Consider the following 127,482-nt stretch of genomic DNA (forward strand, 5'->3'; position numbering starts at 1 on the left):
TTGCTCCAAAACAAGCCAGTATCACGTATGTCAGATGCACAAAATGTTATTCTCAGTTGGGAAATATCTGAGTACAGACGGAAGAGAAGCCGAGGGAGGAACATCATTAAACAGAGACAGCCTCATCCCATTACTCCATAAATGCAAACAAGAGCCAGTGAAAAGGGAAAGATACAATCAGAAGGGGTGCAACCCACTCCCAACAGATAATGAATTGAGAAAACAGCATGAACACCACACATGAGCCTCTATCTAATCAGGGACAACTATTGTCCGTAGCAGGGCTGGCCCAAGACATTTTTCTGCTTGAGGCGAAAAACAAGATGGAGCCCCTCCTGTTCTATCTACAGCAGCTGACTGGACTGGCAGATTAATCAGTCTTCAGCACTGATGGTGGGGTAGCATCCTCCGCTGCAGCTAAAAGCAGTAAGGGGCACAGAACAGGCTGCATGGCACACAGGTCTCTCTTCCAGCATCTTGCTGCTGCCTCCAAGACCCGCTGCCTGACGCGACTGCCTCACTCTGCCTAATGGTAAGGCCGGCCCTGGTCTATAGTGAGCTAGCCACTCCATTCAGCCCAAGCCTTAAGAGTGTGAAATATACCTATGAATTCCAGTTCAGCACCTCCTCTCTGGAATCGGTTTTGGAAGTCTGGCCCTGTCGGTGACATCAGGCGCAGGCCCCACCCCTGGTCTCATCAGGTCCCTGGCCAAAGTGCCAGCTGGAGTCTTCCAGTCAGCACTTCAGGCGGGCAGCAGGATATCCTTGTCCCTTGCCTTCCCCCTGTGGGACAGGGAAGGACAGGCAAAGTGCACTTGGCTGGCACGTGCAGGAGCTCCTACCAGTGCCAGTTGAGGGGGTAGCGCTTGGCACGTTGTTCGCCCTCCCGATTGAAGCAGTCGGATTCCCCTTGTTATCTCTGGACTGTGATTGAGAGGGGCAGGGCGCACAGGGGAAGCTCCAGTTCCTCTCCAAGCCCCCAGTAGCCTCAAGGCCAGAGGGGGTGGTTTGGGGAGGGGAGGGGCCCACAGAAGCAGTGCACGCCTCCACGGGCCAGAGGGGAACCTCTATGGCCAAATTAGGCCGGTGGGCCAGAGGTTCCCCATCCCTGTCATATGCAATATTTCCTTCCTTTAGAACAGCAGTGGGCAACTTGTGCTCTTCCAGATGTTGGACTGCAACACCCATCAGCCCTAGCTAGCATTGTCACTGGTGAGGGATTGACTGATTTGATTTGTGCCCCAACTTTTTAATAAGAAAATGGCTTTCAAGGCAAAAACGATGGGAGTTGCAGTCCAACAATATCTGGAAGGCCACAGGTTGCCCACTTTGTTTCAGAATGAAGTTACATTTTTTAAAGTTGTTTTTAAAATACTGCTGCAAAATGTGACCCAAGATTCAAAAGTAGTTGTTTGAGATTAGCCAGTGACCCCAAGATTTAAACTTGCAACTTGAAAGCCCTGAGAATGGACCTCAAAACCCAAGCCTCAAGGGCCACAGCCTGGCTGAGACAGACTCAACAGCTGAAGCAAAACATTGTGTCCCTGTCCCCCCATGTTTTACACTCGATGGTTTGAAAACTTGATGGCAAGTTGAAGAGCTGAGATCAGAGTGTGGGTGAAGAACACACAGTGACCACTGTTATCATTTCATTATTTTGCTCTTCACCACAAGACACACACTAATGCCTGCTCAAGAGGAAGAGAAATTGGTTAATTTACATTTGAAGCAGCCTCATTAGGATTTAGAGTGCTCAGAGGTAAACGAAAGAAATCTATACATACCCAAGGCAGCGTACATAATCCTCCTCCTCTCCATTTTATACTCACAACAACAACCCTGCGAGGTGGGTTGGGCTGAGAGTCTGTGACTGGCCTGAAGTCCCCCAGTGAGCTTCCATGGCCTAGTGGGGATTAGAACCCGAATCTCCCAACTCCAACACTCTAGCCACTACACCACACTGGCTCTCTTTAGAGTTCTGGCTGGTTCTGACTGAAACCCAGAATGGATTCTCATCTCCGCCAAGGTTGGAGCTGGCAGCCTCCACTTCTAAACCAAAAATCCCCAACCCATTGCCATTGTTAGGCCATCTGAGAATCCCAACAGGCTGGTTCACAGACAGCTTCCACAACATGGCCTGGTTGACTTCAGCTGGAAACCTCTGGCAGTGTAAGTGGTTTCTCTATCTCAGCCTTCCCCCACTGGCACCCTCCAGATGTGTTGGACTGCAAATCCCATCAGCCCTGGCCATGTGGGCTGGGGCTGATGGGGATTGCAATCTGACGCATCTGGGGGGTGCCAGGATTGAAGAGGTTGGTAAGGGGAGGGGCAAGAGCGCCTGTCTCATGAGAATAAGTTGTAGGAGAAAGTGAGCGGCCACGTTCTTCTATGGCAGATTTCTCAACGGCGGTGTCCGTTTGTGTATTTAAAGCATTTTTTTACTCTAGCTATTCAGGTGAAAAGGTACCCAGAGCAACTTACGTAAGGTTGGTAACAAACAAGGCAGTCCCTGCCCACTCAATTTAAAAGACACGACACAAAAGGAAAAACAGGATGAGGGAAGAGGAAAACCATGCAACCTCAAGTGCTAGTTTTATCGTTGCAAAAGTCTTATAAAGAACAGCTTGAATGCAACACAGTTTGGGGAGAGGAGGAGGAGGAGTGGGCCCTGCTTCCCATCTCTCCCTCTGCTGTAGCAGGAGTGAGGAGGAGCAGCTAAATGGAGCTGGGTAAGGTTAAAAGCAGTAGGTGACCCAGATCCGGATGTGATATGTAACCTTTATGCTTCAAATTCAGTTTGTATTTCAACTTAACATCCTCTGAAGGTTGGAAAATGCTCTGAGAAATTTTGCTTGCCTTACCATCAACTACAATGAGAGGGTAATGCATGCCATTTCAAGCTGGGTGCCTTGACGGAGCTTATCCGAAGCTAGCTCATGCTTTCTAATCTGCTTGTATGGACGGTGGAGCCTAGAAGGAGATCTAGAATGGCACCATCAATATTGCAAGCAGGGCTGTGTCCCAGTGAAGGAGATCTTGAGTGACTATGTCCGTTTTCATCAAAGAGTTAGGGGGCTGAGGGGGTGGGGAGTAAAAAGAGCTGGAAGAATGGTAAGGCATCTGGCTTGCTAGAAGTGCTGTAGGGGAGACGATGATGACAATGATGTTTTCTTTTTATTTAGATCTATGAGCTTTGAGTAATGGAGACCAAACCGGACAAAGCCATGTCCATCATAGAGTGTGATATGAACGTAAGCTGGAGATGGGTGTCAGTGTCCCATTCATTGTCTGCTTCAACTTCAACTTTGACTTGGATTCCTGCATTGGGGGTTGCACTCGATGGTCTTGTAGGCCCCTTCCAACCTTACTATTCTATGATTCTATTATCTTTTAGCAGCATCCATTTCAAGTGACCAGCAGACAGCAGCCATAATTACATCATATTATTACATTTATTGCTTTCTACACTTAGGCTATTTAAGATATGAGCTGCTTATTTTGCTGTCTGGCTATGATCGTGGGACAATTGCAGAATTTAGTTCCACTGAAGCACACATTCATTCATCAACTAACTTTCCATTTGAAAAGACCGAGACCTGGTTTGCACAATCGCAGCATGGTTAACAAGCTACCATGGCTTGTTAACCCTGTCACACCTGCTGGACGGATTTCCCCAGTTCTCCTTGCTGGTATGGCTTGCCTTGTCAACTGATCCTGGGCGGCATGGTTTGTCTGAGGGGGCAGGAGCCCTCAAAAAACCCATGGGCTATTCTTGGGCTATTTGATGGTTGCTGCCCCCCACCAAACAAGCCAGGGTTTGGACGACATGGCAAAGGTTATTAGGGAAATCTGTCTGGCATGCGCAGAGGGGGAAATAAACCACAGTGGCTTATTTCCCTTGCTTCAATCATGCAAACTGGCCCAGAGGATCTGTACAGAAAGCTATTTGCCAAGTGGCAGCTTACCACAGTGTGTGCATATAGCCACATCATAAACCTGTCATCTTATTGTCCTGCCAGGTGGTGGAGAGAACCTTACTCCTGTCCAAAAATCCAGGGAAGCTAATCAGGTCAATCTTATCACACTTCTGCAGCTGGGTTGCTCACACTTCAAGATCCTTAGTGCTGCTAAGAAATTGTTTTTCTGCTGTCAGCTAAAATCAAAATTAAAATGGAGGTTCTACACAGTATTTCATATGGCGCTACATTCTCCAGAAATATATGGCAATATCCAACCCAGTGGGCACGATCCTATGTTTACTCAGAAATTTGTCCTGTTACAATAGCCTGGTTTCTCAACCTCTTTAGTTAGTAGGTTCCTCTTTGCCCCCTTTTACAAAAGCAGCGTTGACACCTGAAATTAATTGCTCCTTATTCATTCACATTCAGAATTGTCCCTGAATTAGTCAGTTATTCCCTGCGGGATCAGGGAAGGCTTCAATGACTGGTTTACTTCCTTCAGCAAGAATAATTGCTCTATTTTTTTTATAGACATCACAGTTGCCAAATATAGGGGCAGTGGCCCATTTAGAAGAAAGGGGCAAGAAGGAAGCTATTTATTAAAGGGACAGATGCTTTGAAGGCCACAATAATGATTTGCCAGGCCACACTAAACAGACTAGTATTACAATTGCATTTTAAGATTGTTGTTGTTGTTCAGTCGTGTCCGACTCTTCGTGACCTCATGGACCATAGCACGCCAGGCCTTCCTGTCCTGAACTCTCTCCCGGAGTGTGCTCAAGTCCATATTCATTGCATCAGTGATGCTATCTAGCCATCTCATCCTCTGCCGTCCCCTTCTCCTTTTGCCCTCAGTCTGTCCCAGCATCAGGGTCTTTTCCAGAGAGTTTTCTCTTCGCATTAGGTGGCCAAAATATTTGAGCTTCAGCTTCAGTATCTGTCCTTCCAATGAGCACTCAGGGTTGATTTCCTTTAGGATGGACTGATTTGACCTCCTTGCAGTCCAGGGGACTCGTAAGAGTCTTCTCCAGCACCACAGTTCGAAAGCATCAATTCTTCGGCGCTCAGCCTTCCTTATAGTCCAGCTCTCACAGCCATACGTTACTACTGGGAAAACCACAGCTTTGATTAGACAAACCTTTGTCGGCAAGGTGATGTCTCTGCTTCTTACTATGCTGTCCAGGTTTGCCATAGCTTTCCTCCCAAGGAGCAAGCGTCTTTTAATTTCATGGCTACAGTTGCCGTCTGCGGTGATCTTGGAGCCCAAGAAAGTAAAATCTGTCACTGCTTCCATTTCTTCCCCTTCCATATGCCAGGAAGTGATGGGGCCAGATGCCATGATCTTCGTTTTTTTAATGTTGAGCTTCAAACCAGCACTCTCCTCTTTCACCCTCAACAAGAGGCTCTTTAGATCCTCTTCACTTTCTGCATTTAGGGTGGTATCATCTGCGTATCTGAGGTTGTTGATAATTCTCCCGGCAATCTTAATTCCGACCTGTGATTCATCCAACCCAGCGTTTCTCATGATGTATTCTGCATATAAGTTAAATAAGCAGGGCAACAATATGCAGCCTTGTCGTACTCCTTTCCCAATTTTGAACCAATCAGTTGTTATATGTCTGGTTCTTACTGTTGCTTCTTGACCCTCATACAGGTTTCTCAGGTGACAGGTAAGGTGGTCTGGTACCCCCATCTCTTTCAGAATTTGCCAGAGTTTGTTGTGATCCACACAATCAAAGCTTTAGCATAGTCAATGAAGCAGAAATAGACGTTTTTCTGGAATTCTCTTGCTTTCTCCATGATCCAGCGAAAGTTGGCGATTTGATCTCTAGTTCCTCTGCCTCTTCGAAACCCACCTTGTACTTCCGGTAGTTCTCGGTTCGCATACTGCTGAAGCCTAGTATCCTAGCTTGTAGGATTTTGAGCATAACCTTGCTGGCATGTGAAATGAGCGCAATTGTACGGTAGTTTGAACACTCTTTGGCGTTGCCCTTCTTTGGAATTGGAATGTATTGTGGCCACTGTTGAGTGTTCCAAATTTGTTGGCATATTGACTGCAGCACTTTAACAGCATCGTCTTTTCGGATTTTAAATAGCTCAGCTGGAATACTGTCATCTCCGCTAGCTTTGTTGTTAGTAATGCTTCCTAAGGCCCACTTGACTTCACTCTCGAGGATGTCCGGCTCAAGTTCAGTGACTGCACTATCATGGCTATCAGGGACATTCAGATCTTTCCTGTATAGTTCTTCTGTGTATTCTTTCCACCTATTCTTCATCTCATCTGCTACTGTTAGGTCCCTGCCTTCTTTGTCCTTGATCATGCCCGTCTTTGCACAAAACGTTCCCTTGAGATCTCCAATTTTCTTGAAGAGATCTCTAGTCTTTCCCATTCTGTTGTTTTCCTCGATTTCTTTGCATTGTTCATTTAAGAAGGCCTTCTTGTCTCTCCTTGCTATTCTCTGGAACTCTGCATTCAGTTGGGTATATCTTCCCCTTTCTCCCTTGCTTTTCGCTTCCCTTCTTTCCTCAGCTACTTGTAAAGCCTCATCAGACAGCCACTTGGCTTTCTTGCATTTCTTTTTCTTTGGGATGGATTGAGTTGCTGCCTCCTGAACAATGTTACGGACCTCCGTCCATAGTTCCTCAGGCACTCTGTCTATCAGGTCTAATCCCTGAAATCTATTCCTCACCTCCACTGTATATTCATAAGGGATATGATTTAGGTCATACCTGAACGGTTTAGTGGTTTTCCCTACATTCTTCAATTTAAGCCAAAATTTTGCAAAAAGAAGCTCATGATCTGAGTCACGGTCAGCTCCAGGTCTTGTTTTTACTGACTGTATAGAGCTTCTCCATCTTTGGCTGCAAAGGACATAATCAATCTGATTTTGATATTGACCATCTGGTGACGTCCATGTGTAGAGTCGCCTCTTGTGCTGTTGGAAAAGAGTGTTTGCTATGATCAGCGTGTTCTCTTGGCAAAACTCTATTAGCCTTTGTCCTGCTTCATTTTGTACACCAAGGCCATGCTTGCCTGTTATCCCGGTGATTTCTTGACTTCCTACTTTAGCATTCCAATCCCCTATGATGAAGAGGACATGGTGTTGTAGGTCTTCATAGAACCGATCAACCTCAGCTTCTTTGGCCTCAGTGGTTGGGGCATAGACTTGAATTACTGTGATGTTGAATGGTTTGCCTTGGATTCGTACTGAGCTCATTCTATCGTTTTTGAGATTGTACCCCAGTACTGCTTTTCCCACCCTTTTGTTGACTATGGGTGCTACTCCATTTCTTCTGAGGGATTCTTGCCCACAGTAGTAGATATAATGGTCACCTGAATTAACTTTGCCCATGCTTGTCCATTTTAGTTTGCTGATTCCCAAGATGTCGTTGTTCAGTCTTGCCATCTCATGTTTGACCACCTCCAGCTTACCTTGATTCATTGATCTGACATTCCAGGTTCCTAAACAATATTGTTCTTTACAGCATCATTCTTTTCACCACCAGACACATCCACAGCTGAGTGTCCTTTCGGGTTTGGCCCAGCCGCTTCACTCTTTCTGGCGCTACTTGGAAATACCCTCTGCTCTTCCCCAGTAGTATATAGTAGTATATATAAACAGACTAGTATTACAATTGCATTTTAAGATTAGAACAAACCAACCACAAATCAGTTCTGAAAAAATGATGGGAGGGTAGCAAAGAAAATCTGACATACAATGGTTAGGCAATGCCATCATCTGGGTTCTCTGGAAAAGCAAAATGAATTAATGATGTCCTTTGGCCTTGGGTTTAATACACAAGACCTTTCCTTTTAATAGCTCTCAGGTGAATAGACAAACAAGCGCTGCAGTTTAACTGCCACTGCAGTGCACTGCTGAAGAATTATTTGCCATAAAGACATACTTGTGAATTGGCACAGATTCCCTTCTGTTGAAGAAAGAAATCTACATTGCGTTCGATAAATACAGTATATAAGAAATCTGTGAGCAGGTTTGCTTGCATGAGCAGAGAACATGCCTGGATTCAAGATAAATATATGAAATGTATTGTACAATTGCTTTTCTTCTACATCAGCTACAGCTAATACAGCTAATGCAGCCATACACATATGATCTGTGGCCCAGAGAACCACCTTAAGACACACGACGCACTGCTAGTGCCAATCCTAAGCATGTCTGAGCTCCATAAACTGTCTAGATGGGAGAGGATCTGTGCCATATTGAGAGGTTCTCTGAGGTTGCTGGAGGAATATAAGTGTAATGAATAAATGGAGCTGCAATATTTAGTTGATTTTAACAGAGTAGAAAGGTGCCTGTTTAACTGGGTAGGAAGTTCTTTTAAACAGAAATAGAGTGTGGCATCCCCTTTTCTCCCTTCCAGAATGTAATGCTTTTGCCAAGATGGTGCCTGTTGCGACATGTGCATATATAAAGAGAAAATATGCTCCCCTCCCTAATAACTGTTGCCTTTATTCATATGCAAATACATGCAGATTTAAGCAATCAATCCATTGAAACTCATCCCAATTTTCTGGTATACATTCCCCTCCCATTTCCTATAATGCCTTATCTCAGCCTTCCCAGATGTAGTGTCCTCCCGAGGTTTCAGACTCCCAGAAGTCCCAACCATTGGCCATGCTTCCTGGGGCTGATGGGAGGTGTAGTCCAAAACATCTGGAAAACACCACATTGGGGAAGGCTGCCTTAGGAAGAGTGGCTGAAGGTGTTTTAATCGGAGCTCTGAGTGTAACAGACTCACCATGAGATTAAATATTCTATCAAACATTCCTACATTTTTCATTGAAAGGAGTGTCAGATTACGAACATGCCTTGCTTCAGAAGCCAGTGCAGGACAGACTGTCACTGAGTAAACATCATTATAGCAGGCAGCAGCAGTGAAGTGGGCTCGGATAGTGATACCTAGTGTAAGCATAGGCATTACAAATACACAATTTGTCCCTGTTTTCGTCTGAGAGGTGCTGGAAGGTGTGTCATACTGGCTGATAAACCTGGAGGTTTTTGCCTTTTCTCCCAGTATCTCGCATAGTATGCTGTGCACAAGGTAATTCGAATGATTCAGCTAGGATTCACCTGTTCTCTTGCATGAATAATATTGTGAACTGGGCTGTGGATGGACTATCCTTCTGTATATAAGGGGCTTAGACTAGATGGGTTTGGGGCCCCATTTGGCTCAATAGACATGTTGTGGGGAAGCTGTGACCTTCCAGGTGATGTTGGACTACAACTGCCATCATTGCTGCCCATTAATCATGCATTTCTGAATTATTTTGTTGTATTTGTGAATTGCTGAATACTCACCTTCTCTCTCAATTCTGTTAGCCGCTATTTTGTGAATGAAGAGAGTTGCTTGGAGGCTCATGCCTTGCGACATCATCATCATCATCAATTACATTTCTATACCGCCCCATAGCCAAAGCTCTTTGGGTGGTTTACAAACATGTTTTTAAAAATAAGAAACATGACCATGGATCCTAACTAAGAATCCGTGAATGGTAGGAGCCCTTCTGTTTATGAACAAGACTGAGATCCAGTGGAGGAACCTGCTGGTGGAAAGCAATTTTTGCTCTTTCTCCCCTCCTTCTGCAGCCCTAAGCACCATCTGCAGCCCAGAGCAAAATCTCAGGGTCACAAGAAGCTGCAGGGGGAAGGGGGAATCTGTGACACTCAGCTCCTCCATACAGGAGGAGAGTTGGCAGACTACAGGTGAGCGGTAATTCACCTGTAGTCTGCACCAAAGACATTACACACAGTCCACAGTTTACATCATTTTGGTCTTATGCCCCATTTTACAGACAGGAACAGGAACACAGGAAGCTGCCTTATATGGAGTCATGCCATTGGCCCATCTTCTCCCATAGTACAGCCATTCCTCCTGAGGGAAAGGACCATTTTAGTCACAATGCAACGCTGAAACAAATCCAATTACCGACTTGGAAGAATGGATTAGGCAGTCTCTTCCCCTTGCTGCAGTGCTTTTAAAGAACTCTTCCAGTCAGCGGAAGAGGCAGAACAACTTTTAGAGATTATAAGGGATTTAACAACAGCTTCTGTAAACCCCTCATAGTCTGACTGTTTCTATCTGCTTGGTTTCCTATGTAACATCGTTAACATATTGATATTTTTCTTGTTTTTCTTTTTTTCTTCTCTTTCTTTTTTAGAAAAATGTCAAATAAACTTAGAATTGTATCTTTGAATGTTAAAGGATTAAATTCCCCCATTAAAAGGAGGAAATTTGCTTACCTATTGAAAAAAGAGTAGATCTGATATTTCTCCAAGAAATTGATGTTAAAAAGGGGGATGAACAACTACTAAAGAGTTTAAATTTAGAGGAAGTTTATTTTGCTTCAGCAAATAATAAAAAAAGGGGAGTGGCCATTATAGTCAAAAAAACCCTCTCAAATTGTGGTTTCTGAAGAGATAATTGATCCAGAGGGCACATTTATTTTTGGTACTATATAGTGGGGAAGTAAAACTTAAAAGGAGTTTTATAAAAAACTGAACAATATAATAAATGCTACTTTGGACAAAGGAGTTATTACTGAAGGGGATTTCAAAGGAGTGGTCAACCCTCAACTAGACAGATCATCTTTAAGAATCTGCAATGGTAAACTGCTTGTTTTATTAAAAAAAAATCTTTAAAAAGAAAATCTTACTGATGTGTGGAGATATTTAAATCCCCAGGAGAGACATTATACTTTCTCTCTTCCTCACAATTCTTACTCAAGGATAGATATGTTTTTTGCCTCTCCCTATATAATTAAACAAGTATCATCAGTATCAATAAAACCATATATATATATGCAGACCACACTCCTGTTTATGTAGAATGGCTGTTTGGAGAAGAGCAGTTAATAAGCAGGAAATAGCGGTTAGATAATTTTCTTTTGCAAAATCAAGAAAATGTATTGGACTTAAATATTAAATTACGTGAATACTTTCAATTTAATAACACTTCTGAACTAACAAAATCAACCATTTGGGAAGCTTCAAAGGCTTATGAGAGGATTGATAATACAAAAGACATGCTTCCTAAGGAAGCAAAAGGAAAAAAACATACTGGACTTAAAAAATAAAATCCAGAAATTAGAGCAAGAACATAAACAGACATATTCAAGTATTATATACAGGAGATTGGAAAGTGTTAGGAAACAGTTAGATTTACTGATGTGTGACCAAGTGGAGAAAAAGTTAAGATATCTTCAACAGCATTTTTTTTAAAAAGGCAATAAAGCCGATAAATTACTGTCTTATATGTTAAAGAAGAAACAACATAGCACAATGGTTGTGCAAATAAAGAAAGGAAGTACAGTTTATACTAAATCTAAAGATATAGCAAATGAGTTCAAAAAGTTTTATGAAAGTTTATATACTTCAGAACAACCCTCTAGAGAGAATATATACTGAATGAGATCATGACAACTCACTCACTTTTAAAAACCTGGGAGGAAGCTGTTATAGTAATGATTCCAAAAAAAGATAACAATATTACCAAAGTTGAGTCTTATAGACCTATTGCTCTTTTGAATCAAGACTTTAGGACATCCATCCTGGCCAAAAGATTAAATGGAATCATTGCTAATCATATAACAGAAGATCAAGCAGGCTTTATTAAAAATCGTAAATTGGCAACGAATATAAGAAAATTAGTAAATATAATACATCTTGTTAATAAATCTAGACAACCATATGGACTAATTTTTTTAGATGCTGAAAAGGCATTTGACCACCTAGAATGGAAGTTCTTGTTACAGATTTTGGATAAAATTGGTTTAGGTGGCCCATTTGTGGAATGGGTTAAAATGATCTATACAAACCCCAGTGCTTGTGTCTCTGTGAATGGTGTCAATTCAGTTAAATTCTATCTGAGGAGGGGCACTAGACAAGGTTGCCCTTTATCTCCTTTGTTATTTGCGTTATCTATAGAGCCTCTTGCTCAAGCTATTAGAATGGAAAATATATTAAAGGGGGTAAAGATTGGTAGAGAAGAGTTCAAAATTAGTCTCTGTGTTGATGATATAGTTATTTATTTACATGATCCTATGAATACTTATGATAAACTTTTATTTGTGTTGCAGGAATATGGGCAAGTATCAGGATATAAAATTAATATTACAAAATCAGAGTGGATTGGATTCAAGATGGATAATTCTACAAACACTAAGATTACCAAAGAATATAAAATTCCTTGGAAAGATACTCCAGTTAGATATTTAGGGGTATGGATTACACAAAATCTTGATATCTTAACAGAATTTAATCATCGTAAGGTCATGCTTGAAGTAAAAGATAACTTGGCTTGCTGGAACCAGCTTCAGATTTCATGGATGGGTAGGATATTTGCCTTAAAAATGGTGGTACTGCCAAAAACTTTATTTTTGTTCTTAAACATACCATTAAAGGTCCCACAAAAGATACTTGGAGACTGGCAAACAATGATCTTAGATTTTGTTTGGAATAGGAAAAAAAAACAAGAGTAGCAAAAAAAAAAAAAACTTTAATAAAACCAACAAAGAATGGTGGATTAGCCTTCCCATCCATAAAAAAAAATTATGTTGCGGCTATGCTTATGCATTTGGAGACATGGTTTTATCCAGATAGAGCAACTGAATTAGAACAGTATAATCTTTCAACAAAGTTGAAAAATACTTTATGGTTCTGTAATAAATTTGACAGAAATATATTAAGAATGAGCCCATGTACCAAAAACCCTGTTTAACAACTGGTTGAAACTTAAAAGAGTATTAAGTCCAGGTTTATCTCCATTAACAGCTATTACGTATAATGACGAGATGATAGATGAAGCGCAACTAGGCAATCTATCTTTATGATACAATTGTAGGCTAATAGAAATAACCACACTTATAGATAAGGGAACATTTAAATCATATGAACAAATATGGAATGAAATGCAATTTTCCCAACCTTTATTTTTTCAGTATCTACAGCTTAGAAGTATAGCCTTAAGGTTACTAAGGGAATCCGGACCTCTTGGGGAAAAAACCACCTTTGAAAATTTATGATACACAATCAGGAAAACCTATTAAGTAAGCTTTATAAAGTTCTATTAGATTTAGATCTTACAATTAATAATTACCAGAAAAGCTAGGAAAGAGAACTAACTTGTCTGATTCCAGTAGGTACCTGAACTTGGATCTGGAATAATATATCACAGCAGACTATTAGCACAAACCTGAAATATTTTTTTTTCAAACTCATATTCCAACGATATTTAATGCCTGTAAAGGCTTAACCGCATTTATCATAAGGGTGATAACAGGTGCTGGAGATGTTAAATGCCTAACGCAGATATGGCCCATGTTTTTTGGTTTTGCCCAATCATTAAGGACTATTGGCTAAAGATAATAGATGAAATTGAGATTATATCAGGATATAGACTGCCTTTGGATCCTATAATTATTCTTTTTGGTTATGTCAAGGAAGGTGTTCTATCTGATGACATAGAGATGATAGTGCATTTATTAACAGCCGCCAGAATGCTGATATCGGCAAACTGGAAAAAACTGAAAGCCCCTACAGTTGATGACTGGATTATTAAAGTATGGGAAATAATATATATGGTTAAGTTAACTAATATAGTAAGGGTTAGAGAGGAAATACAGCAAAATAATAGATTTATATAAAAGTGGTCATTATTTGTAATGTATTGGTGTAATAAGAATCAAGAGAATGTACAACCTTTTGTGTTATTGGGAACTTTGTGATATTTGCTGGTTTTGTTGATAAATTTGATTATATTCTAAAAAATTTAAAAAATAAAGAACCGTGGTGCCTGTTTGGATAACGTACAATTACACTTTGCTGCATAACCAACAGGAACATAGGACGCTGCCTTATACCAAATCACCCCATTGGTCCGTCCAGGTCAGCATTGTCCACACTGACTGGCAGCAGCTCTGCAGTTTGTCACGAGTCTTTTTCCAGCCCTACCTGGAGATTCTGGGGATTGAGACTGGGACCTTCTGTGCGGAAAGCCATGTGCTCTACCACTGAGCTACAGCCCTTCCCAAGTTCATCTCAAGGTTCTACTTTATTTATTTATTTCATTTCTATACCACCCAATAGCTGAAGCTCTCTTCAACACCAGCACTAAAACGCATTTTCAAGAAAGCACTGGAAAGTTCATGTGCCTGCCTTTTCAAAATGAGTTGTGCCTTGTCTTTTATGTAGATGCATTCATACAACGTACATTGCCACAATTTCTTACTTTGCTAAGATTTCCCACCTTTTATTCCTCCCCATAGCCTCCATTCCCAACTCCACAATGCAACTCTAAAGAAACTCCTTCACCAATCATCGCACAGCTGTTGATCTCCCCCATTTCTTTGTCCCTCAGAACTCCTAACGGGTCTTTATATCAAAGGCACAGCCAGCTGTAAAAATAATGTTTTGGCAGAGATGAAACAATTTCTGGGGAATATGCAAACATCCAAGCAAACAAAACCAGGTTTGTGCGGAGCAAAGGAGAAGCATATTTCTGAATAGAATAAAATTTGCAAATATCAAGGGACTTTTCTCGCCCTTTAGAGCAATAGAACATGCTTGACTTGTTGGGAGATGCAGCTATCAAAGAGAAGCAATACAAGCAAAACTACGTGGCTAATATTTGAGTATATATTCACGGGAGCAATTGAAGTAAGATGCTTTCACGAGTTCAAAAGGAAAACTGAGATCGATTTTGAAATAAAAATGAGAAATGAGGAGGACCAATTGCTATGGAAAAATAGCAGTTCTGTGAAGGTTAGACTTGAAAGGGACAGTGTGTATTCCACACAAGGTGAAATACAAGATTCAACATTAAAGAGAAGATAATATATGATGGAACACCAACACTGAATTCATGGTTTAAAAATGATGTGCAAATCATGCTTTTAAAGAAGTAGTACCCACGAGCCACGTTGTCAACATCCCAGCACCAACTTAAGCTTCCTCCGCCCATTGCATATACTCTGAGGGTCAAAGTCCAAGACAAGTACAAGGGTATTCTAAGACTGCCATTGCTACTCTAGCAGTCACATTTGTCCTGCTGTAACTTTGTTTTTCCCTTCTGGCCATCTCCTTATCTGAATGCCTCTGTTAAAGTCACCATGCTCATCTCTCCAGTCAACAGGATAAAGCTTTTCTTCTCCTAAATCTTTCCATAAGTTCTCTGTCCCATCCACAGCATCCCCACCTCTCAATTTCTGACAAAGGATGCTTCACCCCTGTGGATACATCACTTGAGATCTATTAGCTTCAGTATTGTATCTGAGGCAATGTGAAAGCTTGAACTGCACCATTTGATCTGTAATAACCTTTCCACACGTGACCACCATCCTCTGATCTTTTTATTAAAAATTGTTCAAGAGTCCCTGGAAAGGGAAATTATTAAGTGTAGAGATTTCTATTCCAGGATCTGTTTAAGTACCCTTATTTATACTATATAAACACACATATGCTCTCCTTAGTGAATAGACACCATTGGCCAGTGCTTCCACCTACTGAAACAAGATGATCACGTTTCATCAAGTCTACTTGCTACCTAACTTGTACCAAGTCCCAAGCGAAATGCAAGCATCGCATTTAATGCAGTTAACTGGTTAGCGATCTTAGGATATCAGGCAGTATACAAATAGTTTAAATAAAATAAAGAAATAAGCACCACTGCCATTGAAATACAAAAAATGTTTTGGCAAATAAGAGATCTCTTCCACCCCCTTTCAACAGGAAACATACCAGGAAAAATAGTACGGGGCCAAGCATTCTGCTGAGCATCCTATGCCAAGATTGCTGGGAAAAGAAGATCAGACAGGAACGTTGGTACTTACCATGATACGTTCATTTGCTGCAGTGGATGGAAGGTATCCTTATATGGGTTGCTCCTCCCACTAGCTCCAATAGGCAGGATCACGCAAATTAACTGAATTGCCTTCTCACGTGGGAGAGCAACCTACTTCCAGTTCAGATGATGTCTCAGCCCAAAATTTTCAGTAACTTTATTAGTAAAAACATTGAACAGAAACTCCAGAAGAAGAGACTAATCAAGAGCTGCCCCCCTCCCCCAGTAGCGACAGGCCAGGATATCCTCCATCGACTGCAGAAAATGAACATATCACACTAAGTACCACATATCGCACTAAGTACCAATGTTCCTTTTTCCTGCAGTGGAGAAGGATATTGTTATGTGGGCCGTCAGACAGTGATGCCCAAACTGGGAGGGTAGGTCGCTGCTAATCCCGATAATTCAACTGCAGAATCTGTTGAAGCACTCCGCAGCTGAAAGATGCCTTGGCCGAAGAGAAGGTGTCCAACATATCATGTCTCACAAATGAAAACTCAGATGGCCAAGCTGCATATGTCAATGAAGTCCTGAAGGCAGTGCAAGTGGCTGCGCTCCGTACAGAGCGAGCAGAAATCCCCCCAGGCCAAGCAGAACCAGACGTGTCATAACATAGGAAAATGCAGGCCTTAATCCACCATGCCAACATAGACTTGGAAACCTTCTTGCCCATGATGGAAAGCTGAAATGAAAAGAGTCAAGGACACAAAAGTCTTCAGATAGACCTTATCTGTATGTTTTGCATCCAACATGTGCCATTCTTTTTCTAGGGGCCAGCTTGGACTTTTGACCTTGACAAAAGGTCAAAACAGCAGAATGAGCTCCTCTGCCCTGTGGAAGACAGAGTTATTATTACTATTATTTTAATGAAAGTCAGATCCAAGTGAAATATGATTGCACCCTGCTGGGAAACACATACTTCCTGTCTAGCTGACAGGGCTCCCAACTCTGATACCCTGTGGGCCACAATGGCTACAAGAAAAAAGGACCTTCCAGGAATGAAAGTTCCACAAAGCCCTTTATAGAGGCTTGAAGGGGGCCTTGGTGAGAGCTTTGAGAACTTTAGGCAGATCCCAAGTAGGGTATCTATGGATAGGTGGTGTCTTTAGCACCCTTAAAAAACAAAATTATATTGTGCACTGCCAGGGATCTATGGGAAGACTCAGATAGCACAGAGGATAGTGCCGTGATCTGCCTCTTGAGAGTATGGGGCCAAAGACCTTGATCTAACCCATTTTGTAGAAATGTGAGGACCACTTTGATGTCAGACTTAATTAGATCCTCTCCTTTTCTCCTGCATCACCTGCAAAAAACTCTATGAGATTTCATATATCCCATTTGTGGATTCTGAAATGTTCAATGATGGCCTTGAAGACCACTGAGTTAAAGCTCCATTCTGTCTGGCTGACATCCTGTCAGCTCAGCCAGTCTGCAGTGGAGTTTAACTTCCCTTGAACGTACTTGGCTGACAGGGATATGATGTTTGACTTTACCCACTGCATGGAGGCAGTCCACCTCGGCCATGAGGGAGCACCACCAGGTTACTTCCTAGCAATTCACCTGCGCCTGACTGTCATGCTGTCTGTTCTTACAAAGGGCTACCATTGTGCTGGATCAGGTGGCTGAAGGTGAGGAGGGCCAAATGGATTGGCCTCACCTTCAGCCAGCTGATGCTGTGCAATGCTTCCTCTGGGCTCCATCTACTCTGGGCCATGGCAGGTCTGTAGTGGGACCCCCAGCCCCGAAGACTGGCATCTGTTGTAATTTAGACTGAGGGGCTCTCTCAGAAGGACTGCCTCTGAGGTTTGAGGGGGAGAGCCACCAGGTCAAGGACCGTCTCACCTCCCACAGATAACTGGTCTCTGGGCAGCTATATCCTTCTGAAAAAGGAGGATAAGCCGCTGAAGGGGCCTAGGGAATTTCCTGGCTCATGGGACACAGTCTATGGTAGCTATCACAACCCCGGCAACTGTGCTAGGGCCACCAGGTTGAAGGTGGGATTCTGAAGGATCAATTTTATCATGGCCTGGAGCTTTTCCAATTTTTCCAGCGGAAGGCAGACTATACCTGAGCATTCAGTACCACCCTGAGGTGCTGCAGTTCCCTGGAAGGGCGAAACTGAAGTTTCTGACACTCACCAGGAAAAACGTGACTGAAGGCATGCCAATGTCCCGTGGACATCCAGAATTCCATGTTGGGAGTGACAGAGAATTAATTAGAATGCTGTTAAGGTTGAGAATGTTGTATGCCTCCTCAGGTGTACTATTAATAGCACCAAGGTGATTGTGAAGACCCTGGGGGCAGAGGAGAGATTGAATGGGAAGGCTCTGTATTGATATTTCCCTGATGGGCAAACTGCAAATTTTGTCTGTGAGCCACATGCATTGGGACATGTATGCTTCTGTGATATCTAGAGATGCCAGAAAATCTCTGGTCTGGAGAGATTCAAGAATGGTACAAAGTGTCTCCATCCAAGGCATTTTCTCTCTCTCTTTCTTTGGAACCCATTCACCCATTTCAGGTACAATATTGTCCTCCATCCCTGGGCTTTTTTTAGGGACAATGAAGAATATTGAGCAGCAGGCTTTCAATCTTTCCAATGACGGCACTGCCTCAATCCCTCCGATGTCGATGAGATATGGCCTGCAGTATGAGCTGGTGCTTCTCTGATTTCCTGGGCCTTGAGGAAGAGATGAAAAAGTTATGACGCAATGGGAAGAAATCAAATATATAGCCCTCTCTTGTATGTAGTACAAGCACGAAGGATCTTAGAACTGTTGTAGATCACAAGCTGAATATGAGCCAACAATGTGATGTGGCTCCAAAAAAGGCAAATGCTATTTTGGGTTGCGTTAATAGAAGTGTAGATTCCAAATCCCGTGAACTACTAGTTCCCTTCTACTCAGCATTGGTTAGACCTCATCTGGAGTACTGTGTCCAGTTCTGGGCACCACACTTTAAGAAGGATGCAGACAAACTGGAGAGGGTCCAGAGGAGGGCAACAAAGATGATTAGGGGACTGGAAACAAAGCCCTATGAAGAGAGACTGAAAGAACTGGGCATGTTTAGCCTTGAGAAGAGAAGACTGAGGGGAGATATGATAGCGCTCTTCAAGTACTTGAAAGGTTGTCACAGAGAGGAAGGCAGGACATGGAATAATGGGCACAAGTGACAGGAAGCCAGATTCCGGCTGAACATCAGGAAAAACTTCCTGACAGTTAGAACAATACGACAATGGAACCAATTCCCTAGGGAGGTAGTGGGCTCTCCCACACTGGAGGCATTCAAGATGAAGCTGAACACCCATTTGTCAGGGATGCTCTGACTTGGATTCCTACATTTAGCAGGGGGTTGGACTCAGTGGTCTTATAGGCCCCTTCCAACCCTACTATTCTATGATTCTATGATTGATCTGAGGTGGAGACTTCCCATTGATGATGAAAGTCTGAAACCTCCCTCCCACTGGGGGAGCTGGATAGTCCTGCTTATTGCTGTCTCTGTTGCCCTTTAGGGGCTGCATTGGTGGGGAGTCTGTTGAACCCCTGGCTCTGCTGTTGCCTGGGTAGGGATCCCCACTCACCTTAGGTGGACCTGGACCCTCCGCTGTCTCAAGATCTATAGCTTGGGCAAATGGAATTAAAAGACCCCCCCCAAGAGGGCTTACGCTCCTCTTTCTTAGAGGTAGAGGGCAGGGCTTCTTTCTTATCCTTTGTTTCAACAACGACTTCTTCCAAAGAGTCCCTAAACAGCTTATTTCCCCCAAAGGGACCTGGGACCAAATTGGATTTTGAATATGCAGATGTGTTCCAATGTTTAAGCCATATTTGGTGTCTGAGTGACACGGCTGCCACCTGGGCTCTGGCAGTGAGTTGGATGGCATCCAAACTGGTATCAGCCTTGAAGGCCACAGACCTGAGCAGTTTATTAACACCCTGGTGGAACTTGATATTCCCCCCTGGAAAGTCTTTTAGAATGTCCTTCACCCAGAGATAGGAGGCCCTGGTCATAACTGATAGTATTGATGAAGCCTTCATGGCTTATGAGGCAGCCTCATGAGTCTTACACAGGCCCAGTTCCCCCTTTCTGTTCTCTGGGTTAATGGGGGTATTGTCCCCATTCTTTGAATGTAGGGCACCAGGAACTAGGGCTTCCCCAGGGGCACCTGTAATTTCATCACTTTTTTTAGGAGAATTACAGAACTTGTTAATTTTTTGTAAAGGGGGTACTTGGTCTGGACGAGCCTTGTTTATCCCACTCCGCCTTTTTTGTGCCCATAAAGGTGCTGGGGAAGGGAACAACAGAGGAGAGCATGGTTTGGAAAAACTTCTGCCACCCCTTCCAGAAGATCGCAGTCCTGTTTCTTTTCCTGCCCCCTCCCTTCAGAATTCTGGGCCAGCGTCTTAGCGGCCTTATTTAAGAAGTCTGGGAAATCCTCAGGCTGAGAAAGCCTTTCTGAGGCTGGGTTTTGCTCTGAGGGAAGGCCAGAGGGTTTATCCCAGGTGCTGACTTGCTGGGGGGTGTGTGTGTGTCATATCGAGGAGGACTTGATATGTCCTCCTCGATATGTCCACCCTTGCAACGTTCTGCTGGATCCATCGGCAGAACTCTGGGTTAAGTGCTTGGCTGTCAATCATCAGAGGTGGAGTGAAATTGGGGGCAGTTGGCTGGGATACTGGCCCCTTGGGCTGCCGTCTGATTCCCCCTTGGATCGTTCCCAGTCCCTGGGTGGGGTCATCAAGCCTGTCTTGCTCCTACTAGGCTCATCTGCGCTGAGGAGGACAAGCTTTGATTCAGCCTGTAGCTGGATGGTGCCAGGAGTCTTATCCGGGCTGAGAGACTTGCTCCCAGCAGCCCCTGTGGGTTCTCCTTTAGGTTCCAGAAAGAAGGCCCCTGACATTCTGGGGCTGTCTCCAAGGTGACATCAGGCACTGTGGATGCAATTGGAAAAGTTCCTAACTCTAAAATGAGGGGAAAAGGTTTTTTTGTTTTTGAAACGAAGAAGGTAGAGAATGATAGAGAGGACAGAAGAAATGAGGCAAACTGTAGCTATAAAGGGCTGGAGTGCTTGAGGAGCTACTCCAGCAACCTGCTCAGAGCCAAGGCAGGAAATGAAACTGGAAGTAGGTTGCTCTGCGATGTGAGAAGGCAATTCAGTTAATTAGCATGTTCCCGCTTATAGGAGCGAGTGGGAGGAGCAACCCATGTAAGGATATCCTCCTCCACTGCTGGAAACTATACTATGTTCAAAGATACTAAGCAATTTGTTCATCTTGTCAGCGCTAAATTTTAAGGAAGGGGGAAATGCCACTTGTGCTTCCAAGTTTTGCCTGAAAGCATGACCCTCCTTCCCTGATGTCTGCTGTCTCAGACACTTTGTTCTTCATGTGCCAAGGTTCAGCCCTGAGAACCATAAAATAAATCCCCATTTATATGTTGGCATTATAGGAATAAACTCCAGTTTAAGACAGCAGGCTATTGCCTTATTACTCATAGAAATTAGAACTTTTATCACTGAACTCCTGCACCAAGGTATTTATATTGTTTATTAAAAAGTGGATTACAGCCAATTTTCAGCATGAATCATCATATTCTAACATAGGATTCAGTCTTATGCTGCCTGCCGGTAATGTGACATTAACAAGATGTTTAAAAGGGTCCTTACTGCCCATTTTGATGATGTGGCCAGAGATGGTAAGCAGCTCATTCTCTCACAATAGCATAGCTCCCCCTTCTTCCACACAGTTTCACACACTCCTGAACTGCAGCAGCCACAACTTTTAAATTATGCTATTGGCTTCTAGACAATTGGATGCAGCCAAAAGAACCAGCTGTAATTTGATTACTCACAGGCCTGCACATTGACCTAGTAAAACTTCTGGAGTTTCCTCAGCTGGTTACAGCTGGCCAAAGACGCTTACCCACCCGCATCTGACACTCCCCCTCTGTGTCAATTACTGGATGAGTGGAAGCCTTGCATGCTGTTCTGTTCTGTCACTGCTGAACTCAATGAGAAGCAGGGATGCTGCCAAGACTTGGAATTGGCCTGGAAGTTGAACCCATTTGGTTCACAATTTCTGAATGTGTAATGAGCCTGAACTTTGATCTAATTAATTTTCATAATTCAAACTGAAATTATGAGTTCATACATATATTCTGCTTCTGCACCATCACATACAAACTGTGCCATTTATTATGTTGATTACTGTAACCCTTTACTTTCTGGAGGAAAGTGAATGTTCTGCTTGCAATGCGCATACATTTGGAATTTTAACTTTTATCCTTCTCTCCTTTGCGCCAATCTGTAGCTCCATGTCGCTCAACTATAGTAAACAGAGCACATGTGAAAGCAGCCAGTCAGAGAAGGGTTTGTGGTGACATCGTGATGCACAGGTTTGGGAAAAAATATGCCAGATTATACATGCTATATTCTGAAGATGCTGTTTGGTGACCTGCACGTGCAAGCATTTGCAAATTGTTCACTATTTCGGAGAACTTTCACCCAAACTTGCTATGTTGGTTCTGTAACATCACAAACTAAGTACAATGTCTGATAGCACACACACTTGCTGGGATGCAAAACAACTACTGTGGAGTAGAAAGAAAAACTATTTAATAGAGATGTTCACAAAGGTGTACAGACCACGAAAAAGGAATTTCATAGGGTGGTTTAAAAACTGATTAAACCTGACAAAAATAACTTCTTTTAATGTAGTGTTATCCGCCCCCTTAATTTTTAAAAAAAACAAATGGCACTCAAGAGTGATTTGTGTTCTGTATGCCTGCACTAGAGGGATTAAGTCATCCCATCATGCTGGGCGTGAGAGCATCACAGCAGAATTAAGGCAGTAGCTAGGGGCACAGTTGGGCAATTAGAGGAAAGGCTTTTCCCAGTTCCTTCTTTCCAGGCCAGCCATGCTGATTGGAGTACTCTTGACTCCATTGCCTTCAGGAAGACTTGCATTCCCTCCCACATTCCCCTTAATACCAAGCCCTGTGCCAGGAAAAGGAGTACAATGCATTCAACACCCCTCGTCCCAGTTCCCAATACACATGCTGAATGGTGACAAATAGGAATTGCTATTTCAGAAAATCTTACATGTATACAGTTACTTACTCAAATCACTATTAGCCTTCTGTCCCAGGTGTTTCATTCTCAAAAACCAGTGTCACTCTTTGTACTTCTATCTGAAACATCCATCAACATGGTCCTGGATTGTCTCTGGCTGACTGTTTTAGACATTTGTTGTTGTGTATGCTATCTGCTATCTGTTTTATGTCCTTACATGTATGGATTTTATACTTTATATAACGTATTGTAATTGTTTTTAATTTTTGTTAACTGCCCAGAGAGCTTCAGCTATGGGGCGGTATAGAAATATAATGAATGAGTGAACATATTCCCTAATTGCTAATGGTCAGAAAATTCTTAGCCTCTTTTTACGAATAGTGCAGTTGAGCATTGCTCCCATTTTGTTTGCTCTGCTCAGGAGCAAGCATATTAGCTTTTGTGCAGCCCGATCTTATGCATGTTCACTCAAGCCAGTCCCACTAATCAGCTGGGTTCAAAGCAACTGATTGCAACTTCAGTCATGGAGGAAGCAATCCTATGGCTGCTAGACAGCAGCTAGATGGCCATAGGATATCTGGTTTTCCAGGAACTGTTCCAGGGCAGGTGGAAATGCCTGTACGACATATCCGATGTGTCATACAGCAGCCTCCTCCCCTGCGCTGCCCTCCCGCGGCTACACAGCCGCAATCGGCTATCTAGCCAAAAATGCAGGGCAGGAGAAGTGCGGAGGGAATTTTCCCCTCTGTGCTTCTCCTGCCCTGCATTGGATAGACGGTTGCCTCCGACTTCGGAGGCGGCCACCTATCTGATAGGATTGAGCCATTAGAGCAGTTCAAATCTCCTAGATTTTTAAGACCTAGAAACAACTTCAACAGTCAACTTGGTTAACACTTGTGGACCAATAATGACCTAACAGAGCAATTCAGTTTATACTTGTGGGATAAATGCACCTCATAAGACAAGCAGCAAAACCATGTAGTCAATACTATAAAATGTGGGGCTGTACTTGTACACAGAAATCTTTGCAATCCTCTCCAGGTGCTAGATTGTCTTGCAACAGATCACACTAGGGCAAATGTAGCATTTAATGCCACTGGCATAATACCACAAGTGGTACACTTTGCCAGGAGTCTCTTGCCTTCTTATAGGCTTCTCAAGCATTTTCAGTGAAACAAGAAGGCAAGTTTAGCACTTGACTTGCTTCAGCTTCTGGTGCAGCCACCCCAAAACATCCAGTGTGAGCAGTGCTTGGGGAAAGTTGCATTGCCTTTTGGAGAGTGGGTGGTTGAGGCTAAGAGGAAGAGAGAGTGGATTCCTGCAGCTATCTCTGCTTGCCTGGAGACATCTCAGTCAGGCTTAGCATGGCAGAGAAAGAGCCAGAAAAGTCCAGATGAGTCTCCTGCTTCTCTTCAGAGATGGAGGTGTTTCAGGTAGATCTTCTTGTGCATTAATAGTTTCCTCCTGCCCAATTTTCCAATACTAATATGGCTGACAGCAAGGGACAAGCCAAGCTTTAGGGGGTCCACTCCTCCAAGTGTCCCTGCTTGATGCAGCTGCAACCTCATTTGCACAATGAGCTGAGCAAGGCTGGTCAAAGAGAAGCCTAAGCAGAGTATCTCCTCATCTGGAGCAGACACTGCCAACCCACTGTGACAGACTAAGCAGGGGACAAACAGGAGAATACACTCTCTAGTGGGCTTCACACTAGTAAGAACAGAACTTTGTATTTATGTCAGTGCTTTTCTGGAGAGCCTTCCACACAAATTATTGCCAGAATCCGTACCACAAAGCTGCTTGATAGGCCAGTATTTGCACTATATTATATAGAAGGGCCTGAGGCTGCAAAGCAAACAGATAGCCAAACTAGGATATGAACTAGGGAATTCCAGTCCCTCTTCATCAGTATGTTGCACCAGATCTCTTGTTCACAGGACACATTTTGAAACCATTATTCACAGAAACCTGAATTTGATAACCCACTGTTTCGGGCAAAATCACAATTTTGCACGCAAACATGAAATAAAAAGCCTTACCCCAAACCTTGGATGACTTGCCAGGAAGAGCAGCCATACATGGCTGTGTATTAAGTCATGGCTGGTCTTTCAGCATACGCTCTGCAACTTTCCACTTATAGCCTAGAGAAAGGTTAATTTTATATGTTACTGACAGTGGCATGGTTGCTACTGCCCTATGGATGCTCCTATGCTGCTCCCATGAAGATATTATATGGTTAAAGATATATTATATCTATCTACCTACCTACCTACATATAAATTATATGGATTGTATGCCACAGTATACAATCCATTACACGGACAGTATACAATTCATCTGATCCATTTGTGGGTAACCCATGTAGTACGTAGCCAGATGATATATCTTAACTACGTGGGAGATACTGCACAGGAGTGGTGTGGCAGCAGCTATGGGACGGTAGCTACCACACCAACAAGTGTAACCTATCAGAGGGGCGTATGCAGTCCAACACTGCCGGTATCCCTTAAACTGTAAGCTCGACAGTTTTTCCTGGCGTTTCCAACCTTGTCTGAGGTAGTAGCAAGTTCAGTTATAAAGTTACTCTTACCTTTTCCAATCATTTGAATAATGCCATTCCAAATTTGAGATCTTTGGTACAGGCTAAAATGATTGTAACTGTACAACCTTCACTCTAATTTCACTGTCATGAATAATGAAGTACAGTATTTTCAAGTATGTGCTTTTTTTCTTTTTTTATTGCTGTTAATTCAAGGAAAATGCTGCATAAAATCCATTCTTTCTAGAAATATAAGTGACCTTTCCAGTACATAACATTTCAAATATCAAAGTATATGGTAAACATACAAATAAAGAGAAGGCAACATACCTCCTATTTACAGTACAGTATCTTAAATCATAAAATAAGTTCCATAAAGTAAACTGGCAGATAATTGAGAATGCAAGTCCACTGGTGCTTTGAACATCCTCACTAAACTCAGAAGCAGTTATTTCATTTCAATATGGTCCAACATACCGAGCAAATATTTTTAAACGAAAATAATTTCTATGCTAGTTTTCTTTTAAATTAAAGCTCTCATCTACCCCCTTATACCCTCGCTTTCAAAATATATTGGTGCTATAAATATAAATGCTATCTATGAAGAAATGTAAATTAAGTTTCTTCAAGTTTCTTGTTTAGCAATTAGAATTAATCAAAATGTTTTGACTGGTTTCCATCTGCTGCATATCTATCTTTTAAATAAATAAAACCTACATTTCTGCTATGAACTGTGATACCTACGGGTACACAAATGGTGGAAGTTCAGTGTTGATTTCAACAGTTGTAAGTTTTCTTCCAGATAAACTCAGTGCACTTAAGAAATCAAATATTACCTGGAAGCAATTTAGTACACCTTGGCTTTTAGAAGTAAGATACAGCAGAGTTAAACTTAAGTGATATGACACTAACATGATCAATCTTCACACTCATTGGAGTCTTTCACATTATATCGTGATCACACAGTGGTAAATTGTCATAAGAAAGTGACATTGCTATTTGGTACACTGGTTCTAGTATACAAATAGTTGACCAATTTTTAGAATACACACAGGTTTTTGTCCAGATTGAAATAAACCATTTACATTCTAAACACAACACTGTAATAGCCTAAAGGGGAAGGTGTTAAAATCTCATCATGTTTATTTTGTACTGACAAAGTAGAATATGTTAATAAAGGTACTTGTTGCCAACTTCCATTACAAATGCAAACACACAAACTAAGGCATTCATACCAGTTACTCACTTTGAACCAACAGGCTTTTTAAAAAACTAGAACAAAAGTAAAATAGTTCAACACATTTCTATTTCAGAAATCTGCCAAGTTCACACAATTTTAAACCTTGCCCATCTTTTTTTCCCCTTGCATTTAGGCACATAAGAGCTGGATATATTGTGAATTTTCAATCTCTTAAGAAAAGCAAGCAATGCCCCCATCTGTTCACAAGCATAGGAATTTACTAGAATTATGGGCAGGGTTTATTTTAACAGCTGAACATCCATCCAGTCCCTTGGAGGCATGTAGACTCAGCAAAAGTGGGAGAGAAGAATAGCAGCATAAGAAAAAAAGGGGAAGGGAAAGGTGACTTTTGGGAGCATGGCCCAGTTTCTCCTTTCAACCATATGGCTGTTCAACCAGTGTAGTCAGAGGTTAAATGATCTTTAAAAAAAAGAAGGAAGAAAAAGGAGTAAACACTGCATGTCTCAAGTCTTCAGTGCAAAAGTCTATTCATTCAAATGCTCTTTTGATTGATTGGCTGAGATAGCAACATGCTTTATGCAAGTTAGACCAGGAGCAAAATCGCTTTCTTCTTTTGTATTAGAACAGACGTTCATGAGCAGTGAAAAAATGCAACAGAACATAAACACACACAAGGAATCTCTCAAATCCAAAGAATTCCCCAAATTTCCCAACCTTCATTTTGGTATGTAGGCAATGTTTACTTGGTTTCAGTCAGCAGAATCCAACGTATCATTAGAAGGGGGTGGGGGAGGTGCATATCTCAATCTGTAAGTGCCTAGAACAGGAAAAAGAACTTACTAAGTCACTGCTTACACTTAATAAAATTATGAGAAAAAACTATAAAAACCCAATCCAACTACAAAGACTCTTCCAAAAATGCTATTCTATTATCCAAAGGTTTCTACATCTTTATAGCCTGCTTAAGTCAGTTTGTAAATAAGGAAGAGTCATCCTAAGAACTGTTTTTCCTGATCCACCAACAAGCACACCGTGGGCCAGTTCACACACAATTCCTTGCAGCTCGATTGCTCCCTCTTCGCTCCTCCTGAGAATAAACCCTGGGTTCCAAATCTGGTTCATCAGGGCAGAGACAAGTCAGAGTTCTGGGTTCAGATTTCACAATATAAAGTGTCCCTGGTTGTTTAGCTGCTGCTACTGGCAGGAGGAGCCAAGCCACAGGGATTAGGTTGCTGGCTCATCATGATAATCCAGGTATTTTTTTAAAAAAAACAACAACTGAGTTGTTGCTTTGTGTAAACCAAGCCAATGGCTACATTCAGGCATAATGCTAAGCTATTGTTTACTTTTATGAGAATAAGTCTAGCCTCCTGCTGGGGCTCACACACTGCCCCTTCCCCTCTCCTCCTTCATCACAGCTATAAAGAGCAATAAGAAGCTTCTACTTCAGATTATTTGCAGTTTAATGTGTCATCAGAAACCTAAACTGTGGTTAATCTTAACTATGGTTTGTGAAAACAAGACAGCTTCATAAAGTATGGTTTGAAGTTGGCTTGTCTCCATTAACAGAGTAAAGATTAATAAGTCTGTTTGGGTTTCGATAGCATAGCATGCTGTGGTTAATCTAAAATGGAAGTGAAAGCTTCCAAACTCCTCCTCATGGCCACCCTGAAAGAACCAGTCACATGTGAGCCTGGGAGAGACTAGACTCATTCTCATAGCATTACATTTGAATAAGCCTGCTATATTAGACCTACAATCTTGGGAGCAATTCCACTGCTTTCAATGGGACCACTCTAGAGCACGTAGCTTCAAATTATCAGCTTACCAAGTTTGTCTTTTCTGTTCAAGTTTCACCAGTTAAAACACACACCAGAAAAACCAGATGGGGTAGAAATGGATACATTTTACAATTACAAACGTTAATAAGAATAAAGATATAAAACTGATGGCACCCCTTGATTTTAACGACTTATTCACACTTATGCATATCTATTTTTTTTTTTAAGTCTCTGGTCAGTCACATTTGTAGGGAGGAAGGGAGAAAATAAGATCTAGCGATGCATAGGTACAATGAGTGACCTGCTTATTTTTTAATTAAGCACATAACATATAAAGCATGTGTGAATTATCCATTATAAGAGCCATGAGGTTTTTTCTGGACTCTTTTGAAATGTAACACTAAAGAGATACAGAGTCACATTTTGGCAGCACAAATTCTAATTATCCAGGGAAATGCACTAAGTTTTGAGTTGCTTTCCCCCTAACTGCTGCCATGTGGTCCAATTTGCTTGTTTATCTATAACTTCCATTACATCATTCTGTTATGACAACATAACTATTTGGACCTATTACAAACTACTAAAATGATTCTACACTCAATCCTGCGCACGTGTGCGCACACGCACACACACACAGTCATACGATTCACAGAGCTGAATGGGGGCAGCCTGGTCAATAATAGAAGCTAAGTGAACTTAGAAGCAACTGTGTTGGGAGTTATGATTACCTTGTTGACTGGCCTCCATAGATGACTGCTTACAGTCCTGTGCATAGTGCCCACTAACACCACAATTATAACAGGACACACTCCCATTCTTCTTGGGACCTGATCCATTAGTATTGGCAACTACATTTTGGGCTGGATACATAGGATAGAACCTCCCATATCCTGCCATTTGCTGCATACCATAGTTGGTTTGGCTCCCCATTACTGGGTCATGCATCAGCCCATTTGCATATGGGCCCCGAGGCAAGTAAAAAGGAATTTGTGTTCCATTGGTTTGATGTGCTTGGTTGAGGTAGCTACCACTGCAAATTGATTGCACATGGAAGAGAGGTGGAACTCTGTAGACTTGTCCAGGAAGTGGGTTATGATAAAAGTAACTGTTAATCTGAAGATTTCCATTGGTCCCACAGCTGCATCTGCGACCACAAGACCCACAAGGCCCAGACCCCAACTGCTGTGGAGACAATAGAGCGCCAGTAGCATTACTATTTCCAACAGCACTAATATACGATGTGCTGTCACTCTGTGCAGTGCTATGTGTTAAAGCAGGGCTCGGACTAGGTGCAGGACCTGGGGTGTGGGTAGGTATTGCAGGAGGAACATTAGGCTGGACCTGACTAACACATAAACCAGATGATGGAGGTGGTGGTGTTGATGCCACAGTGTTCAGCACGGGTGCACTTTGATTGGGCAACACACTGGTAGCATGAAGAGTCACTGGTACAGTAAAAGGAGCTGGTGGAAGTGCTGTGGAGAGACCAGCTGCAGGAACAACTACTTTCAGATTAGGAGGCTGAGGGATCACTCCTGTGTTTCCCTCAACGTGAGGCACCATTTGATTTAAGCCCATCATATGGGATGCAGGTTTTGAGATTGGATCTGTAGTAGGAACCGTGGATCCTGGGAAGTTACCTGCGTTGTGGACTGGGATAAAGGCAGTGTTTGGTGATCCAATACTTAGATTTCCTGTTTGTTGTTGCGGTCCACTAACTGCACAACTTTCAGATGATGCCTGTGGTGAAGATATTTTCATTCTGTGTATTGCTAAGTGCAATGCAGGGCTATTAGGTTGGACTGAGGGTGGAACAAAACTGGCTGCCAAGGGGGAAGACAGAAGTTCAATGTGTTTCTCAGATTCACCAGCTGAACCCATTCCAACAGGAGCAGAATTTGCAACCACCATTCCCAGTGTTTTTCCATCAGCAGATATGGGTGGTGGAACTACTGTTTCAGGCTTCGGTGCACCATTGAGCACCACACAGTGCAGGGCAGGCATAAAGGAAATGTGTTGAAACGGTGAACTCAAAGGATCTTCTACAATATTTCGATTGTCTGATCTCACTGAAATCTGTGCAGGTGGCTTACTGAGGTCTGTAGCACCATAACCAGTAAACCTCATCACATTTTGGTTCCCACAATCTTCAGAATTGCTGTCCGTGTCTGTGGAAAATAGGGCATCATTAAACAATTCGAGGTTCTAAAACCGATCTTTCCCAGGCTTAAACCCTACCTTCAAGTATCACAAGGACTATTCTACAGTAGCGAGGCAGGAAAAGATTAAGGTTCTAATTTACACTGATTAGTGCAGCCAGCTATTGCAATTTCCCATTCCTGTAAGCAAATAATGGGAGGTCTGCAAGCAAGTAAGTCTCTGGTCAGTCACATTTGTAGGGAGGAAGGGAGAAAATAAGATCTAGCGATGCACAGGTACAGTGAGTGACCTGCTTATTTTTTAATTAAGCACATAACATATAAATTTACAGACTTCCCATTACTTGCTTACAGGAAGCAACTAACTTGGATAGCTTTATCCTCCATGAGTGTGTTAACCTTTAAATGAGAAACCTATGAAGTAGTTATATACAGATATACAAAAAAATGTATTTTTAAATCACTGAAAATAACGCCAATTAAATTATTTAAGTAATATTGAAAAGCCAAATAATATTCTTAAGATTTTAACACATAATTTCAATGTTCCTATGTCTACAGTAGTGACATATGAACATTAGCCCACCCTGAATCAATGGTCCAGGGTGGGCTAATTTTCCTGCTGCAGCTGTCACATTATGTTGGGAGCCCACGGCCATCATTTTTGCATGGCAACCTGCTTAGCATGTCGTGCAAACCCAGGTGGCAGAGATTATTTGAAAGTTAGGTAACTCTCAAATAACCCTAAAACAAGCCATGGTTATTTGAGGGTCGTCTAATCCTCAAACAACCTGTCGCTTAGGTTCACACAACACCATAAGCCACGGCAAGCCAGGTACCTGGCACAACGCAACAGCCCCAGTGAGTAAATTAAGCCACAGCAGGCTGTAGTGTTGTGTAAACCAAGTCAATATATATATTTGGCAAGTTACATCAATTCAAGAACAGGCAAGGCAGATCAGAATCTGTGTGAAAGAAAAGCTAAAAGCCCATCTCTGACAAAATCCATGTTCATATTATAAATTAAGTTTACTTTAGAAGATAAATATAAAGCAAGAACTGTTAACAATACTGATGAAGAGTAGAGATTTGTTGATATACAAGAAAGATGTAAAGGATGTGGCTATATAGAATGGTCACGTCTTGATTTATGGGTTCAAAAGAAGTGTTTAAAGCCACTCTGAACATCGTTACACAGGTAGGGAAAATATTATATTTGGGAATTTTGCAAGGTTGGTTGCAGATTATATTGTGGTATGATGTTCTGAACTTTTCTGAAGATGTACTGCAGTTTTCTCAAAGATAGTAATGACGAATTTATAATATACTAACTTGTTGTCAGTAAGGTTGCTACATCTATTCCTGGGGTCTATTACCTGGGTGCACCAATCCAAATGAAAGGAGAAGCACACTAAAGTGATTCTATATGTTCGTATTATTTTAAAATACACAAATCCAACCTCTGTCTTTTTCTTCTTCACTTTCAAAGCTTTCCCTTCCATCATGCCGTGGACTAGAAGGAGAACTGTAACTCTCTGAAGAGGTTTCTCCACATGTGTCACGTCCAACTGTAATGTCTAAATTTGAATCTAGAAGAGATTTCACATCGGCAAGGTTACTGCTAAACACCATGAACTAGTATGCATATTTGCGTCTTTCCGTATCTTTTACCTGCTCTCTAGACACCAAAGTGCCCAGCTCTCTGAACACAGTTCTATTTAACACTGCAGCTTTCAAAACAATTATAATCTAATAGCAAATATAAAAACCCTTAAGACTGCACAACACTACAGTTGCAATATAACAGAATCTATGGCTGAGATTCCAAGAACTACTTTAGACACAAAGTCTAAAGTAGTTCTTTACTTTAGGCATGCTCAGTTGTTTTTTTTTTACTTCTCTTCAAAAAGCTAATCTCCCTAACATATAATAATGCTTTTGGAAGTTTCATTTGTTTCAGAAGCAGTCTGACATGGACAGCTGGTGCTCAAGAAAAAAAAATCAGGCCTCCCTTGCGTGCATGGATTTACTGCATGATTATCTGGATTCTGGACCATGCAATTTTGGAAATACATGACCTCAGTTCAGTCTTGCAAATAAATCTGAACATCCCCATCGTACATCCTGTCCTTGAAAGAGTTGTGTTGGCTACTGTTTAAGACATCATCTGTCCAGTTCTACAGAGTCATTGCAGGAACATTCTAGCACACTAGCCAGGGAGCCAGCTCTTTTGCCCCTCATGTCATTATCTACACGTGCCTTAAGAGGAGAGAAAGACTTCCTCTACAATTGCAATACAGATCTTTCTTCCAAGAAAGAGACATAATTGCAGAAAGAAAGGAAGAAAAGTGTGACTGCACAGATAAGCAGTCAAAGAACATGAGTTACAGTTAAACAAACTGATTTTCTTCATGGTCTGTGTACAATCCCACATATGGGTAATTGGCTTGCTGACATGTGGAAGAGGCGATTAAGAGGTGTCAGGCTGTGAAGGATTACTCTGCCAAATGCTTTGCCAGCTCTCCTAAGTATGTCCATTGCATATTTGATGAAGGTGGAAGGCATGGGCCAGGAAGTTTGCCCTTTCAAGAGGTATTTCTCTTCTTAATGTATACAGCCATTCTCAGGGTAGCACAGCTCTCAACTCTAGACAGAATCAGTTACTTGACAAGTTCATAACAGATGTTCTATTGTAGCAGCCAGCCTTCATTGGGCCCACAGACCATTCTTAGGATTGACATATTAAATGAAAAAGTTGTTCTTCCTGAAGTGTGATGCCTACCAAAGTACACACAGATCTACAGCGTGTGTGGGGCTTTCCTGCAATCAGGGAAGGTAACAAAAAGCAAAGGTAGCCATGTTGACCATAAGAAAACAAACAAACGAACTTCCTATTAGAGCAATACCTTTATTAGGCCAACCAAAATGTCATAAAACTGTGTGCAAGGTTTCAAGTTTTCCAGAACGTTTCATCAGGCTAGATGGTAAACAAAGCAGGGTGTCAGTGGGGAAAAGGCTGGCTGATGGCAGTCAGACATCACCTTTGAAAGGCAAAGCCAAGCCAAGACACGGTCTTTATGCATGGAGAGAAACAGCACTGTAGTGGAGAACAGACTGGCCTGTCTAGCTGATGTTGGGAAAAAAATTACATCCCACTCCATTTATAGGCTTTGGTGTTGAAGAGTAGCGATTAATGCTGAACATGCTAAGATTGTAGTCACTGCAAGATCTGGAACTACTGGGACCAAAGAGATGGTCACTGGGACTGCTGTAGCGGATGTTGGGATTGCTGCATCAAGAGGTGCAGATAATGGAACTGCTGTTATCATGTGGCCCTTTCTTGCCTTTAAGTGCAGGGAAGACTTTAATTTCCTATTTTGTTACAAGATGCCACTGATGCAACTTCATTCCTACAAAAATTCAGATTGCTGAATATCATCAACACTGGCCATTTCATCTAGAGTGTCATTAAACTAATTAAAAAATGCTTTCCCCATGCTTCTCTAGAAACCTGACCAGTATCTAGACCCCAAAATTACACTGATCTATGTTGGAGCATTGCTAAGACTTATTTGGGGTAAGATTAATGAAGGGTATTACATAGCTCCCTATGATACCAATCTTTCTAATCAGAGAGGCAAGCATGTAGTACCGGATACACCTTGAAGGAAGGGGTCAATCTTATCAGGTGCTTTTATCAAAGTTGTCAGATCTATAGTATGAAGGGTAAGCCACATGACAATGCGGGTTTGTCAGTGCAGAGATGTGGAGATAGAATCCTCAGAAGAGCATATGTTCCAGTCATCCATCTTGCTATGCATCCAATGACTGGTTGCCACTTAGGGTTTGAATCATAAGGAGATCTGGGGAGTGAGATGGATAGGTTAACTCCAGCCCCAGCATGGGTTAAATCAATAATCTATGTGCTCTTGGCATTTACAGTCCCTAGAATATGGTGGGATAAAAATATTAAAGTGAAGACAATCTTCTAGATGAGGTGAACGAACTGTCCAAGAGACACCGTGCACAACAGAGGTGTGGTTGGATCTTTCAATTTTGCCCTCTGAAAAGGATTAGAAGACCTGAATATCCAGTGCAACAGGACAGGGTTCAGGAGAAAATGTTCTAGGGAGATGCAATAGGTAGGGGGTAGCAACTTGTGGCCCTTCAGATATTTTGGCCTACAACTCCCATGATCCCTCCCTCACCACTGGCTATGTTGGCTAGGGCTGATGGGAGTTGTAGGCCAAAACATCTGGAGGGTCACAAGTTGCTCACCTCCTGCAATAGGTGTTCAAATCTGTCAAGGATCTGTTCTGGTAGGACAGGCTCTAAGAGTCCCATCAATGGGGCATACGTCCATAATCATGGGGGAGGTCACTTGGGACTGCTGCCTGGGAACCAGGTCTTCCGAACACCTAGTCCACTAGTTCAGATGAAGAAAAAGCTGGCAGAGGGGATCAATGCAGTGGCTCAACATGACATTTCCTCCTCCTGGGACTCCTAGAGAGGATCACAGAAGCACAGCTCACCATTTCAGATCCTGAACTTTACATATTTGGATGGTGATTTGTAGTCTTTCCTGAGTTGGTGCCCTCCAGATATCATCCCTAGCCACCATGACCACTGAAAGGCACTAGGTTGGGGAAGACTGGTGATTTTGAACCCTACCCAGGTACTGATTCCTTGAAAGCAAGTGACTAGAGTTGGAGATTTTTGGTGAGAGGCAAGGGTGAGATTTTGATCAAACAGCTTCTTCAGAATACTCAGAGCTTGGTGGCTATCAGTGCCTTTTTCCAGGGCAAGGCCCCAAATGCAATACCAGTTATGTCAGGCTCATTTCGTTTGTCTTGGTAAAGGCATACTGTGTAGACTGTTTCCCATGTCACCAGAAATTCACCAAGCACTGGTCATGTCCATCCAAAATAAGTACTCTTTCTCTGCCCCTACTTTGACAGCCATGGCACTTTTTGAACATCCCCATTATGCTACTGGCACACAAGAAGATGGAATCACTGATAAAACAGAGCTGTTACACCCTTAGCTAAAGTAAGAAATAGGAAACTCTCCGTAATTAATAAAAAGATGAACAGTTGAATAGTTCACTAAGGAGAAGTCCCCTCTAAATAAGTTCCCTCAGCTGCTGCAGTTGTAGTGCTCAGAAGAAAACTGGATGCAATGGTGATCGCTTCATCCCTCAAGGCCTGCACAAATAATATAAGATCTCTGCTGGAGCTGAGGGGCATGAGAAGCAGCTTCCTGGATGAAGCTCTAGAATGGTCCCAAGTTGGTTCTATGCAGGTGCAGAATCCATATGTGGAACTAACAGCACAAAGAAAAGAAGAAGAATGTGGGGGATTTATTTATTTTTGGAGAATCTATCAGCATACATATTACAGATGGAAACTAGATTTTGGTTAAGGGGCATCTCCAAACACAGTATTGCCTCATCTTGCTATTGCAAACCTCAACACAGTACATTGCATATTCGACAAATACATCACTTACTGTATAAATCAACACAGAATTCTTGAGAGAAACTCCACTGCACTTGTAGAGTCTCCTAAGTATATTTCGTACCTTTTACTATTCCTGGGTGGGGATGGTGAGCATCTGCAACTCTTACGCAGTTCGTTCTGATGGTTAACCTGCTGTCAGATCTCTTTACTTTATCTCTGTGTAGGAATATAAACATTTGACAAAGGAAATGGTAATTTTCCCATGGCACCATGAGGTACATAATTAGGATCAAGGACAAAGAAGTTCAGGGATACAGGTTGTGCTGGCCAGGCCAAAAGTGGTAAAACTACTGCCTTAACACTACTACTGTCGTTATTTGAATTATATGAATGTAATACATTAACATGCATTACGTGTACTTATATATTTTGTCCGTGTCTGGAAACCTATAATTGGCCTGTTAGATAACAAGTCAGCATCTGTGCACCATGAATATACAATATTAAATCTGTAGCGAGTCCGAAAAACAAAGGCCAGGTTCACATGACTGGGGAAGGAAAATAAGCCATCGTAGCTTGTTCCTCCACCCCGTGTGTACCAGTTGCATGATGTGTCATTACCGTAATTACTCTCACAGGGCACGGTTTGTCATGTCATCTGAGCCTGGCGAGGCTAGGCTACAAAGCACCCCACAACCCTAGAACAAGCCATGGGTTGTGGGGTAGTTTGTAAACCCGCCCACCACACACCCTTGCTGGGTTTGGACAACACAACAAACTATGCCCGGCAAGGGTAATTATGGTAATGCTGCGGTGTGCAATCAGTATGCTCAAGGCAGAGAAATAAACAACGATGGCTTATTTTCCTTCCCCGATTGTGCAAACACAGTCAAAGATTTTTCTCCCGTATCTTAAGGGGTAGATGTGGCAAAGAAAATGTTTAATCATCATCTAGCAGCCCTACATATTGGCAGATTAATAGGGTCCTTTGGCCATTTCCAGAGAGACATTCCCTCCAAGGGAAAAGGGAAGTGCACATGAATATTTTGGCATATTAGAACTCACACCTCCTCCTGGGCAGAACTGTTGAGTACAGTTATTATTGGTGGCTAAACTTATTGTTTTTATGGTAAAAAACTGCATTTCTTTTCTTTTTCAGCTTCTTCCCTCCATCCACCCTTTAAAAAAAAGCACCAGCAGCCAATATCACTTATGCTGGAGCTGATTTCCCCACAGGACCTGCCAGTGGCTGAAAGAAAAGAGCCTCCCCCCCCCCCGCCCCCCGCAAGTAATATGTAGCTTATTTTACCTCAGGATGATACCACTGAGGAGTGGGGGGGAGGTCAATTCTACAGTTTTTATTGCTAATGAAGGGATTCCTGTCAAGTGGCCTGTGCAGTGCCTTTGACATTACAGCAGCAATTCATAAGATGCTAATTCTAGAGATCCAGATTGTCTCAAAATGACTGGGGGTTTGCAAGTATCCCTATTAAATAAGTTAAGGGGTTTTGTGAGTATACATCAGTAACACTGGCCAAAACAGACCCGTTTAGCGCGCCCCAGCCCCCAGTTTAAAAACTCCTTATCTTTGTGAGGCTGGGGGTTACCAGCAGTGAAAGCACCCTCCCTCTGTTGCAGGCAGGCTCAGCTGCCCAATCAGTCAACAGCCTGAAATGATGCTCCTGCACATGTTCAAAAGTGGTATTTCAAGCTGTGGAGTAACTATGCCTGAAAGCCCTCCTGCCGCTTGCTATACCCCACCCTCCTTCACTAATTAATTAATTAATTACTAACTAACTAACTAACTAACTAACTAACTGCTTCAGGGAAGGAGCAAGACCAATTTTGAGCCCAATCTAGACTTGACTGGGTCTGGGGCTAACTCTAAATGGGAAACATCTATTAAAGAACAGAGGGTCTGGGTTGAACCCCTCTCTTCAAATATTCCCCTCATCCCTAATTGAGACTTCTACTCAATTGCCGACTACACTTGGGAACTGTGAACTCTACTGTTGTTGTTCAGTCGTTCAGTCGTGTCCGACTCTTCGTGACCCCATCGACCACAGCACGCCAGGCCTTCCTATCCTGCGCTCTCTCCCGGAGTGTGCTCAAATTCATATTCATTGCATCGATGATGCTATCTAGCCATCTCATCCTCTGCCGTCCCCTTCTCCTTTTGCCTTCAGTCTTTCCCAGCATCAGGGTCTTTTCCAGGGAGTTTTCTCTTCGTTGCGAACTCTGTACCATACTTAAAATAATACTGCTGTAGCCAGAAGAGTGAAGTTCTCCTATGATTTTAGGTATTTCCCTAACATCTTGACTCCAGAAGTTTCCATTTTGCTTGAAAAAGTGAGTTACTGACCACAAATTATGTTGTAAGTACACACAAGCTTTTCTGCCTAAAAGTGTCTATTGATATGTACAAAGTGATGTCACCAGCTATTCAGCTGGTGTGAGATCCCCTGAGGACACAAATGCCATAGTTGTTTCACTCTACTGAAACAAGGCCCATTGTTTCACTCTACTGATTGGCTTTGAGTGCTCTGAGGAGTAAAGGACACTATGCAGAAAGCACTGTAGAAATCCAAGGAGCTCACCACCACTGGGGATTATCCATTAAGCTTTGGATGCAACCTGTCCCCCATCACAATGCAAAACAGCATATATTTACCCTAGAATCTCCAGCTCTCTTCCTGAAACCTGCAACATCCCTGTCTGCCTTCCCCTGAAGATCCTTTATTTTTCTTTCCAGACGGTTAGCCCTGGTAGTCTGTTTTATTTCTCTTACAAATCTTATTTGAATTTCCCTCCACCCACCCCTGCTTTCTGCTGATCTCCTTCTCCCCAAGGCTTGTGAGTGTTCATCCTGGCATCCTTTGATACCCCAACCCTAACAATCTTTTAACAACCCCAAAATCCAATTCCAAAGAAGGGCAATGCCAAAGAGTGTTCAAACTACCATACAATTGCGCTCATTTCACATGCCACCAAGGTTATGCTCAAAATCCTACAAGCTAGGCTTCAGCAGTATGCGAACCGAGAACTACCGGAAGTACAAGCTGGGTTTCGAAGAGGCAGAGAAACTAGTGATCAAATCGCCAACTTTCGCTGGATCATGGAGAAAGCAAGAGAATTCCAGAAAAACTTCTCTTTTTGCTTCATTGACTACGCTAAAGCCTTTGATTGTGTGGATCACAACAAACTCTGGCAAATTCTGAAAGAGATGGGGGTACCAGACCACCTTACCTGTCTGGGAGAATTATCAACAACCTCAGATACGCAGATGATACCACCCTAATGGCAGAAAGCGAAGAAGATCTAAAGAGCCTCTTGTTGAGGGTGAAAGAGGAGACTGCAAAAGCTGGTTTGAAAATCAACATTAAAAAAACGAAGATCATAGCATCTGGCCCCATCACTTCCTGGCATATGGAAGGGGAAGAAATGGAAGCAGTGACAGATTTTATTTTCTTGGGCTCCAAGATCACCACAGATGGTGACTGTAGCCATGAAATTAAAAGATGCTTGCTCCTTGGGAGGAAAGCTATGGCAAACCTAGACAGCATAGTAAGAAGCAGAGACATCACCTTGCCGACAAAGGTCCGCATAATCAGAGCTATGGTTTTCCCAGTAGTAACGTATGGCTGTGAAAGCTGGACTATAAGGAAGGCTGAGCACCGAAGAATTGATGCTTTCGAACTGTGGTGCTGGAGAAGACTCTTAGGAGTCCCCTGGACTGCAAATCAGTCAATCCTAAAAGAAATCAACCCTGAGTGCTCATTGGAAGGACAGATACTGAAGCTGAAGCTCAAATATTTTGGCCACCTAATGCGAAAACTCCCTGGAAAAGACCCTGATGCTGGGAAAGACTGAAGACAAAAGGAGAAGGGGACGGCAGAGGATGCGATGGCTAGATAGCATCACTGATGCAATGAATATAGACTTGAGCACGCTCTGGGAGAGAGCGCAGGACAGGAAGGCCTGGCGTGCTATGGTCCATGGGGTCACGAAGAGTCGGACATGACTGAACGACTGAACAACAACAATAGAAAAGTACAGCTTCAGGTAATTCCTGCAGGAATTGCCCAAGTCCTGCCAAACTGTGAGGCCACTGAACCAAGACATTCACTATTTAAAAAGAAGGACAAGCTCATTCAGGTGCTTCTGAACTGGAGCAGAGGGAGGACACTAAAAGCCAACTCTGCTATTGAAACCTTTTTACAAATTCCAAGTTACATTTAGTGTTTTTGTAGGTCACCACATTCTAGATGTGTTTCGTTTGTCATCCTAAAATTGTAGATGACAGAGACCACTAATTACTTTGGTTTTAATTCTGTAAACATCACCCCCTACCCCCACCCCCATCACACACACACACACGGTCAGTTTTCCTACACATTTGATTCCACATATATAGCCCAAAATTCAGTTTCTTTTAAAAGTGAAATTAACACCTACTTTTCTGGTTGCAGCTTTCCCTTCTTCTTGCTTATTACAGGCAAGCTCCTCTTCTCTCCTGTATGCTAGACGACAAGATACCAGATCAAAAGCCTTCCATTTCAGAGGCCAAACAAATTCTACAATTTTACTTAGGCCAAAGGGACAGCACAGACATTGTTACCTTTCTAATATGTAACAATTAGTTAACCATTCAGAATGAGACTACGGGCAACCACAAAGACAGCTCCCTCCCTCTGCAACCCTTAAAATTCACCCTGCTGCTTTTTGAGCAGCAACTTCTGGTATTATTTTTCAGGGTTGAGTTTGTGTATCTGCATAGTGAAATGTGAGGTAAATAGCTCAGCCACAATAAATTACCCATATATTGGGGGAAGGGGAATGATAGGGCAGTATGCAATAGGGTTCTTCTGCACACAGCTAGTACCGCATGTTCCGGTCTGCACACAGCCGGCCCTGCTGGTCCCATTCCACGAGCAGCCACTACCTCTTGCAGCAGCGATGTAGCGCTTCTGGGAGCAAGCCCTCAAATGAATGGAAACACTCATTTCTGGAAGGGGTATGACCTGCTCCTTCCAGAAATTTGCATTTCTATTCATTTCAAGGTTTGCCCCCAGAAGTATTACATTGCTGCTGCAAGAGGTAGTGGCCGCTTGCAGACCAGGACTGTGGGCTGACTGTGCACTGAGTAGAACCAGTGGTGCTGGCCATACGCAGAGGAACCCTATTGGATACTGCCTCAAGAATGACTAATGCGAAGTCAAATATGAACAAATAGTTTAGAATCCCACTTACCACTTTGTTTAATAAACCACTCCACTACAACAGTTTACATTAATTCATAGTTCATCGCAGCAGAACTTGAATTAACTTGTGTAGATACTGAGAAATGTGTAGATACAGCACTGAACTTATATGATTTAACACTGTTTTAAGCAGTTTACTTTAAATCCCAAATTCAGAGTAAACCTGGCCCCTACTTAACCGGCTCAAGAGCATGCAGGAGCTGCTTGCAATTTGACAGTGCTCACACAGTGGCACCATTTGGGGGCTGTTACTGTCATGCAAATCATAACAGCAATCTGATCCCTCATGAAAGTACCAATTATCTCTTCCAGTAGCCAGGAAGATGGGATGGCAATCGCTCAAGTTCACACAGAGTGGCACCATCCAGTCCCAAAGCGGCACACTATAAGGTGTGTGACAAACTAGGTTTGACTTAGGCATGTCTGCTTCTCACCCAAATTATGGTGAGGAACAGCACTGCCCAAGTCAAAGATAGTATGAAAAGGCTCACATCCCAATTATGAATTGTTAAATGCCCTTCCCTGAAAAAAAAAGAAAAGCTCCAAAAGTATCTGAGACATGTTTTCACTCCAAGTCCCCTGCCCCCCTATGATCAATGCCCTATGCCCTTCCCCCTTATGAAATGCCCCCCAAGCAACTGCCACTCAGCCTGTAGATGTTAATACGTTCATCATCCCTTCTTTAAGTTGTGAAAAGCAATGTTGCTACTCAATAAAACAAATTCCTACTTCCAAATATTAAACATGAAGCCCTTGAATTCAGTGAGACTTGGAAGTCACTATGCCTCTTAATATGAAGTTCTGCTGCCATTTACTAATATGCACTTTCTGGAATGAAAATGAAATACCTGATCGAGTAGTGTACAATGTTCTGGGTGCTGCTGAAGAGCACAGCCTTTTCTTCTCCAGTCTGCCACAGAACCATTGTGTTCAGAATGTGTTATGTCAAAGCCATCCAGCGAAGAACATTTTGTGCTAACGGTGCTGTTATAAGAAACACATAAGATTCTGTGACTGAAGATATCTCCAACCTTGCAAATCCATCCAAAGAAATCAAAATGTGCCTTTTCCAATATCACTGGTTTTTGCTAGATTTCAAAGACCATGTTTCTGTCTACGGATTCCTCTAGCACAAAATGGCAAGTGCCACTGATCTACTCAGTTGGGGTAAGTAGCAACTGCATTTGTCCATCTACCTGATTTCATCTCTTTCAGCACTGCTATTCTGCCTCTGCCTTATAACTGTAACAATCTTGCAAGCAGGCAGCAGCACACACTTTTTTCTGATGGTCTTAAAAAAAAAAAAATCTATCTATCTATCTTAAAATCATGTAAGAGAATAAGCGCTCATGATGTACTTTTCCTGATTAAAGAGTGTTGCAGCCAAACTAATATGAGCTGCCACATCAGGGATGGCCCTGAAGTCATGCTGAAAAGGTAAGATGCTGGGTATGGTGAAGTGTGCTCATGAGCTGCATAGAATGTCAAGCATTCAGCCACACTAGTTACTCGCAAAGCTGAGGCAGCATAGTTCACTCTAAAGTTCCTAATAACACTTGCTCATGTTAATTGTTCCTCAAACAACCCTGTTTCAAGTTGCTTGAACCAATGTATGTAGAAGGTATGTACTGCACCAAAATTTTCCTGAATCTAGAGACAGACTCACAAATTATCACAGGATATTCCCCAGTATTTGCATTCACAACCATCTATGTCAGAAGCTCATTTCTCAGTTCCACTACTTTTCCATTCACTTGATACTGCAAATGCCAAGATCAAATGATGCACTGCACTGCAAACTACAACTCTCCAGTTATGTCTCCAACTTCTGTATGTCTCCAACTTCTGTACTAACAATTCCCATTTTAGGACCCCTGAATTTAAATCCTAGGTTAACAGGTTGAGAATGCAATTCTAAACTCCTGGCAGGAATCAAGCATCAAATGAATTTGTTTAAATGAGAAAAGAATAACATTCAACATAAATTTAATACCTACTTGGCCACAGGACATTTCCCATTATGTTTCTTATGAATTGTTGTGTGCTGTATCATTTCTGGATGGAAAAGGAAAAAAAGATACATTACTGATTAAATTAGCTTTAATTAAACCCAAATTAAAGACTGAATTTGAACCGCAAGAGGTTACATAGAGTAAGACTTTGAAAATAAATTAATTCTGTATGCCATTATTTTATTCTAACCCATAGCCAACCCAAGTGCTGGTTGCCACCTTGAAAGCCTACACGGCCTAGATTCAGTATTCCATACTGATTTTTTCTCCCTCATTATTATGTACTTCAAGTAAAAGATCAGCTGATGAATCCCTGATCCATGAAGTATCAGGTAGAGAAACTATCTGGTAAAGCCTAATATCTGTTGTCCTTCCCACCACCAGAAATATCCTAAGAACATAAGAAGAGCTGTGCTGGATCAGATCAAAGGTCCATCTAGCCCAGCATTCTGTTCACACAGTGGCCAACCAGCTGACCATGGGAAACTCACAAGTATGTCACGAGTGCAATAGCACCCTCCTGTTCATGTTCCCCAGCAATCTTAGCTCAACTTGTCAAGCTTTCAGAGGAAGCTGAAGAGCTTTCCCTTCCAGCTGTCCCTTCAAGCTTAAGACCGAATGTGGTAAACATTAATGTTTTGCCAGTTTGTGCTTGCTAATACTTTTGGTTGTTATTGACTGTATGCATTGTACATATTTCATAGATGGTTGACTGGAAGATGCTTTGACTCCCAACTTTGCAGTCCTGCAAAGTAAAATGAGCTCACACCAAGCAGATCTCCCTTGGGAGGGGGTCAGGGCCACCATTAAAAGGCCCTGTTTTGTGTGGCCATGCATTGAGGTCGGGGATATGGAGCAAGGCATCAAATTATGATCAAAGGTAGGGGAGGAGGCGATCATTAAGGTATCTTGGTCATAGATCATTTAGGGCTTAAAGATCAATGCTAACATTTTGAATTAAGCTTGGATATCAAATGGGAACCAGTGAAGTTAAATGTAAATTAAAGGATGATATACCCTGTGCCCCAGTACTCTTAGTGGACACTTTGTACACATGCCCTGGTACCCTTATTGCTGCCTTTTGGACAGGTTGTTTCTGAACACTTTTTAAAAGCAGTCCCACAAAAAGTGCATCACAACAGTCTAATTTTCTGTGTCTTGTTAAATTGAGTTTATTTGCCTTCATCTAGTCCATCACCAAGTCCAGATACTGGCTCAGCATCCCAACTGTCATTCTGGAATTTGATGAAAATGAGAAAGAGCTGGGCATTATCAGCATACCAGTTACCAACTGCCCCCGCCTTCATTCCTGAACAACTTCATAAATAATTTCATGTAGGTATTAATAACATGAGAGACAAGATAGAACCTTGGAGCACTCCATAGGCTATAGCCATAAGGGTAGAGCAGTCTCCCACCAACACCTTCCAAGATTTACCCTCAAGGAAAGACCAGAACTATAGTAATACAGTGCCCCAGCTGTGCAGATATTTCAAGGCAAAATATATAACTTTCTTTATTACACGCCCTGCATAGTTGGTCTTACTGATTCAAGCCTTCCCTGCCCTCTAGCCAAGACTGTGTACATTTAGCTTTCTGGCTTGAACAATTGCTACACTGCCAAGGCAGAATAAATATAGACCCAGGTATTTGGGTAAAATAGTATGTGATCCAGCAAATTCACCTCAAATATTTGATGAGGCAGAATAGAAATATGCTTTGGTACTTCAGTTCCCAGTAGTTTTCACCCTTGATGCTCTGTACTTTCACAAAAGCAAGTATACTACTATGACAGCCCAGAATCTCAGCGTTTACCTTCCTCCTGACTTGAAGCTTCTGAGCTATCCTCCTTGAAGTGCTCTGGCACCTTAGATGTCTTCAGAGTGGACTGGAAGTTATCTGAAAGGTAACAGTGAACAACTTCAAAAAGCATTATTTCAAAAGCTTAATTAGAACAGCTAGGTAGATTTACAGAGAATTATGAAAAATTAGAAGCTAAGGCAATTGAGCAAATATTGCAGCTAACTGCATTAATCTCCTCCAAGATACTAATATCGGACTGCCTTTGTATGGTGCAATGGAAGAAAATGGTATATTTAAAGGACAACAATAGCTGAAGTTACCTTTCCCTGATAAATTAACACCTTAAACTTGGTAAGGAGCTGAAAGGGTGGCTCTGCTAGGATCTTTACTTTTACATGGAATTTTAAAAGTATTTTATCTTGTCCTCTTTGATATGGTCATCGGACTAATTTATTAAACCCTATTCTATTCTACTAATGGGCCTTCCATTTTCAGTATTCATTTCATCTATTCCTATTTACTGACATTCTTGGTTTTCATTCAAGCTGACATATGCAAGTATAAGACTTTGGATACTGAAACAGTGAGGACTTTGGATACTGAAACAGTGGCCGGGTTTGGATGATCAGCAGGAAAAAGAAGCCACTGTGGCTTCTTTTCCCCGCCTCACACCCACCATTTTCCTAATCACCCTTGCCATGGCATGGGTTGCTGCATCGTTCAAACCTGGCAAGATGTGCAGCAGGGGGTGACTTCCATACCACTCCACAACCCATATGTCTTGTTGCTGGGGTTACAGGGTGGTTTGGAAGCCACCCCCACTGCACACCTCTCTGGGTTTGGATGACATGGCAACTTACACTGCAGTGAGGGAACTTAGGGAAATGGTGGGTATGCAAGCTACAGTGGCTTCTTTTCCTCCGCTAATTGTCCAAACCTGGCAAATGTATTTTTTAAAAGGCTAGAATTAACTCTTTGCAGTCGACTGCCTTAAATGAGAAGCCCACTGCACTTTTTAATACAAGTTTTAGTATACATGAAGTAGCACCTACTGAATAAATTGGTGCTTTCTCTAAGTACGTAATCATCAAGGATCACCCCTGAGAGATAGAACTCTGGTAAGTAGCTCCAAGGACATGTGCTAGGCAGGACCAGTCAACTGTGCTAATAAAGTACATGATGGTATTTACTGGAGCCAAGTAGCAGATCCTAATAACTGATGACTTCAGTCTTACACCAAGGCCAACATATCCTGCTCCATTTGTCTAGAGCAGGGATGGGGAATGTGTGGTCCTTCAGATGTTGTTCGTCTGCAACTCCCATCATCCCTCACAATTTGACTATGCTGGCCAGACATCTAGAGGGCCACATGTTCCCCACCCCTGGTCTACAGGAACAAGGACTTAGAGCATCCATAGCTTTCAATGCAGAGTGTGTGTGTGGACCCTAAAAGTTAAAACTAGGGAGAAAAGAAAAATGCAGCATTCAAAATTTAGGGTTGTATCCAACCATTATGCAAGTGGAAGGCAGCTCATCCAAACAAGCTCTCTCTTCCCCTCCTCTTCCCTGCAGAACCCTCCACCAAATTTCAGGCAATTCCACCCTCCCACTGCGACCCCTCACCCCCTGGAAAGAGTTTTTTGGGTAAAGTGGGCTGAGGGGGGGGAAGGCACAAACTGCCTTCTGCTCACAGAACCATTGGACACAACACAAAGCGACTATCCTCAGGCTGATATAGTCAAGAGCATTTGACATACATATTGCCAGATCTACAACTGAAGTTCAAGTGAAGAATTTGGATTTAACCTTTAGTCCCACTGAAGTCAATGGAAATGTCTCTTAAACATAAGCATGTCAGCTTATCGGACTCATTAATTGCTTCATATGACTTTATAATACAATTAGAATAATTAGAAGCTTCTTACTGTGAGCATGCAAAGATTCCGAGGACAGAGACTGAAAGAAGTTGTTTACTTTCTGATTCTGGAGAAAAGCTTGTGATGTAGTTGAAAACAGCTGCCTAAAAATATATGGAAATACGCTTATATTAAGAATCCAACCAAGGTTAATTTAAGACTAAAACTAGGTTTTACTTTAATTAATTCAACAAATATTTTCTTTAAACTCAAACACGCAGAATGGCAAGTGTGTGAACAAGTCCCTAGACAAAAAGAGCAGGACAGGACACCGTTAATCTGACTCCAGCCTTTTCTAATCCATATTCTATTTGGGGCAGGGCACAGAGGGAAGTCAATCTAGACTTGTGCTAAAACCCAACTCTTGACGCAGAATAAAGATCACTTCACACATTATGTGTTTGGTACCACATGCACACAGAATGGACAGCTGAAGTATATTCCAAGTGTCTGGCATATAAATCTGTATGATATACAGATGAACAAATATCTGTTACTTGCACATCTGATACTGGACCAGTTTGAATGAGATGTTAAGGTTCTATGTGTGATGGGAAAGGATTATGCTCACTCACAGGACATGCCTGTCCTGCTTCTGTCCACTGGGCATTTTTGGGTCAGATAAAACATTTAGGGTTTGTGGTCTCACATCTTTGAAACTGCCTCCCCACCCTCCCTCGAACAGCTTTCCTTGCCCTTCTGGCTTGTAAGCATGCCCTATTTTGTACTCTGTCATGCATTTAACCAATTTTAAACACTGGCTCTCGTGTAATGCTCTGGTGTTGTTTTATGATTCTTAACTGTACTTCACTGTATTGTTTTTAACTTTTATAACTAACTGCACAGTCATTTCCAAGTTCTTATATGGGTTGAATAGTATGTGTTTTGGGCCCATGCACACTGTATAAGCTCTACATGTACAATGCAGTGTACAATGCAAGTATTGCATCTAACACATGGATACCTGGTAGGTGGAGGTGGGGCCAGAATACCCCATAGGGATGGCAGGAATGTTCTCACATGCACACTCTTATGCACTGGCAGCCTTGTAACAACTAGCCATTTGTAGGTGTGCATGTAGAAAGTGTTATGGGTACAGCTTAAACACATGTGTGAAATGACCCTGCCTTTCCCCCAGGGATTTTTGCCTCATGTCCTCGAGTAGAAGTACTTAACCAGAAACATGTGAATTAACTTGCAGACAAGTCCCATGTGCTCTACTAAGCCATCACTTTGGTTTCCGACGTTTTAAGCCAGTCTTTACCAACCTGATGCCCTCCAGATGTTTTGAATTATAACTCCCAGCATTCATGACCATTGGCCATGCTGGCTGGAGCTGATGGGAGGCTGCAGAAAGGCATTTAAAGCAATTATTGCCTTCTTGTTTAGCACTGCTCTTCAAGTGAAGGATGGGAAATGTTTCTCTTTTCCCTTTCTTCTCCCCTTCAAAAAAAAAGTATGTGTGTGTGTGTGGTGGGGGTGGGGGGAGAGAAACCCAACACACTCAGAATTCTGGAGTTACCAGCTTGTGTTGTGAAAAGCAACTATAGCTACGCTGGCTCACTGACTTCTTGCTTATTAGATTCTGTAGTTGCAGATTAGTGGGAAGGGCTGTAGCTCAGTGGCAAAACACATGTTCTGCCACCACCAGTCAGTATAGACAATATTGAAGTAGATGGATCAATAATCTAATTTGGTATAAGGCAGCCTCCTATGCAGATTTCTAGTTAAATAGATTAATTACATACAGAAAATGGGAAATAATAGAATCCACTCAAATTAGGTCTTTTAGTAAAAATAAGTATATTGATTGCTCAGAGTTTTACCTTATCATAGGTTCTAAGTCTGGGTGTCGCCTTTCTTCTTGCTTCTGGAACCCCTGGTTTAATGCTCCTAAAATAGTCTTGTCAAATGCTTCAGAAGAAAGATCCTTTGGAAGCTGATGAGAGGAGTTACGTTAGTTATTGGCAAATAAAAGTAACCCATATCAAAATAGCCATAAAAAAGTATCTAAAAAAGCAAGGGCAAACAGCTCCAATTCTAATTAGATTAGCACTATCAGCCCTCCTCTGCTGCCCCCCGAAATATAAAGACCAATTCTCAAGTGGTTTTTGTTTTTTTAGACTGGAATGAAAAGCAGGTGCTAAACCTGAATTAGGACAATTCAAGTTTAACACAGTTAGCCACTCTGATAAGAAGTAAAACTCCTTTCAGGCAAGGAAGAAGCCACCACACTGTGCATATTCTGCAATACTCAATTGTAATTCGTTATCCACACTAAGGGCGGGCAAGCTTTTTTCTATGAAAGGCCAGTAACCCATGGGAAAAGTTAATTGGGATCAATACCCAGTGGTCAACAGAACTGCTCTCTTCTACTCCTTCTCTCTCTTCCCAGTCAGCACCAGGGCCCGCCCAAATGTTGTACAGCTGCCACTATAATCATGAAAGCAGCTAACTGCCCTGGCATTCAACTCCCTGTTCTCCCTACACTTCCTCCTCTCCACCTGAGCAGAGACACCTGTCAGATCTGCACTTTCAAAGCACCCTGCTCTCCCTGGGACTCCTCTTGGAAGCCCTAAACAGCTTCCATCGCTTGCCAGGAACAGCTCAGGACTGAAGGGAGTGGAGGTACCAGAGTAGGCCAATGCTGTAGGCTACATGAAATTTGTCATCTTTCATACAAAAGTATTACTAATCATTCAGAAACCAACTAGTAGTGAGAGTTTATATTTGAAACCATATTCCCAAACTAAACAGTGGATTTGGCATTTTTCAGAATCACTTTACACACACATTGTATCTTTAATACCAGAAAGTTCCAGCATCGTTCCCATGTCTAAAATCCTATTTAAAACACAGGAAAAGATAGAACCACCATCAGTTCCAATTCATGTCTTACATTTCTAGAGTAAGGTAGCATACTTTCAGTACCTAGTAATTAAGACATTCCCATGGAACTGAAGCATAAAAAACTCCTTTCAGTGTTTGGTCTGAAATTCCATTTCAACTATAACGCAATAAACAGTTTAACATTTTAAAGATACCAGAAAATATTTTTGATTGTTTATTTCTCAATAGCTATTATTATACTTCCCACACATTTTATAGTAAACCAGATAATTTTAAATTATACTTGACTTTAGCTTAAGATATGGTTTCATGAATATGAATATATAATAGGATTGTTTAAGAAGTTATTTTCTAAGCCCATCAGGAGATGACTTCTCCAAGTATGCTGCAGTGACAACTTTAAGACAATTAACACTTTTAAACTTGTAGTGATCACCAAGTTGTAAAGTTCCCCCTACATTACAATTAGCCAAAAGCTAATTCAGATATAGAAGTAAAATAGCCCTCCCAATAGATCATGATCCCTATATAGTAGGAAGTTCCTCTTCCACTATCATCATCCCTGCATTTCCAATACAGATGGGTCTCCCCTTTTGTAACATCCCTACATGCTTCCACTCTCAGTGCCATCATCCTTCCTAAAAATCACAAATTGCTCTCTATACTATAAACAAACTATAAATTTGTTTATAGTGGCTATATACAAATGGGCTGTGCACTGATGTGGTTACACAGTTGAAACAAGGAGTATTTTCCAAATGTAAAGTTACTATCACTTGCCAACTTGAAATCGCTCCTTCTAGCCAATCTTAATAAAATAGTTAGCATTCTGTAACAAGCACCAACTCAAGATGTATACAAAATTTGTGTGTTAATCCAGTATGTGTTTGAGATACCCCAGTAGGGGTTGTCTAGCCCTCAAACAACCCCTGCAACCTAGGTTTGCATGACACGGAGAGACATGGTAAGCTGGGTGCCTGGCACAATGCAACAGCCCCCGTGGATAAATTAAGCCATGGTGAGCTGTTGTGTTGTGCAAACCATATCACTGATGGATCAATGGTTTTTCGGGTCAACCTTACAGATCAAGCACTCAAACTAGCATTATACCTTAGGATACAACAATGTAATAATAAGTTGCCTTTTTTATTATGCAATTTCTTTTGAATACTTACTTTTAATAGAAATTCCTGTAGTTCCTGGTGTGTTTTTTTTACACAGGTTATACTATGATCTGACCAGATTACCTGATGAGAAAAAAAAAAACCAAAATTACATAGCAATACTCAGCTTTTACAGGACAAGTACGATACATTTGATACTAAAGCACCATATAGAAACAAGAGAGTTTTGGGCATTCAGGAATTTGGCAATAAAAAGAGATATAACTCCGGGTCCTGTTCCAATGCTGGCTCATTTCATATTTTAATAAAACAGGACACACTGCAGTAAGTTCTCTGAAATATGTATCAAATACTATTTTGTAGTCAAAGGTTATGAAAATCAGAGGGTAGAAAAACTTGTTTTTATTTAAGAATATTTTAGAGCTTTCACATCAAGTGGGTATTTTCTACAATATTTTGAAGTTTGTATTTCTATTTTACTATAACAAGGTATATTTACAAGCTGCTAAAATAACTCAGAGCTGTTGTTTATATACAGGGTCCAATTTTGTGAATCCATGCACAGATTAGCATTGCTCAATCAGGTGAGAGCATCCATCTGGCATCTTAACAAGATTTTTTCTATGTAGTAGTACACATTTATTTTTACAGATCCCCATGCAGCCCACTATACTCTCTCACATCTTACTTTGTATACAAGGAAGTTGCTATAAGGCATAGATTCTATCATTTCAGTATATATTTGGCAGGGTTCCACAAGCTTTGCCTAGGCTTAGTAAACATCCATTGCTTTTAGAAGCTGGCAAAGCTCAGCTTTTTTGCTTTTTGCTGTATTGAAGCAAAGCATGCATGTCCCATTTGTACCTATTGCCTAGTAAGGTGGTATTACAGGCAAGAAACGACAGGCATGGTATTGCATATGTATTGTTAACAACCCTTCCCTTCCAACCTACAACACTGAAGGAACAGGGGTGCTCCTGGATCCATTTCTGTCACTGTAGGCCCAGATGACCTCAGAGCACCGATTACCAACTTTGGCTCGTGCAACAACTACCTATCTTCCTGGATAGGGATAGCATAGTCACTGTGATTCATGCACTGGTAACCTCATGACTAGATTACTGTAATACTATGTGTGTCTGCCATTCTGCCTGGTTTGGAAGCTGGAGCCAGTGCAGGATGCAGGAGCTTGAGTGCTCAGTGGGGCACCCAACCATTTTCGCATTACAGCTGTGTTAAAAGAACTGCACTGCCTGCCTGTTAGTTACCAAGCCATGTTCAAGGTTATGTTGTTGACATACAAAGCCTCAACCTAGCAGACTGCCTGCCCCTATATAGATCCAGCCGACCTTTAAAATCTTCAGAGGAGGTCTTGTTGTTCATTCTGCGATCAATAAAATCTCACCAAGGAACATCTCAGAAGTGGGCCTTCTCAGTACTGGTGCCCACCCTCTGGAACACCCTCCCCTGGGCAGTTCAGGATGCAGAAAATGTGGTATGTTTTAAACACTTCCTGAAAACACACTTCTTTAAGCAGGCTTTCATTGACTTGTAATTAATCATAATTAATCATTTTGTTGCTCCATTTTATTATATTGCTTTTGTTGTTATTATCGCCGAAATTGTTTTTAATAGTGTATTTTAAGCTGTGATTTTAATATCTTATATGTAAACTGCTTAGGGATTTTATTATATTAAGCAGTATACAAGTATGAATAATAAATAAAATAAACACTGCTGGAATACAAGAGGAAGCCTTATATCTTTTTCCAAGCACAAGAGAAAGCCTGACACCTTTTTGAACAAGGTACTCTGCTTCCCTGTGTAGCCTACAGCTTTTTAAACATTTGTTACTCCTGTGGCAGAACATAGAGGTAGTTTTTCCTGCTAGTTGCCACAATTTCTCATTTGTGCTAATCTCAGCAGAGCAATATACACCATTTGGATGTATCAGTTACAAGCAACAAGCCTTACCTATGTCTTAAAATTAAACAACACACAAATCTAACTTCATGCATTAAAGCAGCAGCTATGGGTATAAACCTCACACATACAAACCATAAGTATGCTGAAGATTAGTTTTTGGTGAAAATCCCACTAGACTGTGGAAGAGTTCACACCCAGTGCTAAACTACGATTTAGCACTACATACATAAGCAGAAAGATACTCAGGTAAAGCCTCTCCTTCCCCCACGTGGCTAGGAGTAGGAACAAACCAGGATTCAGTTTCACTTTGCCCAATTTCTGGCTTGTTGTTGCATGTGAACCAGGAATGTGGCTTAAGATAAACTTTACTCAATTTAAAAAAAAAACCATGGGTTTATGAAGCTGTCCTGCTTAAACTATAATGTATTTTAACCCACAATTTTTGGTTCATGCAAGAAGCCAGGACTTGACTATAGTAACATGGAATCCTGCTTTATTCCTCCTCCTGGCTGTGCGGGAACAGGAGTGGGGAGCATGCGAGCCTAGCACTTTGCACTGGCTCCTTTCTACTTGTGCACATAGTGCTAAACTATGGTTTAGTATTATGTGTCAACACAGTCTGAATGTCAATATTTTATACCCAAATAACCTTGAATTGCATTACAAATATCTATAGTGCACAGATAGTTGGCTTACATTGAAAGTATACTCCAGATGCTTGTCAGATCTTTTTCTTGGCACACCTTTTAGCATTATCTTCTGAATGTGTACAGCTAAAAGAAACACAAGCTAGAGATGTGAAGATGTTCAGTAGTTCACAAGTGCTTTCCAAGATTTAACATATGTCTATTAGGTACTTACCTATTTTGCCATATACTGGAGAGGCAGACCCTTAATACAATTTGTAGGTACTAGTAACACATCATTGACTCTTTCTAGTCATTCAGTTCTGCAATGCCTTCATTACCCAATGGAATCAATACTACTGTGCCATGGGGGCAGTCTTCTGTTGCTCAATATATATGGATATATTGATATATGGATGTGTTGGGATCCAATATATATGGATCCCAACACATCTGCATATGCTACACAGTAATAGTCATCTGTCACCAGGATCTCAATGGTGCAAAAGGCCTATTTGCAGTAGCTCAGTATGGCTTTACAGCTGAACCACCAAAGGAGTCACACTCCTCCATGTAGCAAACCAGAATTAAATCTGAACATTTCAGGAGAACCAGTGTTAAAAGGACAATTCCATGAGTCTGGAATCGCTAGTTCGAAGACAATAGAAAACTAGCCTTTATTAAGCTGAAGGAAAATTGGTGAAAATTAAAAGACTGCAACAACTGCATTTTAGTAGAACTATCCAATTTCTGTTATATGCTAGGGAGAAGACCTTTGTATGTAATTATGAGAAGAGATGGGGACAATATTTAGTAAGGTAGGGCAGATTATAAGCAGCCACCGATGTACACCAGTGGTGACTGAAGCATGCTCCTACACTAGCTGATAAGAGCATGAGATATGAGGTAGAAGCCACTCAAATGTAGGCTCAGCCATGAACTCACCGGGTAGCCTTAGCCACGCCACTGTTTAAATCTGGATTATCAAAATCCATTGTCTCATACACAGCAAGGTTTTAAAGCCAAATCCAATGCTTTGTGTTTGAGTGTAATCATTAAGAAAAATGCACTATAGGTCAAGTTCTACAATTAAGTATTGTAGGTGAGTGCAAGACATCCATTATCAAATATAGGTTGCATTCGCCTGGAACAATAAGCCAGGATTCTCCAGAATGAATGAATTTACCACGAACATAGAGGTACAAGCAGCCTGTTCACTCCGGCTTTTAGCCTCCCTGCAAGTGCAACCACTAAAGCAGGGATGGGCAACTGCAGGGGCCTGGGGCCATTTTCATCTCCATGGCCTGCACTCAGCAAGGTGCTGGTTTACTACCAAAAATCAGTGGCACACTGCCAATGAAGCATAAAGCAGTCAAATCTCACAAGTTTTCAAGTGAGATTTGGCCATTTTAGGCTTCCATAGCAGGAGCGAACCTGATTTTGGTGATAAACTGGCTGTGTTTTTACCTCTGCCTCAAATTTCGACAGCTTGTTGGTGGACAATGGGGGGGATGCAGCAAGGGGTAGTGAGGGCTGCATGTAGCTCATGGGATGCATGTTGCCCACCCCTGCACTAAACAAACAAGGAATCATTTGTTTAGCACGCTGTTGAAATCAGGGATACTGACCTGCTGCTGCCTTTAAAAGCCAGGATCACAAACCAGATGAAGACGTAACTCTCAACAGGGGAGAGTTGAGGGGATGGAAGCAGATCTCAAGATTGTATGGTCCCTTTGCCAGAACATTTACCTTTGTAAGTGACCTCCCCCTCCCCCAAGACAGCTCCTCCTAATCTTTTAACTACTGTTAAGAACTATGTTTAATTATAATATGCCATTCTACTCCTATTACAGAGCTTTGCAAGTAGCAAAAATAGACATGCTCACAGTTTGTAAATTCTGTCAACTGGACAAATAACCACTGATATGGGTTTTCTGGAGAAAAATTGAACTAGAATTTTTTCTACTGCCCTAAATGACTGAAATCTGAATTAGCATTGGAATTCGAAAGAGGTATGTCATTTTAACTTGATGTGCTATATAAATATTTCAAAAGTTTTTTCAATAGCCAAAAGTAGGTGAACTGAAATATATTAGGTAAAATAATCAGTAGAGCACTTATAAGATATTCAAATATTTAATTAGAAATTATTTTTATTATTATTTGTTGTAAATATCTTAAGACATAGCAACTCAATAGCAAATACTTCCCTGATATTATTTGGGAATTTAAGTAAAATGAAGGCACAAACAATATACTAATTTTAACATGCTTAAAGAGTTGCACAGATAAGCATATTTGCTCCCTAAGAATAATCACCTGAAAAAAGTTAATTATAACGTGGATTTTAGATTTGATTGGTATTGAGCCTGTTCGCATATTACAACAGCCCACCACGGCTTAATTTACCTGTGGGGGCTGCTGCATTGTGCTAGGCACTTCTGGGAGCCTGGCTTGCTGTGTCATGCGAACCTAGGCGGCAGGGGTTGTTTAAGGGTTAGATAGCCCTCAGATAACCCTAAAACAAGCAATGGGTTATATGAGGGTTGTCTAGCTCTCAACAAACCCTGCCACCTGGGTTTGCATGATACAACAAGCCAGAGCAAGCCGGGTACCCATTGGAGCTATGCAAAAATGGTGCCCACAGGTATGCAGCTCCATGCAACAGCCCCTGCGGGCAAATTAAGCCTTTATGACATTATGTCAATTCCAGTTGCCTAATGTGACTTGAATTTCTAACAGTTGAAAGTTTTCTGTGAAAAATATAGCAGTGGAAAGGTTTCAACCCCACCAGTGCAAATAACTGGAACTCAGAAGACCAAAGTTCAATAATTTTTGCCAGTCAATATTGCCCAAGCCAAAAATTGCAGACACTAGCAGAGGAGGAAGGACTTGCACTACATAGCTAAGGTTCTTAGGCACCTTTATTACTCAGCTGCCAAACAATCCACAGCCTTCCTCACAATTTTGGAACTGGCAGGGATTACTGTGCAACCTGTGCAGCTTCAAAGTTGGGAAGAATGCTGGCCTCTCATTGGACTCACCAGAGGATGGTTTCACACTTGCTATTGTCCGAAGCAATCAGAAGACACAAAATGGAAAAGAACTTTGTGAAGCATTTAAAGGTGAGATTTTGCCTACATACCTTCTTGCTGTGGCCTGTGGGAGGCCATCATAAGCTTATCATGATGTGCTGCTCTTTGTTCAAGTAAACTGCTCTCATTTCTTGGCATGCAGTTATGGGGAAAATTCTAAATTGGGAGAAAAGAAAAATCAAACTATTAAACATATAAGTAATCACATTTAGCAATATAAAAATCTAATAGTGGAAATAGTAAGCAATGTGCATGTGAAAAAAGAGCAAAATGCTCTATAAACAACTTAGATCTCTATTTAAAAATCTGATTTTTAATAAATGGATGAGGTTATCAAAAACATGCTCAATTTTTCATTCAGACTAGTCACTTCAAACATTTAAAGAGGAAGTCTTACAGCACCTGGTAGCACATTTATTGTGGCACAAGTTTCATAGTCAAGAATCCACCATCTGATGCCGGACTCTTTTTGCTGTATATAATAGACAAACTGCTACTCTTAAAATATTAGAGAAAGGCACTAATTTCAAAATTGCTTATTAAACACTTACTTGGTTCATTTTACAAAATATCCTTGAACCAACCCCTTAAAGCAAGGCTAGACAAACTTTTTGGGCCCGTTTAGCAATCTGAAAAACTGTCCTGGGCAGCAACACAAAATGGACACACTGCAGGTGAAAGCCTTGGCCTGCAGCGACCTGCAATCTTCATTTCCAAAGAACATCTGAGCCCCACATGTGCCCCAGAGGCATTCATGGGAAAATAAAATGAGAGCAGCTAGAAGCCCTCACTTTGCTTTCAAGTGATTCCAGCTGCCAGTGAAAAATTTGGTTTAAAAACAAAACAAAAGTGGGAGGAGCAGGGCACCATGGCAGGCATCAAGAAAGGTGTCTAAGAATGCACTGTTGCCCACAGGGTCTAGATTGCCTACCCACGCCTCAAATCAAAATATGCTGAATAAATATACTGAACTTAGAGAAATGATCAATTTTAACCCAGACGATAATGAAACATCCCTCCATTGAGAATACACACACACTTCAACTTAAATTCTCAGTAGTGTTCTTCAGAAATATATTTTAAGAACATCTATTAACATCTAGCTCCACTAAATTTGGTCCATTTAAGGTATATTCCAAACATCTAAAATGGTTAGGTAGTAGCAACTGTGTTTTTCCCCCTTTCAATGGGGCTGTTTGTATGTGGGTGAGGCTGTGGTGCAACCCCAGCTCAGGGGTTGCCATGTTGTGCAAACCTAGTGAGCGTGGGTTATGCGAGAGTTAAACAACCCTCACACAACTCACGGTGGTTGGGTTAATACAACACGTCACCCAGATTGAGTATGAGTTGTCACTGAACCATGGGTTGTGCTGTGTGAACATAGCCATGCTAACAAATCATACTAGGGCTGTTTACATGTCACACTAACCCATGGTGGGAGGCAAGCTACCCTGGGTAGGTGGTTATGCAAACAAACTACACAGAGTAGTTTATTTCACCCCCCCTCACCCCTCCTCCTCCTGTAGTCCTCCCATCTAGCTGGGCAGGTATCCCAGCTTCCTTTGCAGTGGAAACAGAGAACGCTATTTCCAGAGGCCCAGTAGTGGCAACGTTTTTGGCTGCTTTTGCCGAGCAGCTCTGTAGGTGATCTCTGTAACCCGTGCTGGCGTGATGGACAACACACTAACCCACGATAGGTTAAATAACCCTTACTGCACAGCATGGGTTCTGAGGGTGGCTTCATTGGGGAATTAACCCATCACGGGCAGGAAAAAATGCCCACAACACACTAGCCCATCATGAGCAGCTCAGGCTGCTTATACACCATGACTTAGTGTTATGTCTGAACCCAGCCAAGGGCAACCCACAAAAAGAATCCATATTTTGTGGTTGGGTTCCCAGCTGAGGGTTGTTCATGGTTAACAAATCATGGTTGATTAGCACAGCTGGGTTCACACAACACACAATGAATGAACAACACAACCCACGGTTCCACAACCACCCACAGCTCATCGACAACCCACACTCAACCTTAAGTGTGGGTTGTCATGTTGTGTGAACCCAGTCGGTCTATTTTAGAGTTATATGAGGGTTGTTTAACCCTCACAGAATCCACGCTCACCAAGATCGCACAGCATGACAACTACCAAGCAGGGGTTGGATATACAGCTTGGAGCCTGCAGGGTTCAAGGCATCCAAACCCAGTCAAGGTCATCCAAACCCAGTCAATGTGTTTCTAAATCTGGAAGTGATTTCTGGAAAATAACCTCTTGACTAGCTTGATGTGCTTATGGCAAATTCAACTGCTTCTAAGCAAGGTGCTTGTTTAGATGCTTTTCATCATGGAATGAGGTACACACCTTCTCTTGGCATGCAAATAGGGAGCTAAAGGGGTTGTATCTGGCAGTTTTATCAATTATGTGTTTTGACTTAGCTTCTTTGCATACAAACAGGACTCCTGAGGAGCAGAGGCTTGCGAATAAACAGATAGAGAATGGCGTGTTCACCATTAGCAGCTTCCCAAAATTGTTGTCAGGTTAAGGAGAGATGCCAGTGGATTTGCAGAATGCTGCAGATATGGATTAGAGCTTCTCTCTAGTCCAACTAGCACACCTTAGTATTTGAAGCAGCCTCAGTAGATGTAAAATGATGGGTTATGCACTCCAGCATATTATGCTGGAAAACATGATTCAGTTTCGTATGGTTTCATGTTTTCTTGTTTATACAACAAAATTGAAGTTTATTAACCCAAACAAAATTCAAGCCATTTTTCTCCCCTACTTCCATTCCAAAAATACATGAAGCAAAGTTGTGTAGCACTGCCAAAACCATGTCTATTACAGAAGTACTCAGAGGAAAGTATGAGGGAATCTTTATAATTAACAATTTCATCCGAGAGGGGTTTTTGATGTGGTATAGAAGACAGCCATTTTTAAACTAAGCGTACAGCGTAATCTATCTACACTTATAATTCATTCACATGTGTGGCAAATTCAAGACATTCAAACATATGGCTTTCAAGCATTTCAGACATTATATTCTACACTGGAGTTGTACCCTAAAGCAGTGCTCAATTAATGTAATCAAGTCCTTTTACTGTTCCCCCACTGTTCCACTGTGCTGCATAAAATATGCATAGTACTCTGTGCACTTCTGGCATTTCCCCCTTTTTCCTGAATCCACCTGTGAGATTGGATGAGCCTAGAAGTATGTCTTTATCCACTAGAGCATGGGTGGGAACTGCCAGCTCACAGCCTCTGCATCACCCCCAGCAATTAGGCTACCCCCCTCCCATTCATGCAAAGGAACACTTTTTTCAAAGCCTAACTGCTGCACAGGGGATGAGGCCAAAGAGGGAGGCAAGGAGAAAGGAAGAGAAAGTAAACAGAATGGAATAGAGGGAGGGTGTGAATGGGTGTGTGTGTTTGTGAATGAATGAATGGGGGGTGTATCTACCCTGAGGCATCTTGCTTAGCCGGCATTAGAAACTAGATGTTGAATTAGATGGGCCTTCGGTTTGATCCTGGAAAGCGTTTCTTATATTCCTGTTTCAACTGTGCAAGGAGTTTTCAGTCACTGCTGGAAATTAGTCCTTGCCTATATGTACATGCAAACCACTGTGGAACTTACCGTACTGTCAACATTGCAGCAGGACTTGTTTGAGAAAGAACAGAAAATAAACTTTTAATGGGGGTTAGTATCTCAGACCCACGGAAGTGTAACTCATGATCTGAACTAAGCTTTCCAAAGCAGGCCTGAGCCCCTAATTTCGACACCCATCTAAACATATGTGACAAGGCCTAAAGACTGGAATGGCTGACCAAAACAGCAGTAAGTGCAGGAGTATGTATTTATTTAAAATATTTATATCCTGCCTTTCTGCCTAACAACAGGCCTCCAAGGTGGCTAACATAAGTGAAAATACAGAACGTTAAAAAACAACAAAGAAAGCCCTACTGGCCCACAATAATGTTTTGAAAAACAAGATGCTTTTTAAAGGCAGCGTTGACTTAGGAGGGCTCTGAGGAAACGAAACTGGGGCCTCTTTCTATAGACCTTTTACAAGGGCAGAAAGCCTATTAGAGCAAGCACACACACACACCTTGTAACGCATGCATCCGCTAGTTTAAGGTGGCACGAGCCTCCGGTCCTTTTAGAGCCCCGCGCTATGGAAAACATAAGCAGCCCTAAGGGCCTGGCTGACTCACAAACGCGCAGAATCAGCTCTGCCCGCCCACCAGATCCCCGTCCAGCAACGAATGTAATGCGGGCCGCTTTGAGAAGGGGAGGGAGAGCGGTGGGCCTCCAGCGGCTGATCCCGACTCTATATCCTATTATGTCACAAGGAAAAGTTCTCCTGGGAGTCGGCCCTGGAAGGCAGACGCGGTACAGAGATGGGGGCAGGAATGCTCCACTCATGACGTACGGATTCAGCAAGCTGCCGCCAAGGGCTGCGAAGGGGTCGTAACGCGCAAGGGATGTCCTTACCCGGCTCGCAGGGCAAGTGAACCCGTCCATCTCTTCGGCGTCCCGGCAGAGAGCCCTCCGCAGCCGCTCCAGGTGCTCCCGGAGAGTGACCCGCTGGTGGAAAGAGAAGGCGGGGTGCAGGGAGGCCATGGTGAAGAGCAGCAGCAGCTCCTCTTGAGCCACCAGCCCCAGGCGCCCTTCTGTCAGCCCCGGCGCCGGCCTGGCCCCCTGCTCGTCTGCCTGCCCCTCTTCCTTGGGGCGCAGCGGGCCGAGGGGGCGGCAGCTTTGCAGGATGGCGTCCACATGGGGCAGGAGGCGGTGGAGGCGGCTGGCGGCCTCGCGGTTCTCGGATCCCAGGAGCGCCAAGTAGACGATGAGCTTGGAGCGCGCCGCCGGGTCGCGGAAGTCGCTGCCGCCCAGCGGGGGCAGAGGAGCGGCGGGAGGGGGCGAGCCAGCAGCTGCGGCGCCCGGAGGAGAGGAAGGCGGCGGCGGCGCTGCGAGGAGCTGCTGCTGGCCGGCCCCGGGAGGGCTGGGGTTGCTTCCCGCCGGGGCAGCGTCGAGGGCGGCGGCGGCTCCTGCAGCCGCGCCAGCGCCGTTGGCTCTGGCCTCGGAGTCTCGCAGGCAGTGGTAGTCCTTTCGGGCCAGCTCCTCCAGGCAGGAGCCCAGGAAGCGCAGCTCCAGCGGGTTGAGCAGGTCGAGCAGCCCCACGGCGAACTCCAGCCGCTGAGCGGAGCCCAGCGCCAGGCCGAACCACTCGTAGACCGCCTCGCGGGCGCCTCCGGCCGAGCAGCCGCAGAGGCAGCGCAGCAGTGGCGGCGGCGGAGCCGGGCCGCCGCCAGGGGGGACCGCTGCCCCCGAGCCGGCCCCGCTGCGGCGCGGGAGACTGCCCGGGCCGCCGCCGCCGCCTCTCAGCACGACCCCAACCGCCGCTCCCTCCTCTCCCTCCTCCACCTCCTTGCGGCTCATCGTCTGCCGCTGCTCCTGCTTCACCGGCAGCTTCATCTTCAGCATCCTCGAGATGAAGGGAGGGGAAAGGGCGTGAACGGGGCGGGCTCAGCGCCGCCGCTGTCGTCGTCAAGAGCCGCCGCTCATCGCCTTCCTCCTCCCACCCGGGCGGGAAGCGCGAACCAGAGCCGAGGAAGGGCAGGGGCGCTTTTGCGACGGCGCTCACTGAAGGGGCGGCACTGACGGCAATGGCGGCGGCCGCTCCTCCTCCCCCTCTCCCTCCTCCTCCTCTCGGCGGCCTGAGGGAGCGCGTGAAGACCCGCGGGCGGGGGCGCGGGGGACGCCTCGAGTGCGCAGGTCACGAATGCTGCTTGCCTTCCCTCCTCTCCTCTCCTCTCCTCCTCCTCGCTTCGACCGGCGCGAACTGAACGGAGCGAGCGGAAGGAGGAGGGGGAGAGTGGGGGACAGAGTGAGCGACAGGAGAGGGCGGGATAGAAGCAGAACGTCCCGCACCAGCCAATCAGAGGATAGGTTCTCGAGTTGCGTCACTTCGCACTGTCCTAAGAGCTTCGCGTCGACCACCCGGCCCCGTTGGCGGGCTTCCCGCGGGGTCCTAGAGGACTCTGAGTCACGGTTGCCAACCGCTGCGTAATTAATCATGGGCGCTCCGTCCACCTACATCAGGAGGGGACTAAGCGAGACGTAGGCCACGCTTCAGAGACGTATAAGGGAAGCTCCTGTATCCATTTACACGGGGGTGAGCTCCGCTGAACTCAACGGGACTTACTTCCGAGTAGACATGTATATAGGATTGCCCTTCCACATTGTTTTAATTGTGAAAAAGCAGTACTGGAAAATAGCTCAGATAATGCCTAATAGTTACGACCTTCCTAGATCTTAGAAAAAACAGTACCAGTTTTTAACAATAACTATGCATTAGTAGATAAATAGGCACCGCCTCGGCGGGAAAGGTGACAGCGTTCCGTGCGCCTCGGTGTTCAGTCACGCCGGCCCCATGACCACGGAAGCGTCTTCGGACAGCGCTGGCTCTTCGGCTTAGAAACGGGGATGAGCGCCGCACCCTGGAGTCGGACACGACTGGTTGGGGACACCTTTGCCTTTACCTTTATGCATTATATAAATACGTAGCATTCCACTCTTGCAAGAAGTGTGCCTGTCGTAATACTGTGGAGTGGTAGGATTTTTTAATGTATTTAAAATAGATTTCTCTAGGCATTGTACAATAATTCCAACCATCAAGCCTGTCTTATCTCCTTCAGCAAATGGCGCACACTGTTACATATTTACAAAACATAAATGTGTATGACTTGAGATGCTGTGCTTCATTACACAAATGTTCTTCCAAAAAGCATTTCCTTACCAAATGTTCTCCAGTGCAATGACTGCTAATGTTTAATCAGTGGACACAGATGGCTCAAGACAATGGCTGTGTTTGTACAGAACAAGGACTGTGAACAATCCTTTTGCTTGCATGACCTGCTAAAAAAAGCCAGGAATGGGTTGTTTAGTGTGTTGTCCAAACTGGCGATCATGGCTTGTTACTCCCAAACAAGCCAGGATTTGTAAACCAAGAACAAACCCTGGTTTGCAATCCTGGCTTGTAGAGGGAGCAACAAATCAGGATCCCCATTTCAGATAACATACTAAATAAACCTTTCCTGGTTTGTTAGGCCAATCACACTAGTGGGAAGAGCCAAACAGAATTGAATGTGCTGCATGGATGAGCACATAACTTGCTCATGATAACACAGGATTTTCCAGAATCCTGGCTTATTGTTCTGTGCAAACATGGCCATTAAGGTGCCCGAGACAGTAAAACCCCAAATGGCACCCTCCACAGTGGTAAAAATATAATAAGTTATAATTGGCCATTTGCTTTTTGACTATGACTCATGTTACCAGCTGCAAAATATAATGCAGTCTGTCTTTTCTGTTAATAGCACTATTCCTGGAAAAATGCTATTACAGGGAACAAATAAGAGAGATCATTCCTGTTTGTTTCTCATGCTACTCCTGCCTCCCGCAAGTAAACCCTCTTCAGCCAGGCTGTGCCCTTCTGCTATGTTTTAAATTAGGAGGATGTTTTTAATATTTAAGGGTGCAGTCCTATGCAGGTTTAGGCAGTTGCATAGGATTGCATCCGGAGCAAGTTCTGGGAGCTGATGGTCCCCCCCTCCTTTCTGGGCTGCCTTGGAACAATCCCCTCCGTGCTTCTCCTGCCCTGCATTGGATAGGCGGTCGCCTCCGAGTTCGGAGGCGGCTGCCTATCCCCATAGAATTGTGCCCTAAGTTACTGACTTGCTGTAAGACTCCTTGAACTATTTGGAGATAAGGCAGGGGTATACATGCTTTAAATAAGTAAAAAGGCACATACCAGGCAGAGTTGGGTGATATGTAATAGTTATACTATTGTAATTGGTTACAATCAATGGGTCTAAATTTCAAGGAAATATATGCAGGACGGATGTCAGTCTGCAGCAGGAAATGCTTTGGTAACTTGGAGTCTAAGGGTGCCTCCGGATGAGGCTTTCATTGTGCATTCGTCGCCTCATTCATGGAATTTTAGGAGGTGGGGTCCAGACTTTGTCGTCTTCCATTTGTAATCCTCCCATGTTTTCCCACCGCTTCTTGTATTTTCTTTCTTACCACAAAAAAAATCAATTAAGGAGGGAAATGCAGAATAGCTACGCCATGTCTTTTTTACTGGTAGAACCAGGAGCCGCCCATCCGGAAGCACAAGGTGTTTACTATAGCATAAGCTTTCTGGAGCCTACCTGCAGAGAGAAAAGGATTGCACGTGCCTCCACATGTGATAACCATGCATTGGATGTAACATCCTCATACAGCCTACGAACATAATTACTGACAATGAGGCTGGTGACTCAGATGTCAGTGGGGCTGTGGATGCTCTCTGGGTTTCAGCCCAAGCCAGAACCAGTCAGAACTCTAAAGGAGTTATCCAAGATTCAGCATAGCTGAATAGCTCCTTTAGAGTTCTGACTGAAACCCAGAGCAGATTTACTGCCACACTGACATTGGAACCACCAGCCTTCACTGATTACTGATGAATATTTCTTTAGTATAGTACTCTTTTTAGCAGTTTTTAAAAATAAAACCTATTCATAACAATTCAAGACTAAAATAGCAGAGATGCTGATAAAGGCACAAACAAGCCTCAGGGGAAAAGACTAAAAACAAATTCAGGCTACAATCCTGAATGCACTTACTAGGAGTAAGCACCATTGAACACAGTGGGGAGTTATGTCTGCATAAACATCTAGGACTGCATATTTAAACATGCAGGGTTGTGCTGTCAGTTGATGTCTAGAAAGGCCTGGGAAAATAAAAAGGTATTCTCCTGACACTAAAAAGACATGAGTAGACACCAGGTGAACCTCTCAGCTGGGAAAAACGTTCCAGAGATGGGGCACTGGAGCCCCAAAGGTTGCCCCACTGGAAGGCAGGGGAAGCCCAGAAAGGCCTCCTGTCAAGTGCAGATTTCTGGACACAGGCATGTAGGTGGAAAAGACAATCCTTCAGGGAACCAGGCAATAAGTCATACCTGGCTTTAAAAGTAAGCACCAGCATTTTGAAAGTATATTAATTTTGATCAACCACACAAGGAGTTAAAACGGAATTAAATGGGGACAGAAAGGGATGTGCCCTTTTTGCAGGGAATAGGTAAGGAAAGATGGGAGGGGACATATGCAGAGAGAGAGAAATGAAACTTAATCTGCTGCAGTAACTGTTATGTGAAAGTGAAACTCAGATCTGTTTCAGGAGGAATAGCTTGATGTTCGGTTGGAAGTCTGCTGCCCAATGTGACTCTGGGCCAAAGAGCAGGGAAAAGAAAAATGCATGATTGTGGCTGCAGTCCTGAGTATATTCACTTGGAAAGTTGTTGTTGTTGTTCAGTCGTTCAGTCGTGTCCGACTCTTCGTGACCCCATGGACCATAGCACGCCAGGCCTTCCTGTCCTCCGCTCTCTCCCGGAGTGTGCTCAAGGTCATATTCATTGCATCGGTGATGCTATCTAGCCATCTCATCCTCTGCCGTCCCCTTCTCCTTTTGCCTTCAGTCTTTCCCAGCATCAGGGTCTTTTCCAGAGAGTTTTCTCTTCGCATTAGGTGGCCAAAATATTTGAGCTTCAGTTTCAGTATCTGTCCTTCCAATGAGCACTCAGGGTTGATTTCCTTTAGGATAGACTGATTTGACCTCCTTGCAGTCCAGGGGACTCGTAAGAGTCTTCTCCAGCACCACAGTTCGAAAGCATCAATTCTTCGGCGCTCAGCCTTCCTTATAGTCCAGCTCTCACAGCCATACGTTACTACTGGGAAAACCATAGCTTTGATTAGACGGACCTTTGTCGGCAAGGTGATGTCTCTGCTTCTTACTATGCTGTCTAGGTTTGCCATAGCTTTCCTCCCAAGGAGTAAGCGTCTTTTAATTTCATGGCTACAGTCACCGTCTGCGGTGATCTTGGAGCCCAAGAAAGTAAAATCTGTCACTGCTTCCATTTCTTCCCCTTCTATATGCCAGGAAGTGATGGGGCCGGATGCCATGATCTTCGTTTTTTTAATGTTGAGTTTCAAACCAGCTTTTGCACTCTCCTCTTTCACCCTCAACAGGAGGCTCTTGAGATCCTCTTCGCTTTGTGCCATTAGGGTGGTATCGTCTGCATATCGGAGGTTGTTGATAATTCTCCCAGCAATCTTAATTCCGACCTCTGATTCATCCAACCCGGCATTTCTCATGATGTACTCTGCATATAAGTTAAATAAGCCGGGTGGCAATATGCAGCCTTGTCGTACTCCTTTCCCAATTTTGAACCACTCGGTTGTTCCATGTCTGGTTCTTACTGTTGCTTCTTGACCCCCATACAGGTTTCTCAGGAGACAGGTAAGGTGGTCTGGTACTCCCATCACTTTAAGAATTTGCCACAGTTTGTTGTGATCCACACAATCAAAGGCTTTAGCGGAGTCAATGAAGCAGAAATAGACGTTTTTCTGGAATTCTCTTGCTTTCTCCATGATGCAGCGAATGTTGGCGATTTGATCTCTAGTTCCTCTGCCTCTTCGAAACCCAGCTTGTACTTCCGGTAGTTCTCGGTTCGCATACTGCTGAAGCCTAGTATCCTAGCTTGTAGGATTTTGAGCATCACCTTGCTGGCATGTGAAATGAGTGCAATTGTGCGGTAGTTTGAACACTCTTTGGCGTTGCCCTTCTTTGGAATTGGAATGTAAACTGACCTTTTCCAGTCTTGCGGCCGTTGTTGAGTGTTCCAAATTTCTTGGCATATTGAGTGCAGCACTTTAACAGCATCATCTTTTAGGATTTTAAATAGCTCAGCTGGAATACTGTCATCTCCACTAGCTTTGTTGTTAGTAATGCTTCCTAAGGCCCACTTGACTTCACTCTCGAGGATGTCCGGCTCAAGTTCAGTGACCGCACTATCCTGGCTATCAGGGACATTAAGATCTTTCCTGTAGAGTTCTTTTGCGTATTCTTTCCACCTCTTCTTAATCTCATCTGCATCTGTTAGGTCCCTGCCTTCTTTGTCCTTTATCATGCCTGTCTTTGCACAAAACGTTCCCTTGAGATCTCCGATTTTCTTGAAGAGATCTCTAGTCTTTCCCATTCTGTTGTTTTCCTCGATTTCTTTGCATTGTTCATTTAAGAAGGCCTTCTTGTCTCTCCTTGCTATTCTCTGGAACTCTGCATTCAGTTGGATATATCTTCCCCTTTCTCCCTTGCTTTTCGCTTCCCTTCTTTCCTCAGCTACTTGTAAAGCCTCATCAGACAGCCACTTGGCTTTCTTGCATTTCTTTTTCTTTGGGACGGATTTTGTTGCTGCCTCCTGAACAATGTTACGGACCTCCGTCCATAGTTCCTCAGGCACCCTGTCTATCAGGTCTAATCCCTGAAATCTATTCCTCACCTCCACTGTATATTCATAAGGGATATGATTTAGGTCATATCTGAATGGTTTAGTGGTTTTCCCTACGTTCTTCAATTTAAGCCGAAATTTTGCAAGAAGCAGCTCATGATCTGAGCCACAGTCAGCTCCAGGTCTTGTTTTTACTGACCGTATAGAGCTTCTCCATCTTTGGCTGCAAAGGACATAATCAATCTGATTTCGATATCGACCATCTGGTGATGTCCATGTGTAGAGTCATCTCTTGTGCTGTTGGAAAAGAGTGTTTGCTATGATCAGCGTGTTCTCTTGGCAAAACTCCATTAGCTTTTGTCCTGCTTCATTTTGTACACCAAGGCCATGCCTGCCTGTTATCCCAGTGATTTCTTGACTTCCTACTTTAGCATTCCAATCCCCTATGATGAAAAGGACATCTTTTTTTGGTGTTAGTTCTAGAAGGTGTTGTAGGTCTTCATAGAACCGATCAACCTCAGCTTCTTCGGCCTCAGTGGTTGGGGCATAGACTTGAATTAGTGTGATGTTGAATGGTTTGCCTTGGATTCGTACTGAGATCATTCTATCTTTTTAAGATTGTACCCCAGTACTGCTTTTCCCACCCTTTTGTTGACTATGAGTGCTACTCCATTTCTTCTAAGGGATTCTTGCCCACAATAGTAGATATGATGGTCACCTGAATTAAATTCGCCCATGCCTGTCCATTTTAGTTCACTGATTCCCAAGATGTCGATGTTCAATCTTGCCGTCTCATGTTTGACCACCTCCAGCTTACCCTGATTCATTGATCTGACATTCCAAGTTCCTAAACAATATTGTTCTTTACAGCATCCGATTTTCTTTTCACCACCAGACACATCCACAGCTGAGTGTCCTTTCGGCTTTGGCCCAGCCGCTTCACTCTTTCTGGCGCTACTTGGAAATACCCTCTGCTCTTCCCCAGTAGTATATTGGACACCTTCCGACCTGAGGGGCTCATCTTCCGGCGTCATCTCTTTTAGCCTTGTGATACGTTCCATGGGGTTTTCTTGGCAGGAATACTGGAGTGGGTTGCCATTTCCTTCTCCAGTGGACCACATTTTGTCAGAACTCTCTGCCATGACCTGTCCGTCTTGGGTGGCCCTGCACGGCATAGCTTATGGTTTCACTGAGTTACGCAAGCCCCTTCGCCACAACAAGGCAGTGATCCATGAAGGGGACTTCGAAAGTAGTTCCATATAAATCAATAGGGCCTACTTTTAAGTATATACATTTACAGTGTGAGGCATACTGACTTTGATGGGGCTTGTTTCTGTTCCAAGTAGATGTGCATCTTATGCAGAACTCGTTGAGAGGCAATACAGAAATGGTAGTACGTGTTTGTGCAAGAGTGGGAACATTGGTTGGACTTGAGTGGAATCCCCTACTTATAGGAATCAGCAACTGGGAAACAGTACCAAATCTAAGGAGGAATATGGTGGTTGCTCCAAAAGCAGGAAGGGATGTAGAAAAGGTGATATCTATGGCTGTGGGTCTTGTTGCCATTTACTGGGGGGGGGGGGAGTTGGCCCATCTTCTTCCATTTCCTTGCAGAAGTTGCCCTCTTGTAGTAAAGCTAATTGCTGGCCCCAGTTATACTGCCTGCTCAAGAGTTCAGTAACAATTGCACAAGCAGGCCATTAGGGGATGCTGTATACTGCAACCTAACAGAAAATAAACCTTCCCTGCTGCAGCCCATTCTTTAATTGTGGAACTGGTTTATCTGTCAGGAAGGGGTAGGTAGAATATAGTATCTTCTATATCCCACCTACCCCTAGCCTGAGGCAGATAACATACAACACCTTTATTTTTGTCTTGCGAGAGTGTAGAGAGGCCCACCTGGTCATTTGAAGAGAGCAGTGGAGAATGGGTACTTGGCTACTCTAAATTAGGAAGTATATTCTGCCCCCACGCCCCCCACAACTTTTCAGTTGTACTTTGCTCCCCTGGTGACCCCAGTTTTAGCAAGATTTTTTCACTGATAGCCTTGCCCATTTGCTTTGCCCCATGCAACCAGCTACTATAGGGGTGTGCTCAAGAGCCTACTGCAGTTGTACAGCCACCCTGTGGAGGGGGCGAGGGGACTGCACCCACCAGCCCCGCTCCCAACACCTCCGTGTGTACCGTTTCAGGCCATGGGTTGTGATGATCCTTGGGTTGCAGGCTATGCGATGGATTCGATTTGGAAGAGGGATCAGGTTAGCTCAAGAAGCAAGACAAAAAGAGATCAGTGCCACGAAAAGCTCCAGGAGGTGCTGGGGCTAGAAGCTAGACAGGGTTGTCTGTATGTTGCCCAAACAAGGATCAGAGGGGAGCAAGACTGAAGTTTAAATAGCAGCATTGCTGGAGTTAGGCTGGTTGGCCCCACATGCATGCTGACTGAGGTTTTGTATCTTAAAGGGGCCTGCCCTGTTCTAGCAAGCTCAGGCTGTGATGAGGTGGGAGTGGCTGTGGCATGTTAGTTTCCTAATGGCTTGAGTCTTCAGAGTCTGAGGACAGTAAGGCAATCTCCTCTGGATGCAGGGAAGCTGGCTCCTGGGCTCTTTCTGGACAACTGTGTCCTGTGGAAGTGGAAGCCTCATGACATGTTTCCATAGCTGTGTCTTCTCCCTAAAGCATCAACTCTGGAGCCTCTTGCTCTGAGGACAAGGGGTCGGAATCTTCTGAGGACAAGGGTACAGGGTCCTGGTCTGTGACAGTGTACCTACCACATTTTGACATCCACGTATTAAGTGGAATGTCAGCAGGTGCTTATACAGCTATATGTGTTCAGGCTCTCAACATCAGTAGGAATCCTGAATGATTGGGGGTTCCCACTGGGACAGAAAGCCAACATGTGTACCATTGCTGCCAATGTTCATCCCAACATGCAGATTTTGATGGTGGGACCAGGGAGGTGGTGGACATCATGAGGGGAGCAAGTGCGATTCCACTGCCCACTCCACAGATTGGCTATATGTTTGGAGAGAGCTCTTGTGAACACCCCTTACATGAGCAGCCCTGATTTTCTTTTTTAGTGTCCTAATGTTATAGGAGCTGAGGAAAAGGTCAGGCAACAGATAAAGGATCCTAATGGAAAAAAAGGATCCAGTAGGGCTAGGGATCCTGCTAGAATGAAAGGTTGGAATTAGTGTATTTGTTTAGCTTAGGAAACTGAGGATGCAATCCTATGCATGTTTAGACAGAAAAAGCCCTAAAACTCCCAGCATTCCCCAGCCAGTATGGGGACTAAGGCCAGTCCTAATAGACTTGTCACATCTTTTGCAGATAAATGCATATGGTCTCAACGAAAGCAATCATGTTTTTTCAGTCTGGTAAGTCTTCCTAGTTGTAAACATGCTTGTCCAGCTCTCAGCACTGTTGATCCCTGATCAATCCAACAGATTGGATTGTAGGTCACATGAACTACAGCCTTCAAGATCCAATCCCATTCAGAGTTATTGGAGCTAGTAAGAGCTTATCTCCCATGCCAACTAACAGCTAGGCCTCAGCTGGTAGGGGGAGGATTTTTTTTGAGACTGTGGTGTAGAGGAAATGGTTTTTAAAAAAACTCTCCTCACACACCATGCTCCCGATCCTGAATATGCCTTCCCTCCATTATTTAGTTTAAAAAATATTCATACAAATCCTAGTGATCCATTTCATACCACATGTTGTTTGGCTTTTAGGCATGCCTAGTCTATTGAATTCCAGCATAAGAAAGCATGTTTTTCTATTCACTGTTACCATATGCAACTGCCTTGAGATTTATTTTTTAATAGCTATTACCTATGGAAAGAATTTGCAAAAATGTTATAAGACATGTACTATTTTTATCCGGGGGTGGGGGTGGGGCTTGGGTAAGGGGGAAACACTTCCTTTTCATTTTTGTAAATTATAACGCTGCACCTTACCTTTCAATTTGGCTCTCCAAGTTAGAACTCAGATAACTGAGTACAGCACATAGACTCCTTAATGGGAACGTACTGCTGTTAATTACATTTGCCACATTCCCTGAATACATATTTTGTAATAACACGAGATAAGAGTAATTCTTCCCTTCTTTTCTCTCCCAGCCTTTTAGCATGTGTCAACTCATGAGCTCTTCACGCTGTGCCTACAGAACATCAGACAAATCCACTCAAAATCCCCACTGAGCAATTTCTGTCAGCCAAAAAATTGCATCTAAAATACATGACTGAATTCAAAAGACTGTATATAAATCCAAATCAAAAGCCATTTTCTGTCATACCATTTTCAAGAGGTGTCAACAAACCATGCCAAGAGCTGCTGCATACCCATATGTGATATTTGCCTTGTCTGAACTGCATTTAATAAAGAGTAATTATAGCTATAAAATATGGCTAAGAGTTAGGACTGTGACATGACTAACAAAGATTTAATCAATTAGACTAATGAGATCTACATAAGTTTGTATATGAATAAAATAGTAGTTCTGAGAGGGTGGGGAAAGGGGTTTACTCTTCCTTTTTATGTGATGCGGGTATGTGTTACTGTATGCTACCTCTAGTATCAGAGGCAGTATGCCTATGTAAACCAGCTACATGAGTGCAACAGTACAGCTGTTGCACTCATGCCCTGCTTGTGGGTTCCTGGTTGACAGCTGGTTGGCCACTGTGTGAACAGAATGCTGGACTAGATGGACCCTTGGTCTGATCCAGCACGGCTCTTCTTATGTTCTTAGGCTTGTCTTAGAAGAGGCATTTCCTATACTGTCAACTGCAGTTTTTGTAAGTGATTAATATAAGAACTTACAAAAACCGCAGGTGGCACAGAGGTTTTAAAAATACCTCCCTAATGAATCAGGGGTGAGGGAAGGAACCTGGGGTGGCCATAGGATACATTATATTGCAACCAGCCTGGTCTCCTCCTGCTCCTGGAAACACCCCCTTTTCGCCACCTCCTCCCAGAGTTTGCAGCCGCCCTGTCTCCTCCCCTCCTGCCCCTGGGAACACCCCCCTTTTCGCCATCTCCGTGCTTCACTTTCCAAGCATGGAGAGGTAGCTGGTATGGTTCTCTCTGTGCCAGCTAGGAGGGGGAGGGGGTGGGGAGCAGTTTCCTGGCTCTGAGCTTGGAGCCAGGAAACCAAACTATCCTATGTCCTCCAGATGCTGTCCAGGGGTCATAGGATCTCTCCCTCCATTTAATTTAAGGCTGATATAATTCTCCCTGCAAATGCCTCTAACTCAGAGGTGCAGAACCTCAGACTCAGGTACCATATTCAGCCCTCCAGCATGCTCGATGGCCATGCTCCCTTCCCCTGGCCCTATCCCCTTTCCCACAACCACTGATCATTTAGTGTTTTCCTGGCTTATGTGCAGTTCCCCCACTGCACTCTAAAAGGTTGAAATGCCTCTCCTAAGGCTTAGTTACAGCCGGTAAGAGCTTTAAATTAAGAAAAGCTGATATTTTTGATATTTCAGCGCCACCCCTTTTGCCTTTGCCCCGCCCACCACTGGAATGTGGCCCCCGAGATCTTCTCCGAAATGGAATTCGGCTCTTGTGGTGAAAGCAGTTTGACATTCCTGCCCTATAAAAAAAGAAATACCTACTACATAGAAATCACATCCTGGTTTATTTTCCTGGTTTGCTAACGATTAAGTCAGAGTTTCACAGTTCGGATGTAACGGGGGAAACTCTAGTGTAATACAAGCCAGGATCTTTGCAGCAAAACCAGTATGTGACAGGAGGAAGGGAGGGGTGAGCTCTAATGCTGCTTTAAGATGCCTCAAACCAAAGGTTTGCAGAAGTAGAAAAAAGTAGGGGAAAAAACCCTAACCGGAGAAAAGCTCTAAAACAGCTCAGTGAGGACTGAGCATGCTCAGTGGACACAGAACACTGACTGCCTGTTGGGGTGAAAAAGAAAAACAAGGTTGGAGGGGGAAAGGAATAGAGTGTCCTGGAAAAGGGCATGGCAGCATTCCACACCCACCATTTCTTTGTACAGTAGGTCCCACATGTTACTAGAATTACTCTGTTTGGTCTGTAAAGGGCTTTTCCTCTGTGAGCTTTTCTGGAAAGCAGCTCCTTAGAAGGGAAAATGACAAGACCCACCCGCTTTAAAGCTCTTCTCTCCTGTTCCTGTCTTATTACCCTTGATATCTGCTCAGAGGAGGGATTCCACTCACCCACAAGCTTTTTTTTCTTTTTAGCAAGCTTCCCTTTGCTGCCCACTGGGGTTGCTCTTCCTCTCCCTGGAGTTGGTACTAACAACAGCAACAGAAGAGGAGATGATTGCTTCTGCCCTGGGCTCTTGGAAACTGGACTCGGATGTCCCTGGATTAGAGACCGGGAGAGGTCAGACCATTCATTCATTCATTCATTCATTGCATTTATATCCTCTTTCAAGGAACCCAAGGCAGCTTACATTCTCCTCCTCCTCTCCATTTTATTCTCACAACAACAACCCTGTGAGGTAGGTTGGGCTGAGAGTCTGTGACTGGCCCAAAGTCACCCAGCGAGCTGCCATGGCCAAGTGGGGATTAGAACCTGGATCTCCTGGCTCCCAGTCCAACACTCTCACCACTACACCACACTGGCTGTTTTGCTCTGTGACTGATGCCAGAACAGCAGAGAGGAGAGCTTTCCTACACTCACCTTGAACCGCTTCATGGCTCGGTGGAAGAGAGATCTCTCCCGGTCCCACCCTCAAGCCTCCTCCTGTCTTCCCTATCGTAATTTTTGCTATTTAAAAAATCTCTTTGTACGTAATAGAGCAGGATTGCACTCATAAGAATTAAAGTTAGGAAAATTAATTCAAGATGTGGTCCCTCCCTTGGGGAACTGGCAGGGGGTGAAAGGCATTGCATTGCAATACCATGCAAGGTTTAAGGGGGTGGGGTTCCTTTGGAAAAATGTGCTTTTGGGGGAGGGGCAATCCTAAATGGAGTATGTGGGGACACTCGTGAGGCAATGGCAAAGAGGTGAATTTTTCTCCGCATTTCTCATGAGGATGGGCATTGTGAGGTTTTAATGGGAATGCAATGCTCTATTTAGTGCTGTGTCAGTCCTCAGCCATAACGCCAGTTCCAGCTGACTGAAGAACAGCAATGCCTTAGCGATACTAGAGGGATCTAATATGGAAGTGTCCCTGGCCTGGAATGTTATTATTGGCGTTATGATCAACAGTGGAAGCAGACTTGATGAGAAGATAAAATTTGCTCTGTAGGTTTAGCATAGAGTGGAATTTAGTCCCCATAATTGCTGTTTTAGTTCTAGAATGATCTGCATGCAGCATGTCTGTTTCCAAACATAGGAACAGGGATCAGACACTCGTGCAATGAACTACACCTTTTCTCCCTCCAGGTATGTAGCAAGAATATTGTGTGTGATCAGCCCATACACCAACACAATGGGAATGGGAGCTTGATGTTGCTTGTTGCAGAAAGTTGTTAAGCATGTATTTCTCCTTTCCTCCCTTAAAATGTATTTGAAAATATATGTCACAGTGGGAAAGCTCTTGTAGTGAAATCTACATGCAGATAAGCTTCTGTCTAGTGCCATCCAGAACATTTCAACAAAGATGCTGAAAGGAAAATTGTGGGAATAAGGGGGCATTTCAAGGCCTCATCTATCACTAGTGCAAGTCAGTATGTTTACATACACATTGCAGACTCTCTTACAGCAGTGTGTGGAAGAGCATGAGGACTTGTGAGACTGAGCTTAAACTGTATTGGCCGGTGCATATGCAGGGGGCCAGGTTGTTGTACTCAGCCCCAGGCACTATCTCCTTGCATCATTTTTAAAAATGAAACATTGGTCACAGGACTAGGGTGATGCAGGAGAAGCTGCAGCTGTCTCTTTTAAAGAGACAGGCAAGTTCTCTGGATTTGGATATAGCAATTCTACAGGAAACTGTATCCAGGAAAAATCTGAGATATCCATACAGAGGGCCCATAGCTCAGTGATAGAACACATTCTTGGCATGCAGAAAATCCCAGGTTCAGTACCTGCAATCTCCACTTTAAAAAGGATCAGGTAGCAGGTGATAGGGAAAACCTCTGCCTGAGACCTTGGAGAGCTACTGCCAATCAGAGTAGACACTTCTGAGCTAGATGGACAAAGTCTGATCTAGTATTAGGCAGCTTCCTGTGTTGTCAGTGGATGTGGTCTTTCTGGAGGAAACAAACAGTATTATAAATTCCCACTCTTAAAACATATGAAATAAGCCATGCCTTCCTGAATGTCTCTATAAAAAGTACCTAATGCTATTCACTCATGTTCACTGGTATGCTGCTGTACAGTGAGAGGGGAGGAAAGCATCAAGCACCAATATGCTGCTTTTATTAGTGGTTAGTGGATAGTAATGCATCAGCTGAATCAGTTGAGAAGGAGATGGCCAGCAGAGGGCAACGTGATTAATCTTATTAGCATTCTTGCTCCTGCAGGATACTGAAATGGAAGGGCTTGCTTATTACAGCTAGCAACAGGCAACCCAGCACTGGCATAAAATTCTTCCCTGGGACTCATCTGTAGCATACTGAAGATGTGGATTATCTTCATGTTTCAGCAGATTTCAGTGGAACAATATGTGCATTTTACACTCCTCATATGCACGGACAGTATTAGTAGCTTTTATTCCATATCCTATTATGAAATAAATACCGCTTTCTCTGTTCTGTTCTCGCAATCACCAACACAAAGTACACACAGCAGGTAATGTACAGCTGCCTCAAATTCATTTTATACCCTTCTATTCACATCAGGTTCAAAAGGGAAAAAAAAGTATACAAAGCACATGCACAATTTTGTGTGAATCCATGTTCTTTATTCCAGGGTTGTGTCCTTCATTCAAGATTGATGCATCTGTAGTGTTCTCACAGCCACTAAGGAAGACTGAGCACTTTACTCTTGAAATCCCTGATGGGAAAGTGGGGAGGATGTCTACTTCATCAGATCAGGCAAGTGGAATAGGCATGGTCTGTAATCATACAAACTAACCTAAAGCTTTACATATATCCAGAGTGGCCCAGTAGTAACCATGGAGGTGGGGTTAGTTATTATGCTGCTCAGGTAATGTAAACTGGGTCATAGCCTTAGGTTATGTGCAGTCCATTCTTAGGCATGTTTACCACTGACTGCAGTGGGGCTTACTCTCCACCAAGTGTGCATAGCATTGCTATCTTAGTGTGAGTGACTTTTGTGAGCTGTAAACCAGCCTAGCAAAAGGTTATGCTGGGGTTGCTTATATAGTGTGAATTTAGGAGGCATGAAGCAACCATCCTAAAAGATTGCTTATGGAAGGGTGGAAGATTATGGGCACAGCCACCCATCATCCCAGCTGCTATCTTGCTGCATTTTGGTCCAGGACTCCACAGATCCACTCACCAAGTTGCCAGTGGTAATAACCCCTCCTCCGTTCCTCCTCCAAATAATCACAAATGGCAGATAAAGTAGAGAAGGTCAGTCTTGCCTTGCAGTGGCTTTGTAGAAGCAGCACACTGCTTCTGCCTTTTGCAAAAGGCCCATGAAAGGTGGAACAAGATGCAACCCTTCCCCAAGTCTTCTGAATATGCAGGGTGGGAAATCTCTTGACTCTCATCTTCCATCACACTTCCGCAAAGGAAAGAAGTGGCATAAGCCCCTCCTGCTACTCTGCCATTCCGCACTCTCTCCACAAATAAAGGCCAAGGAGAGGAGGAAGAGGGAGCCAGGAGTCAAGCGCAGCTACTGCTGCCTCTCTTGGCTGCTTGATACTCCACCCAACAAACATGGCAGAACAATAATTAGCTACAAATAAACAGGTTTTGGAAAGATTAATTGTAGAGGCAGTTCAGAACTTTTAGTTATTAAAGTAATAACTGAGGAAAACACGCATGTCCCCACATACTAGAGAATTTTTTTTAAGTTCAAGAATTTTCAGCAAACCAATTTAAACATTCAGTAAACAACCCACTTTTTGGTTCATAAAATCATTAGTGTAGTTTCAGTCATTTTTATCAAAGGAATATATTATATACATAGTCTGTCAAGAGCTTTCAGAGATTCCCATCAGGGCGTTGGGTTCTTTGTATGGCCAGCACCAATTCAGCTCAGTAAAAGACAATTGCAGCCTCCAGGAAATCTAAAGCTGTGCTTGCATGAGCATAAATCTACAAGTTGGTTTTATACCAGTTGCATGTTATTGTACAGAGTTATCCTCTTCCATCTGTGCTATGCTGGAGGTGGCTGTATATATGCCAATGTGCAACAGATCTGTGCAACCCGCACCACTATCAGGAATGGTGCTGAAGCTAGATCACATTTTTTATTCAGGTTATGCCCATGTGTGCTTCCTCAACTGGCTTTCACAACCATGTCCGTCCTGCATGTCTTGAGGAAAAGTGCTGGTTAGCACTCACAAGCTGTTTTCACACCAATAATGAGAATTTGATTTATGGTGGCTCACACAAAGTGCAAAGTTTACAATCTCTGCTTAAACTATTTTAATTCAGAATCAGAAGCTGTGCAGCAAATGAAATATTGAGTGGTGTATCTGTTCTAGAAGCAAACACACCATGCTCTGGTTAAGCAAACCTTTTTCCTCCAGAGCCAAGCTCAACCAAAACCAGTTCTGTAAGCTTGCAGAAGAAGTCAGCTGAGTATAGCACTGATTGGCTGGAGCCTGTACCGACATGAGCGCACTTAAACCCACCTGAAGCAATTTCACAATCCCCTTTAAAAAATCCTTTTGCTTTTAAAGAACAAGGTGACTAATGAACATTTAAATCAATTAATGCACATGTGGTGTTATTCAAAGCCAGAAAAAAGGCAGAAAGCCCACCCAAAGCATCTGACTAACAATGGAATCACCGGTATGTTTGTTTGTCTTTTGCATAGCAAATGTGACGAAGCTGGACGCACCCCTGTGGGAGAAAAACACAACTGGTGTTTTCATGTTACTGGTGTACATGGCCTGAGTCTACTGTTCTAGCAACATGAAAACTGGTGGACTAGAGTCTTTAGCAGCATGTACAAGATGCTGAGGAGCTCAGTCCCCTGCATTTGGGGCATTTGCAATGACAGCATTGCATCTTGTGCTGGAATCCCCAGGTATTCAGCTTGTTGCTGGAAGACTGTGAGAAACATACCACATAGCACCAAAACCTTCAACAGTATCCTGTTTGCTTCCATAGCAGAAGATCGCCAAGAAGAACAAAGGTCCCACTTCTGTCAGTCACAACAATCTGACATTTCATCAACAAAGAGAAGTTTTTTTGCTCTTCAATGCTATCCAGGTGCTGTCCTCCAGGCCACATTCGGTGACTGGTAGTGTTCTTTTGACTGAATGCCAGAAACCAGCAAGCAGTCATTCATTTCAATCAGTGCAACATTTGCTTTAGAAACTGCCCTTGCTTTCCCTCCTCTTGTATAGGCTGTGAGGCCTCATTATAATGATGTTTCCTGTTCTGATTCTCTTCTTGGACAATAGGCCCAGAAGTCCTCTTGTAGCCCCCCACAGTACTTGGTGGTCCTTCATGGTCCATGCTGTGATAGGAATCAATTTCAGCGCATTTTTCCTTAAACTGGTGAGTGTTGCCTGCAAATGTCTCACAGCGGTTCAGGTTTTCCTCTTGCACTGGGCTACCCAGGCTGTCGTCACTTGATCCAGGAGACATGGACCCCTCTTGGGAGTTCTGACTGACATAGACAACAATGATTTCACCTTTAAAATTCATGACTTGTCCACTTGAAATGAATGTAGAGTTTCCATTTCCAGTCACATTTCCTAGAGGGTGTCAGAGCAGGGAAAGAGACAGGGAAAAACACACATTTATAATTAATATACATGCACTGTATGAAATCTGCACTGTGGGGAGCTTAAAAAGCAGCATAACAGGGTAGCGCTCAGTCAGTCAAGCTGCAAAGGAAATAAGTGATAGGTGCAAAAGGAGAATTTGGTACCACAAGCCGACACAATTAGAGCTCAGATACTCTTTTCATAAGGGAATACTGCATTCCTGGAAAGCCTCTAATTCAGATGGTGTGAGCATAGTTTTGCTTCTGACACATCTATGGTAACAGCAGCCTTCCCCAACATGGCACCCTCCAAATGTGTTATGCTACAATTCCCATCATCCCCAGCTATCATAGTCAATGATCATGCTCACTGCTGAAACTTGTAATGCAACACTACAAGGGAACCAGGTTGGGGAAGCCTGGGTAACAGCCTTGGCAAGTGGCGGTGAAGGTGTAGCTTGAACTGCACTGGGACAAGCAATGTCTTGTACAGCTGTAGCCAAATGGATCCAGTGCCAATGTAACACTGCCTAACCCCCCAATAAGGGTTAGGATACAAGGATTAACTTGTTAGCTTGCATGTTTCTCCGCCTCCCCTCCCTTTTGGAAGGGTTAGTGTTATTTGTGCACCAAGCTTAAGACTAACTAGGGTTCATTCAAACTCCAGTTTTCAAATCTGGTTCTAGCCATTATCATGCTAGAAGACTCTGCTTTGCAGCTAACCAGGATCAGCATTAAGAGTGGGGCACACATGCTTGTTCTGGTCAGTTGGGAAAATGGAATTGTGGAGGAGGAAAGCTTGAGCCCACAGGGCACTCCTGTATTGTCAAGGGATCAGGTAGTGTTACATCTGCCAGAGAAACTCTGATCAAGAAATAGTTCCTGCTCCATGATGAAAATGTATATTTGCTCTAGCTATAGCCAAGAAGCGACCCTTTTCCCAATCCATAATCCCATGGGTAATATCTGTGCCCTGAAAGAACCAGTTCTTTGAGCCAGTTCAAGGGAAGAGCTGACTTTTTCGGTCAATACTGAGAACTTTTATGCCACATTTTATGCACTTCAGAGATGGAGTGTTGATCCACAAGACCATGTGTTTAAATGACAGTGATAGAAACAAATTAGCAGAGAGGGGCAGGCCCCCCCAACGTCAGAATCAGAAATAATCCAGAGCAAAAAAGCTGACCTAGGGTGTGTTTCCACGCTATCGGCTTCACTTTGTTTGCAACTTTGGTGCGATGTTTCCCCAATCGCATCTTCTCCTTTTCCTGTTTCCACGGTCCTTAAAGACCTGGCTTATCATCACTGTAGCCTGGGTCTCTGTGTTGTTTCCACTGAGCTCTAACTGAATTATTTTCTTGATGGCTGGGTGGAGTCTGGGTGGAGTCTGGGTTGGGTCTGATTACCTCATCAGTGTTCCCCCCTCCCTCGCCCCATTCTGCTCCGCTCCAGTTTCCTGCTCTGGACAGTCTCTTCCATGCCTTCTGAGCCCTTTTGTTTTTTCCTTTAAGCAAAGTTGTGTGTGGAGCATCCCCATCCCTAGCGTCCCCCCCCCCCCGCAATCACTTCACAGAGACACCTTCTTCATTAGACCTGGCTTGCTCCCCCTCCCCCCCGGCGCTGTTGTTGCTCTTCTCCCTTATTCTGGCTTCCCAATGATCCTGCAAGGTGGGCTAGGAGAAGAGATAGTGGCTGGCTTCCCAATCAAAGGCATTTTTAATACCCATTGAAATCCTAACTGTCCAGCCTTTCTCCTGCGTGGCTGAGAAGGGAGACTTCCCCATCACCTGGGAGGAAAAAAGCCCATCAAACTGATGAGCAAAAGGGAGAAGAAGCAGTCAGTGAAGTCAATGGGAGGGGGAAGTTCCAAGTAAATGCATTGAAGGGGATGGGAGACCTTAAGACTGCTACTCTAAGTAGACTTACATTGCACTCCTATGCATGCCTACTCAGAAGCAAGCCACACAGATTTCAATGGCACTTACTCCCAGGAAAGCCTTAGAGCCAATGAGTTTACTCAGAAGTAACACCCCCTAGCACATGCCCACACAAAGCAGGACAAAGCGCTAAAGGGGAAATAAACACACAGGGAGGAAATGGCGAAGAGAGCCAGTGGATGATAGACTAGTCGTGCATCTCTTCATCTCTGCCTCCCTCGCCCCCTTCTGCTCCGTTCCAGCCCTTTTGTTTTTCCTTTAAAGTGAGTTTTAAAGAGCAATTTCACTTTAACAAAGGAGCGAAAAAGCAAAGTCATTTCCCTGCCGCCACCTTGACTGGGAACTTCATAGGGATACCCAGGGTGGGCAGACACTGCACTTGTATGCCTGACTGCTCCCTCCAGTATCATCTCCCCCTCTCCTTCACAAGCTGCTTCCATTGAGGTCACAGGCAGGTGAGCCACGCACCCACAAGGGCGGGGCTACACGCCCCATGGGCAGGACTATGAAACCGAACCCAGTGTGGTTGTGGAAACAGGTCAGTAATGGAGCCGAAGCAAGCAGGAAAAATTGGACTTTAACCAGTCTCAGAAGAAGCAGTTTTTCCACGATAAAATGCAGGGCTGGTGCTGAATGGCCACGACATCATGGAAACAGAGACTTCACTGTGCAGCCAGGTTGGAGTAAATCGCTGGTAGAAACACAGCCCGAGGTTCCAAATAAAGTTCAGACTGGGTCCCAAGGCAATTCATGAACTGCCAAGTGTTTCCTAGGCATTCATGCCCAATAATGACATCATCACTACTTGATAAGGTCTAGAGGCTTTAGGCTGCAGCAACCTTTGCTTTGTTTTCTTACTAGAGGAATGGGGGAGTTATAACGGCTGCAGGCCTCTGCAAATCATGTTCATGCACAGTGCACCCCAGGAAGCTGAGGATCATGGGAGCTATAGTTCTCACGTAGACCAACTTTTACAGCCGCATCAAACATATATGGCAATGTCCAAGGCAACATCCTAGCTGAAGCCTTCATAAAGTGGCCATGTGTCCTCTTTTACAGAGGACTGTCCTCTATTTAAAAGACTACCAGAGGACTGTCCTCTCTTTTGAAGGTGTTCTCTATTTGAAGGACTGTCCAGTCCAAGTCCAGTATAAAGATAAAGAACTATCAGAAGGAAGAACTTGACGTTGCCCATCAACAGCACCTGGACAGCAGACTGAGCAAGGTACACAGACAACCTTGTCACAGTCTTTCACACTATGGCGAGATGTACTGAATTTCTATTTAAATTATAATAATCATTTCTAAATTTGCATCTATCTATATAAATTAGCATATGCAAATTTGATACAAATTAGCAACCCCTTTTGTCCTCTTTTTTGGGAGATGTATTTCATCTTTTTCGTTGACTTACAAGTGGCCACCCTAAGCTTTCATGTCACAAATAGGACCCTTCTGACTGTTCCTCACCAACCTTTGGTAAATAACATGGAATGCTGGAAGAACAATCTAGATTAAGTTTGGACCAGACATGGACTCCAGACTGTGGCATCTGATCAGAAATTAAACCATGGATAATTTGGAGTTCATGGATAATTGAAATTAATCAGAAACTAATCAAGGATAATCAGAAATTAAACTATGGATAATTTGGAAACCATGGAGTTCAGAGTTTGCCAGAATCTCTAACAATTAGGGTCTGAGGTTGAACAATAAAGGATGTGAAGAGGAAGAAGTGATACTAGGGAGTTATGCATCGAATGGAGGAAATCCTTAACGCTGCAGTGCAACCTCTTAAGGTACTGGGATTTAGATAGGATCAGGGACAGGGTGCAAACTATTTTGGTTCTTATAGCTCATTTTGTATATTTAATATATTGCATAATGGGGCAACTGTCAATGTTCATAAAGTAATTATGTACCAAACTATTATTTTTCAAGTGGTCACATACAGTAAAGAAGATACTGTTTTAAAAAAGTAACTGTGACTAATGTTTTCATCCGCTCAGTTGTAAATCTCCATTTGTAATTGGAGTTTGGCTGGTAAAAGAATTTGCTTTTGATTCCTCCACCATCACCACAACATTTGGCTGGCCAGCTAGCTAGCTGGATTGGAGATTGCCAGAAAATGGAGGTTTCTTTGCTGGGTGGAGAGAAACCACTGGCACCAGCATATGACCACGCTGGGTCTAGACCATTTCCAGAATCTCAGTGAAAATAAAAAAGTTCCTGGCTCATTCATCTGATCCTTCAAAGTAACTGCAAAATTAATAAGTAGGGGCAAACCTTACTATCAAGCAATATGAAACAACAGGTTCAGGTGGCTTCTCCCAGCAGGGGCTCCATTTTTCTACCTCCAGCTAGCTAGCTTGCTTGCTTGCTTGCTTATTTATTTATTAAATTTATTAATCGCCTATCTGGCCAGCCACCCAGCCACTCTAGGCGATGTACAAAGCATACAACAAAACAGTCTAAAACAATAAAATTCTACAATAAATTTTTTTTCTAAAATACCCTAACCCACCCCAAATGCCTGCCTGAACAACCACGTTTTTAATGCATGGCGGAAGCTCATTAAAGAGGGGGCATGGCGCAGTTCCCTAGGGAGGGAGTTCCACAGAGTGGGGGCCACCACAGAAAAGGCCCTCTCCCTCGTCTCCACCAGTCTAGCTGTCCTGGCTGATGGGACAGAGAGAAGGCCATCCGAGGCTGATCTTGTTAAGCGGCCTGTCTGGTGTTGCTGGAGGCGCCTTAAGATAGGCTGGGCTGGAACCATATAGGGTTTTAAAGGTCAAAACCAACATCTTGTACACACAGCTTCTACTTCCATATCACATTTTTTAAAAACTGAGCAGGTGACAGGTACCACTTTGATGTTTCACTGTGGATTTGAAGATATGGTGGTTCCATATGGACCTATGGCCACTTGGAGAACAGCCTTCAGTGTGGTGGCCCCCTTTCTTTGGAACTCCCTGCCCCTGGAGGTCAGGCAGATGCCAACGTCGTGCTGCTTTTGGCGCCTCCTGAAAACAGCTCTTTTCCAGGAAGCATTCCTTAACTAACTAGCCATGGTTTTTATTGGCATTCTGTTTTTAAAAGAACTATTTTAGTAATGGTGTTTTCATTCTTTTTACTTTTTTACTTCTTACATTCACTGCTCTGGAATCTGTTTTAGATATAGAGCAGTATACAAATGCTGTAGATAAATAAATATGGACCTAGGGGGACTTAATTCAAATTGGGATGTTACTTTCCAATTCTCACTTGGCCGACAAAAATGCCAAGATTGGCCCTGGGTCCATCCTGCATAAAAAGATGATAATCTCTTTGCTCAATCAGACCAAATATCTCTCTAACCTGGCACATGTCTCCCTAGAGAGTTTAGTCTTATGCCCCAGGGAAGTTCATGATGGAAATGGCCATCCTCTGTTATATGTCCCTCTACATCTGATTTTACAGATAGCCAGATGGAAATGTTGATGCTTGATGGTTCACACCCATCCCCAACAATGGCATGACAATAACAGGACCTCTGGATGTAGGGGGCTTACCTGACGCTGCTGGAGGATCTGAAGTGCTGGAGTTTGACTCGGACGTTCTTTTTCCATTCTGGGCTTTTGTGTCATTTCCATCAGATGGGTCACTTCTGGCATGGGTGCTGCTTCCTGAATCACTCTGATCCACAGAGGGAGAGTGCAAGCCAAAGTTGCCCAGTGTAGAAGGTCCGCTTTCTTTGAAAGAATCCTGGGCACTTCCAGGTCTGCTGAGGAACTCTCTACAAGATGCTCTACAGGCAGTGCAAACATTTTTCTCCTCTGGCATTAAGACGGAGACACCCACGTCTTGGCTGTCAACATCCCTCGTGTTGCTACAGGCAGACTGATGGCAAGAATTCTGCAGGGATTTGTGGGGGGAAGCATGACTGGGGTCCATTCCACAGGAAGGGTCTGAGCAACAGCAGTTTGCTAGTTCCACCAAACCTTCTATCCCTGTGAAGCACTGACTTAAGCTATCATTCTCCCCCACTTCCAGTGGCTCTGAGAAAGGTGACACAGGTTTGCTTTCAGACTGACTCAGTAAAGGTAAATAATGGGGGCCATGGGGCATTCTGTCCATATATTCATCTTCCATGGGAATCTGCCTGAAGTGGTCATCTTCAGACACAGTTGAGAGAGACAAGGTTAGGAAATCCTCTCCTGATCCATAGTGTATTGTATCAGGGCCAGCTTTCCCAGTCAGGATGTGCCCATGTGGGCAACATAAGTCCTCCGCAAAGGAATATTCATCAAGGTCCAGCAAATATGTCCCTTCCAAAAGCCGAAGACCAGCAGAACTTGCCACATTTGCATTTACAAATGTGTCACAAGGGGAATCCTGAAAAGAAACAAAGCACTTAAAAAATAGGAAGCACAACACCATTTTGTCAATGAAATGCTAAACATTTTCAAGTCTTGCTAAGCTGGCTTAGTGTAGTGGCCAAGAGTGAGAGCTGTGATCTGAGAACATAAGAGTCCTGGTGGATCACACCAAAGGTGTATTTGGTCCAGATGCCTCCAGGAAGCTCATAGCCAAGACATGAAGGCAATATGCCTCTTCTGCTGTTGCTCTCCAGCATCTGGTTGCTCCACTGTATACTGTCAACATGGAGATTCCATCCAGCCAAACTTACTAAGAGCCATCGATAGACCTGTCCTCCATGAATTTGTCTAATCCCCTTTTAAAGCCATCTATGATTCCACTATGCAAACATAGATACATACATTACATGCATTTTTCGGAACAGATAAGCTTTAGCCCTCCAGACGCTTACTTCCAGTGGCTACAGGAGTCTGCTTGAGGGCTCTTAAGTGTCCACAAACCAGCGTATTAAAAATGAACAACAGTACTGTAAGTACAGCATGCTTGAAAAGAAGTGACTATATTTATATAAGAACTTAAATAGATACTGCATGATCATGGGGAAGGAAAAGAATTCCTATGCAGAACAGATCACACAGGTCTTTGTTCAGTTTTAAAGCAACTTGGGCTGTTAGTCAAGGAAAGCCAATGAAGAATTTTGAATATATATATATACACACACACACACACAGAACCTATTAAGGCAAAATCCCATGGATTTCAACACGCTGCAGAGATGTTACTCAGAACAAAATTTTGATTCTCCACAGCTTCATGCCAGGATATCTTTTGTGGTTCTTCGTTCCTTGCAATCTCACTGTTCCCTCTTGCCCTTCCTTATGTGGTATGGCAGCTACTGAATAGCTATCAACTAATCTATGACCTTATTTCACCACTTAAAGTTCTCCAGCTGCCAAGGAAATCAAAAGAAAAAGACTAGGAAAAGCATTGAACAGTATGGAAATTTGTTCAGCCTTAGACTTCACCTTTGTCCCTTTTAGTTGCTTGCATATTTCATGAGCCCAATACTGTAAATCGTCTGGAGGGAAAAATAAAGATAGGAATCAATTAGGTTTTGGCAGACCAAAACGACTTATTAACGAATCACGACTTATTCATTATCATAGTGGCCACACAGGAGCCATTTCCCCATAGTTTCTTCCCACAAGATTTGGATATCAGACTCCTGGGTGGCTAGATGATGATTGGATGGTAAGGAACTCTATCATTGGCCCACCACATGGTTTCTTGATACAAACATTGCTTGAACAGTGTGGGAAGACACCTTGGGATAGCACTTCCGACACTGCTGATGGCAATATATAAATCACTCCTAAATACTCTCAAACCCATGTACTTCAGCCTCAACTGATTAATAGATTACAGACATAATCTGATTTTGTGTCCAGTTAAGCCCACTGACCACAACCTATCACACAATTAAATGCCCTTAAGGCAACTGATTTCAGTGGACTTGCACTCTTAATTGTGGCCAATGCACTTCACAGGAATCACTAGACATAAAACATTACCAGGCAGGAGACACCATAGTTAATTCCCTAAACTGAGCTGCATTTGCCTATTTTTAAATCTACTTTTCTCAAAAAGTTTACATTTTGTGCAAAGACTTGAGTCAAAATACTGATTACAAGGGTTTTTGCTTGCTCTATAAATGGAAGATGTGTCTATTTGGACCATCAATGCCTAAAATAGAACATTCCACATCAACTGGGGCTTTGTTCCATCTCATGTGCCATCAGGCTATGACTGACCTATTAATGATCTAGCCACGTGCGTCTGATTGGTTGGTTAGTCTGTTGCAAGAGAGATCACATGAATTGCCAAAGGAACAATTATGTATAGCACTGGGAAGATTGAAAAGAACAAAAAAAAATCCATTATGGCTCCATTGAAAGAAACTGTGTTTCCATGAGTTATGTGCTTTACAGGGAAAAAAAGAAATGGTGCAAATGAAGACATCTTCTGAGGATCAAGTAAAAATTTGAAATATACTACAGCAGTACCAAATACTTGCTTCATATATCTGTTTATGGAGTTCCCTCAAGGGCTGTCATCAGGGCCACCTCTACCATTAGGCAGAGTGAGGCAGTCGCCTCAAGCAGCAGATGCTGGGAGGAGAGATCTGTGCGCCACATGGCCTGCCCTGCACCCCCTAAACTAGACTGCTACCTTCAGGTGCAGTGGTGGACACTACCACATCATCAGTGTTGAAGAAAGATTCAACTGCCAGTCCAGTTGGCTTTTGTACATGGAATGGAATGAGGGCACCATCTTGTTCTTTGCCTCAGGAAGCAAAATATCTTGGGCCAGTCCTGGCTGCCACGTGTGGATTTAATTATTAGACTGAAGGTTTTGCAAAGGAACGTAGAAAGCAGCCCAATACTGAGTCAGACTATTGGTCTATCTAAGCCAGTACTGTTACCACTGAAACAGCGACTCTTCAGGGTTGCAGGCAGGATTCTTCCCTAGCTCTGCCTGAGGATGTCAGGAACTGAACCTGGGACCTTCTGCATGCAAAGCAGGGGCGCTACCACTGAGCTTCAGCCCTTCTCCTATCTCTCAGAGAGCTGCACTACAAATATAAATGGTAAAATATCTGTAAGTGGGTCTCAGACACTCAGGCAGGTGTAGAGAGAAGGAATCCAGACCAGAGATTCCACTATGATCTGACCAAAATATCTTAAGAGTTTGATTTGCAGTAGAACCTATTATTGTTTTCCACTCCATCCAAAGGAGTCTTCCTGAAGAGCAGTACAAATTTACAGGGCTGGCCACAAAACCACTTAAACCAGTCTGACATGCTTTTAAGTTGACTCACAGCCTCACCCTCATCACAACCCGGTAAAGTCAAAGTGCTTGGATTTAAGTCTATTTTGTTCAACTGAAGTTAGTGGAATTAAATTACAGTATTTCAACTTAAGTGGGTGACTTCCCACATCAGAGTGGGATCAATGGGTGAGTTCCACAGAGACAGCAGTCCTGATTCAGCAACTTCTTACAAGTGCGGAGTCCCAGGCCGCATCTACATGGCACCGATTTCGTTGTTTGCCCAGTAGGAACTGTGCAGTAAGTGCTGCGAATTAACAACTGTGGTGGTACATGGGAGGGGTAAAGTGGGCATCCCAAGCTGGGAAGAGCAGAGAGCGCAGAGCTGGGGAGGAGGGTGCGCGACTAGCATGTAGTAGCATGCTTGCGAGTAGACGTTCATAACAATGAACAAATGTTCATAACATAGAACATACACATTTCTGAGGCGGGCAGGCAAGCAGGCAGCCACTGCGTCTGGAGATTGAGCAGGCGCTGAGGGCATGAAGTGCTTCTGAGTACATGTTTATGAAAGTCATCCGCCTTGGCACCCACCCTCTCTCAACTTCGCAGCTTCGAATCAACTGGCATCCACCGTTTCTCAGCTGTATTCCTTTGTAGCTGCACGCCTCCACTCTCAAGCTTGGCTACTTAAAGTGAGAGGCAGTGACGTGGAACTGAAGCCAATGAATTACTTCCCAGTAGACATGTTTGCCCCTCTGCTCTCCCCCCGCCCCAGGCTACTTTCCCTTCCACCAATCAGCCCGGCTTCCACCAGCCCGCTTTTTCATGCCTCTGTAACTGCAGAGCTGAGGAGGAGGAGGGGAGTCACTAATGATGCTGTGATTTCAATCGGGACAGACGCTCAACCCCCCTCAGTGAACCTGAAGCAAGTGAAAACTTCACAGCAAATGGACTCTGAGAACACCTGGATTTTCCATGAAATCCATGGAGAAAACTCCATGGAAACCATGATTGGGCTGTGTGAAGCGGGGACTACGTCATCTGTTGCAAAGAGCTTCCCTTCGAAGTGGCACCAGGACGAATGGCTCAAGTAGATGGGGCCCCAGTCATTTCAATAGAAGATCTGCATGCACAAAGGAATTCACATGCAGTTGTGTGTATAAACACATTTTGCATCATGAGTTTGCCAAAGAAATAGCTTGTGGGAGGTATTCCATGTGTGAGTATTTTAAGAAGGGATTCAGCCCTTAACTTCAGATCAAGAGTGTATATTTGTGAAAACTGCAACTTATTTGCTAAAATAACTTGGTTTATGTTTATGTGGTGTTATTACATGATGTATTAAGTTATGTTGTTTCTAATGGCTATTAGTCAAATATAATAAAATGGTCTGACTCTGACTATTTGCTAAAATGCAGGACCTGAAAATTTTATTTATTTAAAATTATTTTTAGGCTGCCCTTATGGGTGGAACCCTAAAGCACACTAAAAGTTAATTTAAAAACAATTTTAATGATTCATATAATAGCCTTTATGAAGGTAAATTAGGAGTTTAAACAGAAAATGCACAGTTAACATGTAGCTTTCATAATAAGAGAAGACATAATTGGATGCTACATACCTGTCAGAGCTTTCCTCTTATTGCGATAGTATATAGTGAGGACAGCAATGCTGACCAAAGCAACAAGGAGTGGCGCAATCAACATATAAAATAACTTGTTGGTTTCTGGAAAATGAACAGATCATGTCAAAGCATTTTGGAAGCTTAGATTCAAGTAGTAATATTGTTCCTGAATTAGTTCTATTCTTTTAGAATATCAGTTGTTTTATAACAGAAATTTCAGAGTTATAGAAAAATTGACAAAAGTCCTTGTTCCTATCTGTTAAATTCCATGGTCTTTCATTGGCTGACATATTACAAGCTTCATTGGAAAGCACACAGACAAAATGGAAACTTTTGCAATTTAAGTTACATGCTAAACAAATTGCATAAATTCTGTTTTAATTAGACTTTCACGATGAAACCCCAAGTAACTGAGTTTAGTCTTTGGCCTATCCATTTTCAAGTTGAGAGAACAGCACAAACCCTTACAGGCCTTTGGGGTCACAGGTCACCACATCTTGGGGTCTGACACCACGACCAGACCCACGGGGAGTGGGGTGACAACCATGGGAATGGCTCAAGCTGTTGACGGCTACAGCATTTTCACCTTCTGACATTTCCCCAACAGGAGGGCTGGGACCAATCCTTTTTGACTGCACATGGGTTGTCACAAACAGGATCCTTCTGTGCGCCACGCCTTGCCACTGTGAAGCTGTATCCAATGAAGTTGTGATCTATTTCTATGCAATGTTTGTGTCATATGTAATTCCACCTGTCTCCAGCCCAGCTCCACTCCTGCCTGTGGGTACAACCTACATTTTTGAGAACAGAAACTTCACATTTGATAGGCACTTGGGGTCCAACTACCTAACTCTACTCCCAGTGAAGTAAAAATGAAGGCTTTCTCAATCTGATGCCCTTCAGATGTGTTGTACCACAACTCCCATGATTCCCGGCCAGCACAGCCACTGGCTGGGGATCCAAAACATCTGGAGAGCACCAGGTTGGGGAAGGCAGAACTAAATCTTATGAAAATACAGAACTATTTTTTGTACCCGTCCCATCTTACTAATGTCCAGTCAATGCTTGTATATCGTTACATTTACCTTCTTGTAAACGTGTCTTCCCTTGCTTCTTACAAACTGCATCAGACCAATTATTCCCAGGATTTTTTTCCTCAGTTCCCAGAGCTGTGCAGCTTCAGGAAAAAAGAAAGAAAGAAAATGAAATTATATGATATACATATAGGGTTACAGAAATACAGAACAAACATATGGCCAGGTTCAAGGCCTAACTAGATTTTACTAGAGATAAAGGGCAGAGCTGCTGTCTTGATGTGATAGCATCATGAAATATATTGCCCTGCCCCTACAGTTGACAACTAATAGTGTGAGGTGGTGGTGGTGTTGGGGCCAATGCACAGTATAATGACAGCATCTCACATCTTATATATTTTCCTGGGAGCATCTCTACATCAGCCTAATATCCCACATTTAAAACGGGGCTTTCTGCTTCCATTTTAAATGCAGGATCACGATGGACTCCTTTTACATGTGCTTCCTTCCCCCTGGCTTTCCCCCCTCCTTTTCCCCTTATCTGAGTCTTCCATGTTTCATTATACAGCCGCTAGATGGTGCTGTGGCCTAGCTCCTCTTATTACAGGTTTTCCTCTTTTCATGGAGGTAACTCAAGCGCTGTAATTTGATAGCTCATTCTCTCTGATCTTTAAAAAAATGGAATAAAGGTCATTTAGTGCGGGCAATGCCCTGGAGGTCGACAGCGTCATCTAAAGGGCCTGCAAACTTCCATGAGTGAGCAATCTTAATAGCAGGATAAAAGCTCTGTGTGGAGAAAACCTAGGTGGTACAAGCAGGGGGGAAAGAGATGTGGAAAGCTGCATCAGAAACAGAGCTGCAGCAACTCCTCAACCGAGTTCCTTCCAAATGTGTTGGACTACAACTCCCAGGATCCTCTGAGCCAGCATGGCTGGCTGGAAGGTGCTGGGCGTTGTATCCCAACACATCTGGAGGACATCAGGTTGGAAAAAATTGCTCTAATGTCTAGTAAGTCTCTAAAACAAAATTGTAAACATTTATTCCTAGCGTCTCAGCCCCCGCTGATCTCACATGTCAGACTGTGGGAAATGGAACTAGGGAAATCTCAACCACAAGGCTTATTGGGTTGGATTCGACAAGCCACTCTCTTGACATGCCCCTTCCCCTTAATAGGGTGGTTTGGGGATATACAATGGGTATATCCATACCACATTCAAACCCATCCTGAGTCCCTTAGCAGAGGGCAGGATTTATTAAACAATATGAAATGCCTAAAGAGAGAACCACCACATATCTTTACCGCCCTTACTGCGCTAAATAGTTTTCATTTAGCACATTTAATTCAGTGATTAAAGGGATTACTTTTTCAGTTTGCTGTCTAAAACAAGTCCAACAGAGGTGGTACCAGTGGAAGGTCAATATGTGTGGCTAATTTGGAAGGGTGCACAGTATCCCCTCCTCTCGGTTTGTTCCTCTGCTCTCCCAACTTTCTTCCTCCAAATTGCAAGCCCAAGCATGGGATAAAAAATGGATGTTTAAGTGTTGTTGCTGGAAAATAGCTGTTTCTTTTATTTTTATTATTTAAAATGGTGTTCAAAGAGGGCAATTTAAAATCTGCATACATTGTATGAAATAAATATATATGATCATGCAAATTAGGGCTTCTCGATTCCACCTTTCAAAGAGTAAGCACTGGCACATTATTAAGTTTTCCACAACCAGCCTCAGTGTTCCTAAATGCAGAAAGCAAAATGAAATGAAACAAAAAGCATAGTGAGATTTCCTCAGTCTTTTTGTTATTTTACCACTAGGGGTTCATGGAACTTACTTAGTCCAAGTTTTGCATGCATCAGTCGCGGAAGTGACATTAGAGAAGTATCCTGTGGGACACTGTATGCACACTGTATCCTTATTTTGTTGGACTGTGGAAACATAACAAACAAAAGCACTGAGCAGAGCTTCACTTCGTATATGAAGACAATTGTGTCAACTAGCCAAAATCTTATTATGGTTTTCTGCCTACACAGTATAAGTGTGAGTTATACTGAAGCTTGCAAAACTGTCCTTCTGTTTGACCATTCTGGGCCCGGCACCTCCAGGAACCCCACCCATCCCACATCAGCTGTATCAGTTATTTGTAAACTATGGTCCAGGAAACATCAGTAGACTTTTAGTTCAAGCCAGCAATGAAAACTGGTTGAAAAGTTGGGGGTTCTCTTCCATCTGCTGAAGAAGCAAATGAACTTTGCAGTTTTAAATTTAAACTGAAAAGCAGCCTGTACGTGCAGCAGTAGTAGAAACGGCAAAGAAACCTCAGGTCATTGACAAGGGACTCTGGCATGCATGTGTGTGCTTCTTCATGGGATCATGGACATGAAGGACCACTGCAGCTGCTCAGTTTTCATTTGGAAGCCTTTCATGCATGCTCTCACACAGTGGGTGCAAGATAAGAAAATGTGGTAGCCTGCAAAGAACTAGCAGACCAGGATAGTGGTCTTCAGCAGAACGACATTTGAAAACCACTGAGCTGAAGATCTAATATAACCTTCAAGCTTTATTTAATTTTTTAATTAATTAATTAATTAAATTTATTAATCGCCCATCTGGCTGGACACCCAAGCACTCTGGGCGATGTACAAAGCATACAACAAAACAATCTAAAACAACAAAATACTACAATAAAAACATTTTCTAAAATACCCTAACCCACTCCAAATGCCTGCCTGAACAACCACGTTTTTAATGCACAGCGGAAGCTCATTAAAGAGGGGGCATGGCAGAGTTCCCTAGGGAGGGAGTTCCACAGAGTGGGGGCCACCACAGAAAAGGCCCTCTCCCTCGTCCCCACCAGTCTAGCTGTCCTGGCTGATGGGACAGAGAGAAGGCCATCCGAGGCTGATCTTGTAAAGCGGCCTGTCTAGTGTTGCTGGAGGCGCTTCTTAAGATAGGCTGGGCCAGAACCATATAGGGTTTTAAAGGTCAAAACCAACACCCTGAATGTGGCCTGGAAAACAACTGGTAACCAGTGCAACTCCTTCAGCACTGGAGTAATGTGATCTCGCTGGCGGCTGCCTTTAATCAGGCGAGGCGCTGCGGTCTATACCAGCTGCAGCTTCCAAACTGTCTTCAAGGGTAACCCCATGTAGAGCACATTACAGTAGTCTAGATGAGAGGAGACCAGAGCACGTACTACCGATGGCAGCAGATGGTCGGGAAGGAAGGGGCACAGCCGCCATATCAGATGGAGTTGATACAGCACTGTCCAGCTCGCAGCTGACACCTGAGCCTCATGGACAGCTGAGAGTCCAAAATGACCCCCAGGCTGCGGACCTGATCTTTCAAGGGCAGCCATACCCCATTCAACACCAGGTCAACATCCCCCAGCCTCCTCTTGTCTCCCACCAAAAGTACCTCAGTCTTGTCAAGGTTCAGCTTCAGCTTATTCCTCCCCATCCAGCCACTCACCGTCTCCAGACATTTGGACAGGGATTCTATGGCCAACCTTGGTGAAGATTTGAACAAGAGGTAGAGCTGTGCGTCATCCACATATTGATGACACCGCACCCCAGACCTCCTGATGATAGCCCCCAGCGGCTTCACATAGATGTTAAATAGCATCGGGGAGAGGATGGACCGCTGTGGCACCCCACAAGTGAGCGGCCACAGGTCCGAAATCGCCTCTCCCAGTGCTACTCTCTGGTACTTTATAATGCTTGAAGTCATACAAACCCTATTCCCTGCCAGGAAATGGATTTTGTGCAGCTACCTCATGGTGAATCTCCATGTGAAACTTTGTGAATTGTTCAAAACATCTTTCGATGGTGGGTTAGGCTGCACTCAGCCAGCTTGATTTCTAAACACTGCTGAGGATGGGTTGACACATCATATGAATATACAAGTCATTAAAAAAAACCCTGAATAAACAAGGATTATCTGCTGCATGGCTATTTTTATCATTTCCTACTGAGAAGAGAAATTGGTAATCAGCCTTAAGCTCAGAATGAAATTCATGAACACTCTGTTGTCACTTCTATGCCAGTGGCAACAAGCTGTCTCCATGTCTTATTCATTGGCCCTGTTCATACACTTATTGGACTGGTGATCTTCCTTACCTGCATGTGAGTGTGCACTGTGCACACACATACACACCTTCAACCCAGGGTAAAGTGTAAGGAAGATGCTCCATGTGGAGACTTAATTTATGCCATTACCTTCACCCTCAAAAAAGTGGGGGAGATAATGTGAAACTGTGAATCAGGGCTTTTCATAGATCACCCTCCCACATGCTACATTATGCATGTGGTGAAGATTGATTGATTGAATGATTGAATGTTGATTGATTGACTGATTGTTATTCTGTCTTTTCCCCTTGTGCAAGGAACCAAAGGCAGATTACATGGTCCTCTTTGTCTCCATTTTATCCTCAGAACAACCCTGTAAGGTAGGTTAGGCTGAGAGTCACTGATTGGCCCAAAGTCACCCAGTGAGCTTCATGGCCCAGTGGAGACTAGAACCCCCATCTCCTGAGTACCAGTCCAGCATTTGAACCACTACACCACACTGGCTCTCAAAACTAGAGCATACACCATGCAAACGGCATTGCTGGCCCAGTAAGCATGTGAAACAGGTCACTGACCTCTACGAAAGAGTTGTAGGAAACCTTGGACACAAATGGCCTGCTTAAAAAAATTCCCAGAGATGTTAAATTAAATCAAAATCTTACTTGGATGTTTCACTCCAGAACCCGGGGGGCATTTTGTGTTTCGCCGACAGCAGTCACAGTCTTCATTCCAATGGTAGCCAGCCGTGCAGGCACACTGTCGTTGGAATGTGCTGTTTCCTGGATTCACTTCTATTAAAGCTTTTCCTTTAAATGCAGCAAAAAGGGAAAGCAAGATGGTAGTTAAAACCAAAGTCATGCCTTCACGACTCCTTTCTGAGCACCATGCCTGGCATAAAACATGTTCACACCATAGGGATGCCACACTGACCATCCTTCCTGCTAGATGCAATTCTGCTGATTCCACAGTGTGCCTAGAGTCCCTGACTTGTGTTGGATGCTGATTCATACTCTGCTGTGCTTCCCATTGACACAAACATGGGACAACTCCCAATTGTGTCTGTGGGTAAGGTACAGAAAAATCCAAGCTGCCTACAAACAGTACTATGGAGGAAAATATAGGGTAACTAGTAAACAAGTGAGGGGAAAAGCAGAAAGAATGGTACTGACAGCTTAACGGAATGAACTTTGTTCGTGGTTTGTTGCACCAGGCCGCACCCTCAAAAGCCCATGTCAGAGCTGAGTATGCCATTGTTCAACTTATTGTGAAGTTGTAATGGTTGCTCATAAATTTTGCAGAGTAAGGGGGTGTATTTAGGGGGACATTGGCCCTTTCTCCTCTTACATCCCCTCCTCTTTCCTTGCAGCTCATATTTCCCCTGCTCCCAATCCAAATCTCCCTGCAGCCTTCCAAAAGCCAGCTCCCTGACTGATGGATAGATTTTGAAGTGCCAGCATGGTTAGGCACCGTATAAAATTAAAACAAGGTGGACCTTGCCTACAATCTAGTATTCTATTCCTACTACTATGGTCACACATATAATCACATTTTCATGCATTTCCCTTACCATGATCACATATTTTATGAAGCAAGCACTTTTCTTCTTCGTTCCAGACGTCCAAATACTCATTTGGGCCACAGGGCTGGCATACAGTCTCTGAAGTCATAGTGCATTTTGCAGTCATGTACTTTCCTGAAGACAGGAAGAGAGACTGGTTATATCTCACATTCTGCAAGTTAAGGAGCTCACCTTTAATACAGGCTTAACTCTATTGTCAGAATTATTTTCATCTTCCTAAGTAAGGTATCATTCATCAAAATACTGAAGTGTGAGTTGTCAAATTTTTATTTCAAGAATATTGCCCCCCTGGGTAGGGCTGAGATCTAGGCCAGATCTACACCTCATGTGATATTGTTACAATCCCAGCATGGTGATGGTCTATCCCTCTTGTGCATTTATACCTCCTAGCACACACAGTGACTTCTGTTGTGGTATTTTGGATAATATGGAATAAAAAGCAGGAAATACCGCTAGAAAAGCAGTATACAGAATATGTAATGTGCCCCAACAGTTATCAGTGCCCTTCAATACCAATAAACAGCACTAGTGTAGATCTAGCCCAAAAGCCACCCACAAAAAAGGAACATCTGATTTAAAACAAACAAACGTGAATGAGTCCTTTCTTTTTTAAATAACGTGTTGCCTAGTGAATAAGAAGAACGTTCTTAGCATATTTACCTGGCTCACACTTGGTGCAGCAACGTCCAGAATATTCGTAGTGTTGCTCACTGCTACAGGGTGGGGTGATTTGTAAGGACAACTGAAAGACAGGAGAAGAGAAAAATGTTTACGCTACAGTAAGTCTTTCTCAGGTTAGGAAATATTTCAAAGAAATCCAAGTGTCACTTCTGAATGTGGATTTGATTGCGTTTTCACTACAATTGTAATATTTTTGGGTTGCTGCAACATGATACACTGTACAGATACCTAGCTGACAAATAGTAGCTAGCCTCAGACAATGCTTTCTGCCTTATTTCTGGCAGGATGGAAGCAAAATGCAGGGCATGAAACTCTCAGGCATTTTTCCCATACTGTCACCTTTCATTCCTTCTTTTCCTGCTGCTGCTGCTAGGTCCAGGAAGTTTAAGCTAGGGTGCTTCCAAACAGGAGGCTCCTAGCAGTACTAATCAAAAGTCATTGTGCAGGTTGTTCATCTTTCCCTCCTTAATGGATTTTCTGTGGATAAAATTCCATGAATGAGGCAGGGCAATTGCACAATACAAGCCTCATAGGTAAGCACCCCTAGATAAGAGCCCATGGAAGATTGGATAAAGATGTACTGGCTGGGGCATGCTGGGAACTGTAGACCTTTTTTCTGTCTAAACATGCATAAGATTGCACCCCGAGAGATTAAGGGGTTTGAGAAAAGCAGTACTTCCCAGAATGTGCACACACATTTCCTTTGTTCCTGTGGTGCCTCTGGTCAAACAGGTCTTTGAAACACTACAAAAACTTGATATACCAGTTTACCAGACACATAAGTGAGAAAGTATATTCACCATAAGTAGCAGCCTTTTTTCCAAACTACCTCCAACTCTCTGAAAAAAACAACCTGTCTCCAATAACACTTCAAAAGGCTGCATCTACAACCACACTATCTACTCACTAACCTGTTTCTCCCTCTTTTTTTTTTTTACTTTTTGAAAGCTGAATAGGTACCATTCAAAATGGATAATAAAATTATTTAATATGCTTCATTGTCTTAAATTCCAATAAGAGACGATAATCTCAACGAGGAGGGAAAATTCCCAGCTCCCAAAAGAAATATAACCCACTCCTTTCTATGTTTGGTAAATCATGGACTGTACATTTGTGATAATTTTAAATAATTGTTTGGAATTGTTTGGTTGACTTGCTGAAATGGTTGCACAGCCCAATGCACCTGTATTTAGATATAAAGGAATATACGGATGCCATCTAAAAATAAGAAACCTAGGAAACACTATGACACAATAAGGGTAATCTTTGACTGAGACATGTTTTCAGCTGTATGCAAATGATTAGCTATGCATATAACATTGCATAGTTAAACTATATAATTTGCTACCACAAAATGCAGTGATGGCCACCAACTTAGATGGCTTTAAAAGGGGATTAGACAAATTCATGGAGGATAAGGCTAACAATGGCTACTAGCCATGATAGCAATATGCTTAGCAATCTCCCGGATCAGAGGAAGCATGCCTCTGAATAGCAGCTGCTGAGAACATCAGTGGGAGAGAGCTATTGCCATATGTCCTGCTTATGGGCTTCCCAGGGGCATCTGGTTAACCACTGTGGGAAACAGGGTGCTTGGGCCGATAGGTCTTTGGTCTGATCTAGCAGAGTTCTTATGATTTACATAGGCAAAACAGTTGCACTATTGCAGCCTTTCCCAACATGGTCCCTCCAGATGATTTGGACTACAACTCCCAGCATTCCTGACCAAATCATCTAGAGGGCATCAGGTGGGGGAAGACACGCGTGCGTGTGTGAGATTGAGAAAACTGTCTAGAAAAACCCCTAACAACACCTGGTCTGTGTTTTATACCTATTAAAATGTAATAGCAGTGTGATCTGTACAAATCAGCAGGTGTAGCTATTCATAGCATGGGAATACCCGTTATTATTATGTCATGTCTACAGATCAAGCTGCTGTTAGGAGCAAACCACATGGAAGGCACAAAAGCAGCTTTGGAGGCTGTGATTTTGAGTGGAGAAGCAGGGCAGGGAGCAGAAGATGGAGAAGAAAATGAGGAGGAAGAGGGTGTATTTAACTCTTTCCTTGCCTCCCTGCCATTTTTCTGCTACAGCCCCCCCTCCCCCAAAAGCTGCTCTCCCTGCATGATCCCCACCCCCTGCAGGGTTCCAGATGCGTGCTGGTGAGACCTTCAGAAATGCGCAAAAATTGTTTGACTAGAGACAATAGTAAGGGACTAAAGAAACAAGTGTGAACATCACATGAATAGCCATAGGTCTATGACACACACGCGCACGCACGCGCACACACACGCTCGTGCTTCTATATTGTCTGCTTACATTCTGACAGATGTAAGCAGGTGGAACTTCGGGTGCTTCCAGATGGTTTTCATTGTGCAATTGCCCTGCCTCATTCACTGAGCTTTACATGGGTCCAGATGTCATCTTCTGCTTGTAATCCTCCCGTGTTTTCCCACCGCTTCTTTTGGTGTGTGTGTTTTTTTTCTTTCCAGAAAAAATCCATTAAGGAGGGAAAGACAGAATATCTGCACAATGTCCTTTGATTGGTAATATTAAGAGTCCTCCATCTGGGAGCACCCTTTGAAAGCCTGGGAGAGAGAAACTGGGACAGCTTTTCCAAAGGTATGTTAACTGCACCCCCCTCCAGTGTTATCACTTCAACTCCCCAACCCCAAGGGTAAGCTTCTGTTCTGGTTCTCTACTATTTTGAGGTCAGGAACTCTTTGTAGACATTAACAGTGCAATCGTATGCATCTCTACTCAGAAGTAAATCCTACTGCATTCAATGGGACTTACTCCCAGGATTATAGCCTAAATTTTCAGTACACAGGATTATAGCCTAAGACATATTATAAGCCACAATATGAATGCTGTCAGCACAAAATCATAATATATAGTGCTATAGACTAATGAGTTATCACAGTGCCATTACAATAGTGCAATGGGGGTATTCAGTAGTAATTTCCATGCTGGAAATAATCCATTATGATAGAGCTATAAAGGGATTTAGGTTGCAATCCTATACCTGGTTATCTGGGAATAAGGCCCAGTGAACACAATGGGAGTTACTTCAAAGTAAACATGTACAGGATTGCAGAGTTACATGCCTAATCTGCCCTAACTCCAAAGGCCAAGGAGAAGGAATAATGTTTAAAAGTAATTAATTTTAAGAGTTAGGAAAATAGAAAATATATTAAAAATGAATGTACGTTTATCCTTCCGCCCCCCCCCCCACTTGCTCCTACTCAAGTCACTGTAATTGTTGCCAGAGTAAGATCTTCTGTTGCCAAATAATTTGCTGCTATGCATTGGTCACTGTGTTATAAAGGTAGGTAATGAACTTGCAACACCTTCCATATACACTGGATGTGAGTTAGCAGAAGTTCATTTTATCCCAGGTGAATCCTTAAGCACTGCTATCTCTTGCAGATTCCTGGAGAAGTCTATCAATTGCTACTAGTCCTGATGGTTATGTGTTACTTCCAGTATCAGAGGCAGTCTGCCTATGTACACCAGTTGCTAGGGAACATGGGTGGAAGGGTGCTGTTGCACTCGCGTCCTGCTTTTGGTTTCCTGGTCGACAGCTGGTTGGCCACTGTGTGACCAGAATGCTGGACTAGATGGACCCTTGGTCTGATCCAACATGGCTCTTATGTTCCTAGACAGTTGCCAGTTTGTCTAGCTGTAACTGTAGTCCGTTATCATACAGCATAAGTGGAATATATTGTAGAGAGCTGCTGCCCTCAGATATGTAGAATATGGTAAGCCAAAAGAAATAAGCAAACAAGAAATCCTCATAGTACTAAGGGCACTTGCCTCTAATCATTTTCATGAGTATATGAGAATTGCCTTGCCAAGGTCAATCTAATTAAGCATTCTATTTCCACCAGCAGCTGTCAGATGTCACCGGAAACTCGTAAGGCAGGGCATGAAGCAGATGCCCATCCTCTATTGTTTAGCCCCAGCATTCTGCCACAGAATGTGGAGGGTTTATCTGTTGTTGTTGGCTGCTTTCATGGCTGATTGATTGACTTACCTTCTTTGAATTTGTCTAATATGCAACTGAGAATGATCCTCACGTTTTATGGAAGTCAGTGGTTCCTATCCAATGAATGCTTATGCCAATATGTAAAAACATACACTAAGATGTATTTTAATCATGTGGGTGACATACAATTACTGTGGAAAACCCACCAACTCATATCTCTAGAGAGATCCAGAGATCGAGAGCAGCCTTTCCCAATGTTTCCTTTCCTTTCTGGTGCCTTCCAAATGTGTTGCCCTACAGCTACCATCATCCCCAACCAGCATGGCCACATCCAACACATCTGGAGGGCCCCTGGTTGGGGAAGACTGGAGATATCTAGAGATAACTGTAGAGATAATTTGGTGCAAAGCTCTTGTTGCCTGGGATTCTTGGAGCGAAGTGTTCATGTTCACCTATTGGTATCACTCCCATTTCTCTGAAATAGTAACCTCAGTGCAAGAGTCGAACAGCAAAAAGGGCTAAGAGAGAGTATGCTGATACACAACTCAACAGAAATAAAGTTATACCAACAGGGCGATGGATGAGACCAAGTGGGAATGCACTACGTTGTGTATGCTTAAGCTGGTAATCTCTATTGTCTTGCCATGTGGTGAAGAGAATCTTACCACTCTCTTGCATCTAGAAAACTATAGATTTTTAAAAGCTGTTTCATCTGCGTTTTGCAGATTGTCAGGTGCCTTTCATTTTGTCGTCCGCTCATTGACAGAATCTGATTTTTTTCCAATTCTCCAAATTTGTGCAAATGCGCACTTCTGAAAATGCACAATTCCCCCAAAATGCTCAAATTCCCCCCCCCCCGCCAAATGTACATTTTCATGCTTTAGCCTATGGGGGAAATGTGCATTTTTGGGCAGTGTTTTTTTTATGTTATGTATTTCTCTACGACTAAATTTGTGTAAAATCCTGGAAAGTAAAAAAAAAACAGTCATCCAAGTCTGTAGAATCCATGCGACTCAGGAAAAGCTGGTCTGCTGCGGAATCCATAGGTTGGATACATAGAAATCTGAACTCATTTGATTCCATTGTGGATTTCTCCGACATCCCTACTTGCATCCTTGGATTTCTTCTGACCAGGTACAGAAGTGTGTTAAGATTTTTCTCATCATCAGCAGATGTGTGGGGGGGGTGCTATTTCCACAATGATGGAAGGAGAAGCCAATGGTGGCTAATCTGGATTTTTCAAGGAGCCGGTTTCAGTCTGTGCAGGGCTCCACAGACGAGTGCACCACACCATTCTAAGCCCCTTCACAAGAACATAATTCTGGGTGGGGTGGGGGGATTGGCATGAACATCCTCAGACTGGCAGGGGCAGATCAATCAATGCAAGAAGCTTCCCCAATCCCTCCTTACAGCTAACAAAGCTGCGAATGATCGAAGCTTCGCATTAATTACTCCAAAGCAAACATTAAAGAAACATGGGTGCAGCCTTCTTTCTCCCCTGAAGCTCCCAATGCTGCGAACAATCGAAGCTTCAAAGATTTGCATTAATTGCTCCTTTGCAGGTGAGAAAGCAGCTTCGACATAGCACTTCACAGTCTTTAGGAGAGTTAACCCTCTGAATACTTGAAGCACTGTGGCTTCAACCTGCCCCCTTTCTAATCCCCTTTCTGCTGAAGTTCCTGACGCTGCAAAGGATCCAAGCTGCAAATTAATTACTTCCAAAAAGCAAGGAAGCAAACATCAAAGACATGCAGCTTCAACATTAAGGCTCCTAAATGCATGGGAATCTCAGTAACTTCTGAAGTGCACATTTCAGGAACAAGCCTCATTGATCACAATGGGAGTTACTTCTGAGTAGACACACATGTGTTTGTGTTGGGAAAGACAGAGATGGGAAACCAGTCCCCTTTCTAACCCAATGCAGTGCAGGATGGAAGGTGCGAATTAGCTACTTCCCAATGGCAATAAACCAAAAAGTGGAGAATCACATCTTCAAGATAGCGCTTTACAGCCTTTAGGGAATTAGTGCTTTAAAATGTGCTATTTCGATTGATGGGGATCTCTGTAAATTCTGAAGTGTGCATTCAGGGGGCAACCCTCATTGACCACAATGGGAGTTACTTCTGAGGAGACACTAATTGGTTTGTGCTGGGAAACACAGGGACAGGAAAGACCCCTTGACCGGGGTCACAATGAAAGGCACACCCCTGGCAGGCCTAGCATACCCGAGGTAAATGCGGGGGTTGGGGCACACAACAGCTATACCACGGAGAACCTGACTTAAGGAAAAGAATAGGACTTAAAGTGGCCTCAGAAAATTCAGTTTTTCCGCAAAAACCTCCAGAGTGGCTGCAGGATGGCCACAACATGATGTGCCCTAAATGACCTTGAAATGGATCCAGCTCACAGCAAATTGACCATGGAGACACCCCCCAAAACAGATGATTAGCTCAAGCAGGTACACACACACACACACACCCCATGGCAATTTACCACTTGATTAATGGTCATTAGTTTTTCTGGACCCAACTGACTAGTCAAAAAGTTCACACGTAACATGATTTAAAAAACAAACAAACCTTTTCTTCCCTTTTGGCTTCAGTCTGCAAGTTCCTCTTTATATGAGAAACTTTAACAATGACTTAAATGAAGTTAAATGGGGGAAAAGTCCTTTAAGGAACAGTATGCAAATACATAAGACAACACAGAGCCAAACAGTAGAGGATAGCAGGAAACCTATACATTAAGTCCAATAACAGTTCCTCTTTTTCTGTGTGTGTTTTTTTAGCATTGTAGTAACTCATAATAAATCCATTCTCCAACCTTGTTCCAACAGGAAGGTCTATTGCTACACAGTTTCAGCCACTATTGCACCTTGGAACACTGTGGTTGAAGACAATGGGAGTGCTTTGTATTGCCATATCATCCACCTCCTTCCAAGCAATAAAGCAATAAAAGTTGCTTTCTCTTTGATACCAAGATGCAAACAGAAAAATAAAGTCAACATTCAGCATTTGCTTATCTTGACTTAGTTTCTTACTAGACTTTCAGTGCTTTGCCTTGCAACCCTATGTGTGTCCACTCGGAAGTAAGTGCTACTAAGTTCAATGGGACTTCCTCCCACTGAAGGTAAGTTTGTATAGGATTGCAGCCTTAGCTTCTAAGCAAGTTGAAGTTTCTACCCAGCATGAAATGTTCCAGTTCACCTGCACTTAGCAATGAAAAAGTGTATGTTTACAGGCAGACAAGCAGGAAGCATTGAACAATTTTAGTGAATTGTCTAAATGGTTCTACCCTATCAGATACTGGACTATCACATAGATGGGTCCCCTACATCTATTGTTCCTAACCTTGCTTCCTACCCTCTCAGACATCCATTTCAGTTTTAGGTTGCCATCTATTTTTTTACTTTAACATTATTTTCTTTCGCTTTACGTTCCACATGAATCACATTCAGTCATGTACATTAATAAAGCATGGAAGAGACTCAAAAGGCATTTTTACTGCCATGTGCAAAACTACCCTACATGTTGACATACTCCTCACAATTGCAAAGAGAAGTGCCGCTGACTTCAATGGGATTGCTCACATGCTTCCACACAGTGCACATGTGTTTGTGAAATCTGAGCTAAGAATCCTCACTGGCCCCAGTCACAGCTAGAAAAAGCAACTATATTTGTCATACTACATCTCTCCCCCCACCTCCCCCAGTACAGAAACACGTAACAAGTATAGCTGTGCGCAAATGGCATCTAGAAATTCTACACCCTATTTGTGGGCAGGGAAACTGGGGGAATCATTCCACCAAATTTCTCCAGGGAGAGGAGAAATTCTCCAACAGCTTCTCAAAGTAGGGCTCACCATTAGCAGTGGCTGAAGCAGGCCAGATTCTCTCTTCTTTCTTAAGCGCTTTTGTTTTTTGTGCTGCCACCATTTTGATGGCGTTTTTGAACTTACCTTTTCATTGCAAGGTGGCTGAGGGTTCTGTGTGCATTCTTTCTTTCTACATATTACACGTTTCTCCATCACTCTGCAACCTCCCTGGCTGCCCTTGCTTCCTGATCTGAAAAAACCCGGTAAGGGAGGAGTTACCTCACAATGTCTTCCCCTGGGCTTAAGCTGAAGTGTGGGCAGTCACGGAGGCTGCCGGCTGCTAGATTGTACAATGAAAGACAGGACACTCACACTCATGAGCTAGCTCACAAGTAAAGTAAGCACATGAACCCCACCCAAGATAATTTCTCCAAAACATTCTTCTCTTCTCCTCTGAACATTTTTCAAAAGCTATTTCCTTTCTATCAAACTGAATGAGAAGGGTAAAAAAAATGTGAGACGTTTTCGGGACAGCAGTAATACTAAGTTCAAATAAATAGGTAGAGCCAAAAGGGCAGGCATCAGCACAATTCAAATAGCTACCCTGAGAATGGTTTAAATAAATGTTTATTTATGAAATTATTGAGCAATCTAATTGCAGAAGAAATCGTGTCATGGGCTGTTAAAATTACTTTTCGCTCAAGCGACCGTTCAGAGTGAGACACATCACTGACAAAGGATAAAGTTACAGGGGCCTCTTTCATCTTTTTGAACAAAATAAAACCTGGAAGAACAACCAAGGGGTTTTCCACGGGCCTTCTGACATATCCATTCTGGCCAATAACCTGAGGCCTTTTGTGGTTTATTCTATAGTGATAATCACATTCTTTTGAAAGTTAAAATTTGTTTAAAGTGCACCTATTGTGTGAAGGTAACCATAACCATCTGGAATTAGGGGGCATGGCCTCCTGTGTTCAGCAGGTGCATCTTCCAGATACGCTAAAAAAAAAAACCTTGGCACTGTCTTTTTAGCAATTAACATCAGCATGACAAATGACAACATACACTTTTAATTTCATATACTAGAAGCCTAGTACTCACTGTGGCCTCACTATTTTTCTTCATTTCTGGAACACTATGGCTTAAGTCTGGTGTGTGTAGAATTCAGTTTTTGGACAATATTGGGCCAGAGGATTGGGTTCACAGGACAAAAAAAATGTACTGTTATTGCTTATTAGTCTTCTTCTCAAAGAAGTAGTTCTGCTTATAGAGAATATTGCATTTCTCCACTATTCAATCAGCAATATATTGTTACTGGGGAAATGCAATTCTTTTTCCAGCTAGTGGAAAAAGAGAATGGAAAAGGAAAGCCTCATTGCCAGGGCTGCTGACATCACAGATGATGTAGCAATGCAATGTCCGTGTCCAAGTATGTCATGTTGTTTTCCCATCACCAGCACTCAATTTTCAAAGAGGGGGTTTGCAAAGGAGCTGAAACGGATTCAGCTCAAAGATGACAGATGGCAGTTTTCTGTTCTTTGTCACCATCAACTGGTCATTTGCCTTGAGATTTTAGTGTGACTTGCAGCCAAAATGGCTTCTCCAGATTAGCTTTGAGAATGGTTGGTTTCAGGTCTGTTATAAGGCTCTATTTTGCAGGCAGAGGACTTCCCTTGTAGTCTGCTGGAGCTCCAGCCCTTTAAAACAGGGATGGGGAACCTCCAGCCTGCAGGCCTCATTTGGTTTAAAAGAAGGTGGCAGTAGAGAACAAAAGAGTGGATATTCTCTTTGCAACAAGGCTATTCACTCCACATGACATGCAGACTAAATGTCATGCTATTGTAATTGAATGGTGGGACTTGAAGGACTATCCCACAAAGGCTAAAATTCAGCAGACCATGTCTGAACTGGAGCATCTCTACACCAGCCTAAAATCCTGCATTTAAAATGGGGCTTTCTGCTTCTGTTTTAAATGCAGGATCACGACTCCCTTTTTGACGTGCTTCCTTTCCCCCCTCCTTCTCCCCATATCTGAGTCTTCCATATCTTTCATTGATCTCACTCTTCTTCTTACAGCTTTTCCTCTTTTCATGGAGGGAACTCAAGCGGAACACAACAGGGTAATTTGATAGCTCATTATCTGTGATCTATTTAAAAACGGAACAAAGTGCATTTAGTGCAGGAGACTCCTTGGAGGTTCACAGTGTCGTCTAAAAAGCCCGCAACTTCTGTGATTGAGCAATCTCAATAGCAGGATAAAAGGTCCGTGTGAAGGAGCCCCTGGTCTTCTAAATAAGCCTTCAAACAGCTGTTCCTTTCTGGTCTTAGGAAACATTCCCCCAGATTACTACTTATGACTCAGGGTGAAGAAAAATATAACATCTGTAGAATAGTCAGGGCAGTTTGGAAGCATCATCACAATATTCAGTCCAAACATACCTTCTTCTCCCCATGGCTGAGCTCTGAAGAAATGCATTCTGCATTTTTTTAAACAGTCCAATTAGAATGGGGGGAAAAACTGTCTGTGGATTGCACTAATTGGCTAACCACCTGTGATATCACCAATTCCCCCTTCTCCAACTTTCCAAGGCAGTTTTGCAACTTAAAACAAAAAAGAAAAAAGGTTTAGACACTATGTTTACTTTCTTTAAAGAAGAAGTCAGACAGCCCATGAGTATGGAGTAGGAAGAAACCTGATGATTGAACTAGCATTCAATTTCCTGATATCTATGTGTACATAATAAGTTGTAAAACTGGATCATACTAGTGGTGAAGAACCCATTCTTTCACTTTTAAATGTTTCATGTCTTCATCCCCAATTTAATTTCACAAATCTTAATCTAATATTTTGTTGTTATATGTATTGGTTAAATAAATTTGCAAACTATATAGGAGTGGTGAATGATCATGGTTTACCAACCATATAAAAGAACCCTCAAATATGGAATATCCATATACTACAGAGAATGTAATATATGTCACTGTGGGATTTTGCCTTATAAACCTATGTAAAACTGCAAGCTGAGCTCTTGGCTGTTTCATGCACCATGGGGGTGGGGGTGGGGTGCTCAGGAGGCAGCTTGTCGCTGTAAACAGAATCATAAATGTTTTCAAATAGGGCACAGAAGAGTCCCTGCAATGCCAGACATTCACTTCCAGGTCTTTAATTCAAAACAACTCTTAAACTGTGAAGGAAATGGTTTTCATGATGTTAACTTTCCAATGAGGCTCATAAACCACATCACAGAATGTCCATCCCATAAAGCAAATATACAGTCAGGAAATGCAAAGAGCTAAAGCAAACTGACAGGAGAACATGACTTCTCTTTCAAACTCAGATCTTACATTCTAAAGCCCCTGTACGATGAAGAGTGAATTATGGGTGGGACGGGCAATAAAGAGATACTCAAATCCTATACATTGTTTCTTGAGAAGAGAAGATGTGAAAAAAGCATCACCCCCTCTCCCACCAACCTCTGTGCTGCACTGAATAATTGTCTGTTTTGAAAAAAGCAAGGGAAAGCCAAGTCAATTGTAGGGGAATTAATTCGACTGCTACTAGCCCACAATGAACAATGAATATTCAACAACCCTCAAGCAATTGGAATACTTGCTGTAGGACTGAGGATGTGAAGCAGTGAATATGGGAAGAGCTGTAGCACAGTGGTAGAACACATAGTTTGCAGGCAGAAGGTCCCTGGCTCAATCCCTGGCTTCTCCAGGTAGGGCTAGGAAAGAATCCTGCCTGAAACCCTGGAGAATCGCTGCTGGTCAGTGCTGACAATACTGGGCTAGATGAACCAAGGGTCTGACTCCGTATAAGGCCGTATATGACTCCGCGTATGAACTCCCTCCCTAGGGAACTCCGCCATGCCCCCTCTTTAATGAGCTTCCGCCGTGCATTAAAAACGTGGTTGTTCAGGCAGGCATTTGGGGTGGGTTAGGGACTGCAAGGAGGTCAAATCAGTCAATCCTAAAGGAAATCAACCCTGAGTGCTCATTGGAAGGACAGATACTGAAGCTCAAATATTTTGGCCACCTAATGCGAAGAGAAAACTCTCTGGAAAAGACCCTGATGCTGGGAAAGATTGAAAGCAAAAGGAGAAGGGGACGGCACAGGATGAGATGGCTAGATAGCGTCACTGATGCAATGAATATGGACTTGAGTACGCTCCAGGAGAGAGCGCAGGACAGGAAGGCCTGGCGTGCTATGGTCCATGGGGTCACGAAGAGTCGGACACGGCTGAACAACTGAACAACAACAACAAGGGTATTTTTAGAAATATGGTGTTTTATTGTAGAATTTTATTGTTTTAAACTGTTTTATTATATACCTTGTACATTGCCTAGAGTGGCTGGGTGAATTAATTAATTAATTAATTAAAGCAGCTTCCTATGTGTCATGACACTGGTCAGTCACAGTCCTATAGATGGTGGTTTCATACAGAGAAGAAGGGCCATAGCTCAATAGTAGAGGGCATGTATAAAGTACCCAGCATCTCTAGTTAAAAAAGATATTAGGTAGTGTTGGAGGACACTGGGAAAGAGAGCTACTTGAGGCCTTGGACAATCACTTCAAGTAAGAGGTAACAGTTCTTGACAGGATGGATCAAAGGTCTGACTCAGTATAATATAACATCCAAAGCTGATTAAAAGGAATCCATGACTAAACCAGTTTAATATTTATATCTTAACTCGAGTGTTCAATAAGTAAAATAGTTGATCATGATCCAGGCAAAGTTGAGCATTTTTAAAAATTTCATTTATTTAACCAGAGAGTTATTCATATGCTTATTGAGATCAGTGGAATTAATTGATTCATTTCCATTTCAAATGAGCAGGGCTTAAGGCTGTACTGCTAAACACACTGACCAGGCAGTAAGCCCTATTGAACACAGTGGGACTTACTTCCAAGAAAACATGCATCATGAAAAGATTTCTTAACTTTGGTTAAATTGTGCCAATTAAACTGATGATTAATGTTCTAGCATACAGAGATCCCACTAGGTGATATTAAATACCATACAGGGTGGTGGTGGGGGGGGGGATGTTGTGACGTGTATAACAATTCTTCTTGAATTAAAAAAGAAATACTGTCACTTTCATGAATTAAAGAAAATCATATTCAGTTCATGTTGTTTTTGTAGAAATCTTAAGTTGTAGGCAAAGGCACTGACAAGTTTAACTATTTAGGCAGAGGTTTTATTTATTTATCGGGGAAACACGTTGCTGATTTTTTGCTGAAGCAGGCAAATCGATGATTCAGTTCTATGAAGTTATCAGCTAATTCATTCAAGAAGAAAGCTATTTTTTAAAATGAAGCAGTTTTACAGAGGAACTGTTAAGATACTTGCCATCTACTATACTCAAACTACTTTTTACTATGTATAGCTCCTAATAAATAAATCAAACAGGAATTTGCATTTATACAGTATTTTTCCTAGGTTTACATACTTAATCTCTGTAATGTACCTGATGTCTAGCAAAGCAAAATAAACAAAACCAAAAATCAAACCTCTATTTGCAATGGCAGGCAAAGAGCAGTTAGGGTTAAATTATATGTTACATTAATTATGTGGTGTGCAGCTACTCTTCTACTTTTTATTTACTCCAGAGTAAGTATTTGGGGACTGATATAGATCAATACCACCACACATGAGAAGAGGAAGATTAATCCTTCCCTCCTTAGTTGATTCCCTCCCAAAATCCATCCTGCCAGAGTGCAGCAGTTAAAAAAGCAAAACAACAATAAAAAAAAACAATGGAGGCTTTTTTTCTTTCCCTTTTTTAAATGGCTGTGCCCTGGAAGCTGGAGGTGGGGTGGATTTCTGGAGGGAAGCAGGATGGGAGAAAAGGTTAAACCTCCCCTGCAAACGTTGGTCCCAGTCGAGATTGAGGCCTCAAACACTTACTTTGGAGTAAATAAAAGTGGGGAAACGTAATTGCCTTAACATGTAGTCTGACCTTTCAATGTTAATTGATTACACTGGATTACAGATGTGAAGGCCTGAGGGAAAAAACAGGAAAGGAGGAGGGCAGAAAAATGTTAAAACCTGTTTTTTCCCCCCTAAAGACTTTTGGAAAAGTTGAGGAAAAAACAGTCCCCCTACCTCACCCCAATTTTTCTGAGTTTTTCTGTCTCCAAGTCTTCACATCTCTATACTGGATGAAAGCCTTTCCACACCTTATGAAGAATGAGAATTTGGGATGCTTCCACTGTAGGCTGCAGGAGGGAAGGTCATATCTTTGAATCCTTCCCCACATAAAAGGTCTCTGTATCTATTAAAGTTCATTGGCAGTATAGCTATTTTGTTCCCCTATTCTCTAGTTCCCCTCAACTCAGCACTGGTTAGGCCTCATCTGGCGCACTGTGTCCAGTTCTGGGCACCACACTTTAAGAAGGATGAGACAAACTGGAGAGGATTCAGAGGAGGGCAACAAAGATGATCAGGGGACTGGAAACAAAGGCCTATGAAGAGAGACTGAAAGAACTGGGCATGTTTAGCCTTGAGAAGAGAAGACTGAGGGGAGATACAATAGCGCTCTTCAAGTACTTGAAAGATTGTCACAGAGAGGAAGGCCAGGATCTCTTCTCGATCATCCCAGAGTGCAGGACATGGAATAATGGGCTCAAGTTACAGGAAGCCAGATTCCGGCTGAACACCAGGAGAAACTTCCTGGCTGTTAGAGCAATACGACAATGGAACCAATGACCTAGGGAGGTAGTGGGCTCTCCTACACTGGAGGCGTTCAAGACGAGGCTGGACAGCCATCTGTCAGGGATACTCTGACTTGGATACCTGCAATGAGCAGGAGGTTGGACTCGATGGCCTTGTAGGCCCCTTCCAACCCTACTATTCTATGATTCTATGTCTAAAGGTTTGTTACCATCCTATCATGGTTTGTTTGTTTGTTTATTTTACAATATTTATATACTGCTCCACATTTAGAACAGATTTCAGAGCGGTGAACACAAAAGATAAAACAGAAAAAGAGTAAGAAGATTAAAACACCACATTAACATTATACTTAAAACAACACACAATGCCAATAGAAACCGTGACTGGCATTAAGGAATGCCTCCTGGAACAGTGCTGTTTTCAGGAGGCGCTGGAAACAACGCAGTGTTGGTGCCTGCCTGACCTCCAGGGGCAAGGAATTCCAAAGAAATGGGGACACCACACTGGAGGTTCTGGTGGACTGCACTCCTGGTGGACTCCAATCAGGCCATAAGTCCATGTAGAATCACCAGGAGCGAGCCCTCTGTTGATCTCACTGACCCAGCAGGTTGGTAAGAGAGAAGGTGCTCTCTCAGGTATCCTAGTCCCAGGTTGTTTAGGGCTTTGTAAACTAGTACTAAAACCTTAAAACTGGCCTGGTAGTGAATAGGCAGCCAGCGCAGTTCCCTCAGCAAAGGAGTTACATGCCCGAAAGGGGCAGCTCCTGACAACAGCCGAGCTGCTGCGTTCTGTACTAGCTCCAGCTTCCAGAGCAGCCTTAAGGGCAGCCCCACATAGAGCACATTGCAGTAATCCAATCTTGAGGTTACTAATGCCTGTACCACTGTGGTCAAGCTATCCCTGTCCAGCCATGGCCACTTGGGCTTCCAGCGACAGTGATGGATCTAGGAGTACCTTCAAACTACAGAACTGATCTTTCAGAGGGAGTGCAACCCCATCCAGTACAGGCAATGAGCCTATCTCCTGGACTTGGGAACCACTCACCCACAGGGCTTCCATCATGCCTGGATTCAGTTTCAGTTTATTGGCCTCATCAAGCCCATTACTGAGTTCAGGCACTAGTCCAGTATTTGCACAGCTTCTCCTGATTCAGATGTCACAGGGAGCTAGAGCTGTGTGTCATCAGCATACTGATGGCACTTGGCTCCAAATCCCCTAATGACTGCTCCCATTGGCTTCATGTAGATGTTAAATAACACTGGGGACAAGATGGTACCCTGAGGAACCCCATAGCTCAATTGCCAAGGGGCCGAGAAATAGTCACCCAGTGTTACTCTCTGAAATCAGTCTAGCAGGTAGGACTGGAACCACTGTAACACAGTGCCTCTGATACTCATCCCACAGAGTTGATCCAGGAGGATGCCATGGTCAATGGTATCAAAAGCCAATGAGAAATCGAGCAGAATCAACAGAGTTGCACTCCCTCTGTCCCTTGACTCTGTCCCTGGACTCTGTGCACTCAGAGTCCAGGTACAGACCCACAGCCCATATTTTAGGGGCCATCAATCAAGGGCAAAAGACAATGGTTGCATAGTTATAGGATCACAGCAGTTTTGATGCTTTGGATCCAAGAGACCTCCTTGCCTGCCACCAGGGGCAGCCCAAGACACTTTGTTGCATGAGGTGAAGGACAACAAGCTAGTCCTCCATCTCCAGTTCCACATACAGGAGTTGAAAAGGCTGGCAGTTCATTCTTTCTTCAACATGGTGATGGGACAGCATCCTCCACCACACCTTGGACAGTGCAGACTTTGGGGGGCTTAGGGAAAACTGAGCTGAGCATGATACATACAACTCCTTCCTATAACACAGGAGTGAGGAATGTGTGGCCCTCCAGATGTTGTTAGATTGCAATTACCATCATACCTCACCATTGGCTATGCTGGCTAGAGCTGATGGAACTTGCAGTCCAACAACTGAAAGGCCACACATTCCCCATCCCTGCCCTAACATGTCACCATCACTCTTCAGCCACCAACATCTGCTGTCTGAGGTGGCTGCCTGACTCTGCCTAATGGTAAGGTCGGTCCTGCCTGCCACTGCCTTACTAGTTACTTCACTTCTGTAGATTTAATTGCTAGAAATCTGCTGCCTTGTTTAAAACCCTTATCACTTACGCACGTTTTTTCCCCATGTAGTTTTAGTGCATGGAATAGAATACAATATTGCTCTTTACATGATGTACAAAATTAGAATAAGGAACATGTTGCCAGGATGTGGTTGAAGCCAAAGATTTAGCAAGATTCAGAGAGGAAGCAGTGACTTTTAGAGCTGACAGGAGAATACTCAACTGTAATGACTAATCCTAAGAAATTTTTGGAGGGGGATAGATTTTGGGCTCTTCATACACACTGAACCAAAAAAAAAAATCTTACCCAGGAACCCCAATTCTCAACCCAGAGCAAGCCAATTCAATGTGTAAAAAGATAATAAAATAAAAATCCACAAAGCAATTTACGGGTGTATCCACAAAAGCTATACTTTTATTCTCAATCAGCTAGAAGCCTGCCAGGTTTGACCAGTGGGAAGGGAAGAAAGATGGAAGGTTCTAGTCTTTCTTTCCCCTACCCCACAACGACTTCCCAATACAAGAGAAAATACAGGCCTCACTCTTCCCCTTGCGCCATCCTTGACCACGGACTTAAGTGATTATGGTCAGGAGATGCTCATTAAATGTTCTTCTACTCTTCTCTTGTACTCCTGGCTAGCACTAAGGCCACTGACATCAGCAAGGCCAGGAAAAAGGAAGGAAGGAGACCTCCCCGTGCATAAGATAAAAGTTTTATTGGGCTCAATAAAATGTTCCTTTGTGCACCTGAAGATTTCCTTCCTTTCCTTTTCCCTGCAATTAGTGCCTTCCCACTTGATCTTTCATAGGCCAGGCCACGCTTGCTATTGCATGCCTGTCCCCTTATACTCCAAAGCAGCCTTGGCCTTTATACTTGAAAAGTAAGGTTGGATTGCTCCAGGTTGGATTACTACCATGTGCTATATGTGGGGCTGCCCTTGAACATGGTTCAGAAACTCCAAATAGTACAGAATAAGGCTGCTGTAATTCTGACTGCTTTGCCTAGACTTCAGGAGTAGAAAACCTTTTGGGCCTGTGGGCCATTTGGAAATTTGAGAAACTGTCCTGGCACAACCATAAAATGGCTGCCATGGGTGAGCCCGGCTAGTCACAAACAACAAGTAACCTGCCCAGAGGCATTCATGGGAAATTAGGATGGCAACAGTTAGAGACTCCCACTTCACTTTGAAGCAATCCCAACTGCCAGTGAGAAAATATATAAATATCGTTAAATACAAATCGGGGGGCCCCAGAATGTTGGGCATGTTTTGCACCTCCTGCATTGCTTTATTGCCAGTCACAGGAATGAATGGTAGCTACACACTTAAGGACAAAGTGGAGACACAACACTGGTGCATCTCAAATGGTTCTGCCCCACTTCCCAGTTATAGAATCAAGCTTGAGCTGCAATAATGTGAGCTGGTATGTCAGCCTTTCTGAACCTGGTGCCCTCCAGATGTTTTGGACTAAAACTCTCAGTATTTCTGACCACTGGCCATGCTGCCTGCAGCTGATAGACACTCTAGTCCAAAACATATGGAGGGTACCAAGTAGAGAAAGGCTGAACTACTTGGACCACTACAGTGTAAACCAATTCATAGGATCAGAGCGCCAGTACTTTTGGAATGTTCTGCTCTAGGCATGATATCATTTTCTGCATTGACAGTGCAAGATGACCATCCACATATTCCATCACTCAATGAATAAAGCATCAAGCAGTAACTTCACTCGCATATATGAAAGAGCTGTCAGAGAGGGAGGAAACCTCACATACTGAATTCTCTTATCACCTCAAAACACAATGCTTTAACGATAAGAGATCAGACAAGCAACACAATTATATGTAACGATGACCAAAATAAAGATGTATGGATGGATGTTTTTATCAATATCTCACATTAAGTTATTTAATGTATTGTTACATTTCAAAAACCAATTATATATATATATATATATATATATATATATATGTATATATATACACACACACACACACACACGATGATCTTTTACATATTCAGCTGCAAGAGATGAAGTGCTGAAAAATAGATTGAGCAAACCAGACCTGAGATTAGTAGACGGCTAATTTCTCCGTTCCCAGAAATTTAGAGAATAACAACATGCAGAGTCATTGTAGATGGAGATAGCAGAACCTTGATCTCAGGAATGAGCAAAGCCTGCCTACTGCGTGAGAAATGTATTGAAAGTATCTGCTTTAGATACTACATATGATAACAGCAGTAACTAATGTACCGCTGGAGAATCTAAACATCATAACAAAACTGATTAGAAAGATTGTGTGTTCATGCATACACATCTTCAAATGTGGCAGAAGTGCATGAAACCTTTTGGAAAGAGATGTTAAGTAATATTATTATGAGTTATTAGAACTCTCCAAGATAGACCTTCTTGAGAATGGTAAGGAATGGAGGTTCACTATATTTTAAAGCTATGGCTAACATAATTATTGCAATCTTCTGAAAGAATGTAAGTCCACCAACAATCACTCTCTAATTAAAAATATTATAAGATTTGGCTATAATGGGGCAAAACGTAAAGCCTGGGATCCAGAAGGCTGGGTCCCTTGAACAAGGAGAAGATGTTTCTGTGTGCATAAGGCTCACTTGCTTTCCGTCAGTTCCCCCCACCTGCTATAGTCCTCCATCCTATATAACATGCCCACATTGGCGGGGGGACATCACGGGACACACAAGTGGATGCAGCAGAGGAGAGGAAGCCTCACTGCACAAGTGGAGTTCTATTTCCACTTCTCCAGATCTAACTAAAAGTCTAAAAAATAATAAGGGAGATGTCAGACTGATAATAAAAGCCTGACACTGAGGGCTAAAATTAATGTCTAGAAACATTCTGGTACAATTTAGGGCTGTGTTGACCTTCAGAGTTCAGAGTGTTATGGTGACTTATTAAGGGTAATATCTACTTCATAATATAATACATTAATTCTTTCCCTGTCAACCCTTTTAGTTTTAACATATTAAGCTATTAAGGTATTAATATTTATGTCTTTACTAATTGTATCTTTCTTTTTTGTATTTTGATATACTTATGACTGGGGATAAATGAATTAAAAGGATTTTACTAATTGGGTAAAATAAAAAAAAGATTGGTCATAGTGGCATACACAAGGAAATATTTATTGTATTATTAAATGCAAAATATTACTATTCAGGAGGAACTACAAATATTTTACAAAATATTTCACACAAACATCCCTACTAAATTCTATTATTAGTAGCTAATATAAATAACATTTCTAGTTTCTAAGTATGATAATAATAAAGTAAGTGATTTGTGTGCTTAAATAGGTAGAGCTGCGGTGTCATCAATATGCGGATGACACGCAGCTCTACCTCTTGTTCAAATCTTCACCAAGGTTGGCCGAAGAATCCCTGTCCAAATGTCTGGAGACGGTGAGTGGCTGGATGGGGAGGAATAAGCTGAAGCTGAACCCTGACAAGACCGAGGTACTTTTGGTGGGAGCCAAGAGGAGGCTAGGGGATGTTGACCTGGTGTTGAATGGGATACAGCTACCCTTGAAAGACCAGGTCCGCAGCCCGGGGGTCATTTTGGACTCCCAGCTGTCCATGGAGTCTCAGGTGTCAGCTGTGAGCCGGACAGCGCTGTATCAACTCCAACTGATATGGTGGCTGCGCCCCTTCCTTCCCGACCATCTGCTCCCATCAGTAGTACATGCCCTGGTCTCCTCTCGTTTAGACTACTGTAATGCACTCTGTGTGGGATTACCCTTGAAGACAGTTCAGAAGCTGCAGCTGGTACAGACCGCGGCACCTCGCCTGATTAAAGGCAGCCGCCGGCAAGATCACATCACTCCAGTGTTGAAGGAGTTGCACTGGTTACCAGTTGTTTTCCGGGCCAAATTCAAGGTGTTGGTTTTGACCTTTAAAACCCTATATGGTTCTGGCCCAGCCTATCTTAAGGAGTGCCTCCAGCAACACCAGACAGGCCGCTTTACAAGATCAGCCTCGGATGGCCTTCTCTCTGTCCCATCAGCCAGGACAGCTAGACTGGTGGGAACAACGGAGAGGGCCTTTTCCGTGGTGGCCCCCACTCTGTGGAACTCCCTCCCTAGGGAACTCCATCATGCCCCCTCTTTAATGAGCTTCCGCCGTGCATTAAAAACGTGGTTGTTCAGGCAGGCATTTCGGGTGGGTTAGGGTATTTTAGAAAATGTTTTTATTGTAGAATTGTATTGTTTTAAACTGTTTTATTATATGTTGTACATCGCCCAGAGTGGCTGGGTGACCAGTCAGATGGGCAATGAATAAATTTAATAAATAAATAAATAGTCTATTCTTGTACAGCAAATGATAAATGTTTCAATCCAGCAATTGCTGGCTGAGGCTGTTTTGAACAATATCCCAATGCATGAGGATTGGATCCCACACTGATGTGGATTTGGATCAGTGGGTCCACATGTGCATGTCTTTATGCAGTTCTACCACATTCTGCACAGCATTGTAGTAGACATGGATGGGAATAACTAACATTGTACTGCTACCTGGGGCTAGTGTGAATTATTGCTTGCATATTATTTTTTGCATGTGGCTATTTTAAAATTAAGGTCCAGGTGCAATGAGATGAGCTTCTGGATTTGTATGGTATTGTCATAAGAGGCAGAATATAACCAGGGTGGGACTGGGGTCATGTGCCTTTTTCAGCTAGAACACAGGTAGACATTGTGAAACATTTCCCTTGATGAAAATGATGCAACAGGAAAGCTACACCTGCTTTCTGCTTGTCATGCAGACGTTAAAACATACCAATAAAATAAGTCAAACTAAAATTTAAGGGTGGTAATTTTGCATTATAACAGAACGGTCATACTGAATGAGAGCACTCATATACGCTACTATTAGCAGTATTTATACAGTATTTTTTTGAGTCTTCAAAGTGCTTTGCATACATTATATTGTTTCACTTTTCACAATCACCCTGTAAGGCGGGCCAGTATTATTATGTTGGGAGGCTGAGAGATATTGCATATGGGTGGCTGAGCACAGACTATGATCACCTACTGTGTTTATGGTGGAGGCAAGATTCTGCCTGAATACTTCCCAATTTATAGCCAACACTCTAGACCAGAAATACTGTGCATTTTTATTAGCTAATTGACTGCACTTAAGAGTTGGACAATATTGCCTGATAACAAATAGATTTGGTCTTTATGGAAAAACTGAATTAATGCTTTGGTTTTCTTCTGGTTTTCTTTGTGGATTTGCCATTATTTTGCAGCCAGAGTTATTCAATTCACTTGTAAAATATTGAAAATATAAAAAGAGAGAAAGGTTAGGAGGTACGTAAGAGTAAAATATGCAGTATGTCAAACGTGGGTGCGTTTTTTTTGGGGGGGGGGATAACAATAAGACCTACCCTGTTTATAAAAAGCATTTTAATATTTAAACAGAGTTAACTGTGTAGTATAGCTTCCCAAGGGAAGTGGTGAAAGCCACATCACTGGAGACCTTTCCAGCTGGAAGAACACTAGCAAAAGTGGACTACAATGGAAACCAGAACTGCGTGAACTAATGGGTGGGTTCCAGTGATGATTGGAAAACACAAAGTAAGAGAAAATGGATAGCAGTGCGTTGCATGCATTCTACTGGGGTTATTTTTCACCACATGAAAATTACATCCCTTGACAGCGTTCCTTTACAAACCCTTACTGGGCTCACATATCCCAACAAGCTGGGCTCATTTTCCTCCATATCTTAGTGAGGACTCTAAGGTTATATTTATTTTAGATAAGGAGTTGTAAGGAATGGAAAATATATTTTTAAAAACCTATGTATGGCCTCTCCCTCCCCTCCCCCTCCCCCTAAAACTGCCTTGTTGCCCTTTGCAGGCTATCTTCTGTCACATGTTTCCTCACGTAAAACCATCAGAGGAGGCTCTCCGCCGAATCACGGTAGCAGGCTCCTGTCCTGGGCCATCTTGGAAGCGGCGCCTTCTCTTTAGAGCTCCCTCTTTAGGGAAGGGCACGTGGCCGATCCGCTTGGGAGCTTCTGTCGATTAGCCAGGATCTCCCCTTTGAGGAAGGCTTTTGGCTTGCGGGAATAGGTCCGGATTTATTTTGTGCCTTTCGCTTCCGGTCTTTCATTTACATGTATTCTGAATTGTCTATTTTTATTTTTTTTTAAAAAAATTGGCATAGGTGTCACGCGTGGGGGGGGGGCATAAAGCGCACCCCAAACACGTAGCTCGCTCTCACCCCCACCCCCATTTCTGTATCCCTGTGGTTACTGGAAGGAAAGGCAAACGTATAGCACTCTTACTTAAACGTTAATTCCATCAAAATCAACAGGAATTACCTCAGGGAAAGTATGTCCGGGATGGGAGCATGCATGTGAAGTGATAGTGGGTTAGTTCCCCATAGGTCCTAATTAAGTTAATGTGAAATGTTCGTCGTGACTAACCCGAGTCCCAATGATTCCAACAGGAATTAAACGCGACTAATTTACAAGGCAATCTTGCGCACGTCGACTCAGAAGCAGGCAGCGCTGAGTTCCGATGGCGCCTACTTCCAGGTAAGTATCTAAAGGGCTGCAGTCTTGGTCTGGATCCAACCCGTTATTTTTTCTTTCGGAAAGCGAATATGTGGGGCAAACCTCACCCCTGCCCCCCCAGCAATGCACTTTGCCCCTTCTGCGTTCCTCTCCATCCCCCCCCCCGCCGCCGCCGCCGCCGCCGCCAAAAGTTGTGGAAATTGTATTGATTTTTGTATGTATTCGGCAAGCCATCTCAGGAGCTTTCGAGACGGGCACCGCAGGCTAGAAATATAACAAACCAGTTCAAAGCGCAACACGCAATTAGAGCTCCAGGGACTGGGATACACACGCGTTAACCCGTCTCTCCTGCGTCCCCAGGCAGCCTTACCTGCATGTCAGTGAGGAAAAAAACCGAGAAAGCAACGACGAGCGAGCAGCTGCCCGGAATACCCATGTCGAGGGGTCCTTCCCTCGCTCCCACTGCGGAGCAGAAATAACGTCCTCCAGGCCAAGTCCCTAAGCCTCAGGCAAAGCCACATTTGACTGAGCAACGCGACGCTGCCCTTCTTTGCAGCCGCGAGTGAAGGGAAACAGAAAGCCCTTCCCCGCTGGCTTCAGCGCCCACGCCAGTTCCCCAGAACTCGGCTTGCAGAGCTGGTGTGTTGTTGTTGTTGCCCTTTTATCAAGACCCCTCCCTCCTTGTCCACTCCTTTTCTTCACTCCTCCTATTTCAGAAGTTTTATTACAACGTCTGTGTTGAGAATGGCATGTGAGGCGGCTGCCTCAGGCAGCTGAATTTGGGTGCCATGAAAGGGCAGCCTGTTTATTGATGACGATTATGATGTCTGGCTGCCAGGGGAGAGGTGAGGTGCTTGAAGGATTTTCTGCCTCAGGTGTCAAAATATCTTGGCTGGTATTGGGTACTGTGTACTTTGACTTGGGGGTGGGCTGTCATTTGCTGCCCTGCCTCAGGCAACATGTATTGGGCCGGCACACCTCATGTGGCAGTCAGGGAAAATAACAAACACGCCTCATTTCGAACACCTTTGCTCCGGAGCTGGAAAACCTAATTTGTCCTTCCATTCCACTTAAAAATAATCTGGGAACCCTACCTGTATCCCACGCTTCACTAATAATCTTATTCCTCTGCCTTTCCCCAGTTATTTCCACGCCGGTTGGGTGATTCAGGGCCAGGTCCACCCAAAGTGCCAGATATTGGGATACCATTAAAGGACTGCAAATGGTCAATTAGTTTATTATGGGTCATATCCAGTGGTGGCATTCCAGTAGTGCAAGTGATGTTGTGCTAGCAGAAACCAACATCAGAACTACACCAAAGTTCCAATTGCAAATTTGGATGAAAAAATGCATTGCAGATTTTAGGGTTACAAAGTGGTCTGCAACCACTTGTGCAATGGTAAAAGGCAGCAATTTCTTCTGCTAATGGTATATTGAATTTAAGCTTGTATGTTTACTACCAAAGGGGTGCTATTTGGATTTTCTGCCTCAGGCACACACACAAAAGGCAGACTATCTCTGTATCCAATTAATCTTTTTGTATACTGGTCTGTAACATGCTGTGACTTCCTTCACTATCCACCAACCAATAAGCCCTAACAATGGCCATTGCCAGTTTCTCTCTGTAGGTTAGGATCATGTTCTAGCATGAGGGCAGATTCTGCCAACTTATGAAGACTCAGTTGCAAGGGATGGTTTGCAGGAACTGAGTTCCTGGTGAGAGATGGTAGCTCAGTGGCAGAGCACTTGCTTTGCATGCAAAAAGTCCCAGCTTCAATCCCAGTAATCTCCCATTAAAAAACGGTCAAGTGATAGGGAAGACTTCCGCCGGAGGTACATGGGAGCTGCTGCCAGTCAGAGCAGGCAATAGTGGGCTAGATGCACAAAAGGTCTCACCTAGTATAAGGCAGCTTCCTATGTTCCCAACTGAACTTGTCAAGCTCCTCAGTTGGAGAATTCACAGCTCATTAGAATATGTTGGGCAAGGTGGAGTGAATGTGTTCCCCTTAGAACAGGGGTTGGCAACCCAGTACCCTTCAGATGTTCTAGACTGACCATAATTCCTGCCCATTGGCTATGCTGGCTGGGGTTGATGGGAGTTCTAGTCCAAAACATCTGGAGGGTACCAGGTTGCCTACTGGTAAGCAACATGGTGCCCTCCATGCCTCCCAATTCTTATTTAAAAATATTTCTGTATATTGGCTTGCTGGCAGCTGGGATTGCTTCAAAGTGAAGTAGGAGCTTCTAGCTGCTGCCCTCTTAGTTTCCTATGAAAGCCTCTGGGCAGGTTACTTGTCCTTTGTGACTAGCCATGGTAACCATTTTATGGTTGTGCCCTGGACAGTTCCTCAAATTTCCAAATGTGTTGCCTACTTGTGCCTTAGAGAATTTTCCAAATTAGTCTGTAGTATCTGGAATTCTGCTACTCCAGGCAACTGCCTATACTGCTTACTGAGTTGGGCTGACACTGCCCATGGATGTACAGTCAAGTAGTACACTCATTCACTAATAACAAATACTTGTCCAAGTCAGTAATACGGACAAAGTAATTGTCCATTCAGTAATAACAAGCACTTGGTAAATACTTGCTTTGCATGCATATTACCCAGTACTTCTGGGTCAACCAATATTCTTTGTATACAGATCCTGACTCAAGCAAGATCTGTTCCTCCAGTGCTGTTACCAGAAACACTCTATGGCTGGAACAGTGTCAAGTCTCTTCTTCCTCTTTTTACTTGTACAGACAATTCTGTAACTGTAAGCATATTATTTACTCATCCCGGATTCAGACGAAGTGTGGTATTAATTTAAAACATAACCCTACAGAAGGCTGGGCCTTCTAGATCACTGAAACTAGACCTGTACAATATTTAAGAGTTTTCTAAAGTCTCATAAATCATTATAAATGGTAACCTAATTGGTGTACATGGAAAGAGGTGAAGATTTACAGCCCTACTTAACTCACTAATAAAACCTACCAGAAAATGTTCTCAGTCCCCTTCACATATTAATTGCATGAACAGGCTCCACATGATTAAAGGGACAATGGGCCTGCACGGCTTTCAAAGTCTTGTCTCCCAATGTTCATGCATTGAAATGGACTTCTGCAGGGAGAGTGCACATAGACCTCAGGGCCATCTACATGGCACTGCTTTCAACCTGCACTCCTTTGTAACTGAGCAGCATTGCAGCTGCAAATTAGCTTCTGCTGTGGTACATGCGTGATTTACTGCAGATTGCCCCAATGGGAAAATCCGCTGTGCCTTGAAACATAGCCGTTGAAGCGAAGTAAACTGTGGCAGTTGCACTGCCCTTTTTTTTTACCATTATATTTAAATGTGCAGCTGCACAGGCAGGAACGTGAGGGTGGGGGTGCAACACTTTGGGTTTTAGTGGCTGTTTTGTGTTTTAGGGGTTCTTTTGTATTTGTCCTTTCCTCGTTAGGTAAAATGTGGGTGGTCTGCTCCTCCATTATCATGCCAATTGTTTTGCAGTTCTCCAGCCTGAGACTCTCACGATGGTCCACACACACCAAGGTGTGTCCTCATGAGAGGTACATACCTACCCATCATTCCAAAATAGTGGCTAAAGCAAAGTTGGTCCTGGACCTTCTGCTCCCCCAAGACCCCCAGCCCTTGGCCACTGACTCCAAAGCAGCCATTGCGAAGATATGAAGCTGCAAAGGTGTGCGAAAGGGTGGCTGAAGAAATGAGCACGCTTCCCCGTGCCTATGTAACCGCGCAGCTGCAAAGGAATTGGGAGGAGTGAAGGGCGTCACAGAGTGACACAAGCACTAGCAACGCCTACTACATGCCCACCACAAAATGCGAAGTCGGTTCAGGGAAGGGACAGACCGCTCACAACTGTGGGAAACCCACAGTAAACCAAAAACATTGTAGTAAAAGGCATCTTTCGAAATCTGCATTTTCCAGGTGAAAACCATGGTTAGGCTGCAAAGTGGCGACTGCGTCAGATGTCCTGAAGGACCTTGAATTGCTGCGGCCCCAGAGTAAATGGTTTGTGTAGATGGAGTCCTCTATGTGAGAAGGCTTCTATGGGAATCAGAACAGTGCAGGATCGGGGTTCCAGGTTGTACAGAGGTCTACATGAATAGTCACACAACCTTGGGGATGGGTCTGTGATGCAGCCCTGCTGCCCCTTAAACCATATGGACCCCATCATGCAATTAACACATGAATGGAACTCTTAAGTCCTCTTCTCTGTGTCAATAATGGTTATGCAAGAAATGGAGCCACAGGAATTCTATGATAGATACATTATATGCATGGTTTTGTATACTGGCCCACAGAATGGTCTCAAGGAACATATTGTTCAGTTGCCAAAGCTAAGGAGACCTGAGCCTAAGAAGTGCCTAGAAAGCAGACTGCTTCAGAACTACCTGTAAAAGCTCTGGAATGAAGTATATACTTGAAATTATAAATATAACAAATAAACTAATAGTCTGCACTAATGGAAGATGATATTCTGATCCAAGGCAATGCATTCTGAACCAAGAACTGAATTCTGCAACTGAGTGAATGATGCAAATTTGGGTGATTTTTTAAAATTTTGCCCAATATATTCTACTTGCCATAATGTGTCCTGCTTGTTTTACAGCATAGTTCAGTGCAGTTACTCAGAAGCCCCAATGTTAGATATGCCTTATTCCTAGGTAAATGTGCAAATGATTGCAGCTGTGCAGCATAATCCTAAACATGTTTATTCAGAGGCTTTATTTACAGGGAAGTCTGCATAACAGCTTCCCCAACCTGGGGCCCTCCCAATGTTTTGGACTACAAATCCCATCAGCCTCATCTGCATGGCCAATGGTCATGGATGATGGGAAGGCTGCCATATAGGATTACGGTCTTAGTTATGTGGAAAAGATAGGAATCTCTCACTGCTAAACTCTTAGCAACTCCTCATACTTTTATGATTTCACTAGACATTACCCACACACTTCAAAGCATGCTTTTACAGCAGTGAAGACTAGAAATGTTTAAACACACACACACACACACACACACCCCCCAAATGCAGAAGTGCTCAGCAAGCTGAATTCTGTGGCTAATACCATATTCTGCAACCTTTTCACACTTCTGTAGAATTGTAGTATACATAGTGCCTTGATTATATGTTGATGGCTCCCATGGAAAAAGTCTTATTTTACCAAGTGTTGGAAACAGTATGTGCTCCTTTGCTCATCAATACTCCAGTTGTGGGAAGGAAGGCCTTAATTAAATCCCAAATGTCCCAGTTGCTGATTCTACTTAATTTTAGCCAAATCACAGCTGCTGCTTTCAGAAGGCTACAGGGTGGCAAAGGGGACCATCACAAAAGGTGGGGGATGGGTTGATGCCCCTTCTCCTATAATTTAAGCTGTGCCTGTCCAAACTTTCAGATGCATGATATTATAAAATCCAGCACAGATTAGTATTTGCAGCCTCAACTATAACTTACCTGGGATATGCACTGCTAACTTTGGTAGTGTTGTTCTTATCTCCTGAAGCCGAGATCATGCCAGAAAACCCACACCACTCTGATCTAGCTTTTTAGAAAATTCTATATGAACTTGAAGTTGTTTCTGGTAGAAATTAGTTTTTCCCACATTGCCAGTTATGAAGTACTTAAAAATATTTTTCATGGCTAACATTTAAAACTGCTAAATAATATTTAGTTGCTTGTACAGCTGCAGCAAGTTACCAGTAAAATTAAATGTTAAGTACTCTCTAAAGAATATTAAGAAATATTCTTGCAATCTGCTATTGAACATTTGCTCTAAGAAAATGGCTCAACTCTATGATAGATAACATATCGTATGACAGATAACATAGCACTTGACAGATTACAAACTCTGAACAGAAATGCTTAGATATTAAACATTAACTAGCAGTTAGCATTTGTTCAGACTTTGCTTGACAGCCTTGCGAAGCCAAATTAGGTTTCAACAATCTTGGCTTTTGGCCTTTTCTTTTTCGTAGGAAAAAAAAAGTATCTTAAAGAAAGCTCTCTTGCGCTGCCTTGGTGGTAGGCCTTATTCCTGCTAGGGCAGCAATACCTTAATTTCCACTTATGTTTAGGAGTACCTATGGTCGCTATTTCAGTTTTATTAAGATAGTAATAGGAAAGGATAAAGGGCAGACATGGTCTGGCATACAAGTACACTCTTTAATGTTGCAGCTAACATTTGGAGCCTTAGCAGTAGCTTGGTAAAGCACATTCTTTGTAAAGAAAAGGTCCCAAACTCAATCCCTGGCATCTCTTAGGACTGGGAATGATCCCTGTTTGAAATCCTGGACAGCAGTGTAGACTACACTGAACTAAATAGGACTGGGAAGACATAAAGCAAATTACCTTTTCTCCCACTTTGAATTTCTCAACTTGCTTTCCAGCTCCACAGGACTGTCTGTACAGCAGCCCTGCCCATCTCTAACTGATTCATTTTTGGTAGGGCTCCAGGACACTGTCAGCATGTTAGGAATAGGACAAAAGA

At 43.1% G+C, this 127,482-nt stretch overlaps 2 protein-coding genes and 1 long non-coding RNA gene across 5 annotated transcripts; 1 reads left to right on the plus strand and 2 right to left on the minus strand.

Annotated features, from left to right (window-relative positions):
* Nucleotides 1-12,679: 12,679 nt before the first annotated feature.
* On the minus strand, nucleotides 12,680-65,657 carry ZCCHC2 (zinc finger CCHC-type containing 2). The gene is made up of 14 exons (XM_084850516.1): nucleotides 61,122-65,657; nucleotides 56,684-56,789; nucleotides 53,609-53,685; nucleotides 51,038-51,109; nucleotides 48,839-48,951; nucleotides 47,022-47,116; nucleotides 45,109-45,192; nucleotides 43,279-43,336; nucleotides 42,130-42,265; nucleotides 40,476-40,540; nucleotides 36,142-36,236; nucleotides 32,022-32,150; nucleotides 29,131-30,570; nucleotides 12,680-27,438 (listed from the first exon to the last, which is right to left on the minus strand). Exons 1-14 carry the CDS (start codon nucleotides 62,109-62,111, stop codon nucleotides 27,371-27,373), a joined length of 3,528 nt encoding a protein of 1,175 aa, XP_084706642.1. The 5' UTR covers nucleotides 62,112-65,657; the 3' UTR covers nucleotides 12,680-27,370.
* Nucleotides 65,658-68,062: 2,405 nt separating this feature from the next.
* Nucleotides 68,063-90,273, plus strand: LOC146347357 (uncharacterized). The gene is made up of 2 exons (XR_014790272.1): nucleotides 68,063-71,327; nucleotides 72,069-90,273. It is a non-coding gene; the product is annotated as an uncharacterized LOC146347357 (long non-coding RNA).
* Nucleotides 76,571-121,624, minus strand: TNFRSF11A (TNF receptor superfamily member 11a). Of its 3 annotated transcripts, none has more exons than XM_084850517.1 (11): nucleotides 121,360-121,624; nucleotides 105,781-105,886; nucleotides 97,815-97,896; nucleotides 97,143-97,268; nucleotides 96,238-96,381; nucleotides 93,343-93,436; nucleotides 91,566-91,657; nucleotides 90,478-90,582; nucleotides 87,053-87,105; nucleotides 85,220-86,042; nucleotides 76,571-79,720 (listed from the first exon to the last, which is right to left on the minus strand). In XM_084850517.1, the coding sequence occupies exons 2-11, from the start codon at nucleotides 105,847-105,849 to the stop codon at nucleotides 79,314-79,316; spliced, it is 1,995 nt and encodes a 664-aa protein (XP_084706643.1). In that variant the 5' UTR covers nucleotides 105,850-105,886; nucleotides 121,360-121,624; the 3' UTR covers nucleotides 76,571-79,313. The 3 variants fall into 3 exon arrangements, with proteins under 3 accessions (XP_084706643.1, XP_084706644.1, XP_084706645.1); XM_084850518.1 differs by lacking the exon at nucleotides 121,360-121,624 and adding an exon at nucleotides 120,356-120,454; XM_084850519.1 differs by lacking the exon at nucleotides 105,781-105,886.
* Between the last annotated feature and the right edge of the window lie 5,858 nt (nucleotides 121,625-127,482).

Source organism: Heloderma suspectum, chromosome 4 (assembly GCF_057233095.1).
Source record: "Heloderma suspectum isolate Gila_16-S chromosome 4, 16-S_ref, whole genome shotgun sequence".
Classification (NCBI taxonomy): domain Eukaryota; kingdom Metazoa; phylum Chordata; class Lepidosauria; order Squamata; family Helodermatidae; genus Heloderma; species Heloderma suspectum.

Coding starts and splice junctions, on each gene's coding strand:
- TNFRSF11A (XM_084850517.1), bottom strand. CDS start 105,849: ATGGAGAAACGTGTAATATGTAGAAAGAAAGAATGCACACAGAACCCT. Junction 97,897..105,780: donor AGCCACCTTGCAATGAAAAG/GTAAGTTCAAAA, acceptor CCTGTCTTTCAG/TTGTCCTTACAAATCACCCC. Junction 91,658..93,342: donor GCATGCAAAACTTGGACTAA/GTAAGTTCCATG, acceptor TTTTTCCTGAAG/CTGCACAGCTCTGGGAACTG.
- ZCCHC2 (XM_084850516.1), bottom strand. CDS start 62,111: ATGCTGAAGATGAAGCTGCCGGTGAAGCAGGAGCAGCGGCAGACGATG. Junction 56,790..61,121: donor TCACTTGCCCTGCGAGCCGG/GTAAGGACATCC, acceptor CTCCCAATTTAG/AATTTTCCCCATAACTGCAT. Junction 27,439..29,130: donor TATGGAGGCCAGTCAACAAG/GTAATCATAACT, acceptor TTCCTGTTCTAG/GCACTTACAGATTGAGATAT.